At 51.5% G+C, this 142,719-nt stretch overlaps 1 protein-coding gene across 1 annotated transcript; it reads right to left on the bottom strand.

The window, feature by feature from the left end:
- Positions 1 to 23,408: 23,408 nt before the first annotated feature.
- On the bottom strand, positions 23,409 to 130,553 carry LOC138258685 (olfactory receptor 6E1-like). The gene is made up of 3 exons (XM_069205986.1): positions 130,409 to 130,553; positions 119,174 to 119,310; positions 23,409 to 24,374 (listed from the first exon to the last, which is right to left on the bottom strand). Exons 1-3 carry the CDS (start codon positions 130,551 to 130,553, stop codon positions 23,409 to 23,411), a joined length of 1,248 nt encoding a protein of 415 aa, XP_069062087.1.
- Positions 130,554 to 142,719: the final 12,166 nt, after the last annotated feature.

Below are 142,719 nucleotides of genomic sequence, written 5' to 3'. Positions count from 1 at the left end.
TACCTGAATGTCCCTGGGATGGGTCCCTCCATCCTTGGGTGTCCTCCTGGGGTGGGCAAGGGTGGCAGGGGGGGTCCCTGGGGGCATGGGAGGGCACCTGTGGGCTCATTTTGAGCCCACAGGCCCCTTAACGCCTACCCTGACCCAGGCGTTAAAAAGTGGCGCAAATGCGTGTTTTTTTGACCCGACCACTCCCGGGCGTGATTTTTGCCCGGGAGTATAAATACGACGCATTTGCGTCGCCGTCATTTTTTTAGACGGGAACGCCTTCCTTTCATCTCATTAACGCAAGGAAGGCGTTCACGCAAAAAAATGACGCTATTTGCCCATACTTTGGCGCTAGACGCGTCTAACGCCAAAGTATAAATATGGCGTTAGTTTTGCGCCGAATTTGCGTCGAAAAAAACGACGCTAATTCGGCACAAACGGAGTATAAATACGGGCCTACGTGTTCTAGTTTTTAACCCTGTAACCCAATGTGTAGTTGCTTGGACCACCTACACAGTGTTCCTTGCTTTGCACACTACATAGAGGGCTAGCCTCCTACATTTGGTGGACCAGCAGTTGGATAAAGACTTCGCATTTGCTGATACCACTTTGTCAAATTTGTAAGTAACGTTCCAAATTGCCCTTAGCTTAAAGTTTTTTTTTTTCAATTGGCTAAAATATTTTACACATTTTTAAAATAATGGCCCTGGTTGGGTCCCTATAGTAACAGCAAAAAAAATATAAGTCCTTACTTTAGTTAGCCTATCCAAAAAGGGGATTCCTAATTCTTAAAAAGGTCCCAACTTTAGTAAAGTGAAAATGACAGATGCAGAGACCCAGAACCCAGAGCTCGACCTGGAACCTTATGAGGCATATAGCTATGACCAATTAAGGAAACTCTGCAGACTCTACCAAAGTCGTACTGGAAAAAGCCCCAGTGCAGAGAAACTTGGGTTTCTGGTGGCCCAGCATGAAAGTGATTATCACCCAGATGAGATAGATGATGATGCATCTGTGGTGGATGAGAAAGCTGTGGATAAAGGAAATGAGGGTAGCTCCACTCAGTCCAGCACTAATGCACCCACAGAAGCAGGCCTGGATATTTCCAGCCTGACCAAAAGACTGGCCTTAGAGAGTCAGCTTTTGTAAATAGAGAAACAGAGAAAAGAGTTGGGCCTATGACCCATCTCTGGTGGCAGCATACAAGTACTGAGGGAGAAATCCTTCAACATCAAACTCTCAAAAGGAGCTGTCCCTCCCTTCGTTGAAGGAGATGATATAGTCAAATGGTTTTCTGACTTTGAAAGAGCCTGAATTGGGTGGGAAATTGAGAAAAAACATTGGGCACACTGTTGTGGGAGTTATTCTCAGGATAGGCCCCTGACACTGAATGAGACAGATTCTAAATCCTTGAGAGCTTTGGATTTACAACTGAAGAGTACCGTATAAAGTTCAGGGAGGTTCGAAAAACCCAGAGGCAAACTTGGGTAGACTTTGTGGACTATTCAGTCAAAATGCTGGGTGGTTGGTTAGCAGGGAACAAGGTACATGATCATGATGGGCTTTACGACCTATTCATGAAAAAGCATCTGTTAAGTATTTATTTCAATGATAGGCTACATCAACACCTGGTAGACCTGTGTCCACTTTCCCCTCAAGAATTGGGGTGGAAGGTAGAACATTGCGTCAAAACAAGAGTAACCAAAACTACCACTGGTGGGGGAGACCAAAAGCAAGAGGCCAACAAGCCCCCCAAGGGAAAGATGGGAACTAAAGCAAAAATAACAAAGAGTCGTCTCAAGGCCCCCAAAAACCTGCACAGGAGGGTGGACCCAGAGACTCCTCATAGTATAGGAGTGGGTACAAAGGAAAGCACTTTGATCTCAACAAGGCTTGGTGCCTTGACTGCTAAACTAAAGGGCACCAAACTGGAGACTCTAGTTGTATAAACAAAAATAAACCCTCTTGTCAACTTGCAGTAAATGCAGTTGCCACTCTCAAGATGGGATCAAAGGTCTGGCCTGTTAGTGACCCCACAGAGGCAACATTAGTCACTGAGGGTGGGGTAGAATTATCCTGTGCTGCTGGGCCAAGTGATATGCAAAAATACAGGCAGCATCCTCTGATTAATGGGGAGAAAGCAGAAGCACTGAGGGACACAGAAGCTAGTGTTACTATAGTAACTAAGCACTTGTCCCACTCAAATCACTACCTGGTAGGGAAGTCTCCAATGAGACAAAGTTCGATCCCATGGCTATGGTAACCTGTGATTTGGGGTGGGGTACTATGGCAAAAAGAAGTGGTTGTCTCCTCATCCATCCCAGTAGATTGCCTGGAGCATTCCCCCTGGGCTGAAGTAGTACTGAAGACCCATGCAGCAATTCTTGGGATCCCAGGGGTATGTGTCAAGACTACGGCACAGAGCAATCTTGAGAAGGAAAAAGGAGAGCTGGGTACTGAAATAGTGGCCCAGCCTCCCAAGAGCAATATCAAGAAGACTGGGGAACCAGCTTCATAACAGATCCCAGATCAGGACCCATCTTCAGGAAAAAGATTCACCCTTCTTGGAGGGAACTGAGCCTGTAGAGTTTGGACCTTACCACCCAGAGCACTTGGGCCCAGGGGGACACTCCAGGGAAGACCTATACCAGGGGCAGAGGACCTGTCCTACTCTTGAGGCAAGCTGCAAGGGGAGGGCTGGGAAATGTCAGTTGTTCCCACAGGATTCATTGGGAGGAGGGGCTCCTGTACACTGAGGCCAGAGACCTCAAACCTGGTGCAACCAGGAGGGTGGTAGTGTCCCAGCATTTCAGGGAATTTCTCCTCACTTTAGCCCATGACGTTCCCCTAGCTGGGCATCTAGGCCAAAACAAAACTTGGAGTAGGTTAGTTAACCACTTTTATTGGCCAGGAATGTCCCACAAAGTGAAGGACGTTTGACAGTCCTGCACTACCTGCCAAGCCAGTGGCAAGGCAGGAGGACACTTGAAGGCCCCCTTAATGGCACTACCGGTGGTTAGGGTAACTTTTAAAGGGCAAGGATTGACATTGTTTGTCCCCTTGGTCCTCAAACAGCTTCAGGACACAGATACATCCTAGTGGAAGTGGATCATGCACTAGATAATCTGAAGCTACACCCTTTAGAACCATTACTGCACCTGCAGGTGCAAAGGCCTCCTGGGTATTTTCACCAGGGTAGGGGTCCCTAAGGAGTTAGTATCAGACAGAGGATGAAACTTCATGTCTGCATACCTGAAACACATGTGGAAGGAATGTGGTGTGACCTATACGTTCACAGCCCCATACCATCCTCAAACAAATGGGTTGTTGAAAGATTTAACAAAACCTTAAAAGGCATGATTGGAAGATGCCCTGAAAAGCTCAGAAGGAGATGGGATGTCCACTTCCTTGCCTGATGTTTGCCTACAGGGAAGTGCCACAAAAGGGAGTAGGTTTTTCTGCTTTTGAGCTTTTGTTTGGGCACCCTGTTAGGGGCTCAATAAAGCTTGTTAGGGAAGGATGGGAAAAGCCTCTCAAAGAGCCCAAGCAAGATATTGTGCACTATGTGCTTGGCCTATGTTCAAGAATGGCTGAGGACATGGAGAAACCAGCAAGAATCTTCAGGCCAGCCAGGAGCTGCAAAAGCTCTGGTATGACCAGAAAGCTGCTATGGTTGAGTTTCAACCAGGGCAGAACGTTTAAGTGTTGGAGCCTGTTGCTCAAGGGTCCCCTAGGACAAATGGTCTGGGCCCTACCCCATGCATGAAAAGAAAGGGGAGGTCACTTATTTAGCTGACATAGACAGTTGCAAAACCCCCAAAGGAAGTATTCATGCCAACCGCCTAAAGCACTTCTATGACAGAGCTGATGTGGCCATGCTCATGGTCACAGATGAGGGACAGGAGGAAGAGAGTGAACCTCTCCCTGATCTCCTCTCCAGCAACAAACAAGATGGTTCTGTGGATGGTGTGGCCTTATCAGACACCCTCACAGAGCAACAGCAGGCTGATTGCAGGCAATTCTTCAATCAGTGTGCTGAATTATTCTCCCTGACCCCTGGAAAGGCAAACTGGTGTACCCATGATGTGGACACTGGAGACAGCTTGCCTGTCAAGAACAACATTTACAGAAAGTCAGACCGCCAGGGAGAGCATCCAGGTAGAAGTTAAAAAGATGGTGGATTTGGGTGTCATTGAGCCCTCTGAGAGCCCCTGGGCTAGCCCAGTAGTTTTAGTTTCCAAGCCTCACTCCAATGGAGAGAAAATGACGCTATTGCCCCCTACCCTGTGCCATGTTGTGCCGTATTTTAAATATGGCGCACACAAGGTGGGGCAAGGAAAGTGGCACAGCACTGGGTGCAGCGCCACTCTCAATAAATCTGCCCCTATGTGCTCTGCTCCAGTCCTACAAGCACCAGACTACTCAAGGCAATTCACAGTCCAAAGAGATGCCTCTGACATCGGGATAGGAGCGGTCCTTTACCAGAAAAATGATGATGGACCTGATCAGCCAGTTGCTTTTATAATCAAGAAACTACTACCTAGGGAAGAAAAATGGAGTGCCATAGAGAGGGAGGCCTTAGCTGTGGTTTAGGCCCTGAAGAAGCTGAGACCATCCCTATTTGGCTCTCACGTCATAGTTCAGATTGAACACAGCCCTCTCAGATGGCTACAACAGATGACGGGTGAAAACCTCAAACTGCTTAGGTGGTCTATTTCCCTACAGGGAATGGACTTTCAAGTGGAACACAGACCTGGGACTGCTCATGCCAATGCAGATGGCCTTTCCAGGTTCTTCCACTTAGGTTATGAAGACTCACTAGAGAAAGGGTAGTCTCGTCCTCTTTCGTTTGTGGGGTAGTGTGAGAAAAGGCCTCTTTTTGATATGGTTAGCCTCTACTTTGTGCTGGTAAATTATATAGCCAGACATTGTTAGTGCCCAGGGCCCCTGCTAACCAGGTTCCCTGGGCCAGATCCCTTTGCCCAAAACTGTTGTGATGCATTGGCACAATTGGAGACACCTTTAGATGCCACCATAATTCACTAATAAATAGTATTTAGGGACCCAGGGCAGGAGGTACTGAGGATAGGACCCTGAGGGCAGCAGCACATATTGTGCCACCCTCTCGGGCCATGTATTCAGGTGCACCCAGCACTGCCATTGTAGGCTGAGTGTCCTGATGCAAACCTAAAATGCAAACTCGACATGGCACACTGGCTGTGTGCCCTGTCCACTCCACATAGCATGCAATATAGGTAAGTCATCCCTCTGGCAGACCTTCCAGCCCTAAGGCAGGGTACACTATACTGTATATGAGGGCATAGATGCATGAGCAGTAGGCCCCCACTGTGTCCTTGCCAAACCTGGGACATAGTGAGTGAGCAGAGCAGCCATTTTAAATGCATGTGCTGGATACTGGCCAGTCCGAGTTTCACAGCTACATGATGGCTACTCTGAACCCTGGGTTGTCTGGTATCAAACAACTCAGAATGATAAATTCAAACTGGTACCAGTGTTGGTTGGATTTATTATAAAATGTACCCAGGGGTCACCTTAGAGGTGCCCCCTGCAAAACTAACTACCCTGGCATGATTTCTGGCCAGTCTCATCCAGCCTGCCACCTCCAGACACAAGTCTGCATCCCTGGGGTGAGGGCCTCTGCCCTCTGGGATTCAGAACAAAGCCCTTCCTGGGTGGAGGTGCCAGCTCCCCCTCCCTCAGGAATGTGCACCTTCCTGCTGGTGAGCTTCAAAGAGCCTACTGCCTTTGAAACTCGACCTCCAGGCCTGCTGCTAGCAACAGATGGCTGCCTTTATTGCAAACCGCCACTTTTCGTGGAAGCAATGGCGGAAAACTCAAACAAAGGGCAGGAGGAGTGGCCCTACCTAGCATTCACCACTCCTAAGGTGTTGCATGTGAGGTGGACTCTATTTCATTTTCCTGAAGGGAAGGGAAATCGCCAATCAGGTGTAGGGAAGTGACCTCTGCCCACAGGAAGTGGTCACTTAGCGGGTGTAGCCACCCTAAGGTAGATGACCCATTTTTCACTATCATTTTCTCCCAAAAATGCCCACTAAATACAGTATTTAGTGGGAATCCCTAGACCAAGAAATCAGATTTGATGAACAGAAGAAGACCAGCAACAAGAAAATCCAAAGGCAAGGGAACTGCAGTCCTGCCGCATAAAGAAAATGCGTCAAACTCTGCCTGCTGCACCCAGACCCGACAATCACATCTGAGGACCTGATAGACAACTGGAAAAACTACAAAGAACCCCACAGGACCTCCAGGCTTTACAAATTGCCCAATAACTTCTTCCAGAGTGGAGGTACCACTCTAAATCCACAAGGAACCAGAAAGCCAGTGAGGTCCACTTCACTGACCGAATGCTAACTCCAGAACCAGACACCGTAGCTGGACCAAACATCCGACCAAACACTGTGAGAACAAACCCTGCCAGTGTGCTATGTTTGGTGGCACTGCACCCTCCAGCGGCTGAACCGTACCAATACCTTGGGTATTAGTCACTTGACTTCCGATATCCAGAAAAACAGCCCAACTGGGACTGTAAAAGGACCAGGAGGAAGCCCCAGTCACGAGACTTCAGAATCAACCTGGACCTCCCACCAGAGTGTCCCATTTGTCCTGACATCGACCCTTGAACCAACCTACCTCCTACTTCTGAGGGCAATCTTGCGCACAGCTCCTGGCTCCCCGATTGGCTCTACACCCGGCCGCCCGCTGTCCTGCACTGAAGATCCAGGGGGGTTCTAAGGGTCCCCCACACTTTGCAACCTCAGCACTCCAAGGAGACCCCAAGGATTCACCTTTAAACTTACCTGTGCAGTGCTTTTCCAAGTGGTCCCCAGCAGTAGCACTGCGCCAGCTCCAGAGATATTTTCCGGCTGCTCTGACCGGAACCGGGAACCACCCGAACTTCTCCAGGTGACAAAGTGTGCCCACCGATGACCTCCACCAACTTGCAAAAGAAGAACTTGGTAAACCTTCTGTATGTATTTTGAAAGGTTATCCTCCGTTGATTCTATGGTGTGTAATTACACACAAAAACTATGTTTATTAAACTTCAAAAATGAATATCTCAAAAAGTACTTAATGAACTTTGATGAGCTTAGTCCTAAGATGTTCATAATAAATTGAGTTTTTTTAAATAAATTGGTCTTTAGTTATTTCTATGAGTGTGTGAGTTGCAAGATTGATGTTATGAGTACAACAAATGGTTTGCACTTCTCTTCATGGCACTGCCGCTGGTATTGCCTGGCTCCTTTTTCAAACACTTGAACAGTTTACTAACGGATCTAATATGGGGCAATGGCCGCAGACGTGTCGCGTTAACTAAAGTGCTTCAACCGCTTAAATTGGGGGGACTGGGGGCCCCCAAATTCGAAGCCTACTATGCAGCTGCCCAGATACAATGGATATCTAATTGGATTGGGAACCCCACCGGCGCGGATACACAGAGGGTGTTACTGGACCGCTGTGGTACCGAGGTCCTACAATATCTCATGAACCGCATCGGTCCCAAACACACACGCAATATGCTGCTGACCACTGCGCACTGGGCCTGGTGCCGATATGCACTGCTACGCGATAAAAACCCACAATACTCCCCGAGGATCCCACTGTTGGCTCAACTGACACTGGCGAAAATAGCGACCAAGGTGGGTCTGAACACATGGAGAAGTAGAGGCATACAAACACTTGGAGACATTTACCAAGATGGGCAACTCCAAACATATGAGGCACTGGCTGACAAACATGCGTTAGGTCAAGGTGGATTCATAGCTTATGGAGCAGTGCGACAGGCGATGCGAGCCTGGTGGAAAAGTGGCAATTTAGAACCTGTCTCCCCCTTGCTCCACGAGCTGTTGGGGAACATCACCGTCCCAACAAGCATATCGAATATATACAACATCCTCGCTGCCCAGACCGAACACAAACAGGAACAGGCAAAAAATAGATGGGATTGCTTGTTACCTGAACCCCTAACACTAAACTCATGGGAACAGGCTATGAAAATGACTTACGAGGTTTCTCGCAACCCCCGCTTCCGGTACACGCAGTTTAATTACTTGCATCAGACATACTTATCACTGCATCGCATAATGCGTATGTTCCCCCGATCGCCACAGACATGCCCCAGATGCGGCACAGAAGAGGCCACTTTCTATCATATGACATGGGAATGTCTCCCAATTCGAAATACATGGATTGACATAATAACTTTACTTGCAGATTGGACAGACACCACACTATTCCCCAGCCCTGACTTATGCCTACTGGTCATAGGACCTTGTTCCAAAAAACACAAACTAACATATCAGTGTATCGCCCTGGCATTAGTGCTGTACAGGCACCTCATTGCCATGCAGTGGAAAGCACTGAGTGCTCCCAGCGTCGCCCAATGGCGGGAGGAATTGATACGGTGGGCTAAAGCAGAAGCGCAGACTCTACAGAACTTATTGGACAAAGGTATCCTGGTTAAAGGCCTAGATACTTGGAATTCATTTGTGATTGCGGCAGAAAACAAAGATGATGAACCCCCTCCCTAAAATAACAAGAAAAAGATATTACCGGACATTTCAGTAGTAAATCTAAAACATTAATACAGATGCTCACTGATACAAACAGGATAGGATGTAAACCAACATAAACATTGTAATACACCCTGTGGGAATGGCCCGGATGCACTGCTGGGGGGCTGGAATGCGCAGTCACGTGGTGGACCCTGAGGGTATGGGGTGCCGCCGGTCACCCCCTTTCGGCCCGTTATCTCTGCACCGTCGCCCTCATCTCGAACGTGGGCTGGACCCCTGTTTTTTCCTAGTAATCCCGTGGGGCCGCGGGGGTGGCGGTGACACTTGGATTGGAATGTGGGCTTGCCGCGAAGCTGGAGATGGTGGTCGCGCTCCTCATGGCGCCTGGCTCGTCCTGCCTGCTCTCCGTCCCCCCCCCCCTTCGGCTGCGCTCGCCTGAACCGCTCTAGCTCTTATCTTTAGATATTCTCTTTATATTTCTCAGTTTCTCTAATAACTTTGCACATGGCGAACCAATTGCGTACCGTAAAAGTACACTCTATCGTACCCCCGTTGGGAGATAGAGTGCCCGCATAGGACTTGTAGAATGTGCAAACAAGACAATTACTATGTATATGTACGCTGAAACATAATGTAACCACCTGTACTTTACTTGAATGTTGCCAATTGGCTGATAAAGCAATAAAAACATATTTAAAAAAAAAATGGTTTGCACTTCTCCAAGATTGGTCTAACTGCTCGACCAAGCTACCATAAAAATCAGAGCATTAGGTGGCCTAGTTTTTACCTCTGTAAACCAAAGTGTGGTTGCCTGGACCTACACATTGTACCTGGCTTTTCACATTCCATAGAGGGCCATCCACCTACCAGTAGTGCCAGAAGTCCTTCTCCAAACCTGACAGAATCGTTGAGCGCGTACCTCTTAGTGGGTTGATGCATTGTACTGCAGAGATGCTGTCCATCTGTAACAGAATGCAGCTGGATACTCTGTTCTTGGTGAGTGATTGTATTGCAAAGGAAGCGGACAGTAGTTCCAGGAAATGTATGTGTAATTGCAGTTCCTCCTCCGACCATCCGGCCCGATCAATACATCGCTGCATCTGGCTTCCCAGCCCAGACGGATGGTATCTTATTCTATGACTATGTCCAGCATTGTAGTAAAAATCGCTCTTCCGTTCCAGGCATTCATGTGGTCGATCCATCATTAGCATTCTGTCCTGGCTTCTGGAGACAAGGAGATTAGTTCTGAGTAGGCTAGGCACCTTAGAAGATGAGTGGCTTTCAGTCTCTGTAGGGCTCAATAGTGCAAAGGCCCCGGGAAGATGGCTTAGATGGATGATGAGAGAAATCCTACTATTCTGGTAAGTTAGTGAAGGGAGATTCTGTCCCTTCAAAGGAAAGTTCTGAGTTCCTTCTGAATTTTTGTGGCCTTTGAAGAGGAAAGACACAGGGAAGTCGTGACTGAGTCAATGAGGAATCTCAGTCATCTGTTGGGTTGAAATCAGTTCGGATTCCTGTTCATTGACAACGAACCCTAAATCATGTAGGAGAGCAGTAGTCATTTTCAGATTGTATCTGAGTTGCACATGAAACTAAGCCATAAGAAGGATGTCATCCAGAGAGATAAATATCCATACCCCACTTGTGCACAGGATTTCCACTACTGGTCTTAGGAGCTTTGTAAAGCACCAAGGGGCCAATGAGAGACCAAAGAGGAGAGCTCAAAATTCAGAGACTTGTCTCCTCCATGCAAACTGGAGAAATCTCTGATGAGGAGGGTAGATGGGAACTGTGAGGTAGGCATCCTTGAGATCCAGCCTGACCATCCAGTCCCCTGTCAAAAGAATGTCTCTTAGAAGATGGATCCCCTCCATCTTGAAGTAGCGATACACCAGCCAATTGTGGAATTCTCCCAAGTTTATGACCGGCCTGAAGCCCCTGTCCTTCTTCTGAATGAGAAATAAATTGCTTAAAGACCATGAGGGTGAAGTACTGACCAGTAAATGGCACCTTTCCTTAGAAGTTATATCACTCTGAATCTATGAAATTAATCTCTTCGTTCGAGAAGACCAGAGGTCTTGGCCGAGATTTCTGTACTGGAGATCTGTAAAATTCGATGTGAAAGCCTTGAACCATTTGGAGGACCCATGGGTCCACTGTAATCTTCCCACAATTGTGAACATACTTTGGAAGTTTCCCCCCTAGTTTTTGAGGGGAGGAAAGGGTACTGCTTACCAGAATTCCCTTCTGGAGCATTAGTACCTCCTCTGCCAGCTCAGTTGTTCTTTCCTCTGTCTGAGCCTCTGCTGGGGGAGAAAGTTCTCTGTCTCCTATCATTGCAGCCATTGTTTCTCTTGAACTGGCCTCTTGAGGGGCCTTATTGGTACGACCAGCCGGACGAGCGGCCCCTGCCTAAAATCTTTTTTATGGAAGATTGCGCCTTCTAAAGAAAAAAGAAGGTTGCTACAAATTTACCTAATTCCTTGACTAAGAGTTCCCCAAAGAGATTACCCTGGGCAATGACCCCTGCCTCAGAAGTTGCGAGTTCCCAAGCTTCGGGTCTATTATTGATGAGTAGGGATCTCCTATGTTCTGCTACTAGCATGCAGTTCGCATTGCCTAGCAAACAGATAGCCCTTTGCGTCCAACCATCTATGATTTAAGTGGCATGGGGACGCCTGATTGTTTCGATTATTCCACCATCTGAATAATCCGCATAAGGGGACCAACTACATCCAGGCTTTATCCTAGCAATTCCACCAAGATCTGTCTATGTCCTTCTTAGGGTCCCTCATATATTTGCTGAAGAATGTGCATAACTTAGCATCTATATCAGTTGTGGCAACTTCTTTCCCTTGTAGTGAGGGACTCGGGCATTCGGACGAGGAGGGATGGTAAGTGCTAGTGGGCTTGAACATGTCCGAGTGGCCAGTGTCCCCTTCTGGAAATTGAGAGGAATTGGAGCCCAGGTGCAAGGTCTGCCGGAGCCTTTCTCTTCATCAGATGAGATGCCTCCATCTGAATGACTCTCCCCTGTATAGGGAATCCCACAATCGAGGTCTGAATTAGGGGGGACATTGTGGTGGGTTCGTCTTCCTCCCGGTGGAATTTAAGTGTACAGGTACTCTTATGAAAGGTTTCCGTTAATTTATTGAAACCTTACAGGTGACCCTTGTCATGCTTATAGGCCTTTTTCCCTTTTTCCCACCTTCATACTAGTACTAGGGCCTGCTTCTAAAATCGGAGAGTCACTGAAAACACCTGGGATATTCTTGGCATCTTATCTACCTGGTCTTATAAGGAGGCCGGCGCTCCAGATGTCACTTGAGAAAGTGCTTGTTCCACCCCTGCAGGTAGGCGTTGGGGAGGACATTCTTCTTCAGCATCCCGAAAGGAGGGATATTCATGATCACTGAAGTGATCCATTTCAGATGAGGGTGAGAGCACCAACAACAATACACTTTCACCCAGATATGATCTAGGGCAGCCACCTCACAGGTGTGTAACCCGTGTGAAACAGGTGCAGTAATGTGTTTTAGCCACAAGGGGGTGCTGGAGCCGTATAGTTAGAATAATAAGTACGAGCGAAGCATCCCCCGCGGCGGCGGCGGATGCGAGGGTTGGTCGGGGGAAGCCAGGGAACCGTCTGAACGTCCCCCCAAAGATGCAAGCAAGCTCAACTGGGGCGCCGCCTAGAAGCTGCTCAAAAGGCCGCCATGTGCTGACGGGACCGTTGTTGGAAAGCCCGAGGGCTCCTCAGGGTCCAGGTGCAATTAAATAAGTGCCCTTGGACTGAGAGCAAGAGGGTCAGTCAGTAATCCCAAGTGTGTATGATGAAAAACCGCAAAAAAACTCCGGCACATGTAAATACCCAAGTTAATGAGTGGGGTAATAGTTAAGATAGCAACTGACAGGCAGTGAAGAAAGAGGAACAGGAAGTGACATCACACACACAGGTCTGGGACACACTGGAGGAGCTCTGGGCACCTCCCCTGGGAGGTGCAGGTCAGGGGAGTGGTCACTCCCCTTTCCTTTGTCCACTTTCGCACCAGAGCAGGGCTGGGGGATCCCTGAACCGGTGTAGACTGGCTTATGCAGAGATGGGCACCATCTGTGCCCATGAAAGCATTTCCAGAGGCTGGGGGAGGCTACTCCTCCCCAGCCCTCACACCTATTTCCAAATGGAGAGGGTGTTACACCCTCTCTCAGAGGAAGTCCTTTGTTCTGCCTTCCAGGGACAGAGCAGCCTGGACCCCAGGAGGGCAGAAACCTGTCTGAGGGTTTGGCAGCAGCTGCAGTGGAGACCCCGGAAAGGCAGTTTGGCAGTACCCGGATTCTGTGCTAGAGACCCAGGGGATCATGGAATTGTCCCCCCAATGCCAGAATGGCATTGAGGTGACAATTCCATGATCTTAGACATGTTACATGGCTTTGTTTGGAGTTACCATTGTGACGCTGTACATAGGTAGTGACCTATGTATAGTGCACGTGTGTAATGGTGTCCCCGCACTCATAAAGTCCGGGGAATTTCCCCAAAATGATGTGGGGGCACCTTGGCTAGTGCCAGGGTGCTCACACACTAAGTAACTTTGCATCCAACCTTCACCAGGTGAAGGTTAGACATATAGGTGACTTATAAGTTACTTAAGTGCAGTGGTAAATGGCTGTGAAATAACGTGGATGTTATTTCACTCAGGCTGCACTTGCAGGCCTGTGTAAGAATTGTCAGAGCTCCCTATGGGTGGCAAAAGAAATGCTGCAGCCCATAGGGATCTCCTGGAACCCCAATACCCTGGGTACCTCAGTACCATATACTAGGGAATTATATGGGTGTACTGGGGAATCTGCACAAGATAGTCCCCCCCTTACAAGGAGGGGGATGACATAAACAAGTGGTTTGCTGCCCTTGAGAGGGCCTATATGGTACAGATGGTCCCTCAAAGGCAGTGGGCTGCTATTTTGTGGCATCTTTCACTGGAAAGGGTAGGGATGGGCTCCTTACTGTTAGAGAAAGTGAAGCTAACAATTACACAGTATTGAAGGATGCACTCTTGGATGGATTTGGCTTAACCACTGAACAATACAGGATTAGGTTCAGAGACACCAGAAAAGAGTCCTCTCAAGACTAGAAAGATTTTGTGGACTGTTCAGTGAAGGCCTTGGAAGGGTGGTTACATGGCAGTTAGGTATCTGACTATGAAAGCCTGTATAATCTTATTCTGAGAGAGCATATTCTGAACAACTGTGTATCTGATTTGTTGCACCAGTACCTGGTGGACTCTGATCTGACCTCTCCCCAAGAATTGGGAAAGAAGGCAGACAAATGGGTCAGAACAAGGGTGAACAGAAAAGTTCATACAGGGGGTGACAAGGATGGCAAGAAGAAGGATGGTAAGTCTTCTGATAAGGGTGGGGACAAAAGTAAACATTCTGAGTCTTCACCAGGCCCACAAAAATCCTCTGGGTGTGGTGGGTCCAAATCCTCTTCCAATAATCAATCTAAAAAGCCTTGGTATTATTTGTGTAAAGTCAAAGGCCATTGGGCAACTGATTCCAGTTGTCCAAAGAAAAACACCAAACCTCCCACCACCACAACCCCTGCTGCAAATTATAGTACCCCTAGTAATAGCAGTGGTGGTGGGAAACCTACTAATAGCCAATCCAAGGGTGTAGCTGGGCTCAGTATTGGCAATGTAGTTGGCGTTGGTCTTGTTAGGGAGACCACAGAGGCTGTTTTAGTCTCTGAAGGTGCCACTGATTTGGCCACCTTGGTTGCTTGTCCCCTTAATATGGATAAGTACAAGCAACTTCCCCTAATAAATGGTGTTGAGGTTAAGGCCTACAGGGACACAGGGGCCAGTGTTACCATGGTAATAGAGAAACTGGTACACCCTGAACAACACCTACTTGGTCACCAGTACCAAGTGACAGACGCTCATAACAATATTCTTAGCCACCCCATGGCTGTTGTGAATCGCAACTGTGGGGGGGGGGAGGGTACTGGTTCAAGGAAAGTTGTGGTTGCCTCAGATTTACCTGTAGACTGTGTACTAGGAAAAGATTTAGAGACATGAGCTTGGGCAGAAGTGGAGTAGGAGGCTCATGCAGCAATGCTGGGCATTCCTGGGCAGATTTTTGCTTTAACCAGGGCTCAGGCCAAAAAGCAAAAAGGACAGGGTAACTTGGATCCTGGAACAATGGACCAAGTGCTCCCAAAAGCTTGGGGTAGCAAGGGTAAATCCCTACCCACTATCCCTCCCTCTACAGATGATTCCCCTTCTGAGGAAGAGGAATTTCCTCCCTGTGCAGAACCTTCACCAGATGAGCTGGCAGCAGACACTGCTGAGCTTTTGGGTGGAGGGGGGCCTGCCAGGGAAGAGCTGAGTGTGGCACAGCAAACCTGTCCCACATTAGAGGGTCTCAGACAGCAAGCTGTCAAACAGCAAAATGGGGATGTCAGTGACAGCTGTAGAGTTTACTGGGAGGACAACCTCTTGTACACAGAGGCAAGGGACCCAAAACCTAGGAGCAACCAGGAGATTGGTCATTCCCCTGCAGTACATAGTGTTTCTCCTAACTCTTGCACATGACATTCCTTTGGCTGGGAATTTGGGCCAGATTAAAACTTGGGAAAGACTTGTCCCCCTGTTTCACTGGCCTAGGATGTCAGAGGACACTAAAGATTTTTGCAAGTCTTGTGTGACCTGCCAAGCCAGTGGCAATACTGGTGGCACTCCAAAGGCCCCTCTAATTCCACTTCCTGTGGTGGGGTGCCCTTTGAAAGGGTACGGGGTTGACATAGTTGACCCCCTTGACCCTCCTACTGCTTCAGGCAATAGGTTTATCTTGGTGGTTTTGGACCATGCCACCAGATATCCTGAAGCAATTCCTCTAAGGACCACTACAGCTCCTGCAGTGGCAAAGACCCTCCTGGGAATCTTTTCCAGGGTGGGTTTCCCTAAAGAGGTAGTATCAGACAGAGGTAGCAACTTCATGTCTGCATACTTGAAAGCAATGTGGAAGGAGTGTGGTGTTACCTACAAGTTCACCACTCCTTACCATCCACAGACTAATGGACGGGTACAGAGGTTTAATAAAACTCTCAAAGGTATGATAATGGGACTCCCTGAAAAACTCAGGAGGAGATGGGATGTCCTGTTACCTTGCCTCCTTTTTGCTTACAGGGAGGTACCCCAGAAAGGAGTGGGCTTCAGCCCCTTTGAACTCCTCTTTGGGCACCCTGTGAGAGGTCCACTCACTCTTGTGAAGGAGGGTTGGGAACAACCTTTAAAAGCTCCTAAACAGGACGTAGTGGATTATGTACTTGGCCTAAGATCCAGAATGGCTGAGTACATGAAAAAGGCCAGCAAAAACTTTCAGGCCAGCCAGGAGCTGCAAAAGCAATGGCATGACCAGAATGCTGTTATGATCCAGTACCAACCAGGAGAGAAGGTGTGGGTATTGGAACCTGTGGCCCCAAGATCACTCCAAGACAAATGGGTGGACCCCATCAAATTGTTGAAAAGAAGGGTGAGGTTACCTATTTGGTAGACCTGGGCACTGCCAGGAATCCCCTTAGGGTGATTCATGTCAACCGCCTAAAACCCTACTATGACAGGGCTGATCTCACCCTGCTCATGGCAACAGATGAGGGAGAGGAAGAAGAGAGTGACCCTCTCCCTGATCTCTTTTCCACCACTGAAGCAGATGCCTTAGTGGAGGGAGTAGTTTTGTCAGATTGTCTGACTGCAGAACAGAAAGACAACTGCATCAATCTCCTAGGACAATTTTCTGACCTCTTTTAAATTGTACCAGGTACAACATCCTGGTGTGAACACACAATTGATACTGGAGACAGCCTGCCTGTCAAAAGTAGAATTTATAGGCAGCCTGACCATGTCAGAGACTGCATCAAACAAGAGGTGCAGAAAATGTTGGATCTGGGAGTGATTGAGCCTTCTGAAAGCCCATGGGCTAGCCCAGTGGTGCTTGTACCAAAGCCTCACACAAAAGATGAAAACATGGAGATGAGGTTTTGTGTAGACTACAGAGGTCTCAATCAGGTAACAAAAACTGATGCTCACCCTATACTCAGGGCAGATGAGCTCATTGATACATTGGCTTCTGCCAAGTATCTTAGCACTTTTGATTTGACTGCAGAGTATTGGCAGATCAAATTAGCAGAATATGCTAAACCAAAGACTGCATTTTCCACCATAGGAGGGCACTACCAATTTACAGTGATGCCCTTTGTTTTGAAAAATGCACCTGCCACTTTTCAGAGGTTGGTGAACACAGTCCTGCAAGGGTTGGAAGCTTTCAGTGCTGCATATCTTGATGATATAGCTGTCTTTAGCTCCACCTGGGATGAGCACCTGGTCCACCTTTGGAAAGTTTTGGAGGCCCTGAAAAAGGCAGGCCTTACCATCAAGGCCTCAAAGTGCCAGATAGGGCAGGGAAAACATGTTTTTCTGGGCCACTTGTCAGGTGGAGAACAGATTGCACCACTAGAGGGGAAAATCCAGACAATCATGGATTGGGTTCCCCCTACAACTCAGACCCAAGTGAGAGCCTTCTTAGGCCTCACAGGGTATTACAGGAGATTCATTAAAAACTATGGCTCCATAGCAGCACCCCTTAATGATCTCACAAGTAAGAAAATGGCTAAAAAGGTATTATGGACAGCTGGCTGTCAGAAAGCTTTTGAGGAGCTCAAACAGGCCATGTGCTCTGCACCTGTCCTAAAAAGCCCATGTTACTCCAAGAAATTCATTGTTCAAACTGATGCATCTGAATTAGGGGTAGGGGCAGTCTTATCACAACTGAATTCTGAGGGCTAGGATCAACCAGTTGCTTTTATCAGCAGAAAGTTGACCCCTAAAGAAAAGCGTTGGTCTGCCATAGAGAGGGAGGCCTTTACTGTGGTCTGGGCACTGAAAACGTTGAGGCCATACCTGTTTGACACTCACTTTATTGTTCAGACAGACCACAAACCTCTACTTTGGCTAAAACAAATGAAAGGTGAAAACCCTAAATTGTTGAGGTGGTCCATATCTCTACAGGGAATGGACTATACAGTGGAACATAGACCTGGGAGTACCCACTCTAATGCAGATGGACTCTCCAGATATTTCCACTTAGACAATGAAGACTCATCAGGTCATGGCTAGTATTATTGTCCTTCGTTGGGGGCTGTGTAGGAAAGTACCATCTTGCCTGGCATGTTACCCCCACATTTCACTGTATATATGTTGTTTTAGTCATTGTGTCACTGGGACCCTGCCAGGCAGGGCCCCAGTGCTCATAGTATGTGCCCTGTATGTGTTCCCTGTGTGGTGCCTAACTGTATCACTGAGGCTCTGCTAACCAGAACCTCAGTGTTTATGCTCTCTCTGCTTTCCAAATTTGTCACTAACAGGCTAGTGACTAAATTTACCAATTCACATTGGCACACTGGTACACTCATATAATTCCCTTGTATATGGTACTGAGGTACCCAGGGTATTGGGGTTCCAGGAGATACCTATGGGCTGCAGCATTTCTTTTGCCACCCATAGGGAGCTCTGACAATTCTTACACAGGCCTGCCACTGCAGCCTGAGTGAAATAACGTCCACGTTATTTCACAGCCATTTACCACTGCACATAAGTAACTTATAAGTCACCTATATGTCTAACCTTCACCTGGTGAAGGTTGGGTGCAAAGTTACTTAGTGTGTGGGCACCCTGGCACTAGCCAAGGTGCCCCCAGATTGTTCAGGGCAAATTCCCCGGACTTTGTGAGTGCGGGGATACCATTTCATGCGTGCACTATACATAGGTCACTACCTATGTATAGCGTCACAATGGTAACTCCGAACACGGCCATGTAACATGTCTAAGATCATGGAATTGTCACCCCAATACCATTCTGGTATAGGGGGGACAATTCCATGATCCCCCGGGTCTCTAGCACAGACCCCGGGTACTGCCAAACTGCCTTTCCGGGGTTTCCACTGCAGCTGCTGCTGCCAACCCCTCAGATAGTTTTCTGCCTTCCTGGGGTCCAGGCAGCTCTGGCCCAGGAAGGCAGAACAAAGGATTTCCTCTGAGAGAGGGTGTGACACCCTCTCCCTTTGGAAATAGGTGTGAAGGCTGGGGAGGACTAGCCTCCCCCAGCCTCTGGAAATGCTTTGATGGGCACAGATGCTGCCCATCTCTGCATAAGCCAGTCTACACCGGTTTAGGGATCCCCCAGCCCTGCTCTGGTGTGAAACTGGACAAAGGAAAGGGGAGTGACCACTCCCCTGACCTGCACCTCCCAGGGGAGGTGCCCAGAGCTCCTCCAGTGTGCTCCAGACCTCTGCCATCTTGGATTCAGAGGTGTTGCTGGCACACTGGACTGCTCTGAGTGGCCAGTGCCATCTGGTGACATCAGAGACTCCTTCTGATAGGCTCTTACCTGTGTTACTAGCCTATCCTCCTTCCTAGGTAGCCAAACCTCCTTTTCTGGCTATTTAGGGTCTCTGCTTTGGGGAATTCTTCAGATACCGAATGCAAGAGCTCACCAGAGTTCCTCTGCATCTCTCTCTTCACCTTCTGCCAAAGGATCGACCGCTGAGTGCACAGGACGCCTGCAAAACCGCAACAAAGTAGCAAAGACAACTACTGCAACCTTGTATCGCTGATCCTGCCGCTTTCTCGCCTGTTTCCTGGTGGTGCATGCTCTGAGCGTAGCCTGCCTCCTTTCTGCACCAGGAGCTCTGAAGAAATCTCCCGTGGGACGACGGAATCCTCCCCCTGAAACCACAGGCAACAAAAGACTGCATCACCGGTCCTCTGGGTCCCCTCTCAGCACGACGAGCGTGGTCCCTGGAACTCAGCAACTCTGTCCAATTGACTCCCACAGTCCAGTGACTCTTCAGTCCAAGTTTGGTGGAGGTAAGTCTTTGCCTCCCCATGCTAGACTGCAAAGCTGTGCACTGCGTGATTTGCAGCTGCTCCAGCTCCTGTGCACTCTTCCAGGATTTCCTTCATGCACAGCCTAGCCTGGGTCCCCAGCACTCTTTCCTGCAGTGCAAAATCTTCTGAGTTGGCCTCCGACGCCGTGGTACCCCCTTTTGTAACTTCGCATGTACTCCAGTTCACTATTTTTCTAAGTGCCTGTTGGGGTACTTCTGCAGAAGCTGCCTGCTTCTGTGAAGGCTCTCTGAGTTGCTGAGCACCCCCTCTGTCTCCTCCTCCAAATGGCGACATCCTGGTCATTCCTGGTCCTCAGCAGCACCCAAAAACCTCTACCGCGACCCGTGCAGCTAGCAAGGCTTGTTTGCAGTATTTCTGCGTGGGAATACCTCTGCAAGCTTCATTGCGACGTGAGACATCTGTCTTCCAAAGGAGAAGTTCCTAGTCCTCTTCTTTCTTGCAGAACTCCAAGCTTCTTCCATCTGGCGGCAGCATCCTAGCACCTTCATCTGGGGTTTCCTGGGCTCCTACCCCCCCTGGACACTGTCGCGACTATTGGACTTGGTCCCCTTGCCTTGCAGGTTCTCATGTCCGGAATTCCGTTGTCAGTGCACTGCTGGTGTTTGTTGTTCTTGCAGAATCCCCCTATCACGACTATTGTGCTCTTTTGGAGTAGTAGGTGTACTTGACTCCTACTTTTCAGGGTCTTGGGGTGGGGTATCTTGGACATCCTGACTGTTTTCTTACAGTTCCAGCGACCCTCTACAAGCTCACATAGGTCTGGGGTCCATTCGTGATTCGCATTCCACTTTTGGAGTATATGGTTTGTGTTGCCCCTATTGCAACCTATTGTAATTCTACACTGTTTGCATTACTTTTTTGACTCTTGCTTACCTATTTTGGGTTTGTGTACATATAACTTGTGTATATTACTTACCTTATTACTGAGGGTACTCACTGAGATACTTGTGGGATATTGTCATAAAAATCAAGTACCTTTATTTTTAGTAACTGTGTATTGTGTTTTCTTATGATATTGTGCATATGACACCAGTGGTATAGTAGGAGCTATGCATGTCTCCTAGTTCAGCCTAAGCTGCTTTGCCATAGCTACCTTCTATCAGCCTAAGCTGCTAGAAACACCTCTATTCTACTAATAAGGGATAACTGGACCTGGCACAAGGTGTAAGTACCTTTGGTACCCACTACAAGCCAGGCCAGCCTCCTACACATTACCATTCATACACACATCCTCACTCATGCACACACACACGCAATCAACACTATACACACTTTCACATATGTGCACACACTCCCATATTCACGCACACACCCCCACACACACACATAACACTCCCTCCCCTGTCGGTAACCCGACTTACCTGGATCCAGGGGGTCTTCCGGCAGGGGACGGGACGGGGCACTGCTACCACCAGCAGCGCCCACCAGCAGAACACCACCAGGCCATATTATTTTTCTTAATACAGCTGTCAGCGGTCTACTGGCTTGCCGCTGCTGGTGGTAGCAGCACCACCTTACCACCATCCACCAGTATGGCGACAGCCGGATTTCCACCCTTCTTGTGGCGGAAATCCAGCTGTTGTCATATTTTGGCTGACGGATGTTAACCGCAGCGACGGTCTTCTTTGGGCGACCGTCGCTGCGACGGTAGGCGGCACTTACCCGCAATGTTATAATGTGGGCGAAAGTGTTTTATGTAGTGATAAACTCAACTAAATTAAACTCATGGACAATGTACAGGCACACCAGAGTTTTGCAAATGCATTTGTTGAGAGATATTTTCACAGAAGAATCGATGGTTATGCTCAATGTGGGTTTTTGTCCCACACTTCAGATTCCTCCAATTGAAGTCATTCAACGAGATGTTGAAATTCACTACTGGATCTTTTGAAATTTCATCAGCCCGGTGTTGTTTCACCAGTGGTGGAGTACAGTTGAGCAAAGGGACTTCTTATTACAATTATTCCTGTGACATGATCCTCAAGCCTCAAAATCGAATTGTGTAACTAGATCTGTTGAAGTGGATTGTCTCCTTTTCCCATAACTTATGTTTCATCTTTAATGTCTCAAAATTGGGCTTCGTGCTAAGGATACAAAAATAATTCTTGATGCTCCAACTAAATTGTGTCAGTCAAAGATGTGCATTGAAACAACTGAAAATGTTGCACCTTTGTGCAAAGATTGTCATATTCATAGTTACAGGCTGCCCCCAAGGAGGCCAGGCAGGAGCTCCAAGGAGAAATCCAAGAATAGCATAGGTTGTTTGGGCTTAGAGTGAGATCGGCTAACCAAGTCAGGTGCCAGAAAGCTGAGCTGGAGAGTCTGAAGTGGAAATCAGATGTGGACACTTATCCCCTGGAAAAGGTGGTCAGATGCAGAGCTGCAGCTGCTCTTTAATTGTCTAGAGCTGTTAGGAGGTTCACTCAAAATTAGGAGTTAGGCTCTGGACAGGATGGAATACTGTATCCTGCTGAGGATGGACAAGATCTCTGAAGTCCAGTATATCACTCTTCTGGGATCTGCAAGGTCCAAGACCCGGAAGGAAACAAGCACAGCCTTTTTGCACCATTGTCTCGACCACAAGATTTCAGTTACGGTAATAACTCCAGGTTCCTCAGTGACTCCGGTAATTGGAGGCTGCAGCCACCTCTTTTATGGGGAATCAATGAGGTTTGTGATCCATGCCAAATAGATCTGTTTGTCTCCAGACTCAACAGGAAGCTTCTGCAGTTCTTCAACTGAAGAAAGGACCCAAAAGCTCAGGTAGAAGACACTTTTTTACCTGACAGAGGCAGAGCCTAGAACAATGCTTTTCACACATTTCTAGTCTACTTCAGGGACAGCCCACACTGGGAGACAGTGAACAGACTAGGTGCAAGTGACAGAACTTTGCTTACTGTATATCTATTTTCCAGTTTGTCTTGAACTTTCTTGGCCTTTTTCAATCATCTACCCTAGGGTCTGATGGCCCTATGTACTTGCTTGAACATCACCATCCACTACTGTAATCAGTCCACTTGCCACTGGGTCTAGCAAATTTCAGTTGATAATGGCGAGACTCAGGCCTTTTTAGAAAAAGCTGCTTTCTAAATCCACCAGATATGGTCTAGCTAAACTCACAAAAGATTTTCTTCAGCCCAGTGACTACAGCCTAGTTGATGTGCTGGATGGGATTTCGATCCTGTGTTGATGTATGTAATCAACATCCGAAATCTCCTGTCTCAGTAGGATGAAACTAGCTTAATTTACAAAACCATAATCTTGCACAGTTCTGCTACTTAAAGACTGTGTGGGATTAAATACTTTTGAGTTGCTGTATGAGTGGGATTAATACAATGTAGGGAGTGGGTGCCGTCCTGGAGAGGTGTGCATGAAAAGTGATTGGAGCCTGCATCTGCCCATGAATGGGGATGCGGAATGAACCCAGTGTTAATAGAGCATCTCTTGAAATGTGTGGATGATGTGGGCAGTGCTGAATGTGGACCAGAGTGTTGGAGATTCTAGCATGGTGTGAGATGTAAGTAGAATGGTGAACCAGGGCCGTGCAGTGTGAGATTGCAAGTGCCTTCAGTATCTCTGTGTCATGTGTTCTTCTTTTTTTATATGCTGGAGGTTTGTGGGTTGGCTGTGTAAGCATGATGGAAATAGAGATCACAATTATCTGTGGGTTCTATGCAGAAAACATCTGAAGGAGGCATTCTAAATCCTAAGTATGAAGAGTGCAGACAAAGGTTGCTGCATTTCTTGTCAATAAAGCACTTGATTCAACTGGAAAGACTAAGAAATGTGGCATTAAGTGTTTGATATTTGACATATGACAAAGGTATAGTAAATGGTGAAGTAAAGACCAGGATAGTTTAAGCAAGCCAGTGAATCAAGGTTGGCTTGTTCCATAGAAGCTCATTTATAATTTCACATGAACATTTTTTAATATGTGCAGATGTTTCATTATCACAGCCTTAAACTTTTCATTCCTGAAGGTATAAATGAAAGGGTTCATCAGAGGAGACATAATGGTGCTGAACATGTTCACCGTCTTGTAGACTTCTACTGATGGGTGAAAGGCTGGGCTCACTTGAATGAAGATGGAGCTTCCGTAGACTATGGCCACCATTGTCAGGTGGGAGCTGCAGGTGGAGAAGGCCTTGAGTCTTCCATTTGTTGAAGGGATTCTCACAATAGTTCTAATGATGAAGCTGTAAGACACAAGCGTCAACCCCAAGGAGCAGGTCAGGAAGAAGAGAGCCATGATAATGTCAATCAACTGGAGGTGTCCAGTGTCCGCGCAGGCCAGTTGCACTATCGAGAAACTGTCGCAGAAAACATGGTTTATGATGTTGGGGCCACAGAAAGGAAGTCTACTGATTCCAATAGTTGGGTAGAGGATACAAAGTAGAGACCCAAGCCAAGAGAATATGACCAGTTCAAGGCAGAGCTGACCTGTCAGGATTGTGGTGTACCGTAGAGGGTTGCATATGGCCACGTAGCGATCAAAGGACATGATGGGCAGGAGGTAAAATGAATTGGTGGCAAGGTAACCAAAGAAGAAAGACTGTGTAAAGCATGTGGCCAGTGATACTGATGTGCGCATTGACATTGTCTGAACTAACATGAGAGGGACAACACTTGAGATGAAGAAAGTCTCCAGCAATGATAGATTCCAGAGGAAAAAGTACATTGGGGTGTGCAGCTGCTTGTCTATGCTTATCATAAATAGCATAAAAACATTCCCCACCATTGAGACTATGTAGACGAGAAGAAGAACAATGAAAATTAAGATCCGGATCCCAAGGCCACCGCTCAGGCCGATGAGAATGAATTCTGTCACCATTGTTCTGTTCCTTGCTTCCATAACCATCTGAGAAAGTGCCTAAAAGAAAGTGAGCATCCAAAGATGAATACAAAAATCAAATGAGTACCTGTAGGACTGCAAGAAGAGTACGGTTTCATCCCTCTCTCATTTCGCCTCTTCCATCCATCACCTCACCCTCACTATTGGTTGTCGGCAGGGCCACTGGTACTACGTGGCAAGAGAGGACCAACTTACAAAGCGGGCTGACTAAATTAAGCGGCAAGAAAAAGCAAGCCTGGCAGAAATGCAGCAAACTCTGTGATAGTATCAGCTCATAAATTTGACTTTGACATTTGTACACGTTAACACCACCTGCACAAAGAATTCAGCTCATTAGTATCAGTTTAATAACCAAACACAGCAATAACAAACTGAAAGATGACTGACCAACCTTTACACAGGACCTTCTCCTGCACAACAACACGCTTCACTGCGTTTTTACTAACTATTGATATGTTTAAGCTACCAACATTTGTTTGTTAAAATCTGCAAATTATGCAGCAGGTGATGACTATGAGGTAAATGCAAACCTGCAACTAGGCAACAAATACAGCTGCCCCAGAACTGTATAATCTCAGTATCTCTGCTTGTAGAGGATCCCTTCATCTTCCCCCTCCTCATCACTTGGCTGGTCTGTAATATCAAGAGAACTGTGTCCCTTTGTTCTTGTCTCCAATCCTATCCAATCCTCACCTGGTCTGTTCTATTACTAGAAGGTTGTAGCTGCTTCTTCTCTTCCCCCACACTCCTCATCTAGTCTGTTCCATTACTGGGAGGTTGTAGCTGCCTTCTTCTCTCCCCCCCCTCTAACTCCGCACCTGGCCGGTTCCATTACTGGGAGGTTGTAGCTGCCTTCTTCTCTCCCCCCCTCCACTTCTCACCTGGTCTGTTCCATTACTGGAAGGTTGTAGCTCCTTCTTCTCTCCCCCCTCAATCCTCACCGGGTCTGTTCCATTACTGGGAGGTTGTAGCTGCTTCTTCCTCCCTCTCTCTCCTCACCTGGTCTGCTCCATTACTGGGAGGTTGTAGCTGCCTTCTTCTCTTCCCCCCTCTCACTCCTCACCTGGTCTGTTCCATTACTGGGAGGTTGTAGCTGCCTTCTTCTATTCCCCCTCACTCCTCACCTGGTCTTTTCCATTACTGAGAGGTTGTAGCTGCTTCTTCTCTTCTCCTCACTCTTCACCTGGTCTGTTCCATTACTGGGAGGTTATAGCTGCTTCTTCTCTCCCCATCTCATTCCTCACCTGGTCTGTTCCATTACTGGGAGGTTGTAGCTGCCTTCTTCTCTTCCCCGCCTCTCACTCCTCACCTGGTCTGCTCCATTACTGGGAGGTTGTAGCTGCCTTCTTCTCTCCCCCCTCACTCCTCACCTGGTCTGTTCCATTACTGGAAGGTTGTAGCTGCTTCTTTCCTCCCCCTCTCACACCTCACCTGGTCTGTTCCATTACTGGGAGGTTGTAGCTGCCTTCTTCTCCCCCCCTCCCTCCTCACCTGGTCTGTTCCATTACTGGAAGGTTGTAGCTGCCTTCTTCTCTCCCCCCTCTCACTCCTCACCTGGTATGTTCCATTACTGGAAGGTTGTAGCTCCTTCTTCTCTTCCCCCCCTCACTCCTCACCTGGTCTGTTCCATTACTGGAAGTTTGAAGCTGCTTCTTCTCTTCCCCCCCTCTCACTCCTCACCTGGTCTGTTCCATTACTGGAAGGTTGTAGCTCCTTCTTCTCTCCCCCCCTCACTCCTCACCTAGTCTGTTCCATTACTGAGAGGTTGTAGCTGTCTTCTTCTCTTCCTCCCTCACTCCTCACCTGGTCTGTTCCATTACTGGAAGGTTGTAGCTGCCGTCTTCTCCCCCCCCACTCCTCACCTGGTCTGTTCCATTACTAGAAAGTTGTAGCTGTGTCTTCTCCTCCCCCCTCTCACTCCTCACCGGTTCTGTTCCATTACTGGGATGTTGTAGCTGTGTCTTCTCTTCCCCCCTCTCACTCCTCACCTGGTCTGTTCCAATGCTGGGAGGTTGTAGCTGCCTTCTTCTTTTCCCTCTCTCACTCCTCACCTGGTCTGTTCCATTACTGGGAGGTTGTAGCTGCCTTCTTCTCCCCCCCCCTCACTACTCACCTGGTCTGTTCCATTACTGTGAGGCTGTAGCTGCCTTCTTCCCTCCCCCTCTCACTCCTCACCTGGTCTGTTCCATTACTGGGAGGCTGTAGGTGCCTTCTTCCCTCCCCCCTCTCACTCCTCACCTGGTCTGTTCCATTACTGGAAGGTTGTAGCTGCCTTCTTCTCTTCCCCCCTCACTCCTCACCTGGCCTGTTCCATTACTGGAAGGCTGTAGCTGCTTCTTCTCTCCCCCTCTCACTCCTCACCTGGTCTGTTCCATTACTGGGAGGTTGTAGCTGTCTTCTTCTCTTCCCCCCTCACTCCTCACCTGGTCTGTTCCATTACTGGGAGGTTGTAGCTGTCTTCTTCTTTCCCCCCCCTCTCACTCCTCACCTGGTCTGTTCCATTACTGGGAGGTTGTAGCTGCCTTCTCCTCCCCCCTCTCACTCCTCACCTGGTCTGTTCCATTACTAGGAGGTTGTAGCTGCTTCTTCTGTCCCCCCTCACTCCTCACCTGGTCTGTTCCATTACTGGAAAGTAGTAGCTGCTTCTTCTCCCCCCCCTCACTCCTCACCTGGTCTGTTCCATTACTGGGAGGTTGTACCTGCCTTCTTCTCTTCCCCCCCTCTTACTCCTCACCTGGTCTGTTCCATTACTGGGAGGTTGCAGCTGCCTTCTTCTCTTCCCCCCCTCACTCCTCACCTGGTCTGTTCCATTACTGGAAGGTTGTAGCTGCCTTCATCTCCCCCCCTCACTCCTCACCTGGTCTGTTCCATTACTAGAAGGTTGTAGCTGCTTCTTCTCTTCCCCCCCTCTCACTCCTCACCTGGTCTATTCCATTACTAGAAGGTTGTAGCTCCCTTCTTATCCCCCCCCCTCACTCCTCACCTAGTCTGTTCCATTACTGGAAGGTTGTAGCTGTTTCTTCTCTTTCCCTCTCACTCCTCACCTGGTCTGTTCCATTACTGGGAGGTTGTAGCTGCTTCTTCTCTCCCCACCTCTCACTCCTCACCTGGTCTGTTCCATTACCGGGAGGTTGTAGCTGATTCTTCTCCCCCCCCCTCACTCCTCACCTGGTCTGTTCCATTACTAGAAGGTTGTAGCTGCTTCTTCCCCCCTCTCTCTCCTCACCTGGTATGTTCCATCGCTGGGAGGTTGTAGCTGCCTTCCTCCCCCCCCTCACTCCTCACCTGGTCTGCTCCATTACTGGAAGGTTGTAGGTGCCTTCTTCTCTTCCCCCCTCACTCCTCACCTGGTCTGTTCCATTACTGGAAGGTAGTAGCTCCTTCTTCTCTCCCCCCTTACTCCTCACCAGGTATGTTCCATTACTGGGAGGTTGTAGCTGCTTCTTCTCTTCCCCCCTCACTCCTCACCTGGTCTGTTCCATTACTGGGAGGTTGTAGCTGCCTTCTTCTCTTCCCCTCTCACTCCTCACCTGGTCTGTTCCATTACTGGGAGGTTGTAGCTGCCTTCTTCTCTTCCCCCCTCACTCCTCACCTGGTCTGTTCCATTACTGGAAGGTTATAGCTGCTTCTTCTCTCCCCCTCTCCTACTCACCTGGTCTGTTCCATTACTGGAAGGTTGTAGCTGCTTCTTCCCCCCTCTCTCTCCTCACCTGGTCTGTTCCATTACTATAAGGTTATAGCTGCTTTTTCTCTTCCCCCCTCTCACTCCTCACCTGGTCTGTTCCATTACTGGAAGGTTGTAGCTGCCTTCTTCTTTTCCCGCCTCTCACACCTCACCTGGTCTGTTCCATTACTGGGAGGTTGTAGCCGATTCTTCTCCCCCCCCCTCACTCCTCACCTGGTCTGTTCCATTACTAGAAGGTTGTAGCTGCTTCTTCCCCCCTCTCTCTCCTCACCTGGTCTGTTCCATTACTGGGAGGTTGTAGCTGCTTCTTCTCCCCCCGCCCTCACTCCTCACCTGGTCTGTTCCATTACTGGGAGGTTGTAGCTGCCTTCTTCTTTCCCCCTCTCACTCCTCACCTGGTTTGTTCCATTACTGGTAGGTTGTAGCTGCCTTCTTCCCCCCCCCTCACCTGGTCTGCTCCATTACTGGAAGGTTGTAGCTGCCTTCTTCTCTCCCATCTCTCACTCCTTACCTGGTCTGTTCCATTACTGGGAGGTTGTAGCTTCTTCTTCTCTCCCCCCCTCACTCCTCACCTAGTTTGTTCCATTACTGGGAGGTTGTAGCTGCTTTCTTCTCTCCCCCCCTCACTCTTCACCAGGTCTGTTCCATTACTGGGAGGTTGTAGCTGCTTTCTTCTCTCCCCCCCTCACTCTTCACCAGGTCTGTTCCATTACTGGGAGGTTGTACCTGCTTCTTCTCTTCCCCCTCATTCCTCACCTGGTCTGTTCCCTTACTGGGAGGGTGTAGCTGCCTTCTTCTCTCCCCATCTCATTCCTCACCTGGTCTGTTCCATTACTGGGAGGTTGTAGCTGCCTTCTTCTCTTCCCCCCTCTCACTCCTCACCTGGTCTGTTACATTACTGGGAGGTTGTAGCTGCCTTTTTCTATTCCCCCTCACTCCTCACCTGGTTTGTTCCATTACAGGGAGGTTGCAGCTGCCTTCTTCTCTCCCTCTCTCACTCCTCACCTGGTCTGTTCCATTACTGGGAGGTTATAGCTGCCCTCTTCTCTTTCCCGCCTCTCACGCCTCACCTGGTCTGTTCCATTACTGGGAGGTTGTAGCTGCCTTCTTCTCTCCCCCTCTCCCTCCTCACCTGGTCTGTTCCATTACTGGGAGGTTGTAGCTGCCCTCTCTCTTTCCCGCCTCTCACTCCTCACCTGGTCTGCTCCATTACTGGGAGGTTGTAGCTGCCTTCTTCTCTTCCCCCCTCACTCCTCACCTAGTCTGTTCCATTACTGGGAGGTTGTAGCTGCCTTCCTCTCTCCCCCCACTCACTCCTTACCTAGTCTGTTCCATTACTGGACGGTTGTAGCTGCCTTCTTCTCCCCCCCCCCCCACTGCTCAATTGGTCTGTTCCATTACTGGAAGGTTGTAGCTGCCTTCTTCTCTCCCCTTCTCACTCCTCACCTGGTCTGTTCCATTACTGGAAGGTAGTAGCTCCTTCTTCTCTCCCCCCTTACTCCTCACCAGGTCTGTTCCATTACTAAAAGGTTGTAGCTACCTTTTTCTCTCCCCTCTCACTCCTCACCTGGTCTATTCCATTACTGGAAGGTTGTACCTGCCCTCTTCTCTTCCCTCTCTCACTCCTCACCTGGTCTGTTCCATTACTGGGAGGTTGTAGCTGCCTTCTTCTCTCCCCCCCTCACTCCTCATCTGGTCTGTTCCATTATTAGAAGGTTGTAGGTGCTTCTTCCCCCCTCTCACTACTCACCTGGTCTGTTCCATTACTAGAAGGTTGTAGCTGCTTCTTCTCTTCCCCTCTCACTCCTCACCTGGTCTGTTCCATTACTAGAAGGTTGTAGCTGCTTCTTCCCCCTTCTCTCTCCTCACCTGGTCTGCTCCATTACTGGGAGGTTGTAGCTGCCTTCTTCTCTCCCCCCCTCACTCCCCACCTGGTCTGTTCCATTACTGGGAGGTTGTACCTGCTTCTTCTCTCCCCCCCTCTGACTTCTCACCTGGTCTGTTCCATTACTGGGAGGTTGTAGCTGCCTTCTTCTCTTCCCCCCTCTCACTCCTCACCTGGTCTGTTCCATTACTGGAAGGTTGTAGCTGCCTTCTTCTCTTCCCCCCTCTCACTCCTCACCTGGTCTGTTCCATTACTGGGAGGTTGTAGCTGCTTCTTTTCTCCCCCCCTCACTCCTCATCTGGTTTGTTCCATTATTAGAAGGTTGTAGGTGCTTCTTCCCCCCTCTCTCTCCTCACCTGGTCTGTTCCATTACTGGAAGGTTGTAGCTGCCTTCTTCTCTTCCCCCCTCTCACACCTCACCTGGTCTGTTCCATTACTGGGAGGTTGTAGCTGATTCTTCTCCGCCCCCTCACTCCTCACCTGGTCTGTTCCATTACTAGAAGGTTGTAGCTGCTTCTTCCCCCCTCTCTCTCCTCACCTGGTCTGTTCCATTGCTGGGAGGTTGTAGCTGCTTCTTCTCCCCCCGCCCTCACTCCTCACGTGGTCTGTTCCATTACTGGGAGGTTGTAGCTGCCTTCTTCTTTCCCCCCACTCACTCCTTACCTTGACTGTTCCATTACTGGAAGGTTGTAGCTGCTTCTTCTCTCCCCCTCTGACTCCTCACCTGGTCTGTTCCATTACTGGTAGGTTGTAGCTGCCTTCTTCCTACCCCCTCACTCCTCACCTGGTCTGCTCCATTACTGGAAGGTTGTAGCTGCCTTCTTCTCTCCCATCTCTCACTCCTCACCTGGTCTGTTCCATTACTGGAAGGTTGTAGGTGCCTTCTTCTCTTCCCCCCCTCACTCCTCATCTGGTCTGTTCCATTATTAGAAGGTTGTAGGTGCTTCTTCCCCCCTCTCACTACTCACCTGGTCTGTTCCATTACTAGAAGGTTGTATCTGCTTCTTCTCTTCCCCTTTCACTCCTCACCTGGTCTGTTCCATTACTAGAAGGTTGTAGCTGCTTCTTCCCCCCTCTCTCTCCTCACCTGGTCTGTTCCATTACTGGGAGGTTGCAGCTGCCTTCTTCTCTCCCCCCTCACTCCTCACCTGGTCTGTTCCATTACAGGGAGGTTGTAGCTGACTTCTTCTCTCCCCCTCTCACTCGTCACCTGGTCTGTTCCATTACTGGGAGGTTGAAGCTGCTTCTTCTCTCCCCCTCTCCTACTCACCTGGTCTGTTCCTTTACTGGAAGGTTGTAGCTGCCTTCTTCTCTTCCCCCTCTCACTCCTCACCTGGTCTGTTCCATTACTGGAGGGTGTAGCTGCCTTCTTCTCTCCCCCCCTCCTCACTCCTCACCTGGTCTGTTCCATTACTATAAGGTTATAGCTGCTTCTTGTCTTCCCCCCTCTCACTCCTCACCTGGTCTGTTCCATTACTGGAAGGTTGTAGCTGCCTTCTTCTTTTCCGCCTCTCACACCTCACCTGGTCTGTTCCATTACTGGGAGGTTGTAGCTGATTCTTCTCCCCCCCTCACTCCTCACCTGGTCTGTTCCATTACTAGAAGGTTGTGGCTGCTTCTTCCCCCCTCTCTCTCCTCACCTGGTCTGTTCCATTACTGGGAGGTTGTAGCAGCTTCTTCTCCCCCCGCCCTCACTCCTCACCTGGTCTGTTCCATTACTGGGAGGTTGTAGCTGCCCTCTTCTCTTTCCCGCCTCTCACTCCTCACCTGGTCTGTTCCATTACTGGGAGGTTGTAGCTGCCTTCTTCTCTCCCCCTCTCACTCCTCACCTGGTCTGTTCCATTACTGGGAGGTTGTAGCTGCCCTCTTCTCTTTCCCGCCTCTCACTCCTCACCTGGTCTGCTCCATTACTGGGAGGTTGTAGCTGCCTTATTCTCTTCCCCCCTCACTCCTCACCTGGTCTGTTCCGTTACTGGGAGGTTGTAGCTGCCTTCTTCTCTCCACCCACTCACTCCTTACCTGGTCTGTTCCATTACTGGAAGGTTGTAGCTGCTTCTTCTCTCACTCCTCACCTGGTCTGTTCCATTACTGGGAGGCTGTAGCTGCCTTCTTCTCCCCACCTCACTCCTCACCTGGTCTGTTCCATTACTGGATGGTTGTAGCTGCCTTCTTCTCTCCCCCTCTCACTCCTCACCCGGTCTGTTCCATTACTGGAAGGTAGTAGCTCCTTCTTCTCTCCCCCCTTACTCCTCACCAGGTCTGTTCCATTACTGGAAGGTTGTAGCTACCTTCTTCTCTCCCCTCTCACTCCTCACCTGGTTTGTTCCATTACTGGGAGGTTGTAGCTGCCTTCTTCTCTTCCCCCCTCACTCCTCACCTGGTCTGTTCCATTACTGGGAGGTTGTAGCTGTCTTCTTCTCTTCCCCCCTCACTCCTCACCTGGTCTGTTCCATTACTGGGAGGTTGTAGCTGCCTTCTTATCTCCCCCCCTCACTCCTCACCTGGTCTGTTCCATTACTCGAAGGTTGTAGCTTCTTCTTCTCTCCCCCTCTCCTACTCATCTGGTCTGTTCCATTACTGGAAGGTTGTAGCTGCCTTCTTCTCTTCCCCCTCTCACTCCTCACCTGGTCTGTTCCATTACTGAAAGGGTGTAGCTGCCTTCGTCTCTGCCCCCCCCTCCTCACTCCTCACCTGGTCTGCTCCATTACTATAAGGTTATAGCTGCTTCTTCTCTTCCCCCCTCTCACTCCTCACCTGGTCTGTTCCATTACTGGAAGGTTGTAGCTGCCTTCTTCTCTTCCCGCCTCTCACACCTCACCTGGTCTGTTCCATTACTAGGAGGTTGTAGCTGATTCTTCTCCCCCCACCCCCCCACTTCTCACCTGGTCTGTTCCATTACTGGAAGGTTGTAGCTGCCTTCTTCTCTCCCCCTCTCACTCCTCACCTGGTCTATTCCATTACTGGAAGGTTGTACCTGCCCTCTTCTCTTCCCTCTCTCACTCCTCACCTGGTCTGTTCCATTACTGGGAGGTTGTAGCTGCCTTCTTCTCTCCCCCCCTCACTCCTCATCTGGTCTGTTCCATTATTAGAAGGTTGTAGGTGCTTCTTCCCCCCTCTCACTACTCACCTGGTCTGTTCCATTACTAGAAGGTTGTAGCTGCTTCTTCTCTTCCCCTCTCACTCCTCACCTGGTCTGTTCCATTACTAGAAGGTTGTAGCTGCTTCTTCCCCCTTCTCTCTCCTCACCTGGTCTGCTCCATTACTGGGAGGTTGTAGCTGCCTTCTTCTCTCCCCCCCTCACTCCCCACCTGGTCTGTTCCATTACTGGGAGGTTGTACCTGTTTCTTCTCTCCCCCCCTCTGACTTCTCACCTGGTCTGTTCCATTACTGGGAGGTTGTAGCTGCCTTCTTCTCTTCCCCCCTCTCACTCCTCACCTGGTCTGTTCCATTACTGGAAGGTTGTAGCTGCCTTCTTCTCTTCCCCCCTCTCACTCCTCACCTGGTCTGTTCCATTACTGGGAGGTTGTAGCTGCTTCTTTTCTCCCCCCCTCACTCCTCATCTGGTTTGTTCCATTATTAGAAGGTTGTAGGTGCTTCTTCCCCCCTCTCTCTCCTCACCTGGTCTGTTCCATTACTGGAAGGTTGTAGCTGCCTTCTTCTCTTCCCCCCTCTCACACCTCACCTGGTCTGTTCCATTACTGGGAGGTTGTAGCTGATTCTTCTCCGCCCCCTCACTCCTCACCTGGTCTGTTCCATTACTAGAAGGTTGTAGCTGCTTCTTCCCCCCTCTCTCTCCTCACCTGGTCTGTTCCATTGCTGGGAGGTTGTAGCTGCTTCTTCTCCCCCCGCCCTCACTCCTCACGTGGTCTGTTCCATTACTGGGAGGTTGTAGCTGCCTTCTTCTTTCCCCCCACTCACTCCTTACCTTGACTGTTCCATTACTGGAAGGTTGTAGCTGCTTCTTCTCTCCCCCTCTGACTCCTCACCTGGTCTGTTCCATTACTGGTAGGTTGTAGCTGCCTTCTTCCTACCCCCTCACTCCTCACCTGGTCTGCTCCATTACTGGAAGGTTGTAGCTGCCTTCTTCTCTCCCATCTCTCACTCCTCACCTGGTCTGTTCCATTACTGGAAGGTTGTAGGTGCCTTCTTCTCTTCCCCCCCTCACTCCTCATCTGGTCTGTTCCATTATTAGAAGGTTGTAGGTGCTTCTTCCCCCCTCTCACTACTCACCTGGTCTGTTCCATTACTAGAAGGTTGTATCTGCTTCTTCTCTTCCCCTTTCACTCCTCACCTGGTCTGTTCCATTACTAGAAGGTTGTAGCTGCTTCTTCCCCCCTCTCTCTCCTCACCTGGTCTGTTCCATTACTGGGAGGTTGCAGCTGCCTTCTTCTCTCCCCCCTCACTCCTCACCTGGTCTGTTCCATTACTGGGAGGTTGTAGCTGCCTTCTTCTATTCCCCCTCACTCCTCACCTGGTTTGTTCCATTACAGGGAGGTTGTAGCTGACTTCTTCTCTCCCCCTCTCACTCGTCACCTGGTCTGTTCCATTACTGGGAGGTTGAAGCTGCTTCTTCTCTCCCCCTCTCCTACTCACCTGGTCTGTTCCTTTACTGGAAGGTTGTAGCTGCCTTCTTCTCTTCCCCCTCTCACTCCTCACCTGGTCTGTTCCATTACTGGGAGGTTGTAGCTGCCTTCTTCTCTTCCCCCTCTCACTCCTCACCTGGTCTGTTCCTTTACTGGAAGGTTGTAGCTGCCTTCTTCTCTTACCCCTCTCACTCCTCACCTGGTCTGTTCCATTACTGGAAGGTTGTAGCTGCCTTCTTCTCTTCCCCCTCTCACTCCTCACCTGGTCTGTTCCATTACTGGGAGGTTGTAGCTGCCTTCTTCTCTTCCCCCTCTCACTCCTCACCTGGTCTGTTCCATTACTGGGAGGTTGTAGCTGCCTTCTTCTCTCCCCCCCTCCTCACTCCTCACCTGGTCTGTTCCATTACTATAAGGTTATAGCTGCTTCTTGTCTTCCCCCCTCTCACTCCTCACCTGGTCTGTTCCATTACTGGAAGGTTGTAGCTGCCTTCTTCTTTTCCGCCTCTCACACCTCACCTGGTCTGTTCCATTACTGGGAGGTTGTAGCTGATTCTTCTCCCCCCCTCACTCCTCACCTGGTCTGTTCCATTACTAGAAGGTTGTGGCTGCTTCTTCCCCCCTCTCTCTCCTCACCTGGTCTGTTCCATTACTGGGAGGTTGTAGCAGCTTCTTCTCCCCCCGCCCTCACTCCTCACCTGGTCTGTTCCATTACTGGGAGGTTGTAGCTGCCCTCTTCTCTTTCCCGCCTCTCACTCCTCACCTGGTCTGTTCCATTACTGGGAGGTTGTAGCTGCCTTCTTCTCTCCCCCTCTCACTCCTCACCTGGTCTGTTCCATTACTGGGAGGTTGTAGCTGCCCTCTTCTCTTTCCCGCCTCTCACTCCTCACCTGGTCTGCTCCATTACTGGGAGGTTGTAGCTGCCTTATTCTCTTCCCCCCTCACTCCTCACCTGGTCTGTTCCGTTACTGGGAGGTTGTAGCTGCCTTCTTCTCTCCACCCACTCACTCCTTACCTGGTCTGTTCCATTACTGGAAGGTTGTAGCTGCTTCTTCTCTCACTCCTCACCTGGTCTGTTCCATTACTGGGAGGCTGTAGCTGCCTTCTTCTCCCCACCTCACTCCTCACCTGGTCTGTTCCATTACTGGATGGTTGTAGCTGCCTTCTTCTCTCCCCCTCTCACTCCTCACCCGGTCTGTTCCATTACTGGAAGGTAGTAGCTCCTTCTTCTCTCCCCCCTTACTCCTCACCAGGTCTGTTCCATTACTGGAAGGTTGTAGCTACCTTCTTCTCTCCCCTCTCACTCCTCACCTGGTTTGTTCCATTACTGGGAGGTTGTAGCTGCCTTCTTCTCTTCCCCCCTCACTCCTCACCTGGTCTGTTCCATTACTGGGAGGTTGTAGCTGTCTTCTTCTCTTCCCCCCTCACTCCTCACCTGGTCTGTTCCATTACTGGGAGGTTGTAGCTGCCTTCTTATCTCCCCCCCTCACTCCTCACCTGGTCTGTTCCATTACTCGAAGGTTGTAGCTTCTTCTTCTCTCCCCCTCTCCTACTCATCTGGTCTGTTCCATTACTGGAAGGTTGTAGCTGCCTTCTTCTCTTCCCCCTCTCACTCCTCACCTGGTCTGTTCCATTACTGAAAGGGTGTAGCTGCCTTCGTCTCTGCCCCCCCCTCCTCACTCCTCACCTGGTCTGCTCCATTACTATAAGGTTATAGCTGCTTCTTCTCTTCCCCCCTCTCACTCCTCACCTGGTCTGTTCCATTACTGGAAGGTTGTAGCTGCCTTCTTCTCTTCCCGCCTCTCACACCTCACCTGGTCTGTTCCATTACTAGGAGGTTGTAGCTGATTCTTCTCCCCCCACCCCCCCACTTCTCACCTGGTCTGTTCCATTACTAGAAGGTTGTAGCTGCTTCCTCCCCCCTCTCTCTCCTCACCTGGTCTGTTCCATTACTGGGAGGTTGTAGCTGCTTCTTCTCCCCCCGCCCTCCCTCCTCACCTGGTCTGTTCCATTACTGGGAGGTTGTAGCTGCCTTCTTCTTTCCCCATACTCACTCCTTACCTTGACTGTTCCATTACTGGAAGGTTGTAGCTGCTTCTTCTCTCCCCCTCTCACTCCTCACCTGGTTTGTTCCATTACTGGTAGGTTGTAGCTGCCTTCTTCCCCCCCCCTCCTCACTCCTCACCTGGTCTGCTCCATTACTGGAAGGTTGTAGCTGCATTCTTCTCTACCATCTCTCACTCCTTACCTGGTCTGTTCCATTACTGGGAGGTTGTAGCTGCCTTCTTCTCTCCCCCCTCACTCTTCACCTGGTCTGTTCCATTACTGGGAGGTTGTACCTGCTTCTTCTCTTCCCCCTCACTCCTCACCTTGTCTGTTCCATTACTGGAGGGTGTAGCTGCCTTCTTCTCTCCCCATCTCATTCCTCACCTGATCTGTTCCATTACTGCGAGGTTGTAGCTGCCTTCTTGTCTTCACCCCTCTCACTCCTCACCTGGTCTGTTCCATTACGGGGAGGTTGTAGCTGCCTTCTTCTATTCCCCCTCACTCCTCACCTGGTTTGTTCCATTACAGGGAGGTTGTAGCTGCCTTCTTCTCTCCCCCTCTCACTCCTCACCTGGTCTGTTCCATTCCTGGGAGGTTGTAGCTGCCCCCTTCTCTTTCCCGCCTCTCACACCTCACCTGGTCTGTTCCACTACTGGGAGGTTGTAGCTGCCTTCTTCTCTCCCCCTCTCACTCCTCACCTGGTCTGTTCCATTACTGGGAGGTTGTAGCTGCCTTCTTCTTTTCCGCCTCTCACACCTCACCTGGTCTGTTCCATTACTGGGAGGTTGTAGCTGATTCTTCTCCCCCCCTCACTCCTCACCTGGTCTGTTCCATTACTAGAAGGTTGTGGCTGCTTCTTCCCCCCTCTCTCTCCTCACCTGGTCTGTTCCATTACTGGGAGGTTGTAGCAGCTTCTTCTCCCCCCGCCCTCACTCCTCACCTGGTCTGTTCCATTACTGGGAGGTTGTAGCTGCCCTCTTCTCTTTCCCGCCTCTCACTCCTCACCTGGTCTGTTCCATTACTGGGAGGTTGTAGCTGCCTTCTTCTCTCCCCCCTCACTCCTCACCTGGTCTGTTCCATTACTGGGAGGTTGTAGCTGCCCTCTTCTCTTTCCCGCCTCTCACTCCTCACCTGGTCTGCTCCATTACTGGGAGGTTGTAGCTGCCTTATTCTCTTCCCCCCTCACTCCTCACCTGGTCTGTTCCGTTACTGGGAGGTTGTAGCTGCCTTCTTCTCTCCACCCACTCACTCCTTACCTGGTCTGTTCCATTACTGGAAGGTTGTAGCTGCTTCTTCTCTCACTCCTCACCTGGTCTGTTCCATTACTGGATGGTTGTAGCTGCCTTCTTCTCTCCCCCTCTCACTCCTCACCCGGTCTGTTCCATTACTGGAAGGTAGTAGCTCCTTCTTCTCTCCCCCCTTACTCCTCACCAGGTCTGTTCCATTACTGGAAGGTTGTAGCTACCTTCTTCTCTCCCCTCTCACTCCTCACCTGGTTTGTTCCATTACTGGGAGGTTGTAGCTGCCTTCTTCTCTTCCCCCCTCACTCCTCACCTGGTCTGTTCCATTACTGGGAGGTTGTAGCTGTCTTCTTCTCTTCCCCCCTCACTCCTCACCTGGTCTGTTCCATTACTGGAAGGTTGTAGCTGCCTTCTTATCTCCCCCCCTCACTCCTCACCTGGTCTGTTCCATTACTCGAAGGTTGTAGCTTCTTCTTCTCTCCCCCTCTCCTACTCATCTGGTCTGTTCCATTACTGGAAGGTTGTAGCTGCCTTCTTCTCTTCCCCCTCTCACTCCTCACCTGGTCTGTTCCATTACTGAAAGGGTGTAGCTGCCTTCGTCTCTGCCCCCCCCTCCTCACTCCTCACCTGGTCTGCTCCATTACTATAAGGTTATAGCTGCTTCTTCTCTTCCCCCCTCTCACTCCTCACCTGGTCTGTTCCATTACTGGAAGGTTGTAGCTGCCTTCTTCTCTTCCCGCCTCTCACACCTCACCTGGTCCGTTCCATTACTAGGAGGTTGTAGCTGATTCTTCTCCCCCCAGCCCCCCACTTCTCACCTGGTCTGTTCCATTACTAGAAGGTTGTAGCTGCTTCCTCCCCCCTCTCTCTCCTCACCTGGTCTGTTCCATTACTGGGAGGTTGTAGCTGCTTCTTCTCCCCCCGCCCTCCCTCCTCACCTGGTCTGTTCCATTACTGGGAGGTTGTAGCTGCCTTCTTCTTTCCCCATACTCACTCCTTACCTTGACTGTTCCATTACTGGAAGGTTGTAGCTGCTTCTTCTCTCCCCCTCTCACTCCTCACCTGGTTTGTTCCATTACTGGTAGGTTGTAGCTGCCTTCTTCCCCCCCCCTCCTCACTCCTCACCTGGTCTGCTCCATTACTGGAAGGTTGTAGCTGCATTCTTCTCTACCATCTCTCACTCCTTACCTGGTCTGTTCCATTACTGGGAGGTTGTAGCTGCTTCTTCTCTCCCCCCCTCACTCCTCACATAGTCTGTTCCATTACTGGGAGGTTGTAGCTGCCTTCTTCTCTCCCCCCTCACTCTTCACCTGGTCTGTTCCATTACTGGGAGGTTGTACCTGCTTCTTCTCTTCCCCCTCACTCCTCACCTTGTCTGTTCCATTACTGGGAGGGTGTAGCTGCCTTCTTCTCTCCCCATCTCATTCCTCACCTGATCTGTTCCATTACTGCGAGGTTGTAGCTGCCTTCTTGTCTTCACCCCTCTCACTCCTCACCTGGTCTGTTCCATTACGGGGAGGTTGTAGCTGCCTTCTTCTATTCCCCCTCACTCCTCACCTGGTTTGTTCCATTACAGGGAGGTTGTAGCTGCCTTCTTCTCTCCCCCTCTCACTCCTCACCTGGTCTGTTCCATTCCTGGGAGGTTGTAGCTGCCCCCTTCTCTTTCCCGCCTCTCACACCTCACCTGGTCTGTTCCACTACTGGGAGGTTGTAGCTGCCTTCTTCTCTCCCCCTCTCACTCCTCACCTGGTCTGTTCCATTACTGGGAGGTTGAAGCTGCCTTCTTCTCTCCCCCCTCTCACTCCTTACCTTTTCTGTTCCATTACTGGAAGGTTGTAGCTGCCTTCTTCTCCCCCCCCCACTGCTCACCTGGTCTGTTCCATTACTGGAAGGTTGTAGCTGCCTTCTTCTCTCCCCCTCTCACTCCTCACCTGGTCTGTTCCATTACTGGGAGGTTGTAGCTGCCTTCTTCTCTCCCCCCATCACTCCTCACCTGGACTGTTCCATTACTGGGAGGTTGTAGCTGCCTTCTCTTCCCCCCTCTCACTCCTCACCTGTTCTGTTCCATTACTGGAAGGTTGTAGGTGCCTTCTTCTCTTCCACCCCTCACTCCTCATCTGGTCTGTTCCATTATTAGAAGGTTGTAGGTGCTTCTTCCCCCCTCTCACTACTCACCTGGTCTGTTCCATTACTAGAAGGTTGTAGCTGCTTCTTCTCTTCCCCTCTCATTCCCACCTGGTCTGTTCCATTACTAGAAGGTTGTAGCTGCTTCTTCCCCCCTCTCTCTCCTCACCTGGTCTGTTCCATTACTGGGAGGTTGTAGCTGCCTTCTTCTCCCCCCCCCCTTCACTCCCCACCTGGTCTGTTCCATTACTGGGAGGGTGTACCTGCTTCTTCTCTCCCCCCCTCTGACTTCTCACCTGGTCTGTTCCATTACTGGGAGGTTGTAGCTGCCTTCTTCTCTTCCCCCCTCTCACTCCTCACCTGGTCTGTTCCGTTACTGGGAGGTTGTAGCTGCTTCTTTTCTCCCCCCACCTCACTCCTCATCTGGTTTGTTCCATTATTAGAAGGTTGTAGGTGCTTCTTCCCCCCTCTCTCTCCTCACCTGGTCTGTTCTATTGCTGGAAGGGTGTAGCTGCCTTCTTCTCTTCCCCCCTCTCACTCCTCACCTGGCCAGTTCCATTACTGGGAGGTTGTAGCTGCTTCTTCTCCCCCCCCCACTCCTCACCTGGTCTGTTCCATTACTGGGAGGTTGTAGCTGCCTTCTTCTCTCCCCTCCTCCCCCCCTCTTACTCCTCACCTGGTCTGCTCCATTACTGGGAGGTTGTAGCTGCCTTCTTCTCTCCCCCCCTCTCACTCCTCACCTGGTCTTTTCCATTACTGGAAGTTTGTAGCTGCTTCTTCTCTTCCCCCCTCACTCCTCACCTAGTCTGTTCCATTACTGTGAGGTTGCAGCTGCCTTCTTCTCTCCCCCCTCACTCTTCACCTGGTCTGTTCCATTACTGGGAGGTTGTACTTGCTTCTTCTCTTCCCCCTCACTCCTCACCTGGTCTGTTCCATTACTGGGAGGGTGTAGCTGCCTTCTTCTCTCCCTCTCTCACTCCTCACCTGGTCTGTTCCATTACTGCGAGGTTGTAGCTGCCTTCTTCTCTCCCCCCATCACTCCTCACCTGGTCTGTTCCATTACTGGGAGGTTGTAGCTGCCTTCTCTTCCCCCCTCTCACTCCTCACCTGTTCTGTTCCATTACTGGAAGGTTGTAGGTGCATTCTTCTCTTCCCCCCCTCACTCCTCATCTGGTCTGTTCCATTATTAGAAGGTTGTAGGTGCTTCTTCCCCCCTCTCACTACTCACCTGGTCTGTTCCATTACTAGAAGGTTGTAGCTGCTTCTTCTCTTCCCCTCTCACTCCTCACCTGGTCTGTTCCATTACTAGAAGGTTGTAGCTGCTTCTTCCCCTCTCTCTCTCCTCACCTGGTCTGTTCCATTACTGGGAGGTTGTAGCTGCCTTCTTCTCTCCCCCCCTCACTCCCCACCTGGTCTGTTCCATTACTGGGAGGTTGTACCTGCTTCTTCTCTCCCCCCCTCTGACTTCTCACCTGGTCTGTTCCATTACTGGGAGGTTGTAGCTGCCTTCTTCTCTTCCCCCCTCTCACTCCTCACCTGGTCTGTTCCATTACTGGGAGGTTGTAGCTGCTTCTTTTCTCCCCCCACCTCACTCCTCATCTGGTTTGTTCCATTATTAGAAGGTTGTAGGTGCTTCTTCCCCCCTCTCTCTCCTCACCTGGTCTGTTCCATTACTGGAAGGTTGTAGCTGCCTTCTTCTCTTCCCCCCTCTCACTCCTCACCTGGCCAGTTCCATTACTGGGAGGTTGTAGCTGCTTCTTCTCCCCCCCCCACTCCTCACCTGGTCTGTTCCATTACTGGGAGGTTGTAGCTGCCTTCTTCTCTTCCCCCCTCTCACTCCTCACCTGGTCTGTTCAATTACTGGAAGGTTGAAGCTGCCTTCTTCTCTTCCCGCCTCTCACACCTCACCTGACCTGTTCCATTACTGGGAGGTTGTAGCTGATTCTTCTCCCCCCCCTCACTCCTCACCTGGTCTGTTCCATTACTAGAAGGTTGTAGCTGCTTCTTCCCCCCTCTCTCTCCTCACCTGGTCTGTTCCATTACTGGGAGGCTGTAGCTGCTTCTTCTCCCCCCGCCCTCACTCCTCACCTGGTCTGTTCCATTACTGGGAGGTTGTAGCTGCCTTCTTCTTTCCCCCTACTCACTCCTTAACTTGACTGTTCCATTACTGGAAGGTTGTAGCTGCTTCTCCTCTCCCCCTCTCACTCCTCACCTGGTCTGTTCCATTACTGGGAGGTTGTAGCTGCCTTCTTCCCCCCCCCCTAACTCCTCACCTGGTCTGCTCCATTACTGGAAGGGTGTAGCTGCCTTCTTCTCTCCCCCCCCAACTCCTCACCTGGTCTGTTCCATTACTGGGAGGTTGTAGCTGCCTTCTTCTCTTCCCCCCTCTCACTGCTCACCTGGTCTGTTCCATTACTGGAAGGTTGTAGCTGCCTTCTTCTCTCCCCCTCTCACTCCTCACCTGGTCTGTTCCATTACTGGAAGGTTGTAGCTTCTTCTTCTCTCCCCCTCTCCTACTCACCTGGTCTGTTCCATTACTGTAAGGTTGTAGCTGCCTTCTTCTTTTCCGCCTCTCACACCTCACCTGGTCTGTTCCATTACTGGGAGGTTGAAGCTGATTCTTCTCCCCCCCTCACTCCTCACCTGGTCTGTTCCATTACTAGAAGGTTGTGGCTGCTTCTTCCCCCCTCTCTCTCCTCACCTGGTCTGTTCCATTACTGGGAGGTTGTAGCAGCTTCTTCTCCCCCCGCCCTCACTCCTCACCTGGTCTGTTCCATTACTGGGAGGTTGTAGCTGCCCTCTTCTCTTTCCCGCCTCTCACTCCTCACCTGGTCTGTTCCATTACTGGGAGGTTGTAGCTGCCTTCTTCTCTCCCCCCTCACTCCTCACCTGGTCTGTTCCATTACTGGGAGGTTGTAGCTGCCCTCTTCTCTTTCCCGCCTCTCACTCCTCACCTGGTCTGCTCCATTACTGGGAGGTTGTAGCTGCCTTATTCTCTTCCCCCCTCACTCCTCACCTGGTCTGTTCCGTTACTGGGAGGTTGTAGCTGCCTTCTTCTCTCCACCCACTCACTCCTTACCTGGTCTGTTCCATTACTGGAAGGTTGTAGCTGCTTCTTCTCTCACTCCTCACCTGGTCTGTTCCATTACTGGGAGGCTGTAGCTGCCTTCTTCTCCCCACCTCACTCCTCACCTGGTCTGTTCCATTACTGGATGGTTGTAGCTGCCTTCTTCTCTCCCCCTCTCACTCCTCACCCGGTCTGTTCCATTACTGGAAGGTAGTAGCTCCTTCTTCTCTCCCCCCTTACTCCTCACCAGGTCTGTTCCATTACTGGAAGGTTGTAGCTACCTTCTTCTCTCCCCTCTCACTCCTCACCTGGTTTGTTCCATTACTGGGAGGTTGTAGCTGCCTTCTTCTCTTCCCCCCTCACTCCTCACCTGGTCTGTTCCATTACTGGGAGGTTGTAGCTGTCTTCTTCTCTTCCCCCCTCACTCCTCACCTGGTCTGTTCCATTACTGGAAGGTTGTAGCTGCCTTCTTATCTCCCCCCCTCACTCCTCACCTGGTCTGTTCCATTACTCGAAGGTTGTAGCTTCTTCTTCTCTCCCCCTCTCCTACTCATCTGGTCTGTTCCATTACTGGAAGGTTGTAGCTGCCTTCTTCTCTTCCCCCTCTCACTCCTCACCTGGTCTGTTCCATTACTGAAAGGGTGTAGCTGCCTTCGTCTCTGCCCCCCCCTCCTCACTCCTCACCTGGTCTGCTCCATTACTATAAGGTTATAGCTGCTTCTTCTCTTCCCCCCTCTCACACCTCACCTGGTCTGTTCCATTACTAGGAGGTTGTAGCTGATTCTTCTCCCCCCACCCCCCCACTTCTCACCTGGTCTGTTCCATTACTAGAAGGTTGTAGCTGCTTCCTCCCCCCTCTCTCTCCTCACCTGGTCTGTTCCATTACTGGGAGGTTGTAGCTGCTTCTTCTCCCCCCGCCCTCCCTCCTCACCTGGTCTGTTCCATTACTGGGAGGTTGTAGCTGCCTTCTTCTTTCCCCATACTCACTCCTTACCTTGACTGTTCCATTACTGGAAGGTTGTAGCTGCTTCTTCTCTCCCCCTCTCACTCCTCACCTGGTTTGTTCCATTACTGGTAGGTTGTAGCTGCCTTCTTTCCCCCCCTCCTCACTCCTCACCTGGTCTGCTCCATTACTGGAAGGTTGTAGCTGCATTCTTCTCTACCATCTCTCACTCCTTACCTGGTCTGTTCCATTACTGGGAGGTTGTAGCTGCTTCTTCTCTCCCCCCCTCACTCCTCACATAGTCTGTTCCATTACTGGGAGGTTGTAGCTGCCTTCTTCTCTCCCCCCTCACTCTTCACCTGGTCTGTTCCATTACTGGGAGGTTGTACCTGCTTCTTCTCTTCCCCCTCACTCCTCACCTTGTCTGTTCCATTACTGGGAGGGTGTAGCTGCCTTCTTCTCTCCCCATCTCATTCCTCACCTGATCTGTTCCATTACTGCGAGGTTGTAGCTGCCTTCTTGTCTTCACCCCTCTCACTCCTCACCTGGTCTGTTCCATTACGGGGAGGTTGTAGCTGCCTTCTTCTATTCCCCCTCACTCCTCACCTGGTTTGTTCCATTACAGGGAGGTTGTAGCTGCCTTCTTCTCTCCCCCTCTCACTCCTCACCTGGTCTGTTCCATTCCTGGGAGGTTGTAGCTGCCCCCTTCTCTTTCCCGCCTCTCACACCTCACCTGGTCTGTTCCACTACTGGGAGGTTGTAGCTGCCTTCTTCTCTCCCCCTCTCACTCCTCACCTGGTCTGTTCCATTACTGGGAGGTTGAAGCTGCCTTCTTCTCTCCCCCCTCTCACTCCTTACCTTTTCTGTTCCATTACTGGAAGGTTGTAGCTGCCTTCTTCTCCCCCCCCCACTGCTCACCTGGTCTGTTCCATTACTGGAAGGTTGTAGCTGCCTTCTTCTCTCCCCCTCTCACTCCTCACCTGGTCTGTTCCATTACTGGGAGGTTGTAGCTGCCTTCTTCTCTCCCCCCATCACTCCTCACCTGGACTGTTCCATTACTGGGAGGTTGTAGCTGCCTTCTCTTCCCCCCTCTCACTCCTCACCTGTTCTGTTCCATTACTGGAAGGTTGTAGGTGCCTTCTTCTCTTCCACCCCTCACTCCTCATCTGGTCTGTTCCATTATTAGAAGGTTGTAGGTGCTTCTTCCCCCCTCTCACTACTCACCTGGTCTGTTCCATTACTAGAAGGTTGTAGCTGCTTCTTCTCTTCCCCTCTCATTCCCACCTGGTCTGTTCCATTACTAGAAGGTTGTAGCTGCTTCTTCCCCCCTCTCTCTCCTCACCTGGTCTGTTCCATTACTGGGAGGTTGTAGCTGCCTTCTTCTCCCCCCCCCCTTCACTCCCCACCTGGTCTGTTCCATTACTGGGAGGGTGTACCTGCTTCTTCTCTCCCCCCCTCTGACTTCTCACCTGGTCTGTTCCATTACTGGGAGGTTGTAGCTGCCTTCTTCTCTTCCCCCCTCTCACTCCTCACCTGGTCTGTTCCGTTACTGGGAGGTTGTAGCTGCTTCTTTTCTCCCCCCACCTCACTCCTCATCTGGTTTGTTCCATTATTAGAAGGTTGTAGGTGCTTCTTCCCCCCTCTCTCTCCTCACCTGGTCTGTTCTATTGCTGGAAGGGTGTAGCTGCCTTCTTCTCTTCCCCCCTCTCACTCCTCACCTGGCCAGTTCCATTACTGGGAGGTTGTAGCTGCTTCTTCTCCCCCCCCCACTCCTCACCTGGTCTGTTCCATTACTGGGAGGTTGTAGCTGCCTTCTTCTCTCCCCTCCTCCCCCCCTCTTACTCCTCACCTGGTCTGCTCCATTACTGGGAGGTTGTAGCTGCCTTCTTCTCTCCCCCCCTCTCACTCCTCACCTGGTCTTTTCCATTACTGGAAGTTTGTAGCTGCTTCTTCTCTTCCCCCCTCACTCCTCACCTAGTCTGTTCCATTACTGTGAGGTTGCAGCTGCCTTCTTCTCTCCCCCCTCACTCTTCACCTGGTCTGTTCCATTACTGGGAGGTTGTACTTGCTTCTTCTCTTCCCCCTCACTCCTCACCTGGTCTGTTCCATTACTGGGAGGGTGTAGCTGCCTTCTTCTCTCCCTCTCTCACTCCTCACCTGGTCTGTTCCATTACTGCGAGGTTGTAGCTGCCTTCTTCTCTCCCCCCATCACTCCTCACCTGGTCTGTTCCATTACTGGGAGGTTGTAGCTGCCTTCTCTTCCCCCCTCTCACTCCTCACCTGTTCTGTTCCATTACTGGAAGGTTGTAGGTGCATTCTTCTCTTCCCCCCCTCACTCCTCATCTGGTCTGTTCCATTATTAGAAGGTTGTAGGTGCTTCTTCCCCCCTCTCACTACTCACCTGGTCTGTTCCATTACTAGAAGGTTGTAGCTGCTTCTTCTCTTCCCCTCTCACTCCTCACCTGGTCTGTTCCATTACTAGAAGGTTGTAGCTGCTTCTTCCCCCCTCTCTCTCCTCACCTGGTCTGTTCCATTACTGGGAGGTTGTAGCTGCCTTCTTCTCTCCCCCCCTCACTCCCCACCTGGTCTGTTCCATTACTGGGAGGTTGTACCTGCTTCTTCTCTCCCCCCTCTGACTTCTCACCTGGTCTGTTCCATTACTGGGAGGTTGTAGCTGCCTTCTTCTCTTCCCCCCTCTCACTCCTCACCTGGTCTGTTCCATTACTGGGAGGTTGTAGCTGCTTCTTTTCTCCCCCCACCTCACTCCTCATCTGGTTTGTTCCATTATTAGAAGGTTGTAGGTGCTTCTTCCCCCCTCTCTCTCCTCACCTGGTCTGTTCCATTACTGGAAGGTTGTAGCTGCCTTCTTCTCTTCCCCCCTCTCACTCCTCACCTGGCCAGTTCCATTACTGGGAGGTTGTAGCTGCTTCTTCTCCCCCCCCCCACTCCTCACCTGGTCTGTTCCATTACTGGGAGGTTGTAGCTGCCTTCTTCTCTCCCCCCTTCTTACTCCTCACCTGGTCTGTTCCATTACTGGGAGGTTGTAGCTGCCTTCTTCTCTCCCCCCCCTCTCACTCCTCACCTGGTCTTTTCCATTCCTGGAAGGTTGTAGCTGCTTCTTCTCTTCCCCCCTCTCGATCCTCACCTGGCCAGTTCCATTACTGGGAGGTTGTAGCTGCTTCTTCTACCCCCCCACTCCTCACCTGGTCTGTTCCATTACTGGGAGGTTGTAGCTGCCTTCTTCTCTTCCCCCCTCTCACTCCTCACCTGGTCTGTTCAATTACTGGAAGGTTGAAGCTGCCTTCTTCTCTTCCCGCCTCTCACACCTCACCTGACCTGTTCCATTACTGGGAGGTTGTAGCTGATTCTTCTCCCCCCCCTCACTCCTCACCTGGTCTGTTCCATTACTAGAAGGTTGTAGCTGCTTCTTCCCCCCTCTCTCTCCTCACCTGGTCTGTTCCATTACTGGGAGGCTGTAGCTGCTTCTTCTCCCCCCGCCCTCACTCCTCACCTGGTCTGTTCCATTACTGGGAGGTTGTAGCTGCCTTCTTCTTTCCCCCTACTCACTCCTTAACTTGACTGTTCCATTACTGGAAGGTTGTAGCTGCTTCTCCTCTCCCCCTCTCACTCCTCACCTGGTCTGTTCCATTACTGGGAGGTTGTAGCTGCCTTCTTCCCCCCCCCCTAACTCCTCACCTGGTCTGCTCCATTACTGGAAGGGTGTAGCTGCCTTCTTCTCTCCCCCCCCAACTCCTCACCTGGTCTGTTCCATTACTGGGAGGTTGTAGCTGCCTTCTTCTCTTCCCCCCTCTCACTGCTCACCTGGTCTGTTCCATTACTGGAAGGTTGTAGCTGCCTTCTTCTCTCCCCCTCTCACTCCTCACCTGGTCTGTTCCATTACTGGAAGGTTGTAGCTTCTTCTTCTCTCCCCCTCTCCTACTCACCTGGTCTGTTCCATTACTGTAAGGTTGTAGCTGCCTTCTTCTCTTCCCCCTCTCACTCCTCACCTGGTCTGTTCAATCACTGGAAGTGTAGCTGCCGTCTTCTCTCACCCCCTCCTCACTCCTCACCTGGTCTGTTCCATTACTAGAAGGTTGTAGCTGCCTTCTTCTCTTCCCGCCTCTCACACCTCACCTGTTCTGTTCCATTACTGGAAGGTTGTAGCTGCCTTCTTCTCTTCCCGCCTCTCACACCTCACCTGGTCTGTTCCATTACTGGGAGGTTGTAGCTGATTCTTCTCCCCCCCCCAACTCCTCACCTGGTCTGTTCCATTACTAGAAGGTTGTAGCTGCTTCTTCCCCCCTCTCTCTCCTCACCTGGTCTGTTCCATTACTGGGAGGTTGTAGCTGCTTCTTCTCCCCCCGCCCTCACTCCTCACCTGGTCTGTTCCATTACTGGGAGGTTGTAGCTGCTTCTTCTCTCCCCCTCTCACTCCTCACCTGGTTTGTTCCATTACTGGTAGGTTGTAGCTGCCTTCTTCCCCCCACCCCTCACTCCTCACCTGGTCTGCTCCATTACTGGAAGGTTGTAGCTGCCTTCTTCTCTCCCATCTCTCACTCCTTACCTGGTCTGTTCTATTACTGGGAGGTTGTAGCTGCTTCTTCTCTCCCCCCCTCACTCCTCACCTAGTCTGTTCCATTACTGGGAGGTTGTAGCTTCCTTCTTCTCTTCCCCCCTCACTCTTCACCTGGTCTGTTCCATTACTGGGAGGTTGTACCTGCTTCTTCTCTTCCCCCTCACTCCTCACCTGGTCTGTTCCATTACTGGGAGGGTGTAGCTGCCTTCTTCTCTCCCCATCTCATTCCTCACCTGGTCTTTTCCATTACTGGGAGGTTGTAGCTGCCTTCTTCTCTTCCCCCCTCTCACTCCTCACCTGGTCTGTTCCATTACTGGGAGGTTGTAGCTGCCTTCTTCTATTCCCCCTCACTCCTCACCTGGTTTGTTCCATTACAGGGAGGTTGTAGCTGCCTTCTTCTCTCCCCCTCTCACTCCTCACCTGGTCTGTTCCATTACTGGGAGGTTGTAGCTGCCCTCTTCTCTTTCCCGCCTCTCACGCCTCACCTGGTCTGTTCCATTACTGGGAGGTTGTAGCTGCCTTCTTCTCTCCCCCTCTCACTCCTCACCTGGTCTGTTCCATTACTGGGAGGTTGTAGCTGCCCTCTTCTCTTTCCCGCCTCTCACTCCTCACCTGGTCTGCTCCATTACTGGGAGTTTGTAGCTGCCTTCTTCTCTTCACCCCTGACTCCTCACCTGGTCTGTTCCATTACTGGGAGGTTGTAGCTGCCTTCTTCTCTTCCCCCCTCTCACTCCTCACCTGGTCTGTTCCATTACTGGAAGGTTGAAGCTGCCTTCTTCTCTTCCCGCCTCTCACACCTCACCTGGTCTGTTCCATTACTGGGAGGTTGTAGCTGATTCTTCTCCCCCCCCTCACTCCTCACCTGGTCTGTTCCATTACTAGAAGGTTGTAGCTGCTTCTTCCCCCCTCTCTCTCCTCACCTGGTCTGTTCCATTACTGGGAGGCTGTAGCTGCTTCTTCTCCCCCCGCCCTCACTCCTCACCTGGTCTGTTCCATTAATGGGAGGTTGTAGCTGCCTTCTTCTTTCCCCCTACTCACTCCTTAACTTGACTGTTCCATTACTGGAAGGTTGTAGCTGCTTCTCCTCTCCCCCTCTCACTCCTCACCTGGTCTGTTCCATTACTGGGAGGTTGTAGCTGCCTTCTTCCCCCCCCCCTAACTCCTCACCTGGTCTGCTCCATTACTGGAAGGGTGTAGCTGCCTTCTTCTCTCCCCCCCCAACTCCTCACCTGGTCTGTTCCATTACTGGGAGGTTGTAGCTGCCTTCTTCTCTTCCCCCCTCTCACTGCTCACCTGGTCTGTTCCATTACTGGAAGGTTGTAGCTGCCTTCTTCTCTCCCCCTCTCACTCCTCACCTGGTCTGTTCCATTACTGGAAGGTTGTAGCTTCTTCTTCTCTTCCCCCTCTCACTCCTCACCTGGTCTGTTCCATTACTGGAAGGTTGTAGCTGCCTTCTTCTCTTCCCCCTCTCACTCCTCACCTGGTCTGTTCAATCACTGGAAGTGTAGCTGCCGTCTTCTCTCCCCCCCTCCTCACTCCTCACCTGGTCTGTTCCATTACTATAAGGTTATAGCTGCTTCTTCTCTTCCCCCCTCTCACTCCTCACCTGTTCTGTTCCATTACTGGAAGGTTGTAGCTGCCTTCTTCCCCCCACCCCTCACTCCTCACCTGGTCTGCTCCATTACTGGAAGGTTGTAGCTGCTTCTTCTCTCCCATCTCTCACTCCTTACCTGGTCTGTTCTATTACTGGGAGGTTGTAGCTGCTTCTTCTCTCCCCCCCTCACTCCTCACCTAGTCTGTTCCATTACTGGGAGGTTGTAGCTTCCTTCTTCTCTCCCCCCTCACTCTTCACCTGGTCTGTTCCATTACTGGGAGGTTGTACCTGCTTCTTCTCTTCCCCCTCACTCCTCACCTGGTCTGTTCCATTACTGGGAGGGTGTAGCTGCCTTCTTCTCTCCCCATCTCATTCCTCACCTGGTCTGTTCCATTACTGGGAGGTTGTAGCTGCCTTCTTCTCTTAACCCCCTCTCACTCCTCACCTGGTCTGTTCCATTACTGGGAGGTTGTAGCTGCCCTCTTCTCTTTCCCGCCTCTCACGCCTCACCTGGTCTGTTCCATTACTGGGAGGTTGTAGCTGCCTTCTTCTCTCCCCCTCTCACTCCTCACCTGGTCTGTTCCATTACTGGGAGGTTGTAGCTGCCCTCTTCTCTTTCCCGCCTCTCACTCCTCACCTGGTCTGCTCCATTACTGGGAGTTTGTAGCTGCCTTCTTCTCTTCACCCCTCACTCCTCACCTGGTCTGTTCCATTACTGGGAGGTTGTAGCTGCCTTCTTCTCTCCCCCCACTCACTCCTTACCTGGTCTGTTCCATTACTGGAAGGTTGTAGATGCCTTCTTCTCCCCCCCCCCACTGCTCACCTGGTCTGTTCCATTACTGGAAGGTTGTAGCTGCCTTCTTCTCTCCCCCTCTCACTCCTCACCTGGTCTGTTCCATTACTGGAAGGTAGTAGCTCCTTCTTCTCTCCCCCCTTACTCCTCACCAGGTCTGTTCTATTACTGGAAGGTTGTACCTGCCCTTTTCTCTTCCCTCTCTCACTCCTCACCTGGTCTGTTCCATTACTGGTAGGTTGTAGCTGCTTCTTCTCTCCCCCCCCCTCACTCCTCACCTGGTCTGTTCCATTACTGGAAGGTTGTAGCTGCCTTCTTCTCTCCCCCCTCACTGCTCACCTGATCTGTTCCATTACTGGGAGGTTGTAGCTGCCTTCTCTTCCCCCCTCTCACTCCTCACGTGTTCTGTTCCATTACTGGAAGGTTGTAGGTGCCTACTTCTCTTCCCCCCCTCACTCCTCATCTGGTCTGTTCCATTATTAGAAGGTTGTAGGTGCTTCTTCCCCCCTCTCAGTACTCACCTGGTCTGTTTCATTACTAGAAGGTTGTAGCTGCTTCTTCTCTTCCCCTCTCTCTCCTCACGTGGTCTGTTCCATTACTAGAAAGTTGTAGCTGCTTCTACCCCCCTCTCTCTCCTCACCTGGTCTGTTCCATTACTGGGAGGTTGTAGCTGCCTTCTTCTCTTCCCCCCTCTCACTCCTCACCTGGCCAGTTCCATTACTGGGAGGTTGTAGCTGCTTCTTCTCCCCCCCACTCCTCACCTGGTCTGTTCCATTACTGGGAGGTTGTAGCTGCCTTCTTCTCTCCACCCCTCCCCCCCTCTTACTCCTCACCTGGTCTGTTCCATTACTGGGAGGTTGTAGCTGCCTTCTTCTCTCCCCCCCTCTCACTCCTCACCTGGTCTGTTCCATTACTGGGAGGTTGTAGCTGCCTTCTTCTCTTCCCCCCTCTCACTGCTCACCTGGTCTGTTCCATTACTGGAAGGTTGTAGCTGCCGTCTTCTCTCCCCCCCTCCTCACTCCTCACCTGGTCTGTTCCATTACTTTAAGGTTATAGCTGCTTCTTCTCTTCCCCCCTCTCACTCCTCACCTGTTCTGTTCCATTACTGGAAGGTTGTAGCTGCCTTCTTCTCTTCCCGCCTCTCACACCTCACCTGGTCTGTTCCATTACTGGGAGGTTGTAGCTGATTCTTCTCCCCCCGCCCTCACTCCTCACCTGGTCTGTTCCATTACTGGGAGGTTGTAGCTGCCTTCTTCTTTCCCCCTACTCACACCTTACCTTGACTGTTCCATTACTGGAAGGTTGTAGCTGCTTCTTCTCTCCCCCTCTCACTCCTCACCTGGTTTGTTCCATTACTGGTAGGTTGTAGCTGCCTTCTTCCCCCCACCCCTCACTCCTCACCTGGTCTGCTCCATTACTGGGAGGTTGTAGCTGCTTCTTCTCTCCCCCCACTCCTCACCTGGTCTGTTCCATTACTGGGAGGTTGTAGCTGCCTTCTTCTCTCCCCCCACTCACTCCTTACCTGGTCTGTTCCATTACTGGAAGGTTGTAGCTGCCTTCTTCTCCCCCCCCCCACTGCTCACCTGGTCTGTTCCATTACTGGAAGGTTGTAGCTGCCTTCTTCTCTCCCCCTCTCACTCCTCACCTGGTCTGTTCCATTACTGGAAGGAAGTAGCTCCTTCTTCTCTCCCCCCTTACTCCTCACCAGGTCTGTTCCATTACTGGAAGGTTGTAGCTACCTTCTTCTCTCCCCTCTCACTCCTCACCTGGTCTGTTCCATTACTGGAAGGTTGTACCTGCCCTCTTCTCTTCCCTCTCTCACTCCTCACCTGGTCTGTTCCATTACTGGGAGGTTGTAGCTGCCTTCTTCTCTCCCCCCCCTCACTCCTCACCTGGTCTGTTCCATTACTGGGAAGTTGTAGCTGCCTTCTTCTCTCCCATCTCTCACTCCTTACCTGGTCTGTTCTATTACTGGGAGGTTGTAGCTGCTTCTTCTCTCCCCCCCTCACTCCTCACCTAGTCTGTTCCATTACTGGGAGGTTGTAGCTGCCTTCTTCTCTTCCCCCTCACTCCTCACCTGGTCTGTTCCATTACTGGGAGGGTGATGCTGCCTTCTTCTCTCCCCATCTCATTCCTCACCTGGTCTGTTCCATTACTGGGAGGTTGTAGCTGCCTTCTTCTCTTCCCCCCTCTCACTCCTCACCTGGTCTGTTCCATTACTGGGAGGTTGTAGTTGCCTTCTTCTATTCCCCCTCACTCCTCACCTGGTTTGTTCCATTACAGGGAGGTTGTAGCTGCCTTCTTCTCTCCCCCTCTCACTCCTCACCTGGTCTGTTCCATTAATGGGAGGTTGTAGCTGCCCTCTTCTCTTTCCCGCCTCTCACGCCTCACCTGGTCTGTTCCATTACTGGGAGGTTGTAGCTGCCTTCTTCTCTCCCCCTCTCACTCCTCACCTGGTCTGTTCCATTACTGGGAGGTTGTAGCTGCCCTCTTCTCTTTCCCGCCTCTCACTCCTCACCTGGTCTGCTCCATTACTGGGAGTTTGTAGCTGCCTTCTTCTCTTCACCCCTCACTCCTCACCTGGTCTGTTCCATTACTGGGAGGTTGTAGCTGCCTTCTTCTCTCCCCCCACTCACTCCTTACCTGGTCTGTTCCATTACTGGAAGGTTGTAGATGCCTTCTTCTCCCCCCCCCCACTGCTCACCTGGTCTGTTCCATTACTGGAAGGTTGTAGCTGCCTTCCTCTCTCCCCCTCTCACTCCTCACCTGGTCTGTTCCATTACTGGAAGGTAGTAGCTCCTTCTTCTCTCCCCCCTTACTCCTCACCAGGTCTGTTCTATTACTGGAAGGTTGTACCTGCCGTTTTCTCTTCCCTCCCTCACTCCTCACCTGATCTGTTCCATTACTGGGAGGTTGTAGCTGCCTTCTCTTCCCCCCTCTCACTCCTCACGTGTTCTGTTCCATTACTGGAAGGTTGTAGGTGCCTACTTCTCTTCCCCCCCTCACTGCTCATCTGGTCTGTTCCATTATTAGAAGGTTGTAGGTGCTTCTTCCCCCCTCTCAGTACTCACCTGGTCTGTTTCATTAATAGAAGGTTGTAGCTGCTTCTTCTCTTCCCCTCTCTCTCCTCACCTGGTCTGTTCCATTACTAGAAAGTTGTAGCTGCTTCTACCCCCCTCTCTCTCCTCACCTGGTCTGTTCCATTACTGGGAGGTTGTAGCTGCCTTCTTCTCTCCCCCCTCACTCCCCACCTGGTCTGTTACATTATTAGAAGGTTGTAGGTGCTTCTTCCCCCCTCTCTCTCCTCACCTGGTCTGTTCCATTGCTGGAAGGTTGTAGCTGCCTTCTTCTCTTCCCCCCTCTCACTCCTCACCTGGCCAGTTCCATTACTGGGAGGTTGTAGCTGCTTCTTCTCCCCCCCACTCCTCACCTGGTCTGTTCCATTACTGGGAGGTTGTAGCTGCCTTCTTCTCTCCCCCCCTCCCCCCCTCTTACTCCTCACCTGGTCTGTTCCATTACTGGGAGGTTGTAGCTGCCTTCTTCTCTCCCCCCCTCTCACTCCTCACCTGGTCTTTTCCATTACTGGAAGGTTGTAGCTGCTTCTTCTCTTCCCCCCTCACTCCTCACCTACTCTGTTCCATTACTGGGAGGTTGCAGCTGCCTTCTTCTCTCCCCCCTCACTCTTCACCTGGTCTGTTCCATTACTGGGAGGTTGTACTTGCTTCTTCTCTTCCCCCTCACTCCTCACCTGGTCTGTTCCATTACTGGGAGGGTGTAGCTGCCTTCTTCTCTCCCTCTCTCACTCCTCACCTGGTCTGTTCCATTACTGGGAGGTTGTAGCTGCCTTCTTCTCTCCCCCCATCACTCCTCAACTGGTCTGTTCCATTACTGGGAGCTTGTAGCTGCCTTCTCTTCCCCCCTCTCACTCCTCACCTGTTCTGTTCCATTACTGGGAGGTTGTAGCTGCCTTCTTCTCTTCCCCCCTCTCACTCCTCACCTGGTCTGTTCCATTACTGGGAGGTTGTAGCTGCCTTCTTCTATTCCCCCTCACTCCTCACCTGGTTTGTTCCATTACAGGGAGGTTGTAGCTGCCTTCTTCTCTCCCCCTCTCACTCCTCACCTGGTCTGTTCCGTTACTGGGAGGTTGTAGATACCCTCTTCTCTTTCCCGCCTCTCACTCCTCACCTGGTCTGCTCCATTACTGGGAGGTTGCAGCTGCCTTCTTCTCTTCCCCTCTCACTCCTCACCTGGTCTGTTCCATTACTGGGAGGTCGTAGCTCCCTTCTTCTCTCCCCCCACTCACTCCTTACCTGGGCTGTTCCATTACTGGAAGGTTGTTGCTGCTTCTTCTCTCACTCCTCACCTGGTCTGTTCCATTACTGGGAGGTTGTAGCTGCCTTCTTCTCCCCCCCTCACTCCTCACCTGGTCTGTTCCATTACTGAAGACGGTAGCTGCCTTCTTCTCTCCCCCTCTCACTCCTCACCTGGTCTGTTCCATTACTGGAAGGTAGTAGCTCCTTCTTCTCTCCCCCCTTACTCCTCACCAGGTCTCTTCCATTACTGGAAGGTTGTAGCTACCTTCTTCTCTCCCCTCTCACTCCTACCCTGGTCTGTTCCATTACTGGGAGGTTGTAGCTGCCTTCTTCTCTCCCCCCACTCACTCCTTACCTGGTCTGTTCAATTACTGGAAGGTTGTAGCTGCCTTCTTCTCCCCCCCCACTGCTCACCTGGTCTGTTCCATTACTGGAAGGTTGAGCTGCCTTCTTCTCTCCCCCTCTCACTCCTCACCTGGTCTGTTCCATTACTGGAAGGTAGTAGCTCCTTCTTCTCTCCCCCCTTACTCCTCACCAGGTCTGTTCCATTACTGGAAGGTTGTAGCTACCTTCTTCTCTCCCCTCTCACTCCTCACCTGGTCTGTTCCATTACTGGAAGGTTGTACCTGCCCTCTTCTCTTCCCTCTCTCACTCCTCACCTGGTCTGTTCCATTACTGGGAGGTTGTAGCTGCCTTCTTCTCTTCCCCCCTCTCACCTGGCCAGTTCCATTACTGGGAGGTTGTAGCTGGTTCTTTCCCTCTCCCCCCACTCCTCACCTGGTCTGTTCCATTACTGGGAGGTTGTAGCTGCCTTCTTCTCACCCCCCCTCTTACTCCTCACCTGGTCTGTTCCATTACTGGGAGGTTGTAGCTGCCTTCTTCTCTCCCCCCTCTCACTCCTCACCTGGTCTTTTCCAATACTGGAAGGTTGTAGCTGCTTCTTCTGTTCCCCCCTCTCACTCCTCACCTGGGCAGTTCCATTACTGGGAGGTTGTAGCTGCTTCTTCTCCCCCCTCACTCCTCACCTGGTCTGTTCCATTACTGGAAGGGTGAAGCTGCCTTCTTCTCCCCCCCCCACTCCTCAACTGGTCTGTTCCATTACTGGGAGGTTGTAGCTGCCTTCTTCTCCTCCCCCCTCTCACTCCTCACCTGGTCTGTTCCATTACTGGAAGGTTGTAGCTGCCTTCTTCTCTCCCCCCCTCACTCCTCACCTGGTTTGTTCCATTACAGGGAGGTTGTAGCTGCCTTCTTCTCTCCCCCTCTCACTCCTCACCTGGTCTGTTCCATTACTGGGAGGTTGTAGCTGCCTTCTTCTCTTCCCCCCTCTCACTCCTCACCTGGTCTGTTCCATTACTGGAAGGTTGAAGCTGCCTTCTTCTTTCCCCCTACTCACTCCTTACCTTGACTGTTCCATTACTGGAAGGTTGTAGCTGCTTCTTCTCTCCCCCTCTCACTCCTCACCTGGTCTGTTCCATTACTGGGAGGTTGAAGCTGCCTTCTTCTCTCCCCCCTCTCACTCCTTACCTTTTCTGTTCCATTACTGGAAGGTTGTAGCTGCTTCTTCTCTCCCTCCTCCTCTCAATACTCACCTGGTCTGTTCCATTACTAGAAGGTTGTAGCTGCTTCTTCTCTCCCCCCCTCACTCCTCACCTGGTCTGTTCCATTACTGGGAGGTTGTAGCTGCTTCTTCTCTTCCCCCCTCACTCTTCACCTGGTCTGTTCCATTACTGGAAGGTTGTAGCTGCTTCTTCTCTCCCCCCACTCCTCACCTGGTCTGTTCCATTACTGGGAGGTTGTAGCTGCCTTTTTCTCTCCCCCCCTCTTACTCCTCACCTAGTCTGTTCCATTACTGGGAGGTTGTAGCTGCCTTCTTCTCTCCCCCCCCTCTCACTCCTCACCTGGTCTGTTCCGTTACTGGAAGGTTGTAGCTGCCTTCTTCTCTCCCCCCCTCACTCCTCACCTGGTCTGTTCCATTACTGCGAGGTTGTAGCTGCCTTCTTCTCTTCCCCCCCTCTCAATCCTCACCTGGTCTTTTCCATTACTGGGAGGTTGTAGCTGCCTTCTTCTTCCCCCCCCCCTCACTCCTCACCTGGTCTGTTCCATTACTGGAAGGTTGTAGCTGCGTCTTCTCTTCCCCCCTCTCACTCCTCACCTGGCCTGTTCCATTACTGGAAAGTAGTAGCTGCCTTCTTCTCTTCCCCCCTCTCACTCCTCACCTGGTCTGTTCCATTACTGGAAGGTTCTAGCTGCCTTCTTCTCTTCCCCCCTCTCACTCCTCACCTGGTCTGTTCCATTACTGGAAGGCTGTAGATATCTTCTTCTCTCCCCCCCTTACTCTTCACCTGGTCTGTTCTATTACTGGAAGGTTGTAGCTGCCTTCTGCTCTCCCCCCTCAATCCTCACCTGGTCTGTTCCATTACTGGAAGGTTGTAGCTGCCTTCTTCTCTTCCCCCCTCTCACTCCTCACCTGGTCTGTTCCATTACTGGGAGGTTGTAGCTGCCTTCTTCTCCCCCCCCCCTCTCACTCCTCACCTGGTCTGTTCCATTACTGGGAGGTTGTAGCTGCTTCTTCTCTCCCTCCTCCTCTCAATACTCACCTGGTCTGTTCCATTACTGGGAGGTTGTAGCTGCCTTCTTCTCTTCCCCCCCTCTCACTCCTCACCTGGTCTTTTCCATTACTGGGAGGTTGTAGCTCCCTTCTTCTTTCCCCCCCCTCCCTCCTCACCTGGTCTGTTCCATTACTGGAAGGTTGTAGCTGCGTCTTCTCTTCCCCCCTCTCACTCCTCACCTGGCCTGTTCTATTACTGGAAAGTAGTAGCTGACTTCTTCTCTTCCCCCCTCTCACTCCTCACCTGGTCTGTTCCATTACTGGGAGGTTGTAGCTGCTTCTTCTCTTCCCCCTCTCACTCTTCACCTGGTCTGTTCCATTACTGGAAGGGTGCAGCTGCCTTCTTCTCCCCCCCCCCCTCACTCCTCACCTGGTCTGTTCCATTACTAGAAGGTTGTAGCTGCTTCTTCTCTTCCCCCCCTCTCACACCTCACCTGGTCTGTTCCATTACTGGAAGGTTGTAGCTGCCTTCTTCTCTTCCCCCTCTCCTACTCACCTGGTCTGTTCCATTACTGGGAGGTTGTAGCTGCCTTCTTCTCTCCCCCTCTCACTCCTCACCTGGTCTGTTCCATTACTGGGAGGTTTTAGCTGCCTTCTTCTCTCTCCCCCCTCTCACTCCTCACCTGGCCTGTTCCATTACTGGAAGGTAGTAGCTGCTTCTTCTCTTCCCCCCTCTCACTCCTCACCTGGTCTGTTCCATTACTGGGAGGTTGTAGTTGCTTCATCTCTCCCCCCCCTCTCACTCCTCACCTGATCTGTTCCATTACTGGGAGGTTGTAGCTGCTTCTTCGCTGCCCCCCTCACTCCTCACCTGGTCTGTTCCATTACTGGAAGGTTGTAGCTGCCTTCTTCTCTTCCCCCCTCTCACTCCTCACCTGGTCTGTTCCATTACTGGGAGGTTGTAGCTGCTTCTTCTCTTCCCCCCTCTCACTCCTCACCTGGTCTGTTCCATTACTAGAAGGTAGTAGCTGCTTCTTCTCTTCCCCCCTCTCACTCCTCACCTGGTCTGTTCCATTACTGGGAGGATGTAGCTGCTTCTTCTCTCCCCCCACTCCTCACCTGGTCTGTTCCATTACTGGGAGGTTGTAGCTGCCTTTTTCTCTTCCCCCCTCTTACTCCTCACCTGGTCTGTTCCATTACTGGGAGGTTGTAGCTGCCTTCCTCTCTTCCCCCCCTCTCAATCCTCACCTGGTCTTTTCCATTACTGGGAGGTTGTAGCTGCGTCTTCTCTTCCCCCCTCTCACTCCTCACCTGGCCTATTCCATTACTGGAAAGTAGTAGCTGCCTTCTTCTCTTCCCCCTCTCACTCTTCACCCGGTCTGTTCCATTACTGGAAGGGTGCAGCTGCCTTCTTCTCCCCCCCTCACTCCTCATCTGGTCTGTTCCATTACTAGAAGGTTGTAGCTGCTTCTTCTCTTCCCCCCCTCTCACTCCTCACCTGGTCTGTTCCATTACTTGAAGGTTGTAGCTGCTTCTTTTCTCCCCACCCCCTCACTCCTCACCTGGTCTATTCCATTACTGGAAGGTTGTAGCTATCTTCTTCTCTCCCCCCCTCACTCCTCACCTGGTCTGTTCCATTACTGGAAGGTTGTAGCTGCCTTCTTCTCTCCCCCCCTCACTCCTCACCTGCTCTGTTCCATTACTGGAAGGTTGTAGCTATCTTCTTCTCTCCCCCCCTTACTCTTCACCTGGTCTGTTCCATTACTGGAAGGTTGTAGCTGCCTTCTGCTCTCCCCCCCTCAATCCTCACCTGGTCTGTTCCATTACTGGAAGGTTGTAGCTGCCTTCTTCTCTTCCCCCCTCTCACTCCTCACCTGGTCTGTTCCATTACTGGGAGGTTGTAGCTGCTTCTTCTCTCCCTCCTCCTCTCAATACTCACCTGGTCTGTTCCATTACTGGAAGGTTGTAGCTGCTTCTTCTCTACCCCCCTCACTCCTCACCTGGTCTGCTCCATTACTGGGAGGTTGTAGCTGCTTCTTCTCTCCCCCCCCTCACTCCTCACCTGGTCTGTTCCATTACTAGAAGGTTGTAGCTGCTTCTTCCCCCCTCTCTCTCCTCACCTGGTCTGTTCCATTACTGGAAGGTTGTAGCTGCCTTCTTCTCTTCCCCCCTCTCACTCCTCACCTGGCCAGTTCCATTACTGGGAGGTTGTAGCTGCTTCTTCACCCCCCCCCCCACTCCTCACCTGGTCTGTTCCATTACTGGGAGGTTGTACCTACCTTCTTCTCTCCCCCCCCTTACTCCTCACCTGGTCTGTTCCATTACTGGAAGATTGTAGCTGTCTTCTTCTCTCCCCCCCTTACTCCTCACCTGGTCTGTTCCATTACTAGAAGGTTGTTGCTGCCTTCTGCTCCCCCCCTCACTCCTCACCTGGACTGTTCCATTACTGGGAGGTTGTAGCTGCCTTCTTCTCTCCCCCCTCTCACTCCTCACCTGGTCTGTTCCATTACTGGAAGGTTGTAGCTGCTTCTTCTCTCCCCCCTCACTTCTCACCTGGTCTGTTCCATTACTAGAAGGTTGTTGCTGCCTTCTGCTCCCCCCCCTCACTCCTCACCTGGACTGTTCCATTACTGGGAGGTTGTAGCTGCCTTCTTCTCTTTCCCCCTCTCACTCCTCACCTGGCCAGTTCCATTACTGGGAGGTTGTAGCTGCTTCTTCACCCCCCCCCACTCCTCACCTGGTCTGTTCCATTACTGGGAGGTTGTACCTACCTTCTTCTCTCCCCCCCTCTTACTCCTCACCTGGTCTGTTCCATTACTGGAAGATTGTAGCTGTCTTCTTCTCTCCCCCCGTTACTCCTCACCTGGTCTGTTCCATTACTAGAAGGTTGTTGCTGCCTTCTGCTCCCCCCCCTCACTCCTCACCTGGACTGTTCCATTACTGGGAGGTTGTAGCTGCCTTCTTCTCTTCCCCCCTCTCACTCCTCACCTGGTCTGTTCCATTACTGGAAGGTTGTAGCTGCCTTCTTCTCTTCCCCCCTCTCACTCCTCACCTGGTCTGTTCCATTACTGGAAGGTTGTAGCTGCCTTCTTCTCTTCCACCCTCTCACTACTCACCTGGTCTGTTCCATTACTAGAAGGTTGTAGCTGCTTCTTCTCTTCCCCTCTCACTCCTCACCTGGTCTGTTCCATTACTAGAAGGTTGTAGCTGCTTCTTCCCCCCTCTCTCTCCTCACCTGGTCTGTCCCATTACTGGGAGGTTGTAGCTGCCTTCTTCTCTCCCCCCCTCACTCCCCACCTGGTCTGTTCCATTACTGGGAGGTTGTACCTGCTTCTTCTCTCCCCCCCTCTGACTTCTCACCTGGTCTGTTCCATTACTGGGGGGTTGTAGCTGCCTTCTTCTCTTCCCCCCTCTCACTCCTCACCTGGTCTGTTCCATTACTGGAAGGTTGTAGCTGCCTTCTTCTCTTCCCCCCTCTCACTCCTCACCTGGTCTGTTCCATTACTGGGAAGTTGTAGCTGCTTCTTTTCTACCCCCACCTCACTCCTCATCTGGTTTGTTCCATTATTAGAAGGTTGTAGGTGTTTCTTCCCCCCTCTCTGTCCTCACCTGGTCTGTTCCATTACTGGAAGGTTGTAGCTGCCTTCTTCTCTTCCCCCCTCTCACCTGGCCAGTTCCATTACTGGGAGGTTGTAGCTGCTTCTTTTCTCCCCCCCCCTCACTCCTCATATGGTTTGTTCCATTATTAGAAGGTTGTAGGTGCTTCTTCCCCCCTCTCTCTCCTCACCTGGTCTGTTCCATTACTGGAAGGTTGTAGCTGCCTTCTTCTCTCCCCCCCTCACTCCTCATCTGGTCTGTTCCATTACTGGGAGGTTGTAGCTGCCTTCTTCTCTCCCCCCTCTCACTCCTCACCTGGTATTTTCCATTACTGGAAGGTTGTAGCTCCCTTCTTCTCTTCCCCCCTCTCACTCCTCACCTGGCCAGTTCCATTGCTGGGAGGTTGTAGCTGGTTCTTCTCCCCCCCCCACTCCTCACCTGGTCTGTTCCATTACTGTGAGGTTGTAGCTGCCTTCTTCTCTCCCCCCCTCTTACTCCTCACCTGGTCTGTTCCATTACTGGGAGGTTGTAGCTGCCTTCTTCTCTCCCCCCCTCTCACTCCTCACCTGGTCTTTTCCATTACTGGAAGGTTGTAGCTGCTTCTTCTCTTCCCCCCTCTCACTCCTCACCTGGCCAGTTCCATTGCTGGGAGGTTGTAGCTGCTTCTTCTCCCCCCCCCCACTCCTCACCTGGTCTGTTCCATTACTGGAAGCTTGTAGCTGTCTTCTTCTCTCCCCCCCCTTACTCATCACCTGGTCTGTTCCATTACTGGAAGGTTGTAGCTGCCTTCTGCTCTCCCCCCCTCACTCCTCATCTGGTCTGTTCCATTACTGGGAGGTTGTAGCTGCCTTCTTCTCTCCCCCCTCTCACTCCTCACCTGGTATTTTCCATTACTGGAAGGTTGTAGCTCCCTTCTTCTCTTCCCCCCTCTCACTCCTCACCTGGTCTGTTCCATTACTGGAAGGTTGTAGCTGCCTTCTTCTCTTCCCCCCTCTCACTCCTCACCTGCTCTGTTCCATTACTGGGAGTTGTAGCTGCCTTCTTCTCTCCCCCCCCCTCACTCCTCACCTGGTCTGTTCCATTACTGGGAGGTTGTAGCTACCTTCTTCTCTTCCCCGCCTCTCACTCCTCACCTGGTCTGTTCCATTACTGGGAGGTTGTAGCTGCTTCTTCGCTCCCCCACTCACTCCTCACCTGGGGGGTCATTCTGACCCTGGCGGCCGGTGACCGCCAGGGTCACCGACCACGGGAGCACCGCCAACAGGCTGGCGGTGCTCCCTCGAGCATTCTGACGGTCAGAAACGGAAAGTCGGCGGTCTCCCGCCGACTTTCCGCTGCTCGGGGGAATCCTCCATGGCGGCGGAGCGCGCTCCGCCGCCATGGGGATTCTGACACCCCCTACCGCCATCCTGTTCCTGGCGGGTCTACTGCCAGGAACAGGATGGCGGTAGGGGGTGCCGCGGGGCCCCTGGGGGCCCCTCCAGTGCCCATGCCAATGGCATGGGCACTGCAGGGGCCCCCGTAAGAGGGCCCCACTTAGTATTTCAGTGTCTGCTTTGCAGACACTGAAATACGCGACGGGTGCAACAGCACCCGTCGCACTTTCCCACTACGCCGGCTCAATTTTGAGCCAGCGTCCTAGTTGGAAGGTTGATTTGCCCTGGGCTGGCGGGCGGCCTTTTGGCGGCCGCCCGGCAGCCCAGGGCAAATCCCAAAATACCCTCAGCGGTCTTGCGACCGCGGAGCGGTATTTTGGAGGGGGAACATTGGCGGGCGGCCTCCGCCGCCCGCCAATGTTAGAATGACCCCCCTGGTCTGTTCCATTACTGGAAGGTAGTAGCTGCTTTTTCTCTCCCCCCCCCTCACTCCTCACCTGGTCTGTTCCATTACTGGGAGGTTGTAGCTGCCTTCTTCTCTTCCCCCCTCACTCCTCACCTGGTCTGTTCCATTACTGGAAGGTTGTAGCTGCCTTCTTCTCTTCCCCCCTCTCACTCCTCACCTGGTCTGTTCCATTACTGGGAGGTTGTAGCTGCCTTCTTCTCTCCCCCTCTCACTCCTCACCTGGTCTGTTCCATTACTGGGAGGTTTTAGCTGCCTTATTCTCTCCCCCCCCCTCTCACTCCTCACCTGGTCTGTTCCATTACTGGAAGGTAGTAGCTGCTTCTTCTCTTCCCCCCTCTCACTCCTCACCTGGTCTGTTCCATTACTGGGAGGTTGTAGCTGCTTCTTCTCTCCCTCCTCCTCTCAATACTCACCTGGTCTGTTCCATTACTAGAAGGTTGTAGCTGCTTCTTCTCTCCCCCCCCCTCACTCCTCACCTGGTCTGTTCCATTACTGGAAGGTTGTAGCTGCCTTCTTCTCTTCCCCCCTGACTGTTCACCTGGTCTGTTCCATTACTGGAAGGTTGTAGCTGCTTCTTCTCTTCCCCCCACTCCTCACCTGGTCTGTTCCATTACTGGGAGGTTGTAGCTGCCTTTTTCTCTTCCCCCCCCCTTACTCCTCACCTGGTCTGTTCCATTACTGGGAGGTTGTAGCTGCCTTCTTCTCTTCCCCCCCTCTCACTCCTCACCTGGTCTTTTCTATTACTGGGAGGTTGTAGCTGCCTTCTTCTTCCCCCCCCCCTCCCTCCTCACCTGGTCTGTTCCATTACTGGAAGGTTGTAGCTGCGTCTTCTCTTCCCCCCTCTCACTCCTCACCTGGCCTGTTCCATTACTGGAAAGTAGTAGCTGCCTTCTTCTCTTCACCCCTCTCACTCCTCACCTGGTCTGTTCCATTACTGGAAGGTTCTAGCTGCCTTCTTCTCTTCCCCCTCTCACTCTTCACCTGGTCTGTTCCATTACTGGAAGGGTGCAGCTGCCTTCTTCTCCCCCCCCCTCAATCCTCACCTGGTCTATTCCATTACTGGAAGGTTGTAGCTGCCTTCTTCTCTCCCCCACTCACTCCTCACCTGCTCTGTTCCATTACTGAAAGGTTGTAGCTGTCTTCTTCTCTCCCCCCCTTACTCTTCACCTGGTCTGTTCCATTACTGGAAGGTTGTAGCTGCCTTCTGCTCTCCCCCCCTCAATCCTCACCTGGTCTGTTCCATTACTGGAAGGTTGTAGCTGTCTTCTTCTCTCCCCCCCTTACTCTTCACCTGGTCTGTTCCATTACTGGGAGGTTGTAGCTGTCTTCTTCTCTCCCCACCTCACTCCTCACCTGGTCTGTTCCATTACTGGAAGGTTGTAGCTGCTTCTTCTCTCACTCCTCACCTGGTCTGTTCCATTACTGGGAGGTTGTAGCTGCCTTCTTCTCTTCCCCCCCCCACTCCTCACCTGGTCTGTTCCATTACTGGAAGGTTGTAGCTGCCTTCTTCTCTTCCCCCCTCTCACTCCTCACCTGGTCTGTTCCATTACTGGGAGGTTGTAGCTGCTTCTTCTCCCCCCCCCACTCCTCATCTGGTCTGTTCCATTACTGGGAGGTTGTAGCTGCCTTCTCCTCTCCCCCTTCTTACTCCTCACCTGGTCTGTTCCATTACTGGGGGGTTGTAGCTGCCTTCTTCTCTTCCCCCCCCCCTCTCACTCCTCACCTGGTCTGTTCCATTACTAGGAGGTTGCAGCTGCCTTCTTCTCTCCCCCCCCTCTCACTCTTCACCTAGTCTTTTCCATTACTGGAAGGTTGTAGCTGCCTTCGTCTCTTCCCCCCCCCCTCACTCCTCACCTGGTCTGTTCCAATACTGGAAGGTTATAGCTGCCTTCTACTCTCCCCCTCTCACTCCTCACCTGGTCTGTTCCATTACTGGAAGTGTGTAGCTGCCTTCTTCTCTCCCCCCCTCCTCACTCCTCACCTGGTCTGTTCCATTACTGGAAGTGTGTAGCTGCCTTCTTCTCTCCCCCCCTCCTCACTCCTCACCTGGTCTGTTCCATTACTACAAGGTTATCGCTGCTTCTTCTCTTCCCCCCTCTCACTCCTCACCTGGTCTGTTCCGTTACTGGGAGGTTGTAGCTGATTCTTCTCTCCCCCCCTCACTCCTCACCTGGTCTGTTCCATTACTAGAAGGTTGTAGCTGCTTCTTCCTCCCTCTCTCTCCTCACCTGGCCTGTTCCATTACTGGCAGGTTGTAGCTGCTTCTTCTCCCCCCGCCCTCACTCCTCACCTGGTCTGTTCCATTACTGGGAGGTTGTAGCTGCCTTCTTCTTTCCCCCCACTCACTCCTTACCTTGACTGTTCCATTACTGGAAGGTTGTAGCTGCTTCTTCTCTCCCCCTGTCACTCCTCACCAGGTCTGTTCCATTACTGGGAGGTTGTAGCTGCCTTCTTCCCCCCCCCTCACTCCTCACCTGGTCTGCTCCATTACTGGAAGGTTGTAGCTGACTTCTTTTCTCCCATCTCTCACTCCTTACCTGGTCTGTTCCATTACTGGGAGGTTGTAGCTGCCTTCTTCTCTTCCCCCCTCTCACTCCTCACCTGGTCTGTTCCATTACTGGGAGGTTGTAGCTGCCTTCTTCTATTCCCCCTCACTCCTCACCTGGTTTGTTCCATTACAGGGAGGTTGTAGCCGCCTTCTTCTCTCCCCCTCTCACTCCTCACCTGGTCTGTTCCATTACTGGGAGGTTGTAGCTGCCCTCTTCTCTTACCCGCCTCTTACTCCTCATCTGGTCTGCTCCATTACTGGGAGGTTGTAGCTGCCTTCTTCTCTTCCCCCCTCACTCCTCACCTGGTCTGTTCCATTACTGGGAGGTTGTAGCTGCCTTCTTCTCTCCCCCCACTCACTCCTTACCTGGTCTGTTCCATTACTGGAAGGTTGTAGCTGCTTCTTCTCTCCCCCTCTCACTACTCACCTGGTCTGCTCCATTACTGGAAGGTTGTAGCTGCCTTCTTCTCTTCCCCCCTCTCACTCCTCACCTGGTCTGTTCCATTACTGGGAGGTTGTAGCTGCTTCTTCTCCCCCCCCCCGACTCCTCACCTGGTCTGTTCCATTACTGGGAGGTTGTAGCTGCCTTCTTCTCTCCCCCCCTCTTACTCCTCACCTGGTCTGTTCCATTACTGGGAGGTTGTAGCTGCCTTCTTCTCTCCCCCCCCTCTCACTCCTCACCTGGTCTGTTCCATTACTGGGAGGTTGTAGCTGCCTTCTTCTCTCCCCCCCCCCCCTCACTCCTCACCTAGTCTTTTCCATTACTGGAAGGTTGTAGCTGCCTTCGTCTCTTTCCCCCCTCACTCCTCACCTGGTCTGTTCCATTACTGGAACGTTGTAGCTGCTTCTTCTCTCCCCCCTCTCACTCCTCACCTGGTCTGTTCCATTACTGGGAGGTTGTAGCTGATTCTTCTCTCCCCCCCCTCACTTCTCACCTGGTCTGTTCCATTACTGGGAGGTTGTAGCTGCCTTCTTCTCTTCCCCCCTCTCACTCATCACCTGGTCTGTTCCATTACTGGAAGGTTGTAGCTGCCTTCTTCTCTTCCCCCCTCTCACTCCTCACCTGGTCTGTTCCATTACTGGGAGGTTGTAGCTGCCTTCTTCTCTTCCCCCCTCTCACTTCTCACCTGGTCTGTTCCATTACTGGAAGGTAGTAGCTGCCTTCTTCTCTTCCACCCTCTCACTCATCACCTGGTCTGTTCCAATACTGGGAGGTTGTAGCTGCTTCTTCTCTTTCCCTCTCACTCCTCACCTGGTCCGTTCCATTACTAGAAGGTTGTAGCTGCTTCTTCCCCCCTCTCTCTCCTCACCTGGTCTGTTCAATTACTGGAAGGTAGTAGCTCCTTCTTCTCTTCCCCCCTCTCACTCCTCACCTGGTCTGTTCCATTACTGGGAGGTTGTATCTGCCTTCTTCTCTTCCCCCCTCTCACTCCTCACCTGGTCTGTTCCATTACTGGAAGGTTGTAGCTGCTTCTTCTCTTCCCCCCTCTCACTCCTCACCTGGTCTGTTCCATTACTGGAAGGTTGTAGCTGCTTCTTCTCTTCCCCCCTCTCTCTCCTCACCTGGTCTGTTCAATTACTGGAAGGTAGTAGCTCCTTCTTCTCTTCCCCCCTCTCACTCCTCACCTGGTCTGTTCCATTACTGGGAGGTTGTAGCTGCTTCTTCTCCCCCCCCCACTCCTCACCTGGTCTGTTCCATTACTGGGAGGTTGTAGCTGCCTTCTTCTCTTCCCCCCTCTTACTCCTCACCTGGTCTGTTCCATTACTCGGAGGTTGTAGCTGCTTCTTCTCTCCCCCCCCCTCACTCCTCACCTAGTCTTTTCCATTACTGGAAGGTTGTAGCTGCCTTCGTCTCTTCCCCCCCCCTCACTCCTCACCTGGTCTGTTCCATTACTGGGAGGTTATAGCTGCTTCTTCCCGCCTCTCACTCCTCACCTGGTCTGTTCCATTACTGGGAGGGTGTAGCTGCCTTCTTCTCTCCCCCCTCACTCCCCACCTGGTCTGTTCCATTACTGGGAGGTTGTAGCTGCTTCTTCTCTCCCTCCTCCTCTCACTACTCACCTGGGGCCAGATGTAGCACGTTTAAAATTTGCGAGGTGCAAAGTGCGAGTCCATGCGACTCGCACTTTGCACCTCGGAAATTGGTATGCAGTACGGTGTCTCAGACACCGACTGCAACTCGCTATGCGGTTGCAATGACCCACCTCATGAATATTCATGAGGTGGGTCGCAAATTGCGGCCCCATAGCGAGTATAGGCACTCGCAAACATGGAGGCCTGCTGTCGTCAGCAGACCTCCATGTTCGTGACTGCTTTTAAATAAAGCATTTTTTTTTTGTTTTAAGTGAAGCCCGTTTTCCTTACAGGAAAATGAGCTGCACTTAAAAAAAAATCCGAAACCTTTAGTTTCGGAATTTTTTCAGGGCAGGGAGAGGTCCCTTGGACCACTCCCTGCCCTGTAAAAATATTTGTGGGTCCAGTCTCAAACTGGAAGGGGTCCCATGGGGACCCCTTCCAATTTGCGAGTGGGTTACCATCCACTTGAAGTGGATGGTAACTGCGATGCCATTTGCGACCGCGTACGCGGTCGCAAATGGTATTGCATACCACTCAGACTCGCAAATAGGAAGGGAACACCCCTTCCTATTTGCGAGTCGGAAATGCATATTGCGAGTCGGTACCGACTCGCATTATGCATTTCTGCATAGCAAAGAGGCATTTGCACCTCGCAAACGGCGATTTTCGCCGTTTGCGACGTGCAAATACTTTGCTACATCTGGCCCCTGGTCTGTTCCATTACTAGAAGGTTCTAGCTGCTTCTTCTCTTCCCCTCTCACTCCTCACCTGGTCCGTTCCATTACTAGAAGGTTGTAGCTCCTTCTTCCCCCCTCTCTCTCCTCACCTGGTCTGTTCTATTACTGGAAGGTTGTAGCTGCCTTTTTCTCTCCCCCCTCACTCCCCACCTGGTCTGTTCCATTACTGGGAGGTTGTAGCTGCTTCTTCTCTCCCCCGCTCTGACTTCTCACCTGGTCTGTTCCATTACTGGGAGGTTGTATCTGCCTTCTTCTCTTCCCCCCTCTCACTCCTCACCTGGTCTGTTCCATTACTGGAAGGTAGTAGCTCCTTCTTCTCTTCCCCCCTCTCACTCCTCACCTGGTCTGTTCCATTACTGGGAGGTTGTAGCTGCTTCTTCTCCCCCCCCCCCACTCCTCACCTGGGGGGTGATTCTAACCCCGGCGGTCTTAGACCGCAGGGGCCAGGGTCGGCGGGAGCACCGCCGACAGACCGGCGGTGCCCCGCAGGGCATTCTGACCGCGGCGCTTTGGCCGCGGTCAGTGCAGGAAAACCGGCGGTCTCCCGCCGGTTTTCCGCTGCCCGTTGGAATCCTTCAAGGCGGCGCAGCTTGCTGCGCCGCCGAGGGGATTCCGACCCCCCATACCGCCATCCAGGTCCCGGCGGTCCGCCCGCCGGGAACCGGATGGCGGTAGGGGGGGTCGCGGGGCCCCTGGGGGCCCCTGCAGTGCCCATGCCACTGGCATGGGCACTGCAGGGGCCCCCGTAAGAGGGCCCCTAAATGTATTTCACTGTCTGCTGCGCAGACAGTGAAATACGCGACGGGTGCAACTGCACCCGTCGCACGGCTTCCACTCCGCCGGCTCGATTCCGAGCCGGCTTCATTGTGGAAGCCTCTTTCCCGCTGGGCTGGCGGGCGGCCTGAAGGCGGCCGCCCGCCAGCCCAGCGGGAATGTCAGAATTACCGCCGCGGTCTTTCGACCGCGGAACGGTAACCTGACGGCGGGACTTTGGCGGGCGGCCTCCGCCGCCCGCCAGGGTCAGGATGAGGGCCCTGGTCTGTTCCATTACTGGGAGGTTGTAGCTGCCTTCTTCTCTTCCCCCCTCTTACTCCTCACCTAGTCTATTCCATTACTGGGAGGTTGTAGCTGCCTTCTTCTCTCCCCCCCCCTCTCAATCCTCACCTGGTCTTTTCCATTACTGGAAGGTTGTAGCTGCCTTCGTCTCTTCCTCCCCCCCTCACTCCTCACATGGTCTGTTCCATTACTGGAAGGTTGTAGCTGCTTCTTCTCTCTCCCCACCCCCACTCCTCACCTGGTCTGTTCCATTACTGTGAGGTTGTAGCTGCCTTCTTCTCTTCCCCCCTCTCACTCCTCACCTGGTCTGTTCCATTACTGGAAGGTTATAGCTGCCTTCTGCTCTCCCCCCCCCTCACTCCTCCCCTGGTCTGTTCCATTACTGGAAGGTTGTAGCTGCCTTCTTCTCTACCCCCCTCTCACTCCTCACCTGGTCTGTTCCATAACTGGGAGGTTGTAGCTGCCTTCTTCTCTCCCCCTCTCACTCCTCACCTGGTCTGTTCCATTACTTGGAGGTTGTAGCTGCCTTCTTCTCTCCCCCCCCTCTCACTCCTCACCTGGTCTGTTCCATTACTGGGAGGTTGTAGCTGCCTTCTTCTCTCCCCCTCTCACTCCTCACCTGGTCTGTTCCATTACTTGGAGGTTGTAGCTGCCTTCTTCTCTCCCCCCCCCTCTCACTCCTCACCTGGTCTGTTCCGTTACTGGAAGGTAGTAGCTGCTTCTTCTCTTCCCCCTCTCACTCCTCACCTGGTCTGTTCCATTACTGGAAGGTTGTAGCTGCTTCTTCTCTCCCCCCCTCACTTCTCACCTGGTCTGTTCCATTACTGGGAGGTTGTAGCTGCCTTCATCTCTTCCCCCCTCTCACTCCTCACCTGGTCTGTTCCATTACTAGAAGGTTGTAGCTGCTTCTTCTCTTCCCCTCTCACTCCTCACCTGGTCTGTTCCATTACTAGAAGGTTGTAGCTGCTTCTTCCCCCCTCTCTCTCCTCACCTGGTCTGTTCCATTACTGGAAGGTTGTAGCTGCCTTCTTCTCTCCCCCCTCACTCCCCACCTGGTCTGTTCCATTACTGGGAGGTTGTAGCTGCTTCTTCTCTCCCCCCTCACTCCTCACCTGGTCTGTTCCATTACTGGGAGGTTGTATCTGCCTTCTTCTCTTCCCCCCTCTCACTCCTCACCTGGTCTGTTCCATTACTGGAAGGTTGTAGCTGCCTTCTTCTCTTCCCCCCTCTCACTCCTCACCTGGTCTGTTCCATTACTGGAAGGTTGTACCTGCCTTCTTCTCTTCCCCCCTCTCACTCCTCACCTGGTCTGTTCCATTACTGGGAGGTTGTAGCTGCTTCTTCTCCCCCCCCCACTCCTCACCTGGTCTGTTCCATTACTAGGAGGTTGTAGCTGCCTTCTTCTCTCCCCCCTCTTACTCCTCACCTGGTCTGTTCCATTACTGGGGGGTTGTAGCTTCCTTCTTCTCTTCCCCCCCTCTCACTCCTCACCTGGTCTATTCCATTACTGGGAGGTTGCAGCTGCCTTCTTCTCTCCCCCCCCCCTCTCACTCCTCACCTAGTCTTTTCCATTACTGGAAGGTTGTAGCTGCCTTCGTCTCTTCCCCCCCCCCTCACTCCTCACCTGGTCTGTTCCAATACTGGAAGGTTATAGCTGCCTTCTTCTCTCCCCCCCTCACTCCTCACCTGGTCTGTTCCATTACTGGAAGGTTATAGCTGCCTTCTTCTCTCCCCCCCTCACTCCTCACCTGGTCTGTTCCATTACTGGAAGGTTGTAGCTGCCTTCTTCTCTCCCCCCCTCCTCACTCCTCACCTGGTCTGTTCCATTACTACAAGGTTATCGCTGCTTCTTCTCTTCCCCCCTCTCACTCCTCACCTGGTCTGTTCCGTTACTGGGAGGTTGTAGCTGATTCTTCTCTCCCCCCTTCACTCCTCACCTGGTCTGCTCCATTACTAGAAAGTTGTAGCTTCTTCTTCCTCCCTCTCTCTCCTCACCTGGTCTGTTCCATTACTGGGAGGTTGTAGCTGCTTCTTCTCCCCCCGCCCTCACTCCTCACCTGGTCTGTTCCATTACTGGAAGTGTGTAGCTGCCTTCTTCTCTCCCCCCCTCCTCACTCCTCACCTGGTCTGTTCCATTACTGCAAGGTTATCGCTGCTTCTTCTCTTCCCCCCTCTCACTCCTCACCTGGTCTGTTCCGTTACTGGGAGGTTGTAGCTGATTCTTCTCTCCCCCCTTCACTCCTCACCTGGTCTGTTCCATTACTAGAAGGTTGTAGCTGCTTCTTCCTCCCTCTCTCTCCTCACCTGGCCTGTTCCATTACTGGGAGGTTGTAGCTGCTTCTTCTCCCCCGCCCTCACTCCTCACCTGGTCTGTTCCATTACTGGGAGGTTGTAGCTGCCTTCTTCTTTCCCCCCACTCACTCCTTACCTTGACTGTTCCATTACTGGAAGGTTGTAGCTGCTTCTTCTCTCACTCCTCACCTGGTCTGTTCCATTACTGGAAGGTTGTAGCTGCTTGTGCTCTCCCCCTGTCACTCCTCACCTGGTCTGTTCCATTACTGGGAGGTTGTAGCTGCCTTCTTCCCCCCCCCTCACTCCTCACCTGGTCTGTTCCATTACTGGGAGGTTGTAGCTGCCTTCTTCTCTCCCCCCACTCACTCCTTACCTGGTCTGTTCCATTACTGGAAGGTTGTAGCTGCTTCTTCTCTCCCCCTCTCACTCCTCACCTGGTCTGTTCCATTACTGGGAGGTTGTAGCTGCCTTCTTCTCTTCCCCCCTCTCACTCCTCACCTGGTCTGTTCCATTACTGGGAGGTTGTAGCTGCTTCTTCTCCCCCCCCCACTCCTCACCTGGTCTGTTCCATTACTGGGAGGTTGTAGCGGCCTTCTTCTCTCGCCCCCCCCCTCACTCCTCACCTAGTCTTTTCCATTACTGGAAGGTTGTAGCTGCCTTCGTCTCTTCCCCCCCTCACTCCTCACCTGGTCTGTTCCATTACTGGAAGGTTGTAGCTGCTTCTTCTCTCCCCCCGCACTCCTTACCTGGTCTGTTCCATTACTGGGAGGTAGTAGCTGCTTCTTCTCTCCCCCCCTCACTCCTCACCTGGTCTGTTCCATTACTGGGAGGTTGTAGCTGCCTTCTTCTCTTCCCCCCTCACTCCTCACCTGGTCTGTTCCATTACTGGGAGGTTGTAGCTGCCTTCTTCTCTCCCCCCTCACTCCCCACCTGGCCTGTTCCATTACTGGGAGGTTGTAGCTGCTTCTTCTCTCCCCCCCTCACTTCTCACCTGGCCTGTTCCATTACTGGGAGGTTGTAGCTGCTTCTTCTCTCCCCCCCTCACTCCTCACCTGGTCTGTTCCATTACTGGAAGGTTGTAGCTGCCTTCTTCTCTCCCCCCTCACTCCCCACCTGGCCTGTTCCATTACTGGGAGGTTGTAGCTGCTTCTTCTCTCCCCCCCTCACTTCTCACCTGGTCTGTTCCATTACTAGAAGGTTGTAGCTGCTTCTTCTCTTCCCCTCTCACTCCTCACCTGGTCCGTTCCATTACTAGAAGGTTGTAGCTGCCTTCTTCTCTCCCCCCCTCACTCCCCACCTGGTCTGTTCCATTACTGGGAGGATGTAGCTGCTTCTTCTCCCCCCCCCTCTGACTTCTCACCTGGTCTGTTCCATTACTGGGAGGTTGTATCTGCCTTCTTCTCTTCCCCCCTCTCACTCCTCATCTGGTCTGTTACATTACTGGAAGGTAGTAGCTCCTTCTTCTCCTCCCCCCTCTCACTCCTCACCTGGTCTGTTCCATTACTGGAAGGTTGTAGCTGCCTTCTTCTCTTCCCCCCTCTCACTCCTCACCTGGTCTGTTCCATTACTGGGAGGTTGTAGCTGCTTCTTCTCCCCACCACCCCCACTCCTCACCTGGTCTGTTCCATTACTGGGAGGTTGTAGCTGCCTTCTTCTCTTCCCCCCTCTTACTCCTCACCTGGTCTGTTCCATTACTGGGAGGTTGTAGCTGCCATCTTCTCTCCCCCCCCCCCCCTCTCACTCCTCACCTAGTCTTTTCCATTACTGGAAGGTTGTAGCTGCCTTCGTCCCTTCCCCCCCCTCACTCCTCACCTGGTCTGTTCCATTAACGGAAGGTTGTAGCTGCTTCTTCTCTCCCCCCCCCCCCCACTCCTCAGCTGGTCTGTTCCATTGCTGTGAGGTTGTAGCTGCCTTCTTCTCTTCCCCCCTCTCACTCCTCACCTGGTCTGTTCCATTACTGGACGGTTATAGCTGCCTTCTTCTCTCCCCCCCTCACTCCTCACCTGGTCTGTTCCATTACTGGAAGGTTGTAGCTGCCTTCTTCTCTTCCCCCTCTCACTCCTCACCTGGTCTGTTCCATTACTGGAAGTGTGAAGCTGCCTTCTTCTCTTCCCCCCTCTCACTCCTCACCTGGTCTGTTCCATTACTACAAGGTTATCGCTGCTTCTTCTCTTTCCCCCACTCCTCACCTGGTCTGTTCCATTACTGGGAGGTTGTAGCTCCTTCTTCTCTTCCCCCCTCTCACTCCTCACCTGGTCTGTTCCATTACTGGAAGGTTGTAGCTGCCTTCTTCTCTTCCCCCCTCTCACTCCTCACCTGGTCTGTTCCATTACTGGGAGGTTGTAGCTGCTTCTTCTCCCCCCCACCCCCACTCCTCACCTGGTCTGTTCCATTACTGGGAGGTTGTAGCTGCCTTCTTCTCTTCCCCCCTCTTACTCCTCACCTGGTCTGTTCCATTACTGGGAGGTTGTAGCTGCCATCTTCTCTCCCCCCCCCCCTCACTCCTCACCTAGTCTTTTCCATTACTGGAAGGTTGTAGCTGCCTTCGTCCCTTCCCCCCCCTCACTCCTCACCTGGTCTGTTCCATTAACGGAAGGTTGTAGCTGCTTCTTCTCTCCCCCCCCCACTCCTCAGCTGGTCTGTTCCATTGCTGTGAGGTTGTAGCTGCCTTCTTCTCTCCCCCCCTCACTCCTCACCTGGTCTGTTCCATTACTGGAAGGTTGTAGCTGCCTTCTTCTCTCCCCCCCCTCCTCACTCCTCACCTGGTCTGTTCCATTACTGGGAGGTTGTAGCTGATTCTTCTCTCCCCCCCTCTCTCCTCACCTGGTCTGTTCCATTACTGGGAGGTTGTAGCTGCTTCTTCTCCCCCCGCCCTCACTCCTCACCTGGTCTGTTCCATTACTGGAAGGTTGTAGCTGCTTCTTCTCTCTCCCTCTCACTCGTCACCTGGTCTGTTCCATTACTGGGAGGTTGGAGCTGCCTTCTTCCCCCCCCCCTCACTCCTCACCTGGTCTGCTCCATTACTGGAAGGTTGTTGCTGCCTTCTTTTCTCCCATCTCTCACTCCTTACCTGGTCTGTTCCATTACTGGGAGGTTGTAGCTGCTTCTTCTCTCCCCCTCTCCCTCCTCACCTGGTCTGTTCAATTACTGGGAGGTTGTACCTGCTTCTTCTCTTCCCCCTCACTCCTCACCTGGTCTGTTCCATTACTGGGAGGTTGTAGCTGCCTTCTTCTCTCCCCATCTCACTCCTCACCTGGTCTGTTCCACTACTGGGAGGTTGTAGCTGCCCTCTTCTCTTTCCCGCCTTTTACTCCTCACCTGGTCTGTTCCATTACTGGGAGGTTGTAGCTGCCTTCTTCTCTTCCCCCCTCACTCCTCACCTGGTCTGTTCCATTACTGGGAGGTTGTAGCTGCCTTCTTCTCTCCCCCCACTCACTCCTTACCTGGTCTGTTCCATTACTGGAAGGTTGTAGCTGCTTCTTCTCTCCCCCTCTCCCTCCTCACCTGGTCTGCTCTATTACTGGAAGGTTGAAGCTGCCTTCTTCTCTCCCATCTCTCACTCCTTACCTGGTCTGTTCCATTACTGGGAGGTTGTAGCTGCTTCTTCTCTCCCCCCCTCCCTCCTCACCTAGTCTGTTCCATTACTGGAAGGTTGTAGCTGCCTTCTTCCCCCCCCCCACTCCTCACCTGGTCTGCTCTATTACTGGAAGGTTGAAGCTGCCTTCTTCTCTCCCATCTCTCACTCCTTACCTGGTCTGTTCCATTACTGGGAGGTTGTAGCTGCTTCTTCTCTCCCCCCTCATTCTTCACCTGGTCTGTTCCATTACTGGGAGGTTGTACCTGCTTCTTCTCTTCCCCCTCACTCCTCACCTGGTCTGTTCCATTACTGGGAGGGTGTAGCTGCCTTCTTCTCTCCCCATCTCACTCCTCACCTGGTCTGTTCCATTACTGGGAGGTTGTAGCTGCCTTCTTCTCTTCCCCCCTCTCACTCCTCACCTGCTCTATTCCATTACTGGGAGGTTGTAGCTGCCTTCTTCTATTCCCCCTCACTCCTCACCTGGTTTATTCCATTACTGGGAGGGTGTAGCTGCCCTCTTCTCTTTCCCGCCTCTCACTCCTCACCTGGTCTGCTCCATTACTGGGAGGTTGTAGCTGCCTTCTTCTCTTCCCCCCTCACTCCTCACCTGGTCTGTTCCATTACTGGGAGGTTGTAGCTGCCTTCTTCTCTCCCCCCACTCACTCCATACCTGGTCTGTTCCATTACTGGAAGGTTGTAGCTGCTTCTTCTCTCACTCCTCACCTGGAATGTTCCATTACTGGGAGGTTGTAGCTGCCTTCTTCTCCCCCCCTTCCTCCTCACCTGGTCTGTTCCATTGCTGGGAGGTTGTAGCTGCTTCTTCTCTCCCCTCTCACTCCTCACCTGGTCTGTTCCATTACTGGGAGGTTGTAGCTGCCTTTTTCTCTTCCCCCCTCACTCCTCACCTGGTCTGTTCCATTACTGGGAGGTTGTAGCTGCCTTCTTCTCTTCCCCCCTCTCACTCCTCACCTGGTCTGTTCCATTACTGGGAGGTTGTAGCTGCTTCTTCTCACCCCCCCTCACTCCTCACCTGGTCTGTTCCATTACTGGGAGGTTGTAGCTGCTTCTTCTCTCCCCCTCACTCCTCACCTCGTCTGTTCCATTACTGGGAGGTTGTAGCTGCCTTCTTCTCTCCCCCCACTCCTCACCTGGTCTGTTCCATTACTGGGAGGTTGTAGCTGACCTTCTTCTCATCCCCCCCTCTTACTCCTCACCTGGTCTGTTCCATTACAGGGAGGTTGTAGCTGCCTTCTTCTCTTCCCCCCCCTCACTCCTCACCTGGTCTGTTCCATTACTGGAAGTGTTTAGCTGCCTTCTTCTCTCCCCCCCTCCTCACTCCTCACCTGGTCTGTTCCATTACTACAAGGTTATCGCTGCTTCTTCTCTTTCCCCCTCTCACTCCTCACCTGGTCTGTTCCGTTACTGGGAGGTTGTAGCTGATTCTTCCCTCCCCCCCTCACTCCTCACCTGGTCTGTTCCATTACTAGAAGGTTGTAGCTGCTTCTTCCTCCCTCTCTCTCCTCACCTGGTCTGTTCCATTACTGGGAGGTTGTAGCTGCTTCTTCTCCCCCCGCCCTCACTCCTCACCTGGTCTGTTCCATTACTGGGAGGTTGTAACTGCCTTCTTCTTTCCCCCCACTCACTCCTTACCTTGACTGTTCCATTACTGGAAGGTTGTAGCTGCTTCTTCTCTCTCCCTCTCACTCCTCACCTGGTCTGTTCCATTACTGGGAGGTTGTAGCTGCCTTCTTCCCCCCCCTCACTCCTCACCTGGTCTGCTCCATTACTGGAAGGTTGTAGCTGCCTTCTTTTCTCCCATCTCTCACTCCTTACCTGGTCTGTTCCATTACTGGGAGGTTGTAGCTGCTTCTTCTCTCCCCCCCTCCCTCCTCACCTGGTCTCTTCAATTACTGGAAGGTTGTAGCTGCCTTCTTCTCTCCCCCCTCACTCCCCACCTGGTCTGTTCCATTACTGGGAGGTTGTAGCTGCTTCTTCTCTCCCCCCCCCTCACTTCTCACCTGGTCTGTTCCATTACTGGGAGGTTGTAGCTGCTTCTTCTCTTCCCCTCTCACTCCTCACCTGGTCCGTTCCATTACTAGAAGGTTGTAGCTGCTTCTTCCCCCCTCTCTCTCCTCACCTGGTCTGTTCAATTACTGGAAGGTTGTAGCTGCCTTCTTCTCTTCCCCCCTCTCACTCCTCACCTGGTCTGTTCCATTACTGGGAGGTTGTAGCTGCTTCTTCTCTTCCCCCCTCTCACTCCTCACCTGGTCTGTTCCATTACTGGGAGGTTGTAGCTGCCTTCTTCTCTTCCCCCCTCTCACTCCTCACCTGGTCTGTTCCATTACTGGGAGGTTGTAGCTGCCTTCTTCTCTCCCCCCCTCTCACTCCTCACTTAGTCTTTTCCATTACTGGAAGGTTGTAGCTGCCTTCTTCTCTTCCCCCCTCTTACTCCTCACCTGGTCTGTTCCATTACTGGGAGGTTGTAGCTGCCCTCTTCTCTCCCCCCCTCTCACTCCTCACTTAGTCTTTTCCATTACTGGAAGGTTGTAGCTGCCTTCGTCCCTTCCCCCCCCCCTCACTCCTCACCTGGTCTGTTCCATTAACGGAAGGTTGTAGCTGCTTCTTCTCTCCCCCCCCCCCACTCCTCACCTGGTCTGTTCCATTGCTGTGAGGTTGTAGCTGCCTTCTTCTCTTCCCCCCTCTCACTCCTCACCTGGTCTGTTCCATTACTGGAAGGTTATAGCTGCCTTCTTCTCTCCCCCCCCTCTCACTCCTCACCTGGTCTGTTCCATTACTGGGAGGTTGTAGCTGCCTTCTCCCCCCCCTCACTCCTCACCTGGTCTGTTCCATTACTGGAAGGTTGTAGCTGCCTTCTTCTCTCCCCCCCTCCTCACTCCTCACCTGGTCTGTTCCATTACTACAAGGTTATCGCTGCTTCTTCTCTTCCCCCCCCTCACTCCTCACCTGGTCTGTTCCGTTACTGGGAGGTTGTAGCTGATTCTTCTCTCCCCCCCTCACTCCTCACCTGGTCTGTTCCATTACTAGAAGGTTGTAGCTGCTTCTTCTTCCCTCTCTCTCCTCACCTGGTCTGTTCCATTACTGGGAGGTTGTAGATGCTTCTTCTCCCCCCGCCCTCACTCCTCACCTGGTCTGTTCCATTACTGGGAGGTTGTAGCTGCTTCTTCTCTCCCCCCCTCACTCTTCACCTGGTCTGTTCAATTACTGGGAGGTTGTACCTGCTTCTTCTCTTCCCCCTCACTCCTCACCTGGTCTGTTCCGTTACTGGGAGGGTGTAGCTGACTTCTTCTCTCCCCATCTCACTCCTCACCTGGTCTTTTCCACTACTGGGAGGTTGTAGCTGCCTTCTTCTCTTCCCCCCTCTCACTCCTCACCTGGTCTGTTCCATTACTGGGAGGTTGTAGCTGCCTTCTTCTATTCCCCCTCACTCTTCACCTGGTTTGTTCCATTACAGGGAGGTTGTAGCCGCCTTCTTCTCTCCCCCTCTCACTCCTCACCTGGTCTGTTCCATTACTGGGAGGTTGTAGCTGCCCTCTTCTCTTTACCGCCTTTTACTCCTCATCTGGTCTGCTCCATTACTGGGAGGTTGTAGCTGCCTTCTTCTCTTCCCCCCTCACTCCTCACCTGGTCTGTTCCATTACTGGGAGGTTGTAGCTGCCTTCTTCTCTCCCCCCACTCACTCCTTACCTGGTCTGTTCCATTACTGGAAGGTTGTAGCTGCTTCTTCTCTCCCCCTCTCCCTCCTCACCTGGTCTGTTCCATTACTGGGAGGTTGTAGCTGCCTTCTCCCCCCCCCACTCCTCACCTGGTCTGCTCTATTACTGGAAGGTTGTAGCTGCCTTCTTCTCTCCCATCTCTCACTCCTTACCTGGTCTGTTCCATTACTGGGAGGTTGTAGCTGCTTCTTCTCTCCCCCCCTCCCTCCTCACCTAGTCTGTTCCATTACTGGGAGGTTGTAGCTGCCTTCTTCTCTCCCCCCTCATTCTTCACCTGGTCTGTTCCATTACTGGGAGGCCGTACCTGCTTCTTCTCTTCCCCCTCACTCCTCACCTGGTCTGTTCCATTACTGGGAGGGTGTAGCTGCCTTCTTCTCTCCCCATCTCACTCCTCACCTGGTCTGTTACATTACTGGGAGGTTGTAGCTGCCTTCTTCTTTTCCCCCCTCTCACTCCTCACCTGCTCTATTCCATTACTGGGAGGTTGTAGCTGCCTTCTTCTATTCCCCCTCACTCCTCACCTGGTTTGTTCCATTACAGGGAGGTTGTAGCTGCCTTCTTCTCTCCCCCTCTCACTCCTCACCTGGTCTGTTCCATTGCTGGAAGGTTGTAGCTGCCTTCTTCTCTTTCCCGCCTCTCACTCCTCACCTGGTCTGCTCCATTACTGGGAGGTTGTAGCTGCCTTCTTCTCTTCCCCCCTCACTCCTCACCTGGTCTGTTCCATTACTGGGAGGTTGTAGCTGCCTTCTTCTCTCCCCCCACTCACTCCATACCTGGTCTGTTCCATTACTGGAAGGTTGTAGCTGCTTCTTCTCTCACTCCTCACCTGGAATGTTCAATTACTGGGAGGTTGTAGCTGCCTTCTTCTCCCCCCCTTCCTCCTCACCTGGTCTGTTCCATTGCTGGGAGGTTGTAGCTGCTTCTTCTCTCCCCTCTCACTCCTCACCTGGTCTGTTCCATTACTGGGAGGTTGTAGCTGCCTTCTTCCATCCCCCCTCTCACTCCTCACCTGGTCTGTTCCATTACTGGGAGGTTGTAGCTGCCTTCTCTTACCCCCTCTCACTCCTCACCTGGTCTGTTCCATTACTGGGAGGTTGTAGCTGCTTCTTCTCTCCCCCCCTCACTCCTCACCTGGTCTGTTCCATTACTGGAAGGTAGTAGCTGCTTCTTCTCTCCCCCCTCACTCCTCACCTGCTCCGTTCCATTACTGGGAGGTTGTAGCTGCCTTCTTCTCTCCCCCCCTCACTCCTCACCTGGTCTCTTCCATTACTGGAAGGTTGTAGCTGCTTCCTCTCTCCCCCCACTCCTCACCTGGTCTGTTCCATTACTGGGAGGTTGTAGCTGCCTTCTTCTCTTCCCCCCCTCTTACTCCTCAGGTGGTCTGTTCCATTACTGGAAGGTTGTAGCTGCCTTCTTCTCTCCCCCCCTCACTCCTCAGCTGGTCTGTTCCATTACTAGAAGGTTGTAGCTTCTTCTTCCTCCCTCTCTCTCCTCACCTGGTCTGTTCCATTACTGGGAGGTTGTAGCTGCTTCTTCTCCCCCCGCCCTCACTCCTCACCTGGTCTGTTCCATTACTGGAAGGTTGTAGCTGCCTTCTTCTTTCCCCCCACTCACTCCTTACCTTGACTGTTCCATTACTGGAAGGTTGTAGCTGCTTCTTCTCTCCCCCTCTCACTCCTCACCTGGTCTGTTCCATTACTGGGAGGATGTAGCTGCCATCTCCCCACCCCCCTCACTCCTCACCTGGTCTGCTCCATTACTGGAAGGTTGTAGCTGCCTTCTTCTCTCCGATCTCTCACTCCTTACCTGGTCTGTTCCATTACTGGGAGGTTGTAGCTGCTTCTACTCTCGCCCCCTCACTCCTCACCTACTCTGTTCCATTACTGGGAAGTTGTAGCTGCCTTCTTCTCTCCCCCCTCACTCCTCACCTGGTCTGTTCCATTACTGGGAGGGTGTAGCTGCCTTCTTCTCTCCCCATCTCACTCCTCACCTGGTCTGTTCCATTACTGGGAGGTTGTAGCTGCCTTCTTCTCTTCCCCCCTCTCACTCCTCACCTGGTCTGTTCCATTACTGGGAGGTTGTAGCTGTCTTCTTCTATTCCCCCTCACTCCTCACCTGGTTTGTTCCATTACAGGGAGGTTGTAGCTGCCTTCTTTTCTCCCCCTCTCACTCCTCACCTGGTCTGTTCCATTACTGGGAGGTTGTAGCTGCCCTCTTCTCTTTCCCGCCTCTCACTCCTCATCTGGTCTGCTCCATTACTGGGAGGTTGTAGCTGCCTTCTTCTCTTCCCCCCTCACTCCTCACCTGGTCTGTTCCATTACTGGGAGGTTGTAGCTGCCTTCTTCTCTCCCCCACTCACTCCTTACCTGGTCTGTTCCATTACTGGAAGGTTGTAGCTGCTTCTTCTCTCCCCCTCTCACTCCTCACCTGGTCTGTTCCATTACTGGGAGGTTGTAGCTGCCTTCCTTCCCCCCCCCACTCCTCACCTGGTCTGCTCCTTTACTGGAAGGTTGTAGCTGCCTTCTTCTCTCCCATCTCTCACTCCTTACCTGGTCATTTCCATTACTGGGAGGTTGTAGCTGCTTCTTCTCTCCCCCCCTATCACTCCTCACCTGCCCTGTTCCATTACTGGGAGGTTGTAGCTGCCTTCTTCTATTCCCCCTCACTCCTCACCTGGTTTGTTCCATTACAGGGAGGTTGTAGCTGCCTTCTTCTCTTTCCCGCCTCTCACTCCTCACCTGGTCTGCTCCATTACTGGGAGGTTGTAGCTGCCTTCTTCTCTTCCCCCCTCACTCCTCACCTGGTCTGTTCCATTACTGGGAGGTTGTAGCTGCCTTCTTCTCTCCCTCCCCTTCTCACTCCTCACCTGGTCTGTTCCATTACTGGAAGGTTGTAGCTGCTTCTCCTCTCACTCCTCACCTGGTCTGTTCCATTACTGGGAGTTTGTAGCTGCCTTCTCTTCCCCCCTCTCACTCCTCACCTGGTCTGTTCCATTACTGGGAGGCTGTAGCTGCCTTCTTCCCTCCCCCCTCTCACTCCTCACCTGGTCTGTTCCATTACTGGGAGGTTGTAGCTGCCTTCTTCGCTTCCCCCCTCACTCCTCACCTGGTCTGTTCCATTACTGGGAGGTTGTAGCTGCCTTCTTCTCTTCCCCCCTCTCACTGCTCACCTGGTCTGTTCCATTACTGGGAGTTTGTAGCTGCCTTCTCTTCCCCCCTCTCACTCCTCACCTGGTCTGTTCCATTACTGGGAGGTTGTAGCTGCTTCTTCTCACCCCCCCCTCACTCCTCACCTGGTCTGTTCCATTACTGGAAGGTAGTAGCTGCTTCTTCTCTCCCCCCTCAATCCTCACCTCGTCTGTTCCATTACTGGGAGGTTGTAGCTGCCTTCTTCTCTTGCCCCCTCACTCCTCACTCCTCACCTGGTCTGTTCCATTACTGGAAGATTGTAGCTGCCTCCTCTCTCCCCCCACTCCTCACCTGGTCTGTTCCATTACTGGGAGGTTGTAGCTGACCTTCTTCTCTTCCCCCCCTCTTACTCCTCACCTGGTCTGTTCCATTACTGGGAGGTTGTAGCTGCTTTCTTCTCTTCCCCCCCTCACTCCTCACCTGGTCTGTTCCATTACTGGAAGGTTGTAGCTGCCTTCTTTTCTCCCCCCCCTCACTCCTCACCTGGTCTGTTCCATTACTGGAAGGTTGTAGCTGCTTCTTCTCTCCCCCCCCCTCTCACTCCTCACCTGGTCTGTTCCATTACTGGGAGGTTGTAGCTGCCTTCTGCTCTCCTCCCCTCACTCCTCACCTGGTCTGTTCCATTACTGGGAGGTTGTAGCTGCTTCTTCTCTCCCCTCTCACTCCTCACCTGGTCTGTTCCATTACTGGGAGGTTGTAGTTGCCTTCTGCTCTCCCCCCTCTCTCTCCTCACCTGGTCTGTTCAATTACTGGAAGGTTGTAGCTGCCTTCTTCTCTCCCCCCCTCAATCCCCACCTGGTCTGTTCCATTACTGGGAGGTTGTAGCTGCTTCTTCTCTCCCCCCCTCACTCCTCACCTGGTCTGTTCCATTACTGGGAGGTTGTATCTGCCTTCTTCTCTTCCCCCCTCTCACTCCTCAGCTGGTCTGTTCCATTACTGGAAGGTAGTAGCTCCTTCTTCTCTTCCCCCCTCTCACTCCTCACCTGGTCTGTTCCATTACTGGGAGGTTGTAGCTGCTTCTTCTCCCCCCCCCCACTCCTCACCTGGTCTGTTCCATTACTGGGAGGTTGTAGCTGCCTTCTTTTCTTCCCCCCTCTTACTCCTCACCTGGTCTGTTCCATTACTGGGAGGTTGTAGCTGCCTACTTCTCTCCCCCCCCCTCTCACTCCTCACCTAGTCTTTTCTATTACTGGAAGGTTGCAGCTGCCTTCGTCTCTCCCCCCCCCCTCACCTGGTCTGTTCCATTACTGGAAGGTTGTAGCTGCTTCTCCTCTCCCCCCCCCCCCACTCCTCACCTGGTCTGTTCCATTACTGTGAGGTTGTAGCTGCCTTCTTCTCTCCCCCCTCACTCCTCACCTGGTCTGTTCCATTACTGGAAGGTTGTAGTTGCCTTCTTCTCTTCCCCCTCTCACTCCTCACCTGGTCTGTTCCATTACTGGAAGTGTGTAGCTGCCTTCTTCTCTCCCCCCCTCCTCACTCCTCACCTGGTCTGTTCCATTACTACAAGGTTATCGCTGCTTCTTCTCTTCCCCCCTCTCACTCCTCACCTGGTCTGTTCCGTTACTGGGAGGTTGTAGCTGATTCTTCTCTCCCCCCCTCACTCCTCACCTGGTCTGTTCCATTACTAGAAGGTTGTAGCTGCTTCGTCCTCCCTCTCTCTCCTCACCTGGTCTGTTCCATTACTGCGAGGTTGTAGCTGCTTCTTCTCCCCCCGCCCTCACTCCTCACCTGGTCTGTTCCATTACTGGGAGGTTGTAGCTGCCTTCTTCTTTCCCCCCACTCACTCCTTACCTTGACTGTTCCATTACTGGAAGGTTGTAGCTGCTTCTTCTCTCCCCCTCTCACTCCTCACCTGGTCTGTTCCATTACTGGGAGGTTGTAGCTGCCTTCTTCCCCCCCCCCTCACTCCTCACCTGGTCTGCTCCATTACTGGAAGGTTGTAGCTGCCTTCTTTTCTCTCATCTTTCACTCCTTACCTGGTCTGTTCCATTACTGGGAGGCTGTAGCTGCTTCTTCTCCCCCCCCCCTCACTCCTCACCTAGTCTGTTCCATTACTGGGAAGTTGTAGCTGCCTTCTTCTCTCCCCCCTCACTCTTCATCTGGTCTGTTCAATTACTGGGAGGTTGTACCTGCTTCTTCTCTTCCCCCTCACTCCTCACCTGGTCTGTTCCGTTACTGGGAGGGTGTAGCTGCCTTCTTCTCTCCCCATCTCACTCCTCACCTGGTCTGTTCCATTACTGGGAGGTTGTAGCTGCCTTCTTCTCTTCCCCCCTCTCACTCCTCACCTGGTCTGTTCCATTACTGGGAGGTTGTAGCTGCCTTCTTCTATTCCCCCTCACTCTTCACCTGGTTTGTTCCATTACAGGGAGGTTGTAGCCGCCTTCTTCTCTCCCCCTCTCACTCCTCACCTGGTCTGTTCCTTTACTGGGAGGTTGTAGCTGCCCTCTTCTCTTTCCCGCCTCTTACGCCTCATCTGGTCTGCTCCATTACTGGGAGGTTGTAGCTGCCTTCTTCTCTTCCCCCCTCACTCCTCACCTGGTCTGTTCCATTACTGGGAGGTTGTAGCTGCCTTCTTCTCTCCCCCACTCACTCCTTACCTGGTCTGTTCCATTACTGGAAGGTTGTAGCTGCTTCTTCTCTTCCCCCCTCACTCCTCACCTGGTCTGTTCCATTACTGGGAGGTTGTAGCTGCCTTCTTCTCCCCCCCCCCACTCCTCACCTGGTCTGTTCCATTACTGGGAGGTTGTAGCTGCTTCTTCTCTCCCCCTCTCCCTCCTCACCTGGTCTGTTCCATTACTGGGAGGTTGTAGCTGCCTTCTCCCCCCCCCTCACTCCTCACCTGGTCTGCTCCATTACTGGAAGGTTGTAGCTGCCTTCTTCTCTCCCATCTCTCAACCCTTACCTGGTCTGTTCCATTACTGGGAGGTTGTAGCGGCTTCTTCTCTCCCCCCCCTCCCTCCTCACCTAGTCTGTTCCATTACTGGGAGGTTGTAGCTGCCTTCTTCTCTTCCCCCTCACTCTTCACCTGGTCTGTTCCATTACTGGGAGGCTGTACCTGCTTCTTCTCTTCCCCCTCACTCCTCACCTGGTCTGTTCCATTACTGGGAGGGTGTAGCTGCCTTCTTCTCTCCCCATCTCACTCCTCACCTGGTCTGTTCCATTACTGGGAGGTTGTAGCTGCCTTCTTCTCTTCCCCCCTCTCACTCCTCACCTGCTCTGTTCCATTACTGGGAGGTTGTAACTGCCTTCTTCTATTCCCCCTCACTCCTCACCTGGTTTGTTCCATTACAGGGAGGTTGTAGCTGCCTTCTTCTCTCCCCCTCTCACTCCTCACCTGGTCAGTTCCATTACTGGGAGGTTGTAGCTGCCCTCTTCTCTTTCCCGCCTCTCACTCCTCACCTGGTCTGCTCCATTACTGGGAGGTTGTAGCTGCCTTCTTCTCTTCCCCCTCACTCCTCACCTGGTCTGTTCCATTACTGGGAGGTTGTAGCTGCTTCTTCTCTCACTCCTCACCTGGTCTGTTCCATTACTGGGAGGTTGTAGCTGCTTCTTCTCTCCCCTCTCACTCCTCACCTGGTCTGTTCCATTACTGGAAGGTTGTAGCTGCCTTCTTCTATTCCCCCTCACTCCTCACCTGGTCTGTTCCATTACTGGGAGGTTGGAGCTGCCTTCTTCCCTCCCCCCTCTCACTCCTCACCTGGTCTGTTCCATTACTGGGAGGCTGGAGCTGCCTTCTTCCCTCCCCCCTCTCACTCCTCACCTGGTCTGTTCCATTACTGGGAGGTTGTAGCTGCCTTCTTCTCTTCCCCCCTCACTCCTCACCTGGTCTGTTCCATTACTGGGAGGTTGTAGCTGCCTTCTTCTCTTCCCCCCTCTCACTCCTCACCTGGTCTGTTCCATTACTGGGAGTTTGTAACTGCCTTCTCTTCCCCCGTCTCACTCCTCACCTGGTCTGTTCCATTACTGGGAGGTTGTAGCTGCTTCTTCTCTCCCCCCACTCCTCACCTGGTCTGTTCCATTACTGGGAGGTTGTAGCTGCCTTCTTCTCTTCCCCCCCTCTTATTCCTCACCTGGTCTGTTCCATTACTCGGAGGTTGTAGCTGCCTTCTTCTCTTCCCCCCCTCACTCCTCACGTGGTCTGTTCCATTACTGGAAGGTTGTAGCTGCCTTCTTCTCTCCCCCCCTCACTCCACACCTGGTCTGTTCCATTACTAGAAGGTTGTAGCTGCTTCTTCCTCCCTCTCTCTCCTCACCTGGTCTGTTCCATTACTGGGAGGTTGTAGCTGCTTCTTCTCCACCCGCCCTCACTCCTCACCTGGTCTGTTCCATTACTGGGAGGTTGTAGCTGCCTTCTTCTTTCCCCCCACTCACTCCTTACCTTGACTGTTCCATTACTGGAAGGTTGTAGCTGCTTCTTCTCCCCACCCCCTCACGCCTCACCTGGTCTGCTCCATTACTGGAAGTTGTAGCTGCCTTCTTCTCTCCCATCTCTCACTCCTTACCTGGTCTGTTCCATTACTGGGAGGTTGTAGCTGCCTTCTTCTCTCCCCCCTCACTCTTCACCTGGTCTGCTCAATTACTGGGAGGTTGTACCTGCTTCTTTTCTTTCCCCTCACTCCTCACCTGGTCTGTTCCATTACTGGGAGGGTGTAGCTGCCTTCTTCTCTCCCCATCTCACTCCTCACCTGGTCTGTTCCATTACTGGGAGGTTGTAGCTGCCTTCTTCTCTTCCCCCCTCTCACTCCTCACCTGGTCTGTTCCATTACTGGGAGGTTGTAGCTGCCTTCTTCTATTCCCCCTCACTCCTCACCTGGTTTGTTCCATTACAGGGAGGTTGTAGCTGCCTTCTTTTCTCCCCCTCTCACTCCTCACCTGGTCTGTTCCATTACTGGGAGGTTGTAGCTGCCCTCTTCTCTTTCCCGCCTCTCACTCCTCATCTGGTCTGCTCCATTACTGGGAGGTTGTAGCTGCCTTCTTCTCTTCCCCCCTCACTCCTCACCTGGTCTGTTCCATTACTGGGAGGTTGTAGCTGCCTTCTTCTCTCCCCCCACTCACTCCTTACCTGGTCTGTTCCATTACTGGAAGGTTGTAGCTGCTTCTTCTCTCCCCCTCTCACTCCTCACCTGGTCTGTTCCATTACTGGGAGGTTGTAGCTGCCTTCTTCCCCCCCCCCCACACTCCTCACCCGGTCTGCTCCATTACTGGAAGGTTGTAGCTGCCTTCTTCTCTCCCATCTCTCACTCCTTACCTGGTCTGTTCCATTACTGGGAGGTTGTAGCTGCTTCTTCTCTCCCCCCTCCCTCCTCACCTAGTCTGTTCCATTACTGGGAGGTTGTAGCTGCCTTCTTCTCTCCCCCCTTACTCTTCACCTGGTCTGTTCCATTACTGGGAGGTTGTACCTGCTTCTTCTCTTTCCCCTCACTCCTCACCTGGTCTGTTCCATTACTGGGAGGGTGTAGCTGCCTTCTTCTCTCCCCATCTCACTCCTCACCTGGTCTGTTCCATTACTGGGAGGTTGTAGCTGCCTTCTTCTCTTCCCCCCTCTCACTCCTCACCTGCTCTGTTCCATTACTGGGAGGTTGTAGCTGCCTTCTTCTATTCCCCCTCACTCCTCACCTGGTTTGTTCCATTACAGGGAGGTTGTAGCTGCCTTCTTCTCTCCCCCTCTCACTCCTCACCTGGTCTGTTCCATTACTGGGAGGTTGTAGCTGCCCTCTTCTCTTTCCCACCTCTCACTCCTCACCTGGTCTGCTCCATTACTGGGAGGTTGTAGCTGCCTTCTTCTCTTCCCCCCTCACTCCTCACCTGGTCTGTTCCATTACTGGGAGGTTGTAGCTGCCTTCTTCTCTCCCCCCACTCACTCCTTACCTGGTCTGTTCCATTACTGGAAGGTTGTAGCTGCTTCTTCTCTCACTCCTCACCTGGTCTGTTCCATTACTGGGAGGTTGTAGCTGCTTCTTCTTTCCCCTCTCACTCCTCACCTGGTCTGTTCCATTACTGGGAGGTTGTAGCTGCCTTCTTCTCTCCCCCCCTCACTCCTCACCTGGTCTGTTCCATTACTGGGAGGTTGTAGCTGCCTTCTCTTCCCCCCTCTCACTCCTCACCTGGTCTGTTCCATTACTGGGAGGTTGTAGCTGCCTTCTTCTCTTCCCCCCCTCTTACTCCTCACCTGGTCTGTTCCATTACTGGGAGGTTGTAGCTGCCTTCTTCTCTCCTCCCCCCTCACTCCTCACCTGGTCTGTTCCATTACTGGAAGGTTGTAGCTGCTTCTTCTCTCCCCCTCTCCTACTCACCTGGTCTGTTCCATTACTGGAAGGTTGTAGCTGCCTTTTTCTCCCCCCCCCCACTCCTCACCTGGTCTGTTCCATTACTGGAAGGTTGTAGCTGCTTCTTCTCTTCCCCCCCTCTCACTCCTCACCTGGTCTGTTCCATTACTGGGAGTTGTAGTTGCCTTCTGCTCTCCTCCCCTCACTCCTCACCTGGTCTGTTCCATTACTGGAAGGTTGTAGCTGCCTTCTTCTCTTCCCCCCTCTCACTCCTCACCTGGTCTGTTCCATTACTGGGAGGTTGTAGCTGCCTTCTTCTCTCCCCCCCTCACTCCTCACCTGGTCTGTTCCATTACTGGGAGGTTGTAGCTGCCTTCTTCTCTTCCCCCCTCTCACTCCTCACCTGCTCTGTTCCATTACTGGGAGGTTGTAACTGCCTTCTTCTATTCCCCCTCACTCCTCACCTGGTTTGTTCCATTACAGGGAGGTTGTAGCTGCCTTCTTCTCTCCCCCTCTCACTCCTCACCTGGTCAGTTCCATTACTGGGAGGTTGTAGCTGCCCTCTTCTCTTTCCCGCCTCTCACTCCTCACCTGGTCTGCTCCATTACTGGGAGGTTGTAGCTGCCTTCTTCTCTTCCCCCTCACTCCTCACCTGGTCTGTTCCATTACTGGAAGGTTGTAGCTGCTTCTTCTCTCACTCCTCACCTGGTCTGTTCCATTACTGGGAGGTTGTAGCTGCCTTCTTCTCCCCCCCTTCCTCCTCACCTGGTCTGTTCCATTACTGGGAGGTTGTAGCTGCTTCTTCTCTCCCCTCTCACTCCTCACCTGGTCTGTTCCATTACTGGGAGGTTGTAGCTGCCTTCTCTTCCCCCCACTCACTCCTCACCTGGTCTGTTCCATTACTGGGAGGCTGGAGCTGCCTTCTTCCCTCCCCCCTCTCACTCCTCACCTGGTCTGTTCCATTACTGGGAGGTTGTAGCTGCCTTCTTCTCTCCCCCCCTCACTCCTCACCTGGTCTGTTCCATTACTGGGAGGTTGTAGCTGCCTTCTCTTCCCCCCACTCACTCCTCACCTGGTCTGTTCCATTACTGGGAGGCTGGAGCTGCCTTCTTCCCTCCCCCCTCTCACTCCTCACCTGGTCTGTTCCATTACTGGGAGGTTGTAGCTGCCTTCTTCTCTTCCCCCCTCACTCCTCACCTGGTCTGTTCCATTACTGGGAGGTTGTAGCTGCCTTCTTCTCTTCCCCCCTCTCACTCCTCACCTGGTCTGTTCCATTACTGGGAGTTTGTAACTGCCTTCTCTTCCCCCGTCTCACTCCTCACCTGGTCTGTTCCATTACTGGGAGGTTGTAGCTGCTTCTTCTCTCCCCCCACTCCTCACCTGGTCTGTTCCATTACTGGGAGGTTGTAGCTGCCTTCTTCTCTTCCCCCCCTCTTATTCCTCACCTGGTCTGTTCCATTACTCGGAGGTTGTAGCTGCCTTCTTCTCTTCCCCCCCTCACTCCTCACGTGGTCTGTTCCATTACTGGAAGGTTGTAGCTGCCTTCTTCTCTCCCCCCCTCACTCCTCACCTGGTCTGTTCCATTACTAGAAGGTTGTAGCTGCTTCTTCCTCCCTCTCTCTCCTCACCTGGTCTGTTCCATTACTGGGAGGTTGTAGCTGCTTCTTCTCCACCCGCCCTCACTCCTCACCTGGTCTGTTCCATTACTGGGAGGTTGTAGCTGCCTTCTTCTTTCCCCCCACTCACTCCTTACCTTGACTGTTCCATTACTGGAAGGTTGTAGCTGCTTCTTCTCTCTCCCTCTCACTCGTCACCTGGTCTGTTCCATTACTGGGAGGTTGTAGCTGCTTCTTCTCTCGCCCCCTCACTCCTCACCTGGTCTGTTCCATTACTGGGAGGTTGTAGCTGCCTTCTTCTATTCCCCCTCACTCCTCACCTGGTTTGTTCCATTACAGGGAGGTTGTAGCTGCCTTCTTTTCTCCCCCTCTCACTCCTCACCTGGTCTGTTCCATTACTGGGAGGTTGTAGCTGCCTTCTTCTCTCCCCCCACTCACTCCTTACCTGGTCTGTTCCATTACTGGAAGGTTGTAGCTGCTTCTTCTCTCCCCCTCTCACTCCTCACCTGGTCTGTTCCATTACTGGGAGGTTGTAGCTGCCTTCTTCCCCCCCCCACACTCCTCACCCGGTCTGCTCCATTACTGGAAGGTTGTAGCTGCCTTCTTCTCTCCCATCTCTCACTCCTTACCTGGTCTGTTCCATTACTGGGAGGTTGTAGCTGCTTCTTCTCTTTCCCCTCACTCCTCACCTGGTCTGTTCCATTACTGGGAGGTTGTAGCTGCCTTCTTCTCTCCCCCCACTCACTCCTTACCTGGTCTGTTCCATTACTGGAAGGTTGTAGCTGCTTCTTCTCTCACTCCTCACCTGGTCTGTTCCATTACTGGGAGGTTGTAGCTGCTTCTTCTCTCCCCTCTCACTCCTCACCTGGTCTGTTCCATTACTGGGAGGTTGTAGCTGCCTTCTTCTCTCCCCCCACTCACTCCTTACCTGGTCTGTTCCATTACTGGAAGGTTGTAGCTGCTTCTTCTCTCACTCCTCACCTGGTCTGTTCCATTACTGGGAGGTTGTAGCTGCTTCTTCTCTCCCCTCTCACTCCTCACCTGGTCTGTTCCATTACTGGGAGGTTGTAGCTGCCTTCTTCTCTCCCCCCACTCACTCCTTACCTGGTCTGTTCCATTACTGGAAGGTTGTAGCTGCCTTCTTCTCTCCCCCCCTCACTCCTCACCTGGTCTGTTCCATTACTGGGAGGTTGTAGCTGCCTTCTCTTCCCCCCTCTCACTCCTCACCTGGTCTGTTCCATTACTGGAAGGCTGTAGCTGCCTTCTTCCCTCCCCCCTCTCACTCCTCACCTGGTCTGTTCCATTACTGGGAGGTTGTAGCTGCCTTCTTCTCTTCCCCCCTCACTCCTCACCTGGTCTGTTCCATTACTGGGAGGTTGTAGCTGCCTTCTTCTCTTCCCCCCTCTCACTCCTCACCTGGTCTGTTCCATTACTGGGAGTTTGTAGCTGCCTTCTCTTCCCCCCTCTCACTCCTCACCTGGTCTGTTCCATTATCGGAAGGTAGTAGCTGCTTCTTCTCTCCCCCCTCACTCCTCACCTGGTCTGTTCCATTACTGGGAGGTTGTAGCTGCCTTCTTCTCTTCCCCCCTGACTCCTCACCTGGTCTGTTCCATTACTGGAAGGTTGTAGCTGCTTCCTCTCTCCCCCCACTCCTCACCTGGTCTGTTCCATTACTGGGAGGTTGTAGCTGCCTTCTTCTCTTCCCCCTCTCACTCCTCACATGGTCTGTTCCATTACTAGAAGGTTGTAGCTGCTTCTTCTCTTCCCCCCCTCTCACTCCTCACCTGGTCTGTTCCATTACTGGAAGGTTGTAGCTGCCTTTTTCTCCCCCCCCCCACTCCTCACCTGGTCTGTTCTATTACTGGAAGGTTGAAGCTGCTTCTTCTCTCCCCCACTCCTCACCTGGTCTGTTCCATTACTGGGAGGTTGTAGTTGCCTTCTGCTCTCCTCCCCTCACTCCTCACCTGGTCTGTTCCATTACTGGAAGGTTGTAGCTGCCTTCTTCTCTTCCCCCCTCTCACTCCTCACCTGGTCTGTTCCATTACTGGGAGGATGTAGCTGCCTTCTTCTCTTCCCCCCTCTCACTCCTCACCTGGTCTGTTCCATTACTGGAAGGTTGTAGCTGCTTCTTCTCTTCCCCCCCTCTCACTCCTCACCTGGTCTGTTCCATTACTGGGAGGTTGTAGCTACCTTCTTCTCTTCCCCGCCTCTCACTCCTCACCTGGTCTGTTCCATTACTGGGATGTTGTAGCTGCTTCTTCTCCTCCCCCCCCACTCACTCCTTACCTGGTCTGTTCCATTACTGGGAGGTTGTAGCTGCCTTCTTCTCTCCCCCCCTCACTCCTCACCTGGTCTGTTCCATTACTGGGAGGTTGTAGCTGCCTTCTTCTCTTCCCCCCTCTCACTCCTCACCTGCTCTGTTCCATTACTGGGAGGTTGTAACTGCCTTCTTCTATTCCCCCTCACTCCTCACCTGGTTTGTTCCATTACAGGGAGGTTGTAGCTGCCTTCTTCTCTCCCCCTCTCACTCCTCACCTGGTCAGTTCCATTACTGGGAGGTTGTAGCTGCCCTCTTCTCTTTCCCGCCTCTCACTCCTCACCTGGTCTGCTCCATTACTGGGAGGTTGTAGCTGCCTTCTTCTCTTCCCCCTCACTCCTCACCTGGTCTGTTCCATTACTGGGAGGTTGTAGCTGCCTTCTTCTCTCCCCCCACTCACTCCATACCTGGTCTGTTCCATTACTGGAAGGTTGTAGCTGCTTCTTCTCTCACTCCTCACCTGGTCTGTTCCATTACTGGGAGGTTGTAGCTGCCTTCTTCTCCCCCCCTTCCTCCTCACCTGGTCTGTTCCATTACTGGGAGGTTGTAGCTGCTTCTTCTCTCCCCTCTCACTCCTCACCTGGTCTGTTCCATTACTGGGAGGTTGTAGCTGCCTTCTCTTCCCCCCACTCACTCCTCACCTGGTCTGTTCCATTACTGGGAGGCTGGAGCTGCCTTCTTCCCTCCCCCCTCTCACTCCTCACCTGGTCTGTTCCATTACTGGGAGGTTGTAGCTGCCTTCTTCTCTCCCCCCCTCACTCCTCACCTGGTCTGTTCCATTACTGGGAGGTTGTAGCTGCCTTCTCTTCCCCCCACTCACTCCTCACCTGGTCTGTTCCATTACTGGGAGGCTGGAGCTGCCTTCTTCCCTCCCCCCTCTCACTCCTCACCTGGTCTGTTCCATTACTGGGAGGTTGTAGCTGCCTTCTTCTCTTCCCCCCTCACTCCTCACCTGGTCTGTTCCATTACTGGGAGGTTGTAGCTGCCTTCTTCTCTTCCCCCCTCTCACTCCTCACCTGGTCTGTTCCATTACTGGGAGTTTGTAACTGCCTTCTCTTCCCCCGTCTCACTCCTCACCTGGTCTGTTCCATTACTGGGAGGTTGTAGCTGCTTCTTCTCTCCCCCCACTCCTCACCTGGTCTGTTCCATTACTGGGAGGTTGTAGCTGCCTTCTTCTCTTCCCCCCCTCTTATTCCTCACCTGGTCTGTTCCATTACTCGGAGGTTGTAGCTGCCTTCTTCTCTTCCCCCCCTCACTCCTCACGTGGTCTGTTCCATTACTGGAAGGTTGTAGCTGCCTTCTTCTCTCCCCCCCTCACTCCTCACCTGGTCTGTTCCATTACTAGAAGGTTGTAGCTGCTTCTTCCTCCCTCTCTCTCCTCACCTGGTCTGTTCCATTACTGGGAGGTTGTAGCTGCTTCTTCTCCACCCGCCCTCACTCCTCACCTGGTCTGTTCCATTACTGGGAGGTTGTAGCTGCCTTCTTCTTTCCCCCCACTCACTCCTTACCTTGACTGTTCCATTACTGGAAGGTTGTAGCTGCTTCTTCTCTCCCCCTCTCACTCCTCACCTGGTCTGTTCCATTACTGGGAGGTTGTAGCTGCTTCTTCTCTCGCCCCCTCACTCCTCACCTAGTCTGTTCCATTACTGCGAAGTTGTAGCTGCCTTCTTCTCTCCCCCCTCTCACTCCTCACCTGGTCTGTTCCATTACTGGGAGGTTGTAGCTGCCTTCTTCTATTCCCCCTCACTCCTCACCTGGTTTGTTCCATTACAGGGAGGTTGTAGCTGCCTTCTTTTCTCCCCCTCTCACTCCTCACCTGGTCTGTTCCATTACTGGGAGGTTGTAGCTGCCCTCTTCTCTTTCCCGCCTCTCACTCCTCATCTGGTCTGCTCCATTACTGGGAGGTTGTAGCTGCCTTCTTCTCTTCCCCCCTCTCACTCCTCACCTGGTCTGTTCCATTACTGGGAGGTTGTAGCTGCCTTCTTCTATTCCCCCTCACTCCTCACCTGGTTTGTTCCATTACAGGGAGGTTGTAGCTGCCTTCTTTTCTCCCCCTCTCACTCCTCACCTGGTCTGTTCCATTACTGGGAGGTTGTAGCTGCCCTCTTCTCTTTCCCGCCTCTCACTCCTCATCTGGTCTGCTCCATTACTGGGAGGTTGTAGCTGCCTTCTTCTCTTCCCCCCTCACTCCTCACCTGGTCTGTTCCATTACTGGGAGGTTGTAGCTGCCTTCTTCTCTCCCCCCACTCACTCCTTACCTGGTCTGTTCCATTACTGGAAGGTTGTAGCTGCTTCTTCTCTCCCCCTCTCACTCCTCACCTGGTCTGTTCCATTACTGGGAGGTTGTAGCTGCCTTCTTCTCTCCCATCTCTCACTCCTTTCCTGGTCTGTTCCATTACTGGGAGGTTGTAGCTGCTTCTTCTCTTTCCCCTCACTCCTCACCTGGTCTGTTCCATTACTGGGAGGGTGTAGCTGCCTTCTTCTCTCCCCATCTCACTCCTCACCTGGTCTGTTCCATTACTGGGAGGTTGTAGCTGCCTTCTTCTCTTCCCCCCTCACTCCTCACCTGGTCTGTTCCATTACTGGGAGGTTGTAGCTGCTTCTTCTCTCCCCTCTCACTCCTCACCTGGTCTGTTCCATTACTGGGAGGTTGTAGCTGCCTTCTTCTCTCCCCCCACTCACTCCTTACCTGGTCTGTTCCATTACTGGAAGGTTGTAGCTGCTTCTTCTCTCACTCCTCACCTGGTCTGTTCCATTACTGGGAGGTTGTAGCTGCTTCTTCTCTCCCCTCTCACTCCTCACCTGGTCTGTTCCATTACTGGAAGGTTGTAGCTGCTTCCTCTCTCCCCCCACTCCTCACCTGGTCTGTTCCATTACTGGGAGGTTGTAGCTGCCTTCTTCTCTTCCCCCTCTCACTCCTCACATGGTCTGTTCCATTACTAGAAGGTTGTAGCTGCTTCTTCTCTTCCCCCCCTCTCACTCCTCACCTGGTCTGTTCCATTACTGGAAGGTTGTAGCTGCCTTTTTCTCCCCCCCCCCACTCCTCACCTGGTCTGTTCTATTACTGGAAGGTTGAAGCTGCTTCTTCTCTCCCCCACTCCTCACCTGGTCTGTTCCATTACTGGGAGGTTGTAGTTGCCTTCTTCTCTTCCCCCCTCTCACTCCTCACCTGGTCTGTTCCATTACTGGAAGGTTGTAGCTGCCTTCTTCTCTTCCCCCCTCTCACTCCTCACCTGGTCTGTTCCATTACTGGGAGGATGTAGCTGCCTTCTTCTCTTCCCCCCTCTCACTCCTCACCTGGTCTGTTCCATTACTGGGAGGTTGTAGCTACCTTCTTCTCTTCCCCCCCCACTCACTCCTTACCTGGTCTGTTCCATTACTGGAAGGTTGTAGCTGCTTCATCTCTCCCCCACTCCTCACCTGGTCTGTTCCATTACTGGGAGGTTGTAGCTGCCTTCTGCTCTCCTCCCCTCACTCCTCACCTGGTCTGTTCCATTACTGGGAGGTTGTAGCTGCTTCTTCTCTCCCCCCCTCACTCCTCACCTAGTCTGTTACATTACTGGGAGGTTGTAGCTGCCCTCTTCTCTTTCCCGCCTCTCACTCCTCATCTGGTCTGCTCCATTACTGGGAGGTTGTAGCTGCCTTCTTCTCTCCCCCCACTCACTCCTTACCTGGTCTGTTCCATTACTGGGAGGTTGTAGCTGCCTTCTTCTCTCCCCCCACTCACTCCATACCTGGTCTGTTCCATTACTGGGAGGTTGTAGCTGCCTTCTTCTCCCCCCTTACTCCTCACCTGGTCTGTTCCATTACTGGGAGGTTGTAGCTGCTTCTTCTCTCCCCTCTCACTCCTCACCTGGTCTGTTCCATTACTGGGAGGTTGTAGCTGCCTTCTTCTCTCCCCCCCTCACTCCTCACCTGGTCTGTTCCATTACTGGGAGGTTGTAGCTGCCTTCTCTTCCCCCCTCTCACTCCTCACCTGGTCTGTTCCATTACTGGGAGGTTGTAGCTGCCTTCTTCTCTTCCCCCCTCTCACTCCTCACCTGGTCTGTTCCATTACTGGGAGGTAGTAGCTGCTTCTTCTCTCCCCCCTCACTCCTCACCTGGTCTGTTCCATTACTGGGAGGTTGTAGCTGCCTTCTTCTATTCCCCCTCACTCCTCACCTGGTCTGTTCCATTACTGGGAGGTTGTAGCTGCCTTCTTCTCTTCCCCCCTCTCACTCCTCACCTGGTCTGTTCCATTACTGGGAGGTTGTAGCTGCCTTCTTCTCTCCCCCCTCACTCTTCACCTGGTCTGTTCCATTACTGGGAGGTTGTACCTGCTTCTTCTCTTCCCCCTCACTCCTCACCTTGTCTGTTCCATTACTGGGAGGTTGTAGCTGTTTCTTCTCTTCTCCCCCCTCACTCCTCACCTGGTCTGTTCCATTACTGGGAGGTTGTAGCTGCTTCTTCTCTCCCCCCCTCTCACTCCTCACCTGGTCTGTTCCATTACTGGGAGGTTGTAGCTGCCTTCTTCTCTTCCCCCCTCTCACTCCTCACCTGGTCTGTTCCATTACTGGAAGGTTGTAGCTGCTTCTTCTCTCCCCCCCTCCCCCCCTCTTACTCCTCACCTGGTCTGTTCCATTAATGGGAAGTTGTAGCTGCCGTCTTGTATTCCCCCCTCTCACTCCTCACCTGGTTTGTTCCATTACTGGGAGGTTGTAGCTGCCTTCTTCTCCCCCCCCACTCCTCACCTGGTCTGTTCTATTACTGGGAGGTTTTAGCTGCCTTCTTCTCCCCCCCCACTCCTCACCTGGTCTGTTCCATTACTGGGAGGTTGTAGTTGCTTCTTCTCTTCCCCCTCTCACTCCTCACCTGGTCTGTTCTATTACTGGGAGGTTTTAGCTGCTTCTTCTCTCCCCCCCCCCACTCCTCACCTGGTCTGTTCCATTACTGGGAAGTTGTAGCTGCCGTCTTGTATTCCCCCCTCTCACTCCTCACCTGGTTTATTCCATTACTGGGAGGTTGTAGCTGCCTTCTTCTCTTCCCCCCTCTCACTCCTCACCTGCTCTGTTCCATTACTGGGAGGTTGTAACTGCCTTCTTCTATTCCCCCTCACTCCTCACCTGGTTTGTTCCATTACAGGGAGGTTGTAGCTGCCTTCTTCTCTCCCCCTCTCACTCCTCACCTGGTCAGTTCCATTACTGGGAGGTTGTAGCTGCCCTCTTCTCTTTCCCGCCTCTCACTCCTCACCTGGTCTGCTCCATTACTGGGAGGTTGTAGCTGCCTTCATCTCTTCCCCCTCACTCCTCACCTGGTCTGTTCCATTACTGGGAGGTTGTAGCTGCCTTCTTCTCTCCCTCTCTCACTCCTCACCTGGTCTGTTCCATTACTGGGAGGTTGTAGCTGCCTTCTCTCACTCCTCACCTGGTCTGTTCCATTACTGGGAGGTTGTAGCTGCTTCTTCTCTTCCCCCTCACCTCTCACCTGGTCTGGTCCCCTGCTACGAAGTCATCTCTTTATCCTTGTCCCACCACCATCTCGTTTATATGTTTTCATTTTATGTAGTGCAGCTGCACCAAGCAATAGAGAGTTCTTTCCGTAGCACAAGTAAGGGAAGACGCTGGGGCATGTGAATCACATCGTTATTGGAGGGTTCCTCAGGAGGGTGCCAGGCAATGGGAGGGAATAGCTTGAATGGGGGGCAGGGAGGGAAAAGCTGGGAAGGAAGGCCTGTCCCAGTGACCTTTTAAAAAGAGACCGAGATTCAGATTGAGTGTTTTGGGGGGTGAAAATATACTTGAGGAGGGGGAGTAACTGTCTCTAATTTGTGGTGAATTGATTCCTCCAAATTGTACTTTCAATTCCACTGTCTTCTCCCCCTAGGGACGTCTTTTAACATTTCCTGAATGGCAGGATGTCATTGGACATTCTTGGTTGGGTTTGAAGGTGTTCCAGATGGTTGCAGCTGCTCATGAGAAGTTTGTTATGTTTATTTGTATAGTACACAACTTACTCAGAAGGGTATTGTGGAGCTGACTTGTTTCCTGTCATGGATTTCAGTGTTTTCACTTGGGAGAGTTCTTGCACCTAAATTCGCTGGAGTTACCAGAAATTGTCAGCAGTTCTGCTAGGTAGCTTGGTCAACTTCTGAGGTGCTATGAAAGTGAGGAGCTTTTCAATTCTATCCAAGCTTTATCTCTGCAGTTACACTCTCAGCACTTACCTGGTGTTTATTGTTACCGGCACGGTGTCCGTTCATCCTTTTCTCACCCTGCCCCTTCCTTCTCTCACCTGATCTGTGCTATTTGTGAGGACACCCTCCTTTATGTTTGACCATATCCAAGGTTTTGAACCGATGCTGCTGTTTTTTTTACTCTGAGAGTGCACTACGGTCTGCTAACCAGACCTCAGTGCCAGTGCTCTGACCCTTCGAATGAGTGTGTCTGAATGGCTCACCCACAGTTGCATACGTTGGCTTGCTTCTAATTCCCAAATGTATGGTACTGGGATACCCAGGGCCTGTGGGTTAAAGTGTCCCTCGTGGACTGCAGCACTTGTTGTGCCCCCATGAGTGTGACAAAACAAAGCAAGACAACCCAGCCTGCCACTGCCGGCCGGCAGAGCAGTTTTCAAACTGATAACCCGACTTTGCCATCTAAATTATTGACACAGTCCAGACCCTCCTTTTTAATATATAAGTCACCCCAAAGGTAGGCCTATCAAGCCTTAACCCAGGATGCTGCATAATAGCAAATAGAACCTTTTATATATACTACCAGTAAAAACCCCAATTTGTTGTTTTTGCTATAGAAAGGGTAGTATGCCATTGGCGAGTGCAGGGTTACATGCTCACAACTCAGCTGTGCTAACTTCTGAATGGGATTACTAAAATTGGTACTTCAAGGTATCAAAAGTATTTGTTACATTAAAACCAGCTTGTTTTCCAAGCTGGATTTAGTTTTAATGTAACTTTTAAGTAAATGTTAACTTTAGAAAGTACCACTTGGTTGCCCAAGTTTCCCTGTGACCATTTACGATTGCAAGCCACAAGACCTCCTTCTGCCCTCTTGGGAGGACTTTCGAACTACTCTCTGGAAGGAACACAAAGGGCTTGCGATTGGAAGAGGTGTTACCACTCCCTGACAGGCAGGCCAAACAGGGTGTGAGCCCAAAAATCCAGCTACAATATGGAAGCCGCCTTTAAAGAGCAAATGGTGGACACACATGAAAGGAGCTTTTCTTTCGATCTGGTAGACAGGCTGGTGTTGGCGACAGAGAGTGGGAAACAGTTGCCAAGCCAGTTTTCCCATGGGAATGTAGCCCTCAGGTATCCATCTCTATGGTGGGCTACCAAACTCCACACACCAAGAGAGGGGATCTGCCATCTTGGGTGTGGGGGCGAATACTGCATTCTGGGATAGCTAGATGCACACATTGCAGGAAGTTGTCATCAGGTGAGAGGGGACCAGGTCGCCCTTTAGCTAGCAATCATCACATTACCAAGGGCAAGTTCTGCGCATTAAGGTGGCACCCCTAGCACACACATCTCAGACCATGAGTGCTCTGGAGAGAGGGCCACAGAAGGAATGGCCTGCTGTTCCATGTACCTGCTAAAGCGAGGCTGCACCGAGTATTGTACTGCACCTGCTGATCCTTGGGCTAGCAAAATGAGGACTGTGCCTGTGTTATCCTACTCGAGGAAAAGTCACCCCCGAACTCCACATAGAAGAAGTGACTCCAAGAATCAGTTGGATGACTTCCTCTTACAGCCCCAGGGCCACAAACGTTGAAGAAGCATGCCTCGTGAGTTGGTAGCCACAATCACTTGCTCACCACTGACCCCAGAAGTGCAGCCTGGGAGACTGAGACTTGATGGTCAAAAGTTCCATCCAGTCTGCTGGACCCAGGAGAATTGCCGGAGTGCAGTTTGGTCACCCACAATGGACACTAGCCTCAGTTAAAGGGAACCTCTGTTTTTGCTGTAACCGGAGACCAGTAGACCAGTGTTTTTTTGGCTAGACTTCAAACGGACTTTAAGGGACATCAACCTCTGTGGCCAAAGTAGCCACTCTGTGTTTTAGGACAGAGGGGTGTCCCCAGGAAGACCCCCATCACTGGATCGTCCATATAGCATGCAACTGCACTGGAAACTACTTTGACTGCATGGTAGCTGTCCTTTTTCAACTTGATCCCTCCCAGAGCTGGTCTCCTACAATGGGCCAGAGTAACAAAACACAACTTTGCAAAAGTTTTCCAAGTAAACTCTATTTCACAGTAGTTGCCAATGATCGTTTGTGTTTTGAATGAAAAAGCAGTGATTTACTATTTACTTAATAATCTATATCTTTAGAGCCCTCTGGTTGATTTTGTTCATTAGGATGTTTAGCAATTGATAAAAACAAGAGCTATTTTTGTGAGTTGGTGCTGGATTCTCTTTGTGTTGTGTTTCCTCCTTATTGAAGTAGTGTTGTCCTTCTACACGTTTTGCACTTGTTCGTTTGACAAAGCCTGACGGTTCAAAGCCTCAGTTACCCACACTATATATTAAACCGTTTTCCTCATGCTGTTTCTAGAAGAGTGTACTTCAGCTTTATCTCCTCTCCTTCCCCCTCTCATCACTTACCCTTCATCTCTCTCTCGCTCTCCTCCATCTCCTTCATTCCTCTTTTACTCTCCTCCCCCCTCCGTGAAGTAGTGAGAGAGGGGTTGTATGGATATTAGCAGCACATGGTCAACCTCATCTTGCTCTGTGTTGTGCTAATTGACAGGGCCTGTGCAGAGAAGGTAACTTCACCATTCTCCTCATCGAGCTCCGCTGGGTCTACAGCTTGTGCTATTCATCCTGTGACCTTCTCTCGTCCCCCATAGTAAGGCTCCAACTGGACTCTGCTGAGGTCCTGAAGCCATGGGGTGTCTACCAGACAGAAAGATCTGCAGATTAGATGTGTGTCTGTGCTCCTAGAAAAGGGAGAACATTGCTTCCAGGAAGCCATTCCTCCCTGTGTCTCACTTTGTGGTGGTAAAGAACTTAAGCCTGGACTGTACTGGAGACATGACCATGTATTGGGGTCTATTCTCTCCAGTGGGAGGTGCCAAACATGGCTGCTGATGGAGGCGTGTACCTTTCTGGAGTTTGTACACTGTGAACCTACCAGACATGCAGCACAGTGCTGCAGCACGGTGAAAGACAAGCATGAGTCAATGGATAAGAGGAAAGGAAGCTGGGTTGCGAATGGTTAACACATCGCGATACTGTGTTCTTTAAAGGGGTGTGAAATCCACTCTTTTTATCGAATGGAGCTACATTGGGGCAGTCATAATGCATACACTGGATGTGTTCAAGATCCTGGGTGCATGGATGAGAAAGGCCTGATGTATTTTTTCTGCTTTTTAGACTTCTTATTAGGCAATCTGGAAGTGTTGTGACTCTGGGCCTGCTGTGGTCCCCCAGGTATGATGCGCCTGTCTCTAAGATAAGCCAGGGACAGGTCGTGATAGCTTTGTAAATTATGTAGTGGGTTTTGAATATGGTGTTGGTGGCCATGATGAGCTTGTCTCTAAGGTAAGCCAGGAGCTGGTCGTGATAGCTTTGTAAATTATGCAGTGGGTTTTGAATATGGTGTTGTTGGCCATAGAGTTCCATTATAATGGGGTGGTGGGATCATATTTCTTCAGGCCCTGAATGAGGTATCCGCCAGCGCGTAGCATATCCACAGAGATGCCACTGGGGAGGCTGGTAGGCTAGGGAGTATGGCATTACCACCGTCCAGATGCAAGACTACAAGGACCTGAACAGCAGTTCTGAAGACGATTTCTGGTAAAAAAAAATGGTTTGAATTACTTTAGGAGAGAGCTGGTACCAGGCCATCATTGTTCTTTTTTGGAAATTTGTTCCTTCTGAGTGAAATTGGTGTGCAAGGTGAATCCAAGAGAGAAATCGGAAAAACTTGGGGTTCAAAGACATCAAGGTAGAGGCAGGGGTGAGGCAGACTAATTGCAAAGTTTAATAGTTCTTGTCATATGTGTGAGTTTTCTCCTCAGCAATGTTTCTGTGTGGTTGTCCCAGTTGGTGTCAACAACGTTTTTCACTGCTGATTTCAACTGTTCCATGCTTTATAGAGAACGCTATTATCAGAGAAGATGAACAGTGTGCAGGGCCATCACAAATAGAGGCAGAGGAGGAATTATTCCCAAAGTACTACACTTTTTCAGGACCCCACCCTCATTCTGCAAAATGTACTTTTAGAAGCAAGCCTGTTCTGTGACGACGAAGCAGTCAGCATTGTCCTTCCCTACATAGTGCCAGATGCTGACGCTGCTGGTTCGTCTCTTCTGGAGGATTTTTGTGTTTAATCTGACCTGGACTCCACAAAAACTAGTGAGGTGCCTCAGAGAGTGTATTAAAGAGAAGCAAAGATCACTGGTGCTCCCCTCAGAAAGTCTCTCTACAGAAGAGCTCTATCAGAATATTCCAGTCGGGGCAGACACCGCAGGAGAGCAGAGCATGGCGTGATGATTAGCAGACACCGGCTGCCACATTCATGCCAAACATGGGGCACTGCACACGAGGACAGGGTCAGGACAGAGTGACCATAGGGACAGGTCAACAAGCAAACCTCTTCTCATTGACTTCCTTTCTCCTCTTCAGTGCACTTTGGGCACCATCTGCTGACTCCAAAGATACTGAATCATGAGTCAACTGATGAATGTTCTGAATCTTTTCCCAACAGAACAAATAGACACAAGCAGAAGGGGTTTTGTTCCTGGTACTCCAGAAGTGAATACTGAACTAGTTCAAGGGCTGACCTAAAAGAATCTGAAGGAGCATAGGCAAATGTTAGTAAAGCCTGGTGTCGCACGGTGCCAGTCGTGAGGAAGAATCGCAGCTATATTGTTGATCTAACAGCTTTCTATAGCAGCCGTGCACTGTGCAGTAACCATGTGACAACTGTGCATTTCACCATGAACTGGAAAAGAAACAAGTCTATAAGTCAGCGATGGAGGAGACGCATCAGGCCACCAGACAGGCAGTGCCATGGAGTGGGGCTAGGTTGTCAGGCGAAGCAGAGTGCTCAGATAAACACAGACATGATGATTTCTAGGACTTTCCCGTAGCCTCGGAGCAGCACAGCAGTTGGAGGAGCTGTTGTAGATGAAGAAATAGGTTTTAATCCAAATGACTCATGACCAGCGAGGCAACTGAACACCACAATGTCCACCAGTGATCTTCCAGTCATGGAACATGCAACCTTAAAACATTCTTAAAAGGAAACTACAACAAACCAGCAATGCTAAAAGAACAAATGATGACACAAAAAAATGACAAATAGAACAAAAAATATTACACACTACATTATCTTTCCCCCGCCAAAACAAAAACAAAACAACAATTATGACAAATCAGAATCTAATAACTTAACAGGAAATTTTGTATCACAACGAGGGCATGTACAAAAACTTGTCTGGCCTCACAAGACCCAGAGGCCTCATGTACCTCTGAGCATCTCAACTCACTAAACGCTAGTGTTTCATGAACATTTGCATCGGCATTCTCAGATTCAACATGACCCCAAGCAGACTGTGTCATGTGTGAAGATAACATAAAATCAGAGGCGTCACCAGCAAGACCATAACTGGAAACTTTAGTTTGGCTGTAAATGTCAGCCTGTGTTTCCGAAATAGGAAATAAACGGTTCTTATTCCACCAATCTTTCTGATGTAACAAGAAATAACTTTTACTTACTTTGAGAACTCTCACCGGTTGTGATCATTTAGAATCTAATTTTCGGACCATGTAAGGTGGTTTGAATAAAACCCAACCACCAGGTGTAAATTCCAAACATATGATATTTATTTTACTCTTTTTGTTTACCCAAGACCCTTGAATATACACATCCATATATGGAGGGACACTCATAAAGCATAACATGTTCTATCAACCAGTTAGGAACCAATTTATACCTCTGCTCCCTTCCCCCAACAAGGTGAAAGGAAAACACCAGTAGTAGAATGTGGCTTAGAAACATACTAACAAAGGTTCTCTTTGACTCCTCAGCATCCAAACTAGACTTGAGAGCCGTTTGGATCCCGTTTTTAAAAAACGATTAGCCCTCTCCACCAAGCCATTGGATTCTGGGTCATAAAGTGCAGCACAAAGATGTTATACATCATGCAAGTTTAAGAAATCATTAATTTCTCTAGACACAAAGGGCAGATTTACTAAAAAGTGGTGCAGCGCTGTGCCAAAATTGGCAACGCTGCATTGCTTCACTTTAGAAAAGTAGGGATGTTGCTGTGCGCTGTATTTACTAAAATACGGTGCACCCGTGTTTCCCCCTACGCCGGTGCTAAATTTAACTGCCAACTCAGGCACCCTTGCAACACAGTGCAAGGGTGTCTGCGTTGAGGGCATTGATTGTATATGTGCAGGAAGGTGTTCCTTCCTGCACATAAACAATCTACAATGGCGATTTGGCACTTCTGTGTGGGCTGCAGAGTGCAGCCCCCAGAAGTAGCAAATTGTCATTATTGAATGATTGTTTCTCCAATGTGTAGGATGGAACATCTTCCTGCACATAAACAATCGTCCATGACATTTTGCTCTTTCTATGTATGTTGCAGAATGCAGCACACACGAAAAAAGCAAAAACGAGGAGAAATAAAAGTATTCCTCCCTGCTCTGCCATGCTAACGGCATCCCTGGGGTGGTGGTAGTTTTTGGCGCTGCCACAGATTTATGCCTTCTTATGAATCTAGAGCAGGGTCGAACGCAATGGGTGTTGCAGTGGAACGCCCACAGAAACACCCACTGCACGCCCAGAGGGGCCCATATTTACAAGGTGGCGTTAGGCCACGAAAAGTGGCCTAGCGCTGCCTTGTAAATGTTGCGCACTGGACAGCTCCCTGGAGCCTCACAAAAAGTGATGCTCCTGTGGGACTAGGGTCTTTTAACTCTGGCTCAAAATGTGTGCCTTATAAGGAATGAGCTGTTCATGTGCCCCTCAAGCTGGAGAGAATTGGTAAGAAGTCTGAAAACATTCCTTGTGTTGGGCAAATCCACAAAAGAATGATAAAGCCACTTCGAAAAATAGTCAATTATCACTAAAAGATACTTATCTTCAGTGGATAACACGTGAAACGGACTAGAAAAGGCCAGAGAAGCTCTGACGCAAGGGTCTACTGCAGAGGAACAGGATGCAAAGGTTTCTCATAGGTTATACAATGTTTATCGGAAATAAAGCATGGAGGACACGCATTGACAAAAGCTCTAACTTGAATATTCAGCAATGGCCACCTATAGAACTCTCTGACTTGTTTACATGTAGCAAAGATGCTCGCAAGTCCATCATGAGCAATTCCAGTTTTCCTGTCATGTAGTCACAGGGGAGCGACAAAACAATGAACTTTCAAGCGTATGTCGTTCTCACAGGTTAGTTCTGCAGAAACTTGAGCAAAACCTCTAAAATCATTTGAGAGACTTTTGGTAAGAGACCATGCTCCCACAATTAACTTAACAATATCTTTCAAGGTATCATCCTATGGAAGTTGTCATCCAGTCATTCTGGGAGATAAACCCCTGTGATGGAGAAATAAGATATATACTCCTCACCACACATTCATACTCATCGTTGATAGGTTTATTTCCCATCGAAACAGGCAATGGTAAACAAGAAACACAGTCTACACATTCTTCCCCCCCCTTGTATCTACTTCACGTGCATGTGATGCTCTCGTAATTCGGATAAAAGCCAAACGAGGCAAACAGAAGCTTTTTCCAGACATCATCGCTGTAGTGATAAACCAATGGTTTATGATCCATGTAAACTACAAATGGATTTGGAGTCGGGCAAGCCAGGCAGCCAGATTGCTGCGTTGAGTAACTCCGTGCTAGGGGGCCCTCCATAGGCGTTGCCGTGGGTGTTCCCAAGCAACACCCATGGATTTTAACAGTCGCCAGATTTACAAGGACTTGTAAACCTGGGGTTGTGCCAAAAGCTCGTGCCTCCCCAGGGGAGGTGCAACAAAGAGAAATATCTTCATATCTCCCCCTCTTTCCTCTTTCTAGGCGTGCTGCATTCTGCAGCACACATAGGAGGAAAAAAACTCCCATAATGGTTTTGTGCAGGAAGGAGAACCTTCCTGCTCAAAAACAATCCTGAATGCAAAGAGGCACCCTCGCACCAATGTGCAAGGGTGGCTGCGTTGGTGGTAGACAGCCAAAACGGTGCTAGCACCGAGCTAAAGGGCAGGAATGCCCTGCATTGTGTAGTTGATGTACATACCTGTGTTAAAAGTCCATAAATATGGGCCTGAGGGTCCCGTTGGAGAGGCACAACTTCTTTGAAAGGAAGCAGAGCAGCAAGAAAACGGAGCAGGAATTTATAGCTGCATTAGCTGTTCATGCTTCTACGTGCAGGTTTGAGAACTGTGTGGAAACCTACATCAGGGATCATTTTGTAATTAATTGTAACTCCAAAAAGACACAAGAGAGATTGCTCATGTGCAGGAGCCCAAATTTCGGGGAAGTGATTGAAATTGCCAAGAACATAAAGATCAATCATCTCTTTGCAAGCTTTGGCAAATCGTTATGGTCCGATCACCTGTGGCATGCGCTTCTGATGATTCTACCGCCTCTGCCTTGAATGCTAAGGCAATAAATGTTAAGAAGTGGCAATCTTGCTTTAGATGTGGCTCGAAGTTTCACTTAAGCAATTGCCAATGGTAATGCATGCAAGAAAATAGGTAACTTCCAATCTGTTTGTTGAGCACAAACTAGTGTGAAGATTAACAGTGTGTATGTTAAGGAGTCTGTTGAGGTTCTGGAAACTGGTAAAACGTTGGAGGCCGAAAAAAAGATCAAAGTTCCCTTATGCCAAACCACATTAGATGGACATGAACTTGGTATGATGGTTGACTCTGTGGCACCTATCACCATATTAGCAGTTTCCACTTTTTACGATATTTCACCTGAATGTTTTCCCCTTAGAGAAAACTGACATTAATCCTAAGGCTTTTGGAGACAAGGACATTGATATGATTGGTTATTATGTGGGCCTTCTAGAGTGTTAGATAGGAAGTTTCACACCAAAGTGTTTGTTGCTGAGAAAGGTAAGGACATAGGTGGTTGCAATGACTTGGCTAAGTTAGACATTTTGTTGCAGCTCAGACCTGGGTTCTCATTGTTCTTGAAGAGATGCTCATGAGGGTGTGTTGCAGACACACTGTAAGGGGTCTGAATACTGGATCAAGTTGAAGTCAGATACCGTAACAGTAATTCATAAAGTGCCACCGGTACTTCTCAATATCCGCAATGATCTCAAGGTCTTGTTGGACGAGTTATGCACAGAAAGGGTTATCCAGAGCACAAATTTGCCTGCTTGGGTTTCCCCTACTGTAGTAGCCAAGAGGACGAGTTGGGATGTATGTTTATGTATGGACTTGTGTTCTCTCAATCGTAATATTCTTATTGATTGTCACCCCTTGCCCATTTTACAGGAAACAGTGGCTAATATTGGTGAATCAAAATTATTTTCCACTAGTGACCTGCATTCAGCTTATCGCCAAATTGCCCTTAGTGAGGAGGCAGAAGATCGTATGACGTTTCTCACTCCATTTGGTGCCTACAAACACCTGAGATTTCCCATTGGCCTGGGGTAAGCATTTTCCAAAAGACTAGACTGTATAAACTTTCCAAGATGAAATTCTTCTTTCCACTAAGGATAGAAGGAACATGTGTTGGTTCTTGAAAGAGTTTTCAAAGTTATACATGATATGGCCATGACTGTGGGACCAGAGAAATGTAAGTGACTAGCTAACAAGTAGCTTTTATAGGGCATGTTATTTTGGCAGATGGAATGTTGCCCACATTTTGCAGTCTGGGTGCTATAGAAAGAGCTCCTCCACCCACAAACAAAGATACCTTGTGCTGGTTTCTGGGACTTTGTGAATACTATTCTTGTTTTGTGCCATGGGATGCTCTGGCTGCAGAACCTTTGAGATCTCTTTAGGAAAAAGGAGCTAAGTTTATTTGGACTGAAGACGTGGGGGTGGCATTTGAATTTGCTAGAAGGTTGGTGGTTAATGCTCCTGCACTTGGTCCTTTTGCTCTGGAGGGAAAATCTTTCATCATTGTTTATACCAGTATGAGAGGTACTGATGCTGATTTTGGGCAAATTGTTGGAGGTCACTGTGGCATGTGCATCAAGGGCATGACTTCAAGGCTTGCGCCTCTGTGGCATCACAAAAAGTGATGCGACAGCACCGCAAAGGGCTCATAACTATGCCGCTCAGTTCTGCCGAGTTCTGCTACTCATACTTTGAATAGCCTCCAGGTAAACACTCCATTCAACGTGCTCAACACCTGGAGGTGGAAGCATAGGGAGGTTGTCAAAAACCCTTTGCCCAGTCACTCCCAGATGATTGAACAGTAACGCCATTTTTCTAGGTGGATCATTAGTTGGAGGCAGCTATGGCCATGAGATACTTTTTAAAATCTTCTTGGTTAGTGTTTCCATTTAATTTCAGGCTTCCCTGCTAGTGATAGAAAGGGAGGAGGATATTCCACACCTTGAATAGTTGTGGTCATGAATGAAATGCTCTGACGCAACTGTAAGGCTGACTGGAAAAAGTCTTAAAAGTCTCACCAGTTAAACCAGAACCCAATATGAAGTTCTGTTGCTCTAAGGTATCAGCTGCTTCTCACCTAGATGTAGCGCGCTACTCGGGAAGAAGTCAAACAAACAATACCTAAAATTTCCCCAAAATAACGCTTGACGTCAAACGTTGCGATCACACACTGTGGAGACACTAAAAACAGGCGTATAAGGTAAAGTAATACACGCGCAGCCATCAAGCCAACTTCTGTGTGTTCTCACTCCAGTGTGAGACCCTCAGGCCGACCCTGCTCACCGCCACTGGACTCTGCTTCACACGCCCAGTGATGAAAGGTCAGGCTCATGGTGCCAACTTGACAACCTCAATTACCACGGGAATCCAACGCTCATGCCGCAGGCACGCAGCAGGACGGTTTAATAGAAGATAAAAGAAAGTGATCAATTGGCACCCAAAGTAGCAGGAGAAAGGAGTCTCAAACCTAACGCCCATTCCAACTTCTGCTAAATACATCTCCTTCCTGAGAGCAGTAAAAAAACACCCACAAATCCAGAATCGGCCACCAGTCTGTCTGTGGACCCTTCTCAGCCAGGATCTCCACACGTTGCGAACTATAAAGTGGATCTCACTCCTGATTCCAAAATGTAGCAAGGGATCAACACAGACATTTGGCAGGCTGTTGTAGGTGAAGAAATAGGTTTTAATACAAATCCAAATGACCCATGACCAGAGAGGCAACTGAATACCACAACTTCCACCAGTGCTATGCAAGTCATGGAACATGCAGCCTTTAAGCGCTTTTAGAATGAAACTGAAAGCAAACAAGAACAAATGAACAAAACAACAACATGTATAACACAAGACATAACACACTCACTACATTACCTGAAGAACAAGAGAGTGAAGGCAGCTCTTCTGCTGGGAGAGATTTAGTGCAAGAAGGACACTGCGGCACCCGCCTGCCGACGCTGAGCTGCCTTTTAGATAAGTTTGCTCTATAGGAATACCATATAAATAGATACAAATACCTGAGAAGGTTCAGATCAAAACCTGAAGGTCTAAACGTTATCCATCTCACGCTATAGAGAGGTCTTCATTCTGCCGCCTTGTTGCTCAGGGGCTACTAGAAGGTCTTCTAGAAGAGTAGTAAACACACCTCTGAATTAGAGGCGTCAACGTTTTATAATCATGCATGAAAATCCATGAGAGGAATACAAAAGAAATGTTAGACAAAGTAAAGGAAAAAAGTGTTGCAAAGTCAGTGCTTTCCACAACCTCCTGCAAATCTAATAATCAAATCTCAGGACAAGGTAACAAACACTAAAGTGCAAGGCACATTGAGCATCACCTTTTGGTCTCAAGCGATGTTTCTTTTTTTATTATCTTGCGCGGTTTCTTTTTGGAAGTAATATTTCTGCTAGTATGAAATCTGGGCCTGTTTTAGGCATTTGTTGACAGAGGTAACGCCACTGGTATGGTTGAGCACTTTACTCTTGCATACCAAGGTTTTCGCTAACCAACTTTAAAGAATTCTGCTGGTCCAGCAGACATCTCTTTACAGTGACAGGAACCCTCCTCATAGTGGTTTCTGCCAATGTATTAAAACTTTAAAAGATGGTGCGTACAGTTCTCTAAGGTTCCAGACTGCAGGTTCAGTCTTCTTCTGATCTTCCACAGGTCTCAGAGTGTTATGAAGTGGGTGCTGGAAGATGCCACAGTTATGACTGGCACAAGCTAGTGAGTGGAAATGACCTCTGGGGATGCCCTAACCAATACAGAAAAGACTCCTGGGGCTATCCCAATCTACTTTGCCAATTTTTAAGCTGGCAAAGTCTGTGGCCACACTAAACCTAGGCTCGGAGGGCTGAGTGGTGAAAGGGGAGTGTAATATTGTAACCTACATCTAAAGCCAGAATCCAGCATGATGATGTTCCTGTACCTACAATGACCTCAGAGACAGAAGTTGGTATAATAAACCTGAGCTTTCAGCAACAGAACAGATGACAAAAGTTGTTTTGGCATTTGGTTTCCCTTCTTTGAAGTGTGCTACATGAGGAACTTGCAGAATTTCTCTCTGCAGAATCCTGTGGAGGTACATGAAAACTTTGCAAGATTGCACGGAGTTCTGTGATTTTAGCGCAGGTAGCCTGTTGCGCACTGAGAAATGAGTGCGAATAGAACCACACCGTGGGCAAGAGCACTTACAATGTGTTTTGCGTCCTCCTGCTGCTTAGCAATCTCCCTGTTGATCCTAAAACGTACTCCAACACAGTCCAGCCCAATCTGATGACCAATTTCCCAATCCCACCTTGTCTTTACTTATTTTTATTACTGTCTGTTATAGTTATATGAGATGTCATCAGTGATGTCACTGAACATGTCATGAGTGATGTAATATGTGAGGTCATAAGCAGTGCATTACTGGAGCGCCAGTTACAGTTAGCTCAGGTACATATAACTGCTGAATTTCTACGATTTTGTATAAGTAAATTCAGAACCTAACTATAACGTCCCTGTAACCTTTGTTTTTTTCAGTGAATTTCTATGGTTTTATTAACGTATAGTAACACTAATTACTATACGTTAATACAACCGCCGCAGCACACGGCCTTTGTCCATGCACGGCTGGCCACAGGGCCTGCTCCGGCCAGGCCCTGAGAACAACCCCCTATAAGCACCCAACCGTGCACGTCCTCCACCCATGCCAGGGGAGGTTCCCGCAAGACCTGGGCTGCAGCCAGACCCTGCGGTCAACACTCCCCAATGACCCAAATCCATGCGGTGCACAGCCCTTTCATTGCGCACAGCAGGCGTTAGTCGCAGCTTCTCTGGGTGTGAGAATAGGTGTCAGAGGGTGTATCTTGGGGTGAGAGTGGCTGTGAGAGTGTCTGTCTGGGTGTGAGATTGCGTACATCAGTGTTATAGTGGGTGCGCCAGTCTGTGTGCCGGTCTGTGAGTGGCTGCATGAGGGTGTGACTGGGTCCTTGAGTGGGTGCATAAGTGTCTAAGTGGGTGTGTGAGTGGGAGAAATTGATTGAAAGAGAGACAGAAAGTGAGAGAGAAAGAGAGAGGTTCTTTAGGCTTTAATATCTCATATATTTATTTTTGTTAAATTTAACAAGAAAATGTATTTCATATAATTAAAAAAGTTTTTTAAAAATTAATTAAATAAAAAGTGGAAACAAGTCCAGCTGGACTCGAACCCCCATAGCTCAGTATGAAGGTCTGCGACCTTCACACTGAGATATGAGGGTTTTTTCTGTGTTGTTTATTTTAGCCCGTTCTGGGGTTTGTATTAAAAAAAAAAAATAGGGACCGCGTGGGGAGCCCTTTTATAAAAATACTTTTTATAATTAAGCTCTCTACGGGCTATGTGGCACTGCGAGGGTGCCCTCAAGGGCTCCCCCCGCGGTCCCTACTTTTATTTAATCTTACTTTTAAAACAAAGCCCTTACGTGTTATCAGGCACTGCGGAGAAAGTCTTAAAGCTTCCCCCGCAGTGCCATTGCTTCAGCAGGCACAGAGCTCTGTGGTTGCTGAAGCATTTCATCTGTGTCCCCTGACTGAGATGAAAGTTTCGGATTTTGATAGCGGGATGGAAATCACAGTAGGGGACACCAAATCTTGCTCGCCAGTTCACTGGCTGGAACCGCACGTTGCGACCATTGTCATCGTGTAGCTTGAAGGGAACAAGCATCTGCCTTGGGCCGATTGGCAGAATTTTGGCTAGGTCTCTGTTAAAGCGTAAATTGGAGTGAACAAAATTCCACCAATTCCGCGAGTGCAATTACATTTTCCTCCCACCCCCTAAACCTAGCAGACCTGTCAAACAGGCTGTGACTTTGTAATGTTAAAAGAGGCCCACTGGGACCTGACTGGCTGGGAATACTACAGAAGGGCCTCTTTCCTGTGACAGGGGAGGCCTCTTTGAAGTGTGATCACAAATGTCTTACGAAACAACAGAGCAGACCTGTCAAGCAGGAAGTGAGATTCAAGGGGGACTTGAAACTTTACAGTCAAAAACGTTACTCCAAGCCCCCCTTGCTTATGCTGTCAGGGAGTAATCTCTGCCCATTCAGGCGAACCTATTGGTCTGCTCCTGGGAGCAAGTTCACATCTCATTCACATCTATTTGAATGTTACTTACTGGCTGGCCGAAGTAGCAGGTTTATCTTCCAGGAGCTTCAGGCAGGGCAGAGGTAACATTTTTCAGCATCATCTTTCGAAAATGTTTGCCTATTGCTTTGCTCCTGGGAGCACATTACAGGCCCTGGTTACACTATGGTACCATATATTAGGAAGTTAGAGGTAAGTCATATATGCCAGTTAGGGGCATTCCAACTTCACTATGATGAAAGGAGGAGCAAAGTCACTTCACCTCTGGTTGGCAGGGGTGAAGTTCAGAGTTCTACAGCCAGTCAAGGTAAGAATCTAGGGAAGTACCATGCAAAAGACATTTTAAACACTCGGCCAGTGTCTACAGTGCCACCGCGGTAAAACCATGGATTGAAATGTGGCTACAACAAGTGCCAGTGGCTGAGGTTAAATCAAGTGTTCCACCCTCATTGTTCTTGATTTCTCCCTTCTGGCAGTCAATAATACCAATAAATAGTATGTTACACTCTGTCAATGTGTACATATATACTATATACACAGTTTTGTATGAGACACGTAGAATGCAGACCTTATTTGTCCCAGCATAGACAGAGCAGAAAATCAGTGCTTGTCTATCTTAAATTATATGACTGGATTATATTTAATATATTTTTAAAATAGAAGCATGTGTTGTGTTTATTCCTCCTCATACTGCATTCCAGTAAAGCAGATTAAAAAAATAACTTGCTATCCAGGTTCACAGTTACCTTCAGTACCAGCATCTTTTCAGACAGATGTGTTGAGAGAAAAAACACCACCATACATGACATTTTCAGCACCGCTGAACACACACAGACACACCACATACTCACACACACACACACACAACACACATACACAATCTCCACCAGGTCTCTTCACCAGAATCCAACACACACAAACACACATTCACAACACACAGACAAAAGCACATGCAACACACACACACAGACACACACAAACACCTGCACACTGATCACTCCCTACTGTGACCTTCTAACTGGTACATCTGCCACACAAATCCAACCAGAAGTCTGTCATTAATGAATAAACTATATAACAGCAAACCATAATCCTCCTAAATGCTTGGTAGGGTTGACGCTCTTTTAGCAAAGTAGCTTCAAAAACAGTACATTTAATGGACTGTAAGGACCTAAACACTGAGGGCCTGATTTAGAGTTTGGAGCACGGGTTATTTAATCACAAACGTGACAGATTTCCCGTCCGTCACATTGCGATTTCCATAGGCTGTAATGGGATTGTAATACGGTGAACAGGATACCCGGCAAGTTTGTGACGGAGTAACCCCTCCACCAAACTCTAAATCAGGCCCTAAATCATCTTAAAAATGTTGTGGTGGCCTATCTGGTTACAGCATGGCTGCCAGTCAGAGACCACGTCACGTGGGACTCCCACAGGTGGCCGGCCAAACTCAGACCCACTCCAAGAACCCACCCCAGGAACCTCACAACAACCACTGACAGCAAACAGCGCATGACCGCCCCAGTCAGCGGCATCACTGTATCCTACTTTCACACCGTGAAGCTGACGAGGAAGATCTTCAAATGGTTCCCGAAACAAAATAAGAAAAACTGTCACTTACGCTCTAGTCCCCAGCAAGTCGGACTATGGGACTATCCTCTACACCGGGATCACCAAACAACTCACTAGAATACAAACACCATCCAGAACTCGGCAACCAGACTCATCCTCAACCTCCCGCACAGAGCTCACATCACACCACATACCTGCGGGAACTACACTGGTTTCCATTAAACAAACATGCGCAAATCAAACTCCTCACACATTCAAGGCACACCCCAACTCAGGCCCCTCCTACCTGAACAGTCGCATCTCCTTCCACCAACCATCCAGACACCTGTCTCTCAGAACCCTATTCACCAACACATACACAGAACTATATCAGGCGGATGAATGGTCTCTTACTTCACTCCTAAAGCGAGAACGACCTCCTTCTCTCTTCTTGAATTACAGAAGAAGCTGAAGACCTGGTGTGGAAAAGCACCCTTTTTTTACATGGTTAGTCCCCACTTTTTTCCTGGTTTCTGATGTGGCTTTGACTGTATACTTGGGCCACCTAGTAGGTGCAAGCCAAATTCAACCACTGCAAGCCAAAATCCAGACCATTCTGGACTGGGCAGCTCCAACAACCCAGACCCAAGTCAGGGCATGCCCTGGCTTGACTGGGGATTACAGGAGGTTTGTGAAGGGATATGGCTCCATTGTGGCCCCTCTCACAGAACTGTCCTCCAAGAAAATGCCAAAAAATGTAAACTGGACAGTGAGTTGTCAAACGGCTTTGACACCCTGAAAGAAGCAATGTGCTCAGCACCAGTTCTCAAAGCTCCAGATTATACCAAGTAGTTTATAGTGCATACAGATGCCTCTGAACATGGGATAGGAGCAGTTCTCTCTCAAATCAATGATGAAGGCCATGACTAACCTGTTGCTTTCATTGGCAAAAGGTAACTCCCCAGGGAGCAGCGTTGGAGTGCCATTGAGAGGGAAGCCTTTGCTGTGGTCTGGTCCCTGAAGAAGCTGAAACCATACTTGTTGGTTCTCACTTCCTAGTTCCAACTGACCTCCGACCTCTCAGACGGCTAATGCAAATCAAAGGTGAAATCCCCAAACTGTTGAGGTGGTCTGTTTCTCTACAGGGAATGGACTTTACAGTGGAACACAGACCTGGGACTGCCCATGCCAATGCAGATGGCCTGTCCAGGTTCTTCCATTTAGAAAATGAAGACTCCCCAGGGGAAGGTTAGTTTCATCCTCTTTCCTTTGGGGGTGGGGGTTATGAAGGAAAGCACCCTTTGTGTCATAGTTAGCCCCCACTTACAGCCTGGTTTCTGATGTGGCTTTGACTGTTAGTTCACTGGGTCCCTGCTAACCAGGTCCTCAGTGTCAGATCTCTTTCTCCAAAACCGCACAGTTGTTTTGCACATTTGGCAAACTCTTTTGCTACCACTGTAAGTTCCTAGTAAATGGTACCCCTGGCGCCTGGGGTACTAAAGAAGGTCTCTGAGGACAGCAGCACCAATTGTGCCACCCTCAGGGACCCCTCACCAAACCTGTACAGTTCCACCACTGCAGACTGCATGTGTTGGTGCAGGCCAAATTGAAAACACAACCTGGCACCCACCCCTGTGTGCCAGATCTCCTAGCACTGCATATGCCAGGTGTAAGTCACCTCTAAGGCAAGGTGCATCCAGGCACATGTGAGGGCATAACTGCATGAGCAGATATACCCCTGGTATGTCAAGTCAGAGATATATTAAGTGCGCAGGGAAGCCATTTTAAGTGAATGCACTGGACACTGGTCATTACGAGTTCCCCAGTTACACAATGGCTCCTCTGAATCCTGGGATGTTTGGTATCAAGCATCTCAGAATAATAAACCATCACTGACCCCAGAGATGGATTTATTACAAAATGCACACATAGGGCATCTTAGAAGTGCCCCCTGAAAACCTACCAGTGACTAGTGTGCTCACCTACTGGTCCTGACCAGTTCAGCCACCAGAGATGCATTTCTGGCCCTCCAAGGTGAGAGCCAGTGCTCTCGAGGGGCTGAGACAATGGCCTGCTCTGGGCAGAGGGCTCTCCCAGGCAAGATGGACATTCCAGGGTGGGGAGCTTCAAAGGCCTTGCCGCCTTTGTAATGCAATCCAGGTCTCTTCAAATGGCGAAGATGACCAACACCTCTGTCCTGACCCCACTTTTGGTGTCAGTACAGGCAGGAAAAGTTGTTAAATAAGGAGGAGTGCCCACTTCATGCCAGTCGTACCCCTAAGGTGGACGAGCTGAAATAGACACTACTTTTCAAATTCCTCCATCTTGCTTGTAAAGAATTAGGCCACTAGGGTTAGGGTTATGGCCACTTCCCAGTAGAAGTGTTCATAAGAAGGATGTAGTCACTGTGATAAAGGGCCTCTTTTGACATGGTTAGCCCACCACTTTTTGCGTGGATCATGATGTGGTTTTGAACTGTAAGTGCCCCTTTGCCCCTGCTAAACAGGTTGCCAGGGCCAGATCTCTTTCCCCAAAACTGTACTGTGATTGGCACTTCCACCACTGTTGTAAGCCCCTAGTAAATGGTACCCTTGGTACCTAGGGCACGGGTACTGAAGAGGGCCCCCAAAGCTGCAGCACCAATTGTGCCACTCTGAGGGACCCCACAGCAGCCTCCTGCAAACCGACATTTCAAGTTGCATGACAAGGTGTCCCCTAAATTGCAAACTTGACATGGCACTCACCCTGGGTGCCAACCCCAATAACACTGCATACAATATAGACAAATCACCCCTCTAGCAGTCCTTGCAGCCCTAAGGCAGGGTGCACTATAATGCAGGTGTGGGCATATGTGTATGAGCAGATATGCCCCTAATGTGTCTTTGCTGAATACTTAGAGATAGTAAGTGTACATCATAACTATAGTAAGTGCATGTGCTTGACACTGGTCACTATGAGTACCAAAGCTACATAATGGCCTCTCTGAACCCGGGTTGTTTGGTATCCAACAACTCAGAATAATAAATCCCCACTGGTGCCAGTGTGGTATTTATTATAAAATGTACCCAGAGGGCATCTTAGAGGCACCCACTCCAAAACCTAACAGCCCTGGTATTGTTGCTGACTGGTCCTAAACAGCCTGCCACCACCAGACATGATTTTGGTCTCTTGGGATGGGCGCCTTTGCTCTCGGAAGCCGGAAGACAAAGCCTTTCCTGGGCAGAGGTTTCACACCTTCTTGCCAAGGCAGGCACCCTGCCCCAGCTGCCATCTTCAAAAGCCGCAATCTGACCCCACCTCTGCTGCTAGCAGCAGAAGGCAGCCCAATGGTTCTGCCCCCACTTTAGGTGGGAAAACCGGGGAGAAACTTAGCAATAATAGGTGTGACAGGCGAAGTGACCTCTCCATTTCATTTTCCTCTATCTTGGATGGTAGAAGAAATAGCCAATGAGGGTCAGGGATGTGTCCTCTTCCCACAGGAAGCGGGCACTTAGTGGGTGTAGCCACACTAAGGTTGGTGGCCCATTGGCCCCTACCAGATACTACCCCTAACATCCCCTACACACAGTATTTAGGGGGCATCCCCTGACCAAGATCTTAGATTCGATAGATTCAAGAAGACCAGGATAAAGAAGACCCGCGGCTCGAGAACCGACGTCCTGATGCACAAAGAAAAGGAGCCAAACCCTGCCTGATGCACCCAGAACTCGACAATCGTCCCTGCGGTGTCTCCAGGAAACCTGAAGGAGTCTACAAAACCCCAGAGTATCTCCAACCTTCTGAAGATTGCCAAGAACCTCACTCACAGTGAAGGTATCACTCTCCTGCACCCTCCAGGCAAGGAACCGGTGAAGTCCGGACTACTGACCTGCTGCTGACCAACGACTCGGACTCAGCAGCCCAGCCAACAATGGTGCAACAGCTCCAGAGGGCCTGACCTGCCAACGTGCCAAGTTTGGTGGCACTAGGACTTTCAATGGCTGTGGCGTACCAGTACCCGGTGTACCAGACCCCAATGTCAAACACCCAGAAGCAGAGTTCACTCCAGACTCCCAAAAGCACATGAGCAAGCACCCATTAGGGGATTTCAGGACACCCAAGAACCACTCCCTGAGTGGCCCTGCAGACCTGCAATCCACCATCAAAGCTGCATGCCACTGACCGCGAGGACTCCAAGATGCACAATGCCTGGCTGACCTATCTGCACTGCACCCGGCCTCCCTGGCCCCCACACTGACCAACCATCTGTACTCTCATGGTCCCCAAGCCCTTGTGACCTCCCCCCTCCAAGGGAACACAGCATACACTCCTTTAAGTACCTCTGTGCAGTGTGTTTCCAAGAGGTACCCTTCTCCTCTGTGTGCCAGCTCCAAGGCCTTTAGCTGCTGCTCCCGCTCGAACTGGGAATCACCCGAGCTTCTCCAGCTGGACTCTTGGACCTTTCCACGACCTCGACCTAAAAACAGAAGGCGGTACTTGTAAGAACATTGCCTGATTTTATATCCATTTTTCGAGTTTTTCCCATTAATCCCTATGGTACATAATTACACATAATAACAGTACATTTTCTAAACGTTTAAAAATTCTTAACTTAAAAAGTACTTACCATGTAATGAAGATCTTAGTCTTGAAAAATCCATAAAAATCTATATAACTTTTGTGAATGTGTCTCAAGTTATTTTTCTGAGTGTGTGTCTTCATTTATTGATACTGTGAGTACAACAAATGCTTAGCACGAATCCTGGATTAGCCTAACTGCTTGCCCACACTACCACAAAATAGAACATTAAGTGATCTGTTTTTACCTCTGGATACTAAGGTGGGGTTGCTTGAACTCTCTGTGCAGTGCATGTCATTTTCGCACACTATATAGAGAGCCAGCCTCCTGCTGTCACCCTAATGGTGGTCAGCCCATTGGCTTCCGCCTGGCACTCTCTGTAATGTCCCTAAATTGAGTATTTAGGTGGCACTCTTAACCCTAGAACTCAGATTTTGACACCAGAAGAAGACCCGGACTAAGAAGAGTTGCACCCGCAGAAGAGGAAAAGAAGAAGCAGCTGATCTGGAACCAGCCTCTCGGGCCTGCCCGCCTACCTCGAAGGATCCTACAAAAAAAGGCAACTCATCCAACCTTCAATAAAGACTCAGATCTCCTGTGGGCACCGGACCTGCCCTGCAAGAAGAAACTCCATAGAAAGAACTCTGCAGCTGCTGAAACCCTGGAAACCTGCCGCCAGAAGTGACCACGACCCGAGGTGAAGCCAACCGACGGTGCCAACGCGGGTCCCTAGCTGCCCAGAGTCCAGTATGCTCTCACCCATTTTGGACTCTCCCGAGATGCCTGCAGCCCCTGGACAGAGGCCTCCTCTCCCACAGGCTTGTGAACGGAGAAAATCTAACAACTCCGGCAACCACTGCACTCCTGACTCCGGCTGAGGTGGGTCATTGGTGCCAACGACATCCCCCAGCTCCCAAGAGCTCGAGTCCACCCTGGGTCCACCCCTGTCGGACTCCCCAATGACACCTGCAGTCTCAACACACAGTGCTCCTAGACTTGAGAACCAGACGGCTAAAGACACCCCGCATTCGTCACCCGTGGGCACAGGAGAAGAGGACGAAAAAGTGCACTTATGTCCCCAAGCACCCCAAGTCTACTACCTACCTGCTTACTGTCTTTGGCTGTCTTCTTTCACGAGGACCAAACTCCCGTAGGAAACCATTGTGCACCTAGGGGGTCATTACGACCCTGGCAGCCGGCGGTAAGATGGCGGTAACACCGCCAACAGGCTGGCGGTGTTCCGCCAGCTATTATGACCGTGGCGCAAAAGGCACGGCCATACCGCTGGCCCCTCCAATTTACCGCCAGGTTTCCGCAAGCCCACTGCCCTGGGGATTATGAGTCCCCGACTGCCAGCCTGTCCGTGGAGGTAAACACCGCCATGGAAAGGCTGGCGGTAAGGGGACTTGTGGTGCCCCTGGGGGCCCCTGCACTGCATATGCATTTGGCATGGGCAGTGCAGGGGCCCCCAGGCATAGCCCCGTCGCGCATTTCACTGCCCGAATTTCGGGCAGTGAAATGCGCGACCGTTGCTACTGCACCCGTTTGCACATCAGCATTGCCGCCGGCTCTATTACGAGCCGGCAGCAATGTTGATGTGACATTTCTGCTGGGCCAGCGGAAATATCATACTAGGGAGCCAGCAATACCGCCGGCAATGGCGGTATTCTGTCTCCCGCAGCCTCGGCGGTCTTTTCCAAAGACCGCCGAGGTTGTAATGACCCCCCTAGTGTCTTAGTGCACCTCCGAGACCTGTTAGTCTGGTCCTGATCAGTGCCCAGTACTTACCTTAACTTCCTGAGACTGGCTCTGAAAATGTCACTGTCTAAATTTGAAACTGCGCAGTATTTATGCTTAAAAGTTTACTTACCTGATCGTGAAGTTCTTGGGTTTAAAACAAATATTAAAATAATTGTTATTTTTCTAAATTGGTCTCAGATTTATTCGTTAAGTGTGTGTCTCATTTATTTCCTCTGTGAGTACAACAAATGCTTTGCGCTACCCTCTGATAAGCCTAACTGCTCGCCCACACTACCACAAAATAGAGCATTAGTCCTGTCTACCTTTGCCTCTGCAATACCAAGTGGAGATCCGCTGGACTCTCTGCACAGAGCACTTCATTTTAGTGCACTATAGAGAGAGCCATCCTCGTACACCCGGCTTTTCAGTTAACCAACCTACCGTAGGTCGGGCTAGGTGGACGCACCTGCTCAGCAGCAGGCGACCCTTGTTAGTGATAGTGCAAAATACACATACCATACCGTAACATAACATAGCATATCATAACATAACTTAGCATGCCATAACATATCAGAACACAACATACCATATCATAACAGAATAGAACAGAACATATCATATCATATCGTAACATAACATAAGATAACATAGCATAGCATTTCATAACATAACATAACATACCATAACATATAACATAACAAAACGTAACATAACATAGCATAGCATACTATAAGATATTGTATTATAACATAACATAACATAGCATAACATAATATAACATAGCATATCAGAACATAACATAACGTACCATACCATAACATAACATACCATAACATAACATAACATAGCATAGCATAACATAGCATAACATATCATAGCATAACATACCATAACATATAACATAACAAAACGTAACATAACATAGCATACCGTAACATAACATAACATAGCATACTATAAGATATCATAAGATATCATAATATAACATAACATAGCATAACATAATATAACATAGCATAACATACCATAACATAACATAACATAACATAGCATAACATACCATAACATAGCATAACATAACATAACAGCATGGCATAACATAACATAACATAACATGACAAAGCATAACATAGCATAACATAACATAGCATAAGATGAAAAGTAAAGGCATGGCTCATTTTGGGCTACAGGGTTCAAGAGGGCTTTGAGTTGATCCAGAGTCCGGCACCTGGCTCGAGTTTTCAATGGCTTACCCACCACTGCTAGAAATATTAACCTGCTATGGACACAAACAAATGTTGGAGCTCCACAGTAACATCTTTGGTAACCTGCTATGTGACTACGAAGAACTATTAAAATCACGTTTACACGGAAGAACTTGTCTGCATTGGCCCAAGCTATGCCGTATGGAATGTGTGGTTGAACGGTTGGTGCCTTTGCTTTGTGGTCCTATGCTCACCTAGGTGTGGTTGTCATGTGATGGACGCAGCACAGAGCAGTGGAGGATGAAGAGGTGGAAGAGATCGGTTCGCACTTTAAGGTTCTCAGTAAGCTGGCAGCTGTGGACGGCTCTGCGGTTCCTCTGCGTAACCTCTACTGATCATAGTGCACTTAGCGGGTTCCTGCCCTGGGTCATCCCTTTGAGGTATTTGTTTCATGCGCATAGTGCTGGCCAGACATAGGCTGAAGGATGAATGCTGGGAAGATCCTATGGGTTGAACTTTATGAGTATGACCACCACCTAGATGGGCCGGCGGTGGTGGACTGAACTAGATCTTCTTCAGTTTTTAGTCTTTAGTTAGCCCCTCCACTTCCCCCCTCCTCCTCAGCGCCTTGAGACACTCACGGGTGAGTAGTGTGCTTTACAAATTCCTGATTGATTGATTGGTAGCCTGTTCAGTTGGTGAAGTTGGTCAATGGGCTGGACAGCACTGGGTGATGGACAAGTCCTTAGTAGATCTAACTTGTGACTGTAAGAGGGTCAAGCAGGAGTCATTATGCGGCCTCCATGCACCGCCCACTGAGTGTCCAGGTATCAGGGCAGCCCAGGAGGGTTACAGAAGACTTGACATTACTATACAATATCAACCTTAGACATAGCTCAGCCCCTCATCAGTTCCCTGGAGACAGAAAGCTGGGTGCTGGTTGGGCTGCAGATGGGGTGAGGCCCCTCCTGGGTGATGCTGAAGGTGGTGTTGAAATGTTCCTCCATTCTCATATTGGCTTCAGTGCATGTGTCGCAACAGAACCCACTCTCCTCACCCCTCTCAAGACTCATCCATGTACATATGCTCCCATGTTTATTATTAGAAGTGAGGACCCGCACCCCACGCCTGGGGGATCATTTAAAAATGAGGTGCAAATGTATTCAAAGTATTCGTGAGAACCTCGAGAGAGGTGGCATATAACGCTGGCAGTCAAACCAATATGATTGAGGCTTCAAAAATATGTTGAATACATTTGCACCTCAGTATACGTGGATGATTCTTGTGAGCTGCGAGGAAAGTGGGGTATTGTTGTCGTGTTTTGTAGGGCACCCCTTCTTTCCCTTCCCCTCTCCAGCTTCTGTTTTTGTGTGCTCAGTGTAAATGTCCCAGTCCACCACACCCTCTGGTTCTCCCTTGGTGCAGGGTTGTTGAAATGCCACCTTCAGCCCCAGGACTGTCCTACAACTGGGCTCATGTTCTTCTCACACTGCACTCTGCGCCATCTATGGCCACCAAATGCCTTTGAAGCGCTTGATGCACCCGGCCCCACCGCTCCCAGCTCCAGGAGCTTCCAAGAAGGTGCCAGGAACAGATGCAGCCCATGGTGTGAGCAGTGTGGTGCCCTGGCAGCAGTAATGGCAGGGGCCTGGCTGGGAGGTGGGACAGCTACAGGGATGCTTCTAAGCGGGGTGAGAGCCCTGCTCTGAAAACCAAGACACGCATAGGTCTGCCCATGAGGCTACTGTGAAGATAAACATGGGGCGTGTAACTCCCACCACTCTGTCATCCAGCAGCAGAGTTCAGTCCCAAAGCAGCAACCATCAGTTGCACTGAGATCTCTAGCAGCCTTCCCCTGCCTCCTCCCACTGCCACACCTTGCATCTGTGGACAGCCTATGAAGGCCACTTTATTAGAGGAAATAAAACTTTTATTTTACCAGCTAAGAATGTAGATTACACAGCTGGTAAGTAGCACATGAAACATTAGAGACCTAAAACTGTAGACTGTAACCAGAGCGCGTAGGTCCATTGGCGGGAGCCCATCAACTGGAGCTGAGGACATGCAAACACGTGGGCACGGGTTGAGTCAACTCAGTGGACAAACTACTACCTGTGAGTGATGTACTCAGTGGGCACCAGACCACCCATGAGTGGTGTACTGGTGGGCACCAGACCACCCATGAGTGGTGTACTCAGTGGGCACCAGACCACCCATGAGGGGTATACTCGTGGGTAAGCACCACAATGAGGGGTGTGTGTAGTCAGTGGGCACCGTACCACCCATGAGTGGTGTACTCAGTGGGCACCATACCACCCATGAAGGGTGTAGTCAATGGGCACCATACCACTCATGAGGGGTATACTCGTTGGTACAGCACCACCGATGAGGGATGTACTCAGTGGATACAGTGCCCTCATGAGGGGTGTGCTCAGTGAACACAGTACCAACCACATAGGGTGAACTGAGTGGGTGAAGTATCACCCATGAGAGGTATACTCAGTAGACACAGCACCACCTCCAGTAGGCACAGCAGCACCCATGAGGGGTGTAAACAGTAGGCACAGCAGCCTTGTGGGGTGTACACAGTGGACACAGCAGCACCCATGAGGAGTGTATGCAGTGGGCACAGAACCCATGAGGGGTGCACGCAGTGGGCACAGCAGCCATGAGGGGTGCACCCAGTGGGCACAGTAGCAATGAGGGGTGCACACTGTGGGCACAGCAGCCATGAGGGGTGCACGCAGTGGGCACAGAACCCATGAGGGGTGCACACAGTGGGCACAGTAGCCATGAAGGGTGCACACAGTGGGCACAGCAGCCATGAGGGGTGCACACAGTGGGCACAGTAGCCATGAAGGGTGCACACAGTGGGCACAGCAGCCATGAGGGGTGTACACAGTGGGCACAGCACCCATGAGTGGTGCACGTAGTGTGTACAGCATCTATGAAGTGTATACGCAGTGGGCACAGTGCCACCTGATTCACCTGCACGTTGCACGTTGTAACGATTGATCTATCAGCAGTCAGTCTCTGTCTTTGGTGGGAGGTTTAAGAAGCTCAAAAGAGGTTTGTGGGCATCAGTCTACAACACTCATCTATGGACATATCTCACCCTGAGAAGGTGATGATAGAGCGGTTTGACGTGGTGGGAATCAGAGGCCTTCTGACCAATGAGGTGTTTGAGAAGATACTTCCAGGGGTACAGCAAACATGAACTGGTACATAAACCAAAAATGCATAAAACGCAGTGCAGGAACTAAAGCTGCTGCGCTGTGCTTGGGAAACAGAACAGGACAGCACTATTTCTACTGAGTTATGGTGCTGCTCTGCTCTCTACCTAGTGCTGGCGCGCAATCAACTTGTCTACTGCCACACTCACAGTTGCATATGACTGGCACTAAAAGGTTATCCTTCCAGTACAAAATACTATGCCTGGACAAACGTTTACACTTTCCTCTCGTTGGATGCATGCAGTACAGTGCAGCACACATACAAAGTCAGAAAAGTTCGAAATAACAATATTCCTTATATTTCAATATCAACCTCAAAGATGTGGCGTAACGGCCAGAGCTGCCAACTTTGGAGTTGGGAAACCAGGTTCGAGTCTCGGCATCGGCTCAACATCCTGTGATACTGGGCAAATCACTTAGGTGGTGATTATGACCTTGGGGTTTTTGCACCGCCACACCTGCGGTTGCGGTCAGACCACCGACAGCGTGGCGGTGCAGGACCGCCAAATAATGACCTCCTCAGGGAAATGGCTGCATCGCAGCCAGTTCACCGCCTGTACCGCCAGGAGGGTGGGACCACCTGGACAAAGGTTTACCACCTTCGGCCTGGCGGTCCACCCAACACCGCCCGCGGTATAATGTGTATCCTTGCCGCTGGGGATTCCGTGGCGACAGCCTTGCCACAAAATCCCTGGCGGAAAGGATACTGGAGACAGGCATACTAATTCCTGTCGCCACAACAGGACTCCCCAAAACCCCTCAATGTAGGAGCCCCCCACCCCTGACCCCACCAAAAGTCCACCACCACCCCAAGCAGTGACTCCTCCCAACCCCAGTACTGATTGCCCCATCACCGTGCTGACCCCCCACCCCCTGATCCACACACGCACACACCACACTTACATACATACATGCACACATCCACACTCACTCATTCACACACACATGCACACATGACCACAACACCCCGTCCCCTTCATACATGCACACATACTCCCCCATCCCCCGCACACACGTATTCACACAAGCACACAGATACTTGCACACACAAACATACATAATACCCCCCACCCCCTCCATTCACGCATACAACACTCAACACCCCCCTGCCCTGTCAGACGATCTCCTTACCTGGTGGTCACGGTCATCGTCTGGGAGGGAACGGGGTCCATGGTGCTTGCTCCGCCGTCAGTGCCCCGCCAACACAACACTGCCACGCCGTTTACAATGTAGTAATACGGCGGGTGGCACTATGGTGACGTGGTGGTGGTGACGGACCAAGCTCCACAAGACCGCAGACCGCCGGTATGGCTGCTGGTGGCTTCCATGCCCAATAGTGGCGGAGAGCAGTCGGCAGCCATAGCATGGCGGTCTGAAGACCACCAACACTGGTGGTCATATGGCGGCAGTGACTTCGGCGGTCTATGGAATAGACTGCCGAAATCATAATGAGGGCCTTAATCTTCCCGTACCCACCAAAAATGAATATGTCCTTGTGTAATGTAACTGGTGCTCATGTAAAGTGCTCCAATACTTTCAGGTCGAGTTCACACTCAAAAACTAATAAAGATGTGTTATTTTTTAGCAGAAATCGCTGCATGACACTATTAGTAGATAGGATTTCCGTGAAAACCATGAGTGATTACAGGGGACGCCCACGTATGCCCATGGAACGCTGCCTTGGCGTAAATTAGTGCAAAGCGAACCACTGCGTGACTTTCATGCATCTCTCCAGTGCAAAGCGCACCACTGCGCGACTTTCATGCATCTCTCCATTGCAAAGCGCACCACTGCGCGACTTTCATGCATCTCTCCAGTGCAAAGCACACCAATGTACGACTTTCATGCAACTCTCCAGTGCAAAGCGCACCACTGTGCACCTTTCATGCATCTTTCCAGTGCAAAGTGCACCACTGCACGACTTTCATTCATCTTTCCAGTGCAAAGCACACCACTGCCTGACTTTGATGCATCTCTCCAGTGCAAAGCGCACCACTGCCTGACTTTCATGCATCTCTCCAGTGCAAAGCGCACCACTGCCTGACTTTCATGCATCTCTCCAGTGCAAAGCGCACGACTGCTTGACTTTCATGCATCTCTCCAGTGCAAAGCGCACCACTGCCTGACTTTCATGCATCTCTCCAGTGCAAAGTGTACCACTGTGCGACTTTCATGCATGTTTCCAGTGCAAAGTGCACTACTGCATGACTTTTATTCATCTCTACAGTGCAAAGCACACCACTGCCTGACTTTGATGCATCTCTCCAGTGCAAAGCGCACCACTGCCTGACTTTCATGCATCTCTCCAGTGCAAAGCACACCACTGCTTGACTTTCATTCATCTCTCCAGTGCAAAGCGCACCACTGCGCGACTTTCATACATCTCTCCAGTGCAAAGCGTACCACTGTGCGACTTTCATGCATCTCTCCAGTGCAAAGCGCACCACTGCGCGACTTTCATGCATCTTTCCAATGCAAAGCGCACCACTGCCTGACTTTGATGCATCTCTCCAGTGCAAAGCGCACCACTGCCTGACTTTCATGCATCTCTCCAGTGCAAAGCGCACCACTGCCTGACTTTCATGTATCTCTCCAGTGCAAAGCGCACACTGCCTGACTTTGATGCATCTCTCCAGTGCAAAGCGCACCACTGCCTGACTTTCATGCATCTCTCCAGTGCAAAGCGCACCACTGCCTGACTTTCATTCATCTCTCCAGTGCAAAGCGCACCACTGCGCGACTTTCATGCATCTCTCCAGAGCAAAGCGTACCACTGTGTGACTTTCATGCATCTCTCCAGTGCAAAGCGCACCACTGCGCGACTTTCATGCATCTCTCCAGTGCAAAGCGCACCACTGCGCAACTTTCATCCATCTCTCCAGTGCAAATCGCACCACTGTGTGACTTTCATGCATCTCTCCAGTGCAAGGAGCACCAATCTGCAACTTCCATGCAACTCTCCAGTGCAAAGCGCACCACTGTGCGACTTTCATGCATCTCTCCAGTGCAAAGCGCACAACTGCCTGGCTTTCATGCATCTCTCCAGTGCAAAGCGCACCACTGCTTGACTATCATGCATCTCTCCAGTGCAAAGCGCACCACTGCCTGACTTTCATGTATCTCTCCAGTGCAAAGCGCACACTGCCTGACTTTCATGCATCTCTCCATTGCAAAGAGCACCACTGCGCGACTTTCATGCATCTCTCCAGTGCAAAGCACACCAATGTACGACTTTCATGCAACTCTCCAGTGCAAAGCGCACAACTGTGCGACTTTCATGCATCTTTCCAGTGCAAAGTGCACCACTGCACGACTTTCATTCATCTCTCCAGTGCAAAGCACACCACTGCCTGACTTTGATGCATCTCTCCAGTACAAAGCGCACCACTGCCTGACTTTCATGCATCTCTCCAGTGCAAAGCGCACCACTGCCTGACTTTCATGCATCTCTCCAGTGCAAAGCGCACCACTGCTTGACTTTCATGCATCTCTCCAGTGCAAAGCGCACCACTGCCTGACTTTCATGCATCTCTCCATTGCAAAGCGCACCACTGCACAACTTTTATGCATCTCTCCAGTGCAAAGCGCACCAATGCGTGACTTTCATGCATCTCTCCAGTGCAAAGTGCACCACTGCACGACTTTCATGCATGTTTCCAGTGCAAAGTGCACTACTGCACGACTTTTATTCATCTCTACAGTGGAAAGCACACCACTGCCTGACTTTGATCCATCTCTCCAGTGCAAAGCGCACCACTGCCTGACTTTCATGCATCTCTCCAGTGCAAAGCACACCACTGCTTGACTTTCATTCATCTCTCCAGTGCAAAGCGCACCACTGCGCGACTTTCATGCATCTCTCCAGTGCAAAGCGTACCACTGCGCGACTTTCATGCATCTCTCCAGTGCAAAGCGCACCACTGCCTGACTTTCATGCATCTCTCCAGTGCAAAGCACACCACTGCTTGACTTTCATTCATCTCTCCAGTGCAAAGCGCACCACTGCGCGACTTTCATGCATCTCTCCAGTGCAAAGCGTACCACTGCGCGACTTTCATGCATCTCTCCAGTGCAAAGCGCACCACTGCGTGACTTTCATGCATCTTTCCAATGCAAAGCGCACCACTGCCTGACTTTCATGCATCTCTCCAGTGCAAAGCGCACCACTGCCTGACTTCCATGCATCTCTCCAGTGCAAAGCGCACCACTGCCTGACTTTCATTCATCTCTCCAGTGCAAAGCGCACCACTGCACGACTTTCATGCATCTCTCCAGAGCAAAGCGTACCACTGTGTGACTTTCATGCATCTCTCCAGTGCAAAGCGCACCACTGCCTGACTTTCATGCATCTCTCCAGTGCAAAGCGCACCACTGCCTGACTTTCATTCATCTCTCCAGTGCAAAGCGCACCACTGCGCGACTTTCATGCATCTCTCCAGAGCAAAGCGTACCACTGTGTGACTTTCATGCATCTCTCCAGTGCAAAGCGCACCACTGCCTGACTTTCATGCATCTCTCCAGTGCAAAGCGCACTACTGCGCGACTTTCATGCATCTCTCCAGAGCAAAGCGAGCCACTGCGCAACTTTCATGCATCTCTCCAGAGCAAAGCAGGCCTTTTGCCGGTAAATAATTCCCAGACAACAATTTTGCACTGGTCTGGATCACCTCTGTTTTGAGTAAATCTGCCCCCAAAATCGCCAGCTGTACCGAAGAGTCCACCCAGACAGCCTGAAACTCGGCTATGAAAACAGATGGACTGTAAGGAGGACATAAGAGGTAAGTAATATCGGTGCAAGTGGGTGCACGAGGGCGTCACGTGACTTTCCAAACCCAACATCTGCTTCCAGCAGAGGCCGGGCACCAAACATCTGCTTGCAGCAGAGGCCGGGCACCACACATCTGCTTGCAGCAGAGGCCGGGTACCACACATCTGCTTCCTGCAGAGGCCGGGCACCAAACATCTGCTTGCAGCAGAGGCCGGGCACCACACATCTACTTGCAGCAGAGGCCTGGCACCACACATCTGCTTTCAGCAGAGGCCGGGCACCAAACATCTGGCCGGGCACCAAACATCTGCTTGCAGGAGAGGCCGGGCACCACACATCTGCTTGCAGCAGAGGCCGGGCACCAAACATCTGCTTCCTGCAGAGGCCGGGCACCAAACATCTGCTTCCTGCAGAGGCCGGGCACCACACATCTGCTTGCAGCAGAGGCCGGGCACCACACATCTGCTTTCAGCAGAGGCCGGGCACCAAACATCTGGCCGGGCACCAAACATCTGCTTTCAGCAGAGGCCGGGCACCACACATCTGCTTTCAGCAGAGGCCGGGCACCAAACATCTGGCCGGGCACCAAACATCTGCTTTCAGCAGAGGCCGGGCACCACACATCTGCTTGCAGCAGAGGCCGGGCACCACACATCTGCTTTCAGCAGAGGCCGGGCACCAAACATCTGGCCGGGCACCAAACATCTGCTTTCAGCAGAGGCCGGGCACCACACATCTGGCCGGGCACCACACATCTGGCCGGGCACCACACATCCCATCGGCAGCACTGATCGCCAGTGGGGGTCGATGCTGTCCGGGTACACTACATGTTAGGGGTGCAGTGAAGCCTCATGAGTCACCGGACCGTCCACAGTCATGGATCTGGGGGTTCATTGGAAAGAGGCGCTGGTCTGAGACCGCGCAACACTCGTGACCCACGGAGCCCCGGCCCCGGCTCTGCACATACAACGCTGCTGCCCGGGGGCTCGGATTGTGCAAAACATGTGAGATCCCCCCGAGGATGGGGCCGGAGCCGGAGGGGTGCACAAGTCAGCGGGGGGGGAAAGGGGGACTTTGGCCTCCAGAGGAGGGAGGACGAGTCCCAAAAACTTGGAAGACCCACTGGGGGAGGACACTGGGCACATACATGTAACGTGTGCTCTCCCGAGAGCGTGGGCCGCACACACATGCAGACCCTCACCTGCCTGGCAGAGCAGCGCCTCCTCCCTGTGCTGGAGCTGCTGGTGGGAGGTGGAATCACAGTGCAGGGTCCCTCCTCGGCCTACATGGAGCGGGGACCCCCGGACCCCCGGCGCCTCCACTGGAAGCTCCGGTCACCCCGGCTCCAGGAGCTTTATATCTCCTCGTCAGCCTTGGGGGTCCCCCGCCCCCAGCCGCCCGTGGGGAGCTCCTCAGCTGGGACCAGTCTCGGGATCTGGAACAAAATCAAACCTTCAATTACAGGAGCAATGTCTCCCAGGGGCAGGCAGATAGTGCTCTCTGCTGCTAGCGCCTCCCTCGAGGCGCTTTAAGGGCGTCTCCACGCAGAAGGGCCCCGGGCCACACTGGAGGGTGACTGTACTGAGAGAGGGGGACCCGGGTCATGGGCACGAAATCACCAGAACTGAGGTCCAGCGAGATGGAAATATCACAGATCCCTCTGCAACAAGCGCTTCCTAAATCCTCCCTCTGAAATATCTCAGCCAGGGACAACTTCAGCGCAGGACTGAGATACAGAGCGCAGGACTGAGATACAGAGCCCAGGACTCAGGTACAGAGCGCAGGACTGAGATACAGAGCGCAGGACTGAGATACAGAGCCCAGGACTGAGATACAGAGCGCAGGACTGAGATACACAGCACAGGACTAAGATACAGAGCGCAGGACTGAGATACAGAGCGCAGGACTGAGATACAGAGCGCAGGACTGAGATACAGAGCGCAGGACTGAGATACAGAGCGCAGGACTCGGATACAGAGCGCAGGACTGAGATACAGAGCGCAGGACTGAGATACAGAGCCCAGGACTCAGGTACAGAGCACAGGACTGAGATACAGAGCGCAGGACTGAGATACAGAGCGCAGGACTGAGATACAGAGCCCAGGACTCAGGTACAGAGCACAGGACTGAGATACAGAGCGCAGGACTGAGATACAGAGCGCAGGACTCAGATACAGAGCGCAGGACTGAGATACAGAGCGCAGGACTGAGATACACAGCACAGGACTGAGATACAGAGCCCAGGACTCAGGTACAGAGCACAGGACTCAGGTACAGAGCGCAGGACTGAGATACAGAGCGCAGGACTCAGATACAGAGCGCAGGACTGAGATACAGAGCGCAGGACTGAGATACAGAGAGCAGGACTGAGATACAGAGCGCAGGACTGAGATACAGAGCCCAGGACTCAGGTACAGAGAGCAGGACTCAGATACAGAGCGCAGGACTGAGATACAGAGCGCAGGACTGAGATACAGAGAGCAGGACTGAGATACAGAGCGCAGGACTGAGATACAGAGCCCAGGACTCAGGTACAGAGAGCAGGACTCAGATACACAGCACAGGACTCAGATACAGAGCGCAGGACTGAGATACAGAGCGCAGGACTCAGGTACAGAGCGCAGGACTGAGATACAGAGCGCAGAACTGAGATACAGAGCGCAGGACTGAGATACAGAGCGCAGGACTCAGATACAGAGCGCAAGACTGAGATACAGAGCGCAGGACTCAGATACAGAGCGCAGGACTGAGATACACAGCACAGGACTGAGATACAGAGCCCAGGACTCAGGTACAGAGCACAGGACTCAGGTACACAGCACAGGACTGAGATACAGAGCGCAGGACTGAGATACAGAGCGCAGGACTGAGATACAGAGCCCAAGACTGAGATACAGAGCGCAGGACTCAGATACAGAGCGCAGGACTCAGACACAGAGCGCAGGACTGAGATACAGAGCCCAGGACTGAGATACAGAGCGCAGGACTGAGATACAGAGCGCAGGACTGAGATACACAGCGCAGGACTGAGATACAGAGCCCAGGACTCAGGTACAGAGCACAGGACTCAGGTACACAGCACAGGACTGAGATACAGAGCGCAGGACTGAGATACAGAGCGCAGGACTCAGATACAGAGCGCAGGACTCAGATACAGAGCGCAGGACTCAGATACAGAGCGCAGGACTGAGATACAGAGCGCAGGACTGAGATACAGAGCCCAGGACTGAGATACAGAGCGCAGGACTGAGATACAGAGCGCAGGACTGAGATACAGAGCGCAGGACTCAGATACAGAGCGCAGGACTGAGATACAGAGCGCAGGACTGAGATACAGAGCGCAGGACTGAGATACAGAGCGCAGGACTCAGATACAGAGCGCAGGACTCAGGTACAGAGAGCAGGACTGAGATACAGAGCGCAGGACTGAGATACAGAGCGCAGGACTCAGGTACAGAGCGCAGGACTCAGATACAGAGCGCAGGACTGAGATACAGAGCGCAGGACTCAGATACAGAGCGCAGGACTGAGATACAGAGCGCAGGACTCAGATACAGAGCGCAGGACTCAGATACAGAGCGCAGGACTGAGATACAGAGCGCAGGACTCAGATACAGAGCGCAGGACTCAGATACAGAGCGCAGGACTCAGGTACAGAGAGCAGGACTGAGATACAGAGCGCAGGACTGAGATACAGAGCGCAGGACTCAGGTACAGAGCGCAGGACTGAGATACAGAGCGCAGGACTCAGATACAGAGCGCAGGACTGAGATACAGAGCACAGGACTGAGATACAGAGCGCAGGACTGAGATACAGAGCGCAGGACTCAGATACAGAGCGCAGGACTCAGATACAGAGCGCAGGACTCAGATACAGAGCGCAGGACTCAGGTACAGAGAGCAGGACTGAGATACAGAGCGCAGGACTCAGATACAGAGCGCAGGACTGAGATACAGAGCGCAGGACTCAGGTACAGAGAGCAGGACTCAGATACAGAGCGCAGGACTCAGATACAGAGCGCAGGACTCAGATACAGAGCGCAGGACTCAGATACAGAGCGCATGACTGAGATACAGAGCGCAGGACTGAGATACAGAGCGCAGGACTGAGATACAGAGCGCAGGACTCAGATACAGAGCGCAGGACTCAGATACAGAGCGCAGGACTCAGATACAGAGCGCATGACTCAGGTACAGAGAGCAGGACTGAGATACAGAGCGCAGGACTGAGATACAGAGCGCAGGACTGAGATACAGAGCGCAGGACTCAGGTACAGAGAGCAGGACTGAGATACAGAGCGCAGGACTCAGATACAGAGCGCAGGACTCAGATACAGAGCGCAGGACTCAGATACAGAGCGCAGGACTGAGATACAGAGCGCAGGACTCAGATACAGAGCGCAGGACTCAGATACAGAGCGCAGGACTCAGATACAGAGCGCAGGACTGAGATACAGAGCCCAGGACTCAGGTACAGAGAGCAGGACTCAGATACACAGCACAGGACTGAGATACAGAGCGCAGGACTGAGATACAGAGCGCAGGACTCAGATACAGAGCGCAGGACTCAGATACAGAGCGCAGGACTGAGATACAGAGCGCAGGACTCAGATACAGAGCGCAGGACTCAGATACAGAGCGCAGGACTCAGATACAGAGCGCAGGACTGAGATACAGAGCGCAGGACTGAGATACAGAGCGCAGGACTCAGATACAGAGCGCAGGACTCAGATACAGAGCGCAGGACTCAGGTACAGAGAGCAGGACTGAGATACAGAGCGCAGGACTGAGATACAGAGCGCAGGACTCAGATACAGAGCGCAGGACTCAGGTACAGAGAGCAGGACTGAGATACAGAGCGCAGGACTCAGATACAGAGCGCAGGACTCAGATACAGAGCGCAGGACTGAGATACAGAGCGCAGGACTGAGATACAGAGCGCAGGACTGAGATACAGAGCCCAGGACTCAGGTACAGAGCGCAGGACTCAGATACAGAGCGCAGGACTGAGATACAGAGCGCAGGACTCAGGTACAGAGCACAGGACTGAGATACAGAGCGCAGGACTGAGATACAGAGCGCAGGACTGAGATACAGAGCGCAGGACTGAGATACAGAGCGCAGGACTGAGATACAGAGCGCAGGACTCGGATACAGAGCGCAGGACTGAGATACAGAGCGCAGGACTGAGATACAGAGCCCAGGACTCAGGTACAGAGCACAGGACTGAGATACAGAGCGCAGGACTGAGATACAGAGCGCAGGACTGAGATACAGAGCCCAGGACTCAGGTACAGAGCACAGGACTGAGATACAGAGCGCAGGACTGAGATACAGAGCGCAGGACTCAGATACAGAGCGCAGGACTGAGATACAGAGCGCAGGACTGAGATACACAGCACAGGACTGAGATACAGAGCCCAGGACTCAGGTACAGAGCACAGGACTCAGGTACAGAGCGCAGGACTGAGATACAGAGCGCAGGACTCAGATACAGAGCGCAGGACTGAGATACAGAGCGCAGGACTGAGATACAGAGAGCAGGACTGAGATACAGAGCGCAGGACTGAGATACAGAGCCCAGGACTCAGGTACAGAGAGCAGGACTGAGATACAGAGCGCAGGACTGAGATACAGAGCGCAGGACTGAGATACAGAGAGCAGGACTGAGATACAGAGCGCAGGACTGAGATACAGAGCCCAGGACTCAGGTACAGAGAGCAGGACTCAGATACACAGCACAGGACTGAGATACAGAGCGCAGGACTGAGATACAGAGCGCAGGACTCAGGTACAGAGCGCAGGACTGAGATACAGAGCGCAGAACTGAGATACAGAGCGCAGGACTGAGATACAGAGCGCAGGACTCAGATACAGAGCGCAAGACTGAGATACAGAGCGCAGGACTCAGATACAGAGCGCAGGACTGAGATACACAGCACAGGACTGAGATACAGAGCCCAGGACTCAGGTACAGAGCACAGGACTCAGGTACACAGCACAGGACTGAGATACAGAGCGCAGGACTGAGATACAGAGCGCAGGACTGAGATACAGAGCCCAAGACTGAGATACAGAGCGCAGGACTCAGATACAGAGCGCAGGACTCAGACACAGAGCGCAGGACTGAGATACAGAGCCCAGGACTGAGATACAGAGCGCAGGACTGAGATACAGAGCGCAGGACTGAGATACACAGCGCAGGACTGAGATACAGAGCCCAGGACTCAGGTACAGAGCACAGGACTCAGGTACACAGCACAGGACTGAGATACAGAGCGCAGGACTGAGATACAGAGCGCAGGACTCAGATACAGAGCGCAGGACTCAGATACAGAGCGCAGGACTCAGATACAGAGCGCAGGACTGAGATACAGAGCGCAGGACTGAGATACAGAGCGCAGGACTGAGATACAGAGCGCAGGACTGAGATACAGAGCGCAGGACTCAGATACAGAGCGCAGGACTGAGATACAGAGCGCAGGACTGAGATACAGAGCGCAGGACTGAGATACAGAGCGCAGGACTCAGATACAGAGCGCAGGACTCAGGTACAGAGAGCAGGACTGAGATACAGAGCGCAGGACTGAGATACAGAGCGCAGGACTCAGGTACAGAGCGCAGGACTCAGATACAGAGCGCAGGACTGAGATACAGAGCGCAGGACTCAGATACAGAGCGCAGGACTGAGATACAGAGCGCAGGACTCAGATACAGAGCGCAGGACTCAGATACAGAGCGCAGGACTGAGATACAGAGCGCAGGACTCAGATACAGAGCGCAGGACTCAGATACAGAGCGCAGGACTCAGGTACAGAGAGCAGGACTGAGATACAGAGCGCAGGACTGAGATACAGAGCGCAGGACTCAGGTACAGAGCGCAGGACTGAGATACAGAGCGCAGGACTCAGATACAGAGCGCAGGACTGAGATACAGAGCACAGGACTGAGATACAGAGCGCAGGACTGAGATACAGAGCGCAGGACTGAGATACAGAGCGCAGGACTCAGATACAGAGCGCAGGACTCAGATACAGAGCGCAGGACTCAGATACAGAGCGCAGGACTCAGGTACAGAGAGCAGGACTGAGATACAGAGCGCAGGACTCAGATACAGAGCGCAGGACTCAGATACAGAGCGCAGGACTCAGGTACAGAGAGCAGGACTCAGATACAGAGCGCAGGACTCAGATACAGAGCGCAGGACTCAGATACAGAGCGCAGGACTCAGATACAGAGCGCATGACTGAGATACAGAGCGCAGGACTGAGATACAGAGCGCAGGACTGAGATACAGAGCGCAGGACTCAGATACAGAGCGCAGGACTCAGATACAGAGCGCAGGACTCAGATACAGAGCGCAGGACTCAGATACAGAGCGCATGACTCAGATACAGAGCGCAGGACTGAGATACAGAGCGCAGGACTCAGATACAGAGCGCAGGACTCAGATACAGAGCGCAGGACTCAGATACAGAGCGCAGGACTGAGATACAGAGCGCAGGACTGAGATACAGAGCGCAGGACTCAGGTACAGAGAGCAGGACTGAGATACAGAGCGCAGGACTCAGATACAGAGCGCAGGACTCAGATACAGAGCGCAGGACTCAGATACAGAGCGCAGGACTGAGATACAGAGCGCAGGACTCAGATACAGAGCGCAGGACTCAGATACAGAGCGCAGGACTCAGATACAGAGCGCAGGACTGAGATACAGAGCCCAGGACTCAGGTACAGAGAGCAGGACTCAGATACACAGCACAGGACTGAGATACAGAGCGCAGGACTGAGATACAGAGCGCAGGACTCAGATACAGAGCGCAGGACTCAGATACAGAGCGCAGGACTGAGATACAGAGCGCAGGACTCAGATACAGAGCGCAGGACTGAGATACAGAGCGCAGGACTCAGATACAGAGCGCAGGACTGAGATACAGAGCGCAGGACTGAGATACAGAGCGCAGGACTCAGATACAGAGCGCAGGACTCAGATACAGAGCGCAGGACTCAGGTACAGAGAGCAGGACTGAGATACAGAGCGCAGGACTGAGATACAGAGCGCAGGACTCAGATACAGAGCGCAGGACTCAGGTACAGAGAGCAGGACTGAGATACAGAGCGCAGGACTCAGATACAGAGCGCAGGACTCAGATACAGAGCGCAGGACTGAGATACAGAGCGCAGGACTGAGATACAGAGCGCAGGACTGAGATACAGAGCCCAGGACTCAGGTACAGAGCGCAGGACTCAGATACAGAGCGCAGGACTGAGATACAGAGCGCAGGACTGAGATACAGAGCGCAGGACTCAGATACAGAGCGCAGGACTGAGATACAGAGCGCAGGACTGAGATACAGAGCGCAGGACTGAGATACAGAGCGCAGGACTCAGGTACAGAGAGCAGGACTCAGATACACAGCGCAGGACTGAGATACAGAGCGCAGGACTGAGATACAGAGCGCAGGACTGAGATACAGAGCCCAGGACTCAGGTACAGAGAGCAGGACTCAGATACACAGCGCAGGACTGAGATACAGAGCGCAGGACTGAGATACAGAGCGCAGGACTCAGGTACAGAGAGCAGGACTGAGATACAGAGCGCAGGACTGAGATACAGAGCGCAGGACTGAGATACAGAGCGCAGGACTCAGGTACAGAGAGCAGGACTGAGATACAGAGCGCAGGACTCAGATACAGAGCGCAGGACTGAGATACAGAGCGCAGGACTGAGATACAGAGCCCAGGACTCAGATACAGAGCACAGGACTCAGATACAGAGCGCAGGACTGAGATACAGAGCGCAGGACTGAGATACAGAGCGCAGGACTCAGATACAGAGCGCAGGACTGAGATACAGAGCGCAGGACTGAGATACAGAGCGCAGGACTCAGATACAGAGCCCAGGACTCAGGTACAGGGCACAGGACTGAGATACAGAGCGCAGGACTGAGATACAGAGCGCAGGACTGAGATACAGAGCGCAGGACTCAGGTACAGAGAGCAGGACTGAGATACAGAGCGCAGGACTGAGATACAGAGCGCAGGACTGAGATACAGAGCGCAGGACTGAGATACAGAGCCCAGGACTCAGGTACAGAGCACAGGACTCAGATACAGAGCGCAGGACTGAGATACAGAGCGCAGGTCTGAGATACAGAGCGCAGGACTCAGATACAGAGCGCAGGACTGAGATACAGAGCGCAGGACTGAGATACAGAGCGCAGGACTGAGATACAGAGCGCAGGACTGAGATACAGAGCGCAGGACTCAGATACAGAGCGCAGGACTGAGATACAGAGCGCAGGACTGAGATACACAGCGCAGGACTGAGATACAGAGCCCAGGACTCAGGTACAGAGCACAGGACTCAGGTACAGAGCGCAGGACTGAGATACAGAGCGCAGGACTGAGATACAGAGCGCAGGACTGAGATACAGAGCCCAGGACTGAGATACAGAGCGCAGGACTGAGATACACAGCGCAGGACTGAGATACAGAGCGCAGGACTGAGATACAGAGCACAGGACTGAGATACAGAGCGCAGGACTCAGATACAGAGCGCAGGACTGAGATACAGAGCGCAGGACTGAGATACAGAGCGCAGGACTGAGATACAGAGCCCAGGACTCAGGTACAGAGCGCAGGACTGAGATACAGAGCGCAGGACTGAGATACAGAGCGCAGGACTGAGATACAGAGCCCAGGACTCAGGTACAGAGCGCAGGACTGAGATACAGAGCGCAGGACTGAGATACACAGCGCAGGACTGAGATACAGAGCCCAGGACTCAGGTACAGAGCACAGGACTCAGGTACAGAGCGCAGGACTGAGATACAGAGCGCAGGACTGAGATACAGAGCGCAGGACTGAGATACAGAGCGCAGGACTGAGATACAGAGCGCAGGACTCAGATACAGAGCGCAGGACTGAGATACAGAGCGCAGGACTCAGATACAGAGCGCAGGACTGAGATACAGAGCGCAGGACTGAGATACAGAGCGCAGGACTCAGATACAGAGCGCAGGACTGAGATACAGAGCGCAGGACTGAGATACAGAGCGCAGGACTGAGATACAGAGCCCAGGACTCAGGTACAGAGCGCAGGACTGAGATACAGAGCGCAGGACTGAGATACACAGCGCAGGACTGAGATACAGAGCCCAGGACTCAGGTACAGAGCACAGGACTCAGGTACAGAGCGCAGGACTGAGATACAGAGCGCAGGACTGAGATACAGAGCGCAGGACTGAGATACAGAGCGCAGGACTCAGATACAGAGCGCAGGACTCAGATACAGAGCGCAGGACTCAGATACAGAGCGCAGGACTGAGATACAGAGCGCAGGACTCAGATACAGAGCGCAGGACTCAGATACAGAGCGCAGGACTCAGATACAGAGCGCAGGACTCAGATACAGAGCGCAGGACTGAGATACAGAGCCCAGGACTCAGGTACAGAGCGCAGGACTCAGATACACAGCACAGGACTGAGATACAGAGCCCAGGACTCAGGTACAGAGCACAGGACTCAGGTTTAGAGCACAGGACTCAGATACAGAGCACAGACAGAGCACAGGACTCAGGTACAGAGAGCAGGACTCGGGTACAGAGCACAGGACTCAGATACAGAGCACAGGACTCAGGTACAGAGCCCAGGACTCAGGTACAGATCGCAGGACTCAGGTACAGAGCACAGGATTCAGATGAAGAACACAAGACTAAGATACAGAGCACAGGGCGCGGATACAGCACAGGGCTCGGATACAGAGCACAAGGACTCGGATGCAGAGCACAGGACTCGGAAACAGAGCGCAGGACCCAGATACAGAGCACAGGACTCAGATACAGAGCACAGGACTCAGATACAGAGCGCAGGACTCAGATACAGAGCACAGGACTCAGGTACAGAGCACAGGACTCAGATACAGAGCACAGGACTCAGGTACAGAGCGCAGGACTCAGATACAGAGCGCAGGACTCAGGTACAGAGCACAGGACTTAGATACAGAGAGCAGGACTCGGGTACAGAGCACAGGATTCAGATAAAGAACACAAGACTAAGATACAGAGCACAGGGCGCGGATACAGCACAGGGCTCAGATACAGAGCACAGACAGAGCACAGGACTCAGATACAGAGCACAGACAGAGCACAGGACTCAGATACAGAGCGCAGGACTCAGATACAGAGCACAGGACTCAGGTACAGAGCACAGGACTCAGATACAGAGCACAGGACTCAGGTACAGAGCACAGACAGAGCACAGGACTCAGGTACAGAGCACAGGACTCGGATACAGAGCACAGGACTCGGAAACAGAGCACAGGACTCAGGTACAGAGCACAGACAGAGCACAGGACTCAGATACAGAGCACAGGACACAGATACAGAGCACAGGACTCAGGTACAGAGCACAGGACTCAGATACAGAGCACAGGACTCAGGTACAGAGCACAGGACTCAGATACAGAGCACAGGACTCAGGTACAGAGCACAGGACTCAGGTACAGAGCCCAGGACTCAGGTACAGATCGCAGGACTCAGATACAGAGCACGGGGCTCGGATACAGAGCACAGGACTCGGATACAGAGCACAGGACTCGGATACAGAGCACAGGACTCGGATACAGAGCACAGGACTCAGGTACAGAGCACAGGACTCAGATACAGAGCACGGGGCTCGGATACAGAGCACGGGGCCGGATACAGAGCACGGGGCTCGGATACAGAGCACAGGGCTCGGATACAGAGCACAGGACTCGGATACAGAGCGCATGACTCAGATACAGAGCACAGACAGAGCACAGGACTCGGATACAGAGCACAGGACTCGGATACAGAGCACAGGACTCGGATACAGAGCACGGGGCTCGGATACAGAGCACGGGGCTCGGATACAGAGCGCAGTACTCAGATACAGAGCACAGACAGAGCACAGGGCTCGGATACAGAGCACAGGACTCGGATACAGAGCACAGGACTCAGATACAGAGCACGGGGCTCGGATACAGAGCACGGGGCTCGGATACAGAGCACAGGACTCGGATGCAGAGCACAGGACTCGGATACAGAGCGCAGGACTCGGATACAGAGCGCAGGACTCAGATACAGAGCACAGACAGAGCACAGGACTCGGATACAGAGCACAGGACTCGGATACAGAGCACAGAACTCAGGTACAGAGTACAGGACTCAGGTACAGAGCACAGGACTCAGATACAGAGCACAGACAGAGCACAGGACTCAGGTGCAGAGCACAGGACTCAGGTACAGAACACAGACAGAGCACAGGACTCGGATACAGAGCACAGGACTCGGATACAGTGCACAAGACTCAGATACAGAGCACAGGAGTCAGGTAC

Source organism: Pleurodeles waltl, chromosome 9 (genome assembly GCF_031143425.1).
Source record: "Pleurodeles waltl isolate 20211129_DDA chromosome 9, aPleWal1.hap1.20221129, whole genome shotgun sequence".
NCBI classification, from domain to species: domain Eukaryota; kingdom Metazoa; phylum Chordata; class Amphibia; order Caudata; family Salamandridae; genus Pleurodeles; species Pleurodeles waltl.
Note: the sequence above shows the minus strand (reverse complement) of the source record. Positions and strands in the feature narration are given on the sequence as shown.

Bases quoted from the DNA above. Each gene is read 5' to 3' on its own strand.
- LOC138258685 (XM_069205986.1), bottom strand. From the start codon at position 130,553: ATGTTTGGTGCCCGGCCTCTGCAGGAAGCAGATGTGTGGTACCCGGCC. The intron at 119,311-130,408 runs GTGACGCCCTCG...TTCTGTTTTTAG, and splicing joins TGTTGGGTTTGGAAAGTCAC to GTCGAGGTCGTGGAAAGGTC. The intron at 24,375-119,173 runs GTACTTAAAGGA...ACTTTCTTTTAG, and splicing joins TGGAAACACACTGCACAGAG to GCACTTTCTCAGATGGTTAT.